The sequence below is a fragment of the Varanus komodoensis genome, unplaced genomic scaffold (genome assembly GCF_004798865.1).
Source record: "Varanus komodoensis strain SLA01 unplaced genomic scaffold, ASM479886v1 scaffold4, whole genome shotgun sequence".
Lineage (NCBI taxonomy): Eukaryota > Metazoa > Chordata > Lepidosauria > Squamata > Varanidae > Varanus > Varanus komodoensis.
Window position 1 is genome coordinate 12,539,258 of NW_025335941.1, and position 144,179 is coordinate 12,683,436.

A 144,179-nucleotide genomic window follows, 5' to 3' on the forward strand; every position below is an offset into this window, starting at 1 on the left:
TTTGAATGGAAAGGTGGGATATAACATATTCAGTACAAAGAAACAAATACACACATATAGCTGTCAATGGATTTAGGCTGAAGGGAAGGGAAAAACAAATTAAGGAGGAACACATTAATAAGGTGAGACCTAAAAGATAACAGAAATGCAGAGTGTACACTGAGGTGTGAGGCATAGAGTAGGTGTCTTTCACTGATTTTCCTGTAATAAAATCTTTGGGCAGCTCTCTTTCATAAAAGGCCGGTTTATTTAGTTAGCTGCCTTGAAACTTCAAACTAGGAATCAAGTGCTGAGTTGTACACTTTTTGGCTGCTACAGTATCACCAGGAGTAAAGATTTTGCAAGAGCAACATAGCTAACAAGTCTCTTGATGATGCATGAGGCTGAATGGAGTCCATCCAGTGCTCTCACCCCTGTTTTGGTGCTGCAGAACTAAAAAGGAATGAAAAGTAATAAAGACCTATTTTGAGCACTAAAATAAGCAGACATGACTCAGAATACTTGCAGTGAATAGAGTGGTGAAGTAAAAAGGTGCCATTTTTACACAGTCATTTTTCTGACCATAATGGCCTTTTAAACCCTTACTAAAATAGCATATTTGCTTAGGCACTTTACTTGGAAAACAGAGTAGAAAGAAGGGGAAAGAAACTTTGCAGGATTTGAGCAAAATAGACATCACTTGTGCAAAGGACTCTTTTGAGACTCTTTTGAAAAGTACTCCAGTTTTAGTAATTTTGACATTTGGTCAAAATTAATAATTTCTGTACATCTGTTTTAGGTAACCTACACTATAGAGAGTCAAGAGTAGATTGATTTCAAATTGTTCATTGAATCCCAGCCACATATCAGGCCTAACATTGAAGAGTGAGTATAAAACAGCCATGGTATGAAATAGAAAAAATGCAAAGTGTCTGGTTTAAATTCAGTGTTAATTGGAAACTGCAGCAACAAAAGCTGTATGTGCTGCAAAGAGGTGACATCATCAGTGACCACATAGGCTGGCCGTTTCGTAGTTCTGGTACTGTTGGAGAGAGGCTGATGGCGGGAACATATCATGCCTGCTTGAAAAAATCTAAGTTCCATGGGGTTTTCTTTTGAGTAAAATTCAATTTGCTTTTTCACTGTGAGTGGCTTATTACATTTGTTAATTTGTCTGATTTCAATTCATGCAAAGGGATGAGAACCATGTAATCCTCCTTGATTTCTTTGCAAAAGGAAGAAAGGCAGGGTATGTATGCAACAATGATGGCGGGTGGGTAGGAAAGATGAGGACCATGGGGAGTTTTTGGTTTTGGTTTTTTACATTTAATCCTTGCACTACTTCGTAAGAAAAAACTGAGCTCCTCCCCAAAGCTGCATCTTGCTCTACTGGTGGGAACCTGCCCACCATACATATAGAAACTTTTCTAATAGAAGCCAAACATAACTTTCTGTACATTGTTGATATTATCTAATATTGCAGATGATCTCCTCTCATCTTAATTTGTTAACTGTAGAAGGATCAAGTAGATTTTATTTATGGTAGAAAAAGTTGTTCAGAAGGATTGTGGTTGGTGTTACTTTTTTGTGCTGAGTCTAATTACATTTGAGAAAGAATCATGTGCCATTTAGCTCGGCCTTCTCCCAAACTGGTGCCCTCCAGATATGTTGGACCACACTTCCCATCATTCCTAGCTAGCATGGCATTGGTGATGGTGGTTGCAGCCCAAACAAATGCAGAGGGTGCCAGGTTAGAGAGCACTGGTTTTCCAAATCCTTGTGGAATTTGTGTCCATCTGGATTTATTTTTAAAGATGCATACTACTTGTGCTGAAGATATTCATGGTATGACATATGTTGCTTGTTCTGTTTGTGGTACAGAGTAAATGAGATGTTGACCATACGTTGATTCATAGATCCACAATACAGAAGTTGAAATAGATTTTATGTTCAGTTACATCTATGCAGGGTGCATTCTGCTAGTAAAGATACATTTTTGGCTGCCACTGAAATTCTCCCTGCTTTCATTTAACAGATTGTTAAAACGGAAGGGAAATATCTGTTAGCTGCATTTATGGTTTGGCTTGCTCACTGCTTGATTGGTGGCTACTATAATTAGATAAACTTCACATTCCATGTTCCGATTTTATCAAGGTGTCTTGCAGTAACCCTAACACTAAACTTTTTGTCTTCTCATACATTGTAAAGTTTCAGTAGAAAGAATTACAAAATAAAAAAAAATCCCTAACATATGTACACATATTCCTAGCTCATACTTCTTCTGACGAGGATTCTTATTTGTGGGGATAAAACACCTCCATATACGTGTATTCTGTTATCCATGGGATCTGACTAAGCTTCTGAACTCCTAGCCTGGAATTATGAAGTAGATTTTGTCTTGTGTGATGTTTCAATCTATTAAGTGAAATAATATTCCATTTGCAAACTTCCCTAGCAACTAGGCAGTAAAGTGTCATGGCTTGCGTGCTTTGCAAGCATGGTGTCCACGTGGAGAATTGAAATTGGCAATTGGCAGGCTTCTGTCATATGTCTGCCAGTTGCTGCCACTTCATATTGCAAGTGCAATGTCTGAATGCTTGGCAGACAGAATGGTGGGCTTGCATGGCACAACAACCCATCATGAGTAACTAAATAGTCATGGTGGGTTGTCATGTCATCAGAACCTGCACCGCTTCCCAAAGGGTGGCTTCCACTGAGAAAATCCTAACTCTCCCCACACCCTGCCGCCTTTCATGGCTCCTTTTCAGAGCACTTACTGCTACAGTTCCCGTGGTTCCCTGACAGCTCTAAAAACATACAGAAATATACACACATGTAATTGCTGGAAAGTAAATGGAGGGTATATTTGTGCATGTGCAAGTGTTAGAAAGTGGGGTGAGTTAATATCTTCCTTTTCTGGAATAGATAGAAACTCGGGGAAGTGCTGAAAAAGTGGAGGGTACTGAGAAATGTCTATTTAACATTTAAAATCAAAAGGATGACATTACTAAGGGAGTAATATTTCTCCCCCTCTTGGTGCAGCTATGTTAGCTGCTTCCTGCCTCATTTACTGGCAGAGTTGACTGGTAGCGTTGATTGGTACATTTGGCAGGTGGGCAGCTGACAGCTTGGTAAATGGTTCCTTGGAACAGTGTACAAAATTAGGCTATATGTGCTGTGTATGTTACCTACTCCATGTGGTGGTTTTCTTTGATAGCAGAAACAGACCAAGATCTGGGCCAGGCAGGACTTAACATATCAGACAGCTGGAAGAGTGCATGTGTAGGATTATGATAAAACAACTGGATGATTTTCAGTACTGGAAAATAGTACTCCAGTTGTGGGTTTTGAGACACTGAAAGAAATCATGGCACATGGAAAGGGGCAGTAATCAGAGCTGGAAGGAGGAGACTGGGTTCTGCCATGAAGGGACACCAGGGTACAAACTGAAGGACCAATAGGAAAGGCGGGGGAGAACATGCCAAGGTGATCCCAATCATCTGTCAAGCACTGTGGCGTGTGCCACAAACAGTCCACACTACATAGCATATTTGTAGCATGGCTTAGCCATTTGTGCAAATGTGGCCAAACTTGCTACACATACAACTAGGAGGTCATAGAAAAGGCTAATCTAGAATCCTTTTCCTTGCTATACTAAGCTTGCTTATGCAAGGAATTCTGTTTAACAAACCAGTGGTGTGTGTGGGGTGGGGGCACAGGGCTGGCATCAAGCACAGGTTTAATTAGGTACTTGTCAAGAGCCCAGGCTCCATCTGACTGAACAGAGCACCCTGGCCTTACTCCTCTTCATTCCCAGTGCCATCTGCTTGTTTACTTGCATCTCACCAGGCAATTCTGGTGCTGACAAGAGGAGCAGTAAACTTGGATTTTCCAGCTCTATAAAAGCTAAGAAGGTGAACGCTGTAGCAGAGTGGAAGTAAAACCTAGAATACTGGAGCAATAGATTAAGTGCATATCATATTTCTTATATTGCTATGGGCTTTGCTGGGCATCAGAAAGTGTTGACCAACTTCATGCAAATCCCTGCCATTTCTTTATTCAATGTTTAATGAAGGGCACACTTCTCACAACCAAAGGGCAAGGGGTCCTTATACCTTGATGAAACCAACATGAAGGCATAAAGCGGAAATGCTATGATTTCATCCAACAGTATTAGATAATTATCTAGGGATGATGGTAAGACAGCACTGCTCTGAGCAACTGCTGTAGAACATTATATGCTACTCTTGAAGGAGCTGATGAGAACTGGAGTGTTTTCTTAGGCTGCCTCATTATTGTGCTGTTGTGTCACACTAAATATATTTTCCTTTAAAAAAAACTCCTCCTCCCACCACTACCACTGCCTTAACATTGATATTGTGTCCATTATTCAAAATGAAAATCAGTCCAAGAAAGCAAAAAGAGACATTTGGGTAAATAATGAGAGAAACAGAGCTGTAAAGGGTTACTCATTGCTCTCTGAATAGTACTTCCATGGAATGGAAATGTAGCCATGTGCAGATGGAAGCTTTTTCTTGACATGCAGCATATGGTTCTACATCAACTATGGAAGCATAAAGAAGTTCTTCCTTGCAGTATTAGGATCTCTGCACCCAGCAGATTATTAGCATCATCTGCCTCGACTGAATTGATACACGGTTACTTGGGAAGAGGGGTGGAGTGTCCTCCTTTCTCTCCAACAAGGTGAGCGTAGGAGCTGATTGGCACATGGGGTGGCACTGCTTAAGGGACCTGTTATTTAAGGGGCAATATGTGCAGAGCCCAGCCTGCTTAATCTGGAGCGATTCCACTTCATAGCTGAGTTCAGTCAAGAATAAGCAAAGGATGCCCGTGTATTGGACTGTGCCGATAGCTTATCTTTTTCACATTTTAAAATGAGGAAGCAAGATTGTTAGATGCCGTTCATTGTTTGTGGTGGTAGTTTTCTAAAATCTGAGGAATGGGCGAAGGTAGGAGAACCACCACCACTAGCAGTTGGAGACTTTTAGAAAGTGTGTGTGTGCGGGGGGGGGGGGGCGGAGAGAGAGAGAGATCCAGTGCTTACCTATATAGTAGGGAAAATAGCAAATTCTGTTAAAGTATTATAGAATGCCATTAAGGAAAGTTGACATCTATGATGCAGATAGGCCCACCGGTAATAAATCTTAGCAAATTATTTTTCAAATAAACAGAAATAGAAGGTCCATCTCATCCAGCATTCTGCTTGCATAGCGAACAACCAGGTGCCAATGTACCAGAGGTCACAAATTAGGTTATATGACAGGAAGGAAGACTGGGAAAGTCCCTTGTTCGCTTAATTTTAATGTATGAAGTATGTTAATTATACTCAGTTTTTCAATTTTTGTTATTGAGGCTTTGCAGACTTAAGCTATTGAGCTCTCTTAGCTTTCTTCCCATTTTCTGGGAAAGGAAAAGATGGCAGTATTTTAAAGCAGGGAAGGAATGTTTCTGGTTCCTTCTGCTGTAACATCTTTTGATGTCATGCTGGTACCATGGAATGAAAGTGGATAGAACCCCCTTATCTTCTGACAGCAGCTAACATACCAACATATTAGTAATAAAAACTCTGCTTGGTAATATTTACTATAACTTAGTTACTGTTTAAGAGCTGGGGCCTCTTACCTTTGTTATATTTAAGGATGGAATACTTCCCTAGCCTTCCATAAAGCCTTGCTAGTACTTCTGTGCTGTCCATTTCTACTGACTTTCAGCCCTGTGAAGCAACACATGGTCGATTGTGTTATGGCTAGTAGTTTTAATTTCATTTGAACATTACTTTGGAGAAGTTCATTTATGACCATTCAATCATTGGCTATTATTCATTCTAGTATTATTTGTATAGCTTCATCAAGACACACAGCACTTTGCAAAAAAGCAGATCCCTGGCCCAGCCTATCCTTCATAACAATAACAGTAAAAGCAGTGGGTGGGCCATGCATGCGTGATGACCAGGAGTGAGAAATAGCCAAGCGACTGTTGCTCTTACCCCCTCCTCCTTAGCTTCCCTGGAGCATTTAAATTAGGCTGACTTTTGGTTTGATCTATGCTCCTCTTATATACTTTAAAGAAACAGCAGATTTTAACAGAATATTGATGGAGTTTCTTATTTTGACTGCAATGGCAGCGTCGCCCCATCTGGTATCCATGCCTAGAATATTTAAGGCCAAGCATTAAAAACAAAACCAGGCACTAACCGCCAATGAAATGAGCAGGAGCTAAAAAAATTTACCTGAGATGTACTCACCATAATTTCTGGTGCAGCCCCAAAAATGAGACAAAGAACACTTTGTTTTATATTACAGTTGTTGTTATATAATTAATCATAGTTACACTTTTACTAATGGACATTAGTAACTTGCATTGTTTCTTCTGACTTCCTATTTTTACAGTATATTTATCAGTTAGTTTTAATATTTGCTGATTGTTTAAGCCTATGCTATTAGTTGTTTTGACTTTCTTAGTGGAATCAAAGCAGGACAGAATTTTTAAAGTAAAATTAATGGGCAAGCCACTCTGAATCACTTCCATGTCTTTTAGGAGTTGACTTTATAGAAAGAACAGTACTGCAGCAACCTTCAGAAAAGGACAGATATGTCAGTGGGCAAGGATAGCTATGGAGATGTAATTAATAACATGTTTGGGCTTTTGTGGCAGAAGCTTATGATGACTGAGCAAATAGATTGGCCAGCTTGAGGACTGAAAGTTTATTTTCTGAAAAATGATAAAATGGATTTCAGGAAACATCTCTTCATAACTTTTTAATTGCCATTAACACATTTAAGACTTCTTATATAATAAACTGATTTGATAAAGCTTTTCAAAATAGCTTAGCAAAAGTAACAAACGATGGTACTTGCTCCTGAGCGAACAAATGTGAGGCTGAATTCAATTTGCTGCCATTTATAAACTGTTGAGCCAGTGCTTTCGTGGTTTATGATGTCAGGAAAGCACTGGGTTGAATTACAACCTTCTGTTTACTCAAGAGCTATTTGTTATACAACGTGTTAAAGACACAGTTTGCAATAAGAAACAATTAATGTAATGTTTCTTCTGAAGAGAAAAAAAGTTGGGGGACTACTATAAATATAAAATACTTCTGCTCCTATTTCTTACTATCCAGCATTTAAGGGGGGGGGGTGCAGAATCCTTAAACTAATTTCCAAGAGCCTTCATTTTCAGTGCAATGCAGGGAAGGTTCATAGAATACATTGAGAAAGATGTTTTTGTTCCCCCCGCACCCTAGGTTTCTGTCCCAAGACTGCCAATTAAATTATCCCATAAATCCTCCATTATAGGTAGTAAAAGCTAATTTTAGATTTCCTGCTCTCTACAGTATCTTGCCTGATTGCTACCAGTTGGCTAGAAGTGCAACCTGTTAAGCAGACAATTGTAGAGAATTGGCTGTTTCTTTCTTTGCCACATGTGGAGACCTATTAATACTGGGGATTTGCTCATAGTTCTCACTGGCAAATTTTACCTGTGAGACTGCAGTATTGTATAGCCCCTCAGCTTGAGCTCTTGTTTTAACAGAAAACATTTGTGGGTAAATTATCAAAACTTAGATTGCAACATGTAATAAAAATCACAACTATACTATTTTGCCCTTAGATAGTGAGGACAGTCAAATCTTTTGCTGATCAGTTAGCTGAAATCCTGGGGCACAGAGTGCCCTACCAGACCCACCCTGTCTTATGTATCACTCCCCCCATGCCCCATTAGTAATTCCATTCTCTCTCCTTCCTTCCCCCACTTTCTGTGCTCTCATACTCAGACAGTTGTATGCACCCAATACCATGTGAAGGACATGTAATATGATTTATGAAATAATTTAGAATATACTCTAGATAATAAAATAATAAAAATAATTCTGTTGGCACCATTAATAGCACACTCTCCAAAGAAATCATGCAGTAGACACCTTTGAAACTGTGTACCTCACAGGTGCACATATGTGTATATCTGGCCAGCTGTGTGTATACATGTGTCTGTAGATACATGATAATGTAGACTGAGATACTTATATTCCAGGAGGACTGTTGCTTTCTTGCCAAGATGAGCAACTCAAGCACTGATGGATTTGTAAAAGAAAAGGGAGAAAAATATGGTTCATTGTAAAATACCTACATTTAGGAAAAAAGTAAAATATTATAAGTAATTAGTGCTTGACTATAATCGGAAGCCTTAATCATAACCATTCTTCTGACCATGTAATTTCCTACAAAAGTCAGTCTATGCTACAGATTTGATTACATAAAATTAAAGCTTTGAATGAAAAAAACCACACATATAAAGCTGTTGTTGTTTTGTTTTTCGTAACTGCAGTGTGCTTGTACTGCCTTTTTAGAGCAATGTGCCCTCCTTTACTCTTGGAAGCACATGCACAATAGGAATGACCACGCGGGCAACAGAAGATGGCAGTAAGTGCATGGAACATATGCACTGTTTCCTTCAGTGAAGGAAAGGAGCCGTCTTCCCATCCATCACCCTCCCCCGGGGGTCCCCAAACTTTTTGGATCCTAAGGGCTTGCTTGAGCATTTAAGATATGGCTGTGGGCACCACCGTGCAGTGCAGTGCAGTGCAGTATTGCTTTAGCCTCTCCATGCTGCATCTATGGAGCGTAGGGACTGTCTTACTGCAGAATCTTGTAGTTTTTGTTTAGTATCTCTTTAATAATGTATTGGCTGATTCAGCTAATTGGTCAATGTTTGTATTAAACATAGGTTTTAGCAATGTCCAGTAGTTGTTTCTTTTTGGGAAGGAGTTATTGCACAGATACACTCTGTACCAGAACATTCTGGTGATGCACAATTATTCACCTGCTTTGTGAAAATAACAGATGAAAGAGGATATGGGTTTTCTGCATTCTTTTGAGAGCCAAAAGGCTGTTACTACAACACTGAAAGAATAAATACTCTTCTTCTATAATGCAGAGGACTGAAGACCTTGCAATACTTTGAATGGGTGGCATGTAGATAACAGCTTAATACAAACACTTATTTGGATATTTGGTCCACTTTTGTTGAAGCCTGTGTTGTATGCGTTTTATACAAATCCATGTCTGTGTATTAAAAGATTTAAAAAATAGCTTTTTAGCGGTACCACATCAGGAACCACTTCACAGCCACAGTGGGAGGGACCTGTGTGTATCATTGTGGGGATACATGCCTTAATTCCCCCACAGTCACAGAGGCAAGGGCATCCTTATTGAAGAAGAGGGTCCTTATCAAGATGTCTTGAGCTGTTTTGGCCTCTTTCTGCTCTAGTTTGCCCCATTGTAGTGCAAGCAGAGACATTTGAGGAGAGGAGGACAATTTTCTTCATTGCTTTTAGTGCTGTTCCTGGGCAAGTGATGGGGGAGGGGGTTGATCGCTCCTCCTGCGTACAGGAACAGTGTTGTGATTGACAAGAGACCTAACATAAAAGGAAACACAACCTGGCCAAGGTATGTCAGGGAAAGAAGAACGCTGTCTCCCTACAGCACACCTTTGTTTCTCTGGTATTACCCATATCACAACAAAAAGGCAAGCACAAACCCAACAGTGGAAACTACATCTGGGGAAGGTTAAAAACAGTGGCCATTACCCCAAGGGCCCTGCATGAACTTTCTGCATGTTTGTCTGCATCTGTTTTTCAGAAGCTGTTCCCACTGGATATTCAAACTGTTTTTAAGTGCCTCTGAGTTACCTGCATATTTGAGAATGTTGAGTAAGATGATTTTAAGTAGAGACTGACACCCGTGTGTGCATGATATTTTTCTTCCTGAACTGCTGTTGTGCTTAAACCTCTAAACAACTTCTTGGACTATGGGAAGTTTAAAGAGTAGCTGCATGTGGGGCAACTTCAGAACAGGAAATATGTCTAATATATTTCGGCTTGAAACATGATGCACGTAGATCACAGACTTATTTTATATCTCACCAAGGTGCTTTTGATATATGCGGATGCACATTCATCACTCTACTGAAAATGTATCTGTTTTCTTGGCAGCCAGGAGATACCTTTGTAACAGCTTCATGATATTATATGTGTGTGGTAACAGCTTCAGGAACTGTTGCAACTGAGAAGTGATATGTAAACATTTCTAATAAATAGAAGGGATAGTCAATTTTCTTTTATATAAGACAACGATCACTTATCCACCAGAAATCCCTTGTAGTGGATAGTTTCATATTAAAAAAGAAACCTTTTTTAACACTTTATGCATATGTGAACTGTTTCCATTACTAGCGCTTGTGCTAGTGGTTCTTACTGACTCTTGAAGTGACCCAAGAACTGCATAGATCAGTTCTTGGGAACTGCAAATTCTTCAGCACCCGATCCTGGATGTGAGCTAGTTCTCTTAGCTGAGTTCAAAAAGCAGCTACTGAGACTGGTACAAACGGCATACTTGTGCTATTATGATTTTTGAGGATCTTCTGTATTTTGAAAGATAGTGGAAATAAATGGCCTTCAATAAAATCTTACTATTTCTCATGTGACTTTTGAAATACGTGTGTGATACTCATCTTTACACATATATAAGCTGTATTCAAGTTTACTCACTATAATATAATTGGCAGATTGTTTCATCTCTTTGATGGGGGTGGATCTGAGCAAAATCCAGACAAGGCTGGTCTCAGAGAAGGATGTAGTAAGATATGAGGTAGGTTCACATATTTTGGTGGTGGGATTACATGCCCCAGTCCCCTTTTTGGCTGAAATTACATTGTTCCCCAAAGCAACTTCCAATTGCGTTTTTAAATGCTACAATGGGGACTTTAGCTCATTAAGGTTAGTGCTGATGTAACTGTTAGCCGAATATGGGATGTAGCATGCAATTCTGCAGCTTGCTCCTGATAATTTAAGAGACTGGGACTAGTAAATTTGCATCAACAATAGAGCACAATAGTTGTGGTGAACAACTATAGGGAATTTGGGGTTAGGTGAGAGCATTGGATATTTTGGGTAACAGCCCAGGGGAATATTGATGGAAGGAAGGAATTTTCAGCTGAATGTACAATTCTTAAAACAATGTAATGAGATAATTGTGAGGTGTTGAAAAGGGCAATCTTTGAATATGCTGCAGCTTTTCTTTATCCTCTAGAAATAACTGTCAATAAAGGTGACATCAGAGCTCTTCAAGAGGGAAACACTGAGTGGATGCTCTATTTTTCTCTGGTAGATGTTTAATCAGATACGGAAATCTGTATGATTATTTTTTAATATTTAAATTTGTAAAAATGTAGGTACCTATGCACCCACCCTTGGGACAGGAAAACTAGGTAGACAAATAATAATGTAAAATTTCAAAAGACATTTAGATATTTTTCTTCTGGTTGTCCATCATATTCATTATTACTTTCAGCAAGGATGTGGCTTTGACTGTATAAGGCCCTCTCTGTGCTGCATGAAATCAGCTTACACCTGACTCAGAGCATATGTCCTGTATAGTAATTGAGCCCGCTATTGTTGCATAAAAAGGTCTCTAAGGTATTTTAAAAAGTGAAAGAGCTTATAGGTTTTAGTATTGCTGGTTCTTTATTATTAATAGATTAGTGGGATTTCCCCCCAGAGGCTCTTATGTGTCACAGGAGCTAATATTACTAAGTGTTGCATACTCATTTATTTATACAATGGTAGACTTGGTATTTTCATGCTAGACAGCATGTGTATGTGTACATAAAGTTGATTTTCAGAGGTTCTAACTGATTTCCTACAGGATCTGATTAAAAGCAAGTTAAAGAATCATTACAAAGTGATGAAAGAGGGAACAAACACTACTTGCTAAAACAATATGCACATTCAGAACCAAATTAAACTTCAGTAGTGACTATTTAGAGTAAGTGCCAGTACCATGATAGAGGCACTACATTAGGTTTCTGATAGTAATATGGATTCTGTATATTCATTAAAGCCATCACAGAGCAAGAGAGAAATGTTTCAGTCTCATTTATTTTTCAGTTCAAAATTTAAGAGGATTTGGTGGGATTTAGAAGAGCCTTGGTTTGGCTTGATTGCATCTTCATTTGGCATTTATGTGCCAAAGTCTGTTCCATGAAATCACTGGCAAATTCCATTCAACCTGACTGGTATGTTAACATTCCATAAAAGCTCGATCCTGCAAGGACAATTTTTACTGGCAAACCTTTTTGAGCACAACAAATTTCTACAAACAGAAATCACCAAAAGACAACTCAAAATGTTTATGCATTATCACCAGCTAGTTTTCACTTAATAAAAAGGATTATTATGATTATTATTAGCAAAAGCAACATTCATTGGATGCTTATGCATACAGTCTGCAGTACTTTGGAAGACTATGCTTTGTTGAGTGGTGCTGTTTTAGTTACATCATTTTCATGATCTTTCCCCTCATAAAAATAATAATTTCAGTCGCAAAATGGCCTGGCAGTCGTTAATGAGAGAAAATACTCTTGGCTTTGCTGGCTTTACTAATTCTCTGACAATGTTCGTCTTTCATGACTTGAGTGTTCCTGAGGCAGAAGGTGCTAATTTTTAATTTCTCTCCCTTCCACTGCAGTCATAGGAATCAAGTTTCCCATGCCAGGTGTGGGGCTGGTATAAGGTTGCACAATGGACAGGGGCAAGGCTGTGGAATGAAGGAGAAGTATTGCTGCCCTGTGCTGCCCACATCCTGCTCAGGTCTCCATCCCCTTGCTGCAGTTCTTTTGGCATATTTTCACGGGCGAAACAGCTGCGATGGTGTACTGTCTCAATGGTGTGATTGTTGAGGTGGTGTTCTCCCAGTTTTCTTACATTCTGGCTCTGCCAGTGGATCTCCAGTATCGGGATTCACTCTAAACCAGGGTGACAAAAAGTTTGTGTTGGATCCTTGATGACATTAGCTAGGGTTATCCAAAGTCTAGACTTCTGTACATTTGCAACAGGACTGGGCAACTCTTCATGCAATCAGTTTTGATCTCTAACAGACTGATCTGCCCCTCCACCAGCATTCGGTCAGCACTCTAAAGGAAGAGGATGAGAGAGAAGAGGAATTGGCAGAAAGGGAAAAGTGGTGACCCACTTGTTTCTGTCATAGCCCCTGCTCTCTCTCACTCACAGCTGACCTATTGTCCCTGACAGACTGCTGATGAAGGAAAGTGAAGGAAATATTAAAAAGGCTGCCTATCTCAGATAATGTAAAATAGCATATGTAAAATTGCATATTAGCATATACAAGTGCACATCATTTTTTTCTACTCTCACCTCTTCAGCTAAAATGGCACTAAAATAAAGGTTTTAAAAATATTAAAACAGAATGTAAACCCAGTTTAAAATCAGTATAATAAATGAAACAAATAGCATGCAACTAATTAGATGTTTCTTGAATAGCAGACCAGCATACATGCTAAAGGCCTGCCTGAAGAAAACTATGCTTGCGATGCTATGTGGAAGAGCAACAGAGAGGAAACCAGACTAGTCTCCCTCAGAAAGGAGCTCCAGAGCCTGGGGACAGCCACTGAGAAAACATGCTTCCCCATCAAACATGCTTCCAGTGACTGTACGCCCAACCAGTGGGCCTCTTCCAAGAATCTTACAACCTTGGCAGGCTGATATGGGAGAAAGAAATCTTTCAGGTAGCATGCAACCCAGCCATATAGGACTGTAGAGGTCATAAGTGGTATTTTATAAGAGGTATTTTTGAGAGCCAGTGTGGTGTAGTGGTTAAGAGCATGGGACTGGGACTCAGACGATCTGGGTTCTAGGCCCCGCTCGGCCATGGAGCCAACTGGGTGACTTTGGGCCAGTCACAGACTCTCAGCCCAACCTACCTCACAGGGTTGTTGTTGTGGGGATAAGATGGAGGAGGAAAATGATGTAAGCTGCCTTGAGCCCTTTGTAGGAAAAAGGCAGGATATAAATAGCAATATAAATAAATAAATAAATAAGTGGTATTTTGAGTTGAGTCTGGAAACAGACTGTTTCAATGAAGCTATTTGTAATAATTGAGTCATGCATGGCCTGTGATTATCCTTGGCTAACAGTCTGGCTCCAGCATTGTGGACCAGCTGAAGTTGCTGAACTCAAGAAACACAATTATAGTAATCCAGACAGGATGTGACCAAGGCAAGCAGCATCATGGGTAGATAAAATCTGACACCCATGGTGCAGGAGACTCAAGTCCTGAAGTCCAGGAGACATACTCCTGTGCATTGCTGAAACCTGGACATCCGGGTTCAGTGCTGAATGCAGGAGCAGACTTGAACTGTGAACCTGAGTCTTCGAGGTGGGTGTAACCACCATAGCTTGTATCCCTATTCTCTGGTCAGTCTTTCGACTGAACGGGTATTTCTGTAGTGCCTAAATGAAGCTCAAATTTGTTGAGCCTCATCCAGTCCATTACTGGCATCAGACCCTGATAAAGTCTTAGAATAGCTTCCTCAGATTTTGATGAAAAGGAGAGTTAGAGTTTGGTCTCGCAGAATACTGTTAGAAGCAAATCTCAATATTAGTGACTGCCATAGGCTAGAGGTTAAATTTTTTTTTGTTTGTTTGTTTTGTTAAGAATGCATTGGAGGCTTGCACTTTCCAGCCCTGTGCAAAAGAGATGGATTAATGTTTACTACTATGGCCCATGCATCCTTTAATTCCAGGTGCTTGGAAATGCAGTTATACGGTTGTGCTATGCTTCTGCAGCCTATTGTGAAGGAGGATCATTCAAAGGCTGAAGATTTTTTCATCTTTAAACAGGAGTCCTGGGCTTACCAGGCCAAATCCATATCTGGGTGGATTTTCATGAAATGGCTTGGTCAAGATGGGACCATAGCTGTTGTGTGGCAGAATGCCATTTCCATGCCTGAAATTCTGTACAGCTGAGGCTTGTGGCTGTGCTCTTGCTGATCCTGTGTATTCCAAAAGCAGAATATTGTTATATATAAGACCAGGCTGTGGACATAATCTACCTTGGCTGTAACAAAGCTTTCAACATCCCCACGACATTCTGATAAGCAAACTAGCAAAGAGTGGACTAGATAGGAAAACTATTAGGTGGATGCAAAATTGGCCGCTAATTTGGACACAAAGAGTGCTCATCAATGGCACCTTCTCAAACTGGAAAGAGGTAACTAGTGGGGTGCCACAGGGTTTGGTCCTAGGCCCAGTGCTCTTCAGTGATCTTTATTAATGATTTAGATGAGAAAGTACAAAAACAATAATTAGATTTGCAGTTGATACAACTGGGTGGAATAGTGAACACCCTGAATCACAAAAAGAAGATCCAGGTGAACTTGATAAGATTGAATGCTGGGCTGACAGCAGCAAAATGAGAATCAGTAGGGGCAAATGCGAAAACCAACATCTAAGAAAAAGAAACCAAATGATCGATACAAGATGGGGAATACATGGCTCAATAGAACAGAACAAAAAAGGGAAAAGACCTTGGAATTATTGCAGAAGATAGGTTAAATATGAGCCAACAATGCCATGCAGCCACAAAATGGCAAATGCTATTTAGGAGTGCATTAATACAAGTATTACTTACAAATCACAAAAAGTAGTAGTTCCCATATACTCTTCACTAGTCAGACCTCATCTGGAATACTGTGTCCAGATTTAAGAATGATACAGAAAAACTAAAAAGGGTTCAGAGCAGGGCAACAAAAATGATCCTGGGTTTGGAAACATTACCCTATGAGGAGGCACTGAGAGAACTGGGTATGTTCAGCTTTGAGAAGACTGAGAGGGGACATGATATCACTTTGTAAGTGTCACAAAGAGGAAGGTCAAAATTTCTTCTTGCTGATACCAGAATGTGGGACACGGAATAAGCAACTCAAGTTGCAACAACCTAGATTCAGGCTGGACATCAGGAAAAGCTTCCTCACTGTCAGAGGAATATGACAGGGAAATCAGTTTCCTAGAGAGGTGGTGGGCTCTCCCACACTACAGGCATCAAAAAAAGAAAATGGACAGTCATGTGAGTGGAATGGTATAGACTGCTGATCGGCAATAGCCAGGGGTTGGACCTGATGGCATTCTTGACCTCTTTCAACTCTACTATTCTATGATTCTATGATCCATGGGTTATATGGATTCCCATATATTGGGAATACTGTTGCTTTTACTTTTGAAAAAGTTGTGTATATTACTATGCCTGACATTACTTCCAAAATTACATGTGAATATAATAAAGTTGTCAGTTCTAGCTATCATCTATCTATCTGAAACAGCTTCTAAGCATAGTGAAAACTGGTCTGCATGGGAAATCCCTACGGAGCAGCTGATTTGAGTGCAGATGCATACTGTGATACTTGAGTGCTCACCAGGGAATTCAGTAGATGTATCTGATGCAAATAGAGCTGAACAGCCAAGACCATTGGCCCACACACAACAAAGTCTAGATATGGATTGGTGCCAGTGAAATATAATCTGAAAATCTGTGAAACATTGTGCTCTTAGGCTAACCAATAGATTCTCTTATTTTCATACATAGGGACATAGAACTTAAGCTTCTTATTACTTCAAAACAAAAGCTCCTTATCAGTGGAGCACATGGAATCTGGAGCCTTATTTAAATCAAATTGAAACAGAGATTTGAATAGCGTAATTCTCAACATATTTAGTTAGCAGTGAGCCCTGTTAATTTTAATAGGGCTTACTCCATGGAAAGCATGGTTAGGATTGCAGTATAATACATTTATATGTTGAGAGTTCGAGGAAACACCAAATTAGTGAGACGTTTAATGAAATGTAGAGAATTGGCAATCTAAATGCAGTGTGTTGTTCAAGTTGGTTAGAGTCTGTACAAAGAATTCAGCAGGAGTTTGGAAAAATACTGGTGGAGGCTGAATAATTTTTGCATGAAGCATTCTGTTTTGGCTGCACAATGATGATATATTTTCTTTGATGTTCATGTTCTTTTAAGACTATCAGTTTAAATAGCAGGGAAATAAGGAAATATACAAACCAATATAATGAAAAAATAGGTAAATATGGCATTGCTGAGGAGGCAAAGATCAGGTTTCAATTTGAAAAAAAGGAAAATTTTGGATATAGGGTTGTGATGGCTAGCTATGATGGCTCTGTTTTGCCTGCAGTATTCCTCTGCATGCCCATTGCCAGGAACATGTCTCACTTGTGGGCTTCTCATGCACATCCAGTTGGCCACCATGGGAGAAGAATGCTGGATTAATTGGGCTTCATTCTGATCCAGACTGGTGCTTCTTATATTCTTAAATCCAAATTATAATGTTTTTCAATTTTTAATTTCTATTTATAGCCAAGTCCTTCATTTGAGCAATCATGTTTTAACAAGTTATTTGTCAGGAGAAGGCATTTTAGGAACATTCCAACTAGGAATGTCCATAGTTATTCCTTATATTGTATTAACAAAAAATCAGCCACATTTGGGGTAAGTTTTCTTGCCTCATGCTAGAAAAAAATATAGCATATGAAAAGCATTTCTTCTGCCTGAGATTTTCCCTCAGGAGGGTTCAATTAAGGTAAGAATGTCTCTCACCTCTCAGCAAGTTTGTTGTTCATTGCCATCAAGACTTATGCTGACCACTTGAATGAAAGCCCAGGTCCCATCTATGACAGTCCTGCTCAGTTCTTGTAAATTCAAAGCTGTCTGAGCAAGTAGAGATAATTTAAAGTTTCATCCTTCCTGAGGCTATGCAAAATGAGATCTGTATTACAGTGTTTGACCCATTGGCCTTTTCTTTGTATAGCTATTGTTTGACCTAGTGACTTATTAAAAAAAATCATAACAAAGCTTTCCCTAAATAGATTTTAATTCTGTTTGCTGCAGGTTTTAGCTAAAAATCTGTTTTTAAAGAGACCAAACTGATTTGTCTTTAGAACCTTCTTTTGTTCCTTTGTTTGAGGCCTATTATTTGGGGCATAAAAGTACCCCATACAGCTATTCCTATGGAGATTCCGGGCTACTTTTGCCCCTGGCATATTGGTTTGTACAGAAAAAAAATGTAAAAGGCAGGACGCTAAAAAATGGATATGTTTTAGACTTTATTCTAGTTATAGGATGAGGGCTACAATGTATAGTAACCGCAGCTGAAAACTAAAGAAGCAATTCATTGTTTTAGCTGCGAAAATATAGAGAAAACATGCAGAGAATATGGAACCCACTGCCTAGGAAGGTGGCCTCTCTGTTGAAACTGATCTTTGTAACAAACCCCTTACCAGAATTTTTGTAATAAAATGAGCAATGACTGAAAATAGCTTTCATTTTAAACTATCTGGTGTTTATACAGGTGTTATTTTTCTCCTTTTAAATTTCATCCATTTTAAATGGAGTTTCCAACATTAAAAAAAAATCATCAAGACTGAAATCCATCTATAAGTGATGCTTTAAAACTGACTCTTACATGGGGTTGGACCTGATGGTCTAAGTGTCCCCTTCTGACTCTGTTTCTTTGATTCTAAGGATGCAATCCTATGCGATCCTTTCTGTTTAGACACCTCACAGCATGCCCCAGCTAGCCATGCATAGGTTGCGCCATAAGCCAATGCGCCACTTGAAAATATCTCCCAAGCTTCTCAGACTTAGGTGTGCTGAGCAGTTTGAGTCTGAGATACAAGTAAATCATTTATGAGTTTGTACCAGCTTGTAAGAATAGCTTGAGCTTCCAAGATGCTTATGAGATGAGATGATTACAGTGTCACAGTCTCATGGAATCAGTCCTGAATGGCTGAAACTGATTTATACTGAGTCAGAAGATTACTCCATCTAACCTGATCATATCTACTCTAGCCCTGGTACCTTAGATAGCTAGCAGCCTTTCAGGGAACCAAACAAGCCAGTGGAAGTGGGGAAAGGCCAAAATTATACATTTTAATCAGCAAACTAAACATGCATATTATTAGAAGGTACATGAAATAGAATTAAAACAACACAGTAAAGGCCAGAAAACAAAGGATTATATATTGGAGATGACACATTTTCCCAACAGACATGGTTTAGGTGTGGGCATACTGTGTTTTTTAATTTCTGCCACATATGCCAACATTTTCATTAGTTTTTAAATGGCAAAGGGGGAAAAACTGATCTTTGCAACAAAACCCTTACCAGAATTTTTGTAATAAAATGATCACTGATAGAAAATAGTTTTCCTTTTAAAATATCTGATGTTTGTACAGCTGTTATTTTTCTCTTTTTAAATTTCATCCATTTTAAATGGAGGTGCCAACATTAAAAAAAAAAAAATCTCTCGATAGGAATAAGCAGTTTTTGCCAATCAAAATAACATGGATAGAAAGCATGAAATATAAACAAAAAGGATTCCAAGAACATCAGCATCTCTAATACAGTTTGCTTCAAATATTATATAACTTGTTTAAAATGACAGCAATTACAAAGTGGAGGGCTTATTTGGGTAACTGCTGTTTCAGTGGCTTAAGGAAGAATATTCATACTGGTGTTTTTTAATGAATAAATATTAAACAATAAAGGTGTAGATCACAATGGTCCATGTGTGAGCTGACAGATATTTTTCAAGTGTTTGTGACTCCAGGAGGTGTTTGAAAGTGATTTGTCCGCTTGCAAAACTTACCCTGCAAGAAAATGATCATTATATGTTCTCTTCCAAAGCAAAGAAGCTTGTGCTTGCAATGATAACTTCAAGTCTTAAATATTTTCTATAATAATAAAAAATGATGCCTGTCAGCATCAAATAGCAAGACCATGAAACCTTGATGCTTGAAACTGGGCATGCATACTAAAGGGACCCTAGAGATGCGTCTGTCAGGATTATTTTGCTTGTACAGCATGTTAATTAACATCTGAGGATCTGATGGATCCTTAAAAGAATCTGAATGTGTTCATGTCCTGCAGTAGCATCATCAGTCACATCTCTAACCAATGTGCAATTTTTGCAGTCAATATAGTTTGAAGTTGGTTGCCCTCTCCCCCTGTTTTGAGGCATCCCCTTATGCAGGAGCAGACTGGGCAGATTCCTCCCTCACAGGGTTCCCCATGGCCCTCCAGAGCAGGCATCCATCTTTTGGCACATCCTGAGGAGCCTCTCAGGGAGATCCAGAGGAAGGGAGAGCCCTCTGAAGAGCCACCTCAGTCAGAAAAAGCACCTGGCATGACTCTTCAGAGAGCCAGCCAGGCTCAAGGACTGGGGTGGGGGTCCTTTCTCAGAGGCAGGCACTGTGCGAGAGGCATCCCAGAAAATCACTGTATGGTGCTGTGGGACACCTCTTCAGAGAGTCTATTTGCCCTCTGGCTCCCCTGGAGAGCAGGCTATATGGTAGGCAGTTGTGGGGCTAGGTAGGGCAGGAGGGGCAAGAGGTTGTTCAGTGACAGCCGGCATAGTAGTGCTAAGTGGGGGGAGGTGATGCTCTCCCGGTGGTGGTGCCTTTGTGTTCTCTGTCAGGGAGTGGGAGAGCTTGCGCTGGCCCTCATGACTAGCCTTTTGTTTAGGCTGGAGTTTTATGTTTATTTTGGTTTATTATGCATGTTGACTAGCTGTAAGGAACTGAATACTATAGCAGTGATGTCATAAACCAGAAATTGAGTAATTGGAGGAAATGCTAAAGAAGATGGATATTCTAAAGAATCACACTACCCTACCCTTATGGCTTTTATTTTAAACATGGGACAAATTTGAATGATTTCAATGAAACTTAATTGTTGAATAAATACTCCAGACCACCACTACCCCAAATGCAACTGGACTGAAACAAAAATGTAGCTTGCGCTCGCTCGCTCGCTCGCTCTCTCTCTCTCTCTCTCTCTCTCTCTCTCTCTGTGTGTGTGTCTGTGTGTGTCTGTGTCCACACATTCACACACACCCTTGGGCTTTGTGGTTTCCTACTAGAAATGCACAAAATTCTTTACCTTCTCCTTGGTATCATATTCTTATATGTGCGTATCCTGTAACAGGATAAACATCAGAGACTAATCATTATTAAACACTGTAGCACAGTATTAAGATAGACAGTTAAACCCCAAAATATGGAAAGTGGTCATTGCAGTTAAATGTGTCATATGTGACTCAAAGGTCTCCTTTCCTTTCTTGCCTTCCTTTAATTTCATTTTAACCACATTTGTAAGTGGCCAGGATTGAAGAAATGCATTTGGGGAATTCCAAGTTTCTTACTGCAGTATGGGGAGAGCCAGGAATAGCTGCACTGCATTCCAGTTGGATGCATAATCCTAGTTATATAGCTTTGAATAAGAACATGGTATTTCAGAAAAAAAGATGAAAGGATCTAATAATAACCTCTTGCAGGTTGTTGCCCAAAGTTCCTACTGTAGAAGAATTGACTTTAGTATCATTTCCTTCCTTAAGACGTGAGGGTTAGAATTTAAATAAGGCATCAGATTTATCTAACTTGTAGTGTGGAAATATGACTTCCCCACACACATCTCCATTCTAAACAGGGATTTACAGAGCATCTGCTACACAGATGTAGTCGCCTAGTGAACCTTTAGGAGTGAGGCAAGGTTGAAAATGTGCTTGCCTGGCCACATTCATTCACACACACAAATGGGGAACAAATGATCAGCAAAGCAATCTCAATTGTTTATTGGAAGAAAGTATGAAATATTTCTGAAGGAGGAGCATATCTCCTTTCAGGGATATTGGTGCATGTTTTTTATTTTCAGATATTTCAGCATTGATTCCACTGTTTCTGTGGATAGCTGCAGAAGGTGCAGTGTAACTGGAAGATGGAACGAAGTGGAAATTACAGTGGCTGCAGTACTTGTGAGAGCTGATGCAAGTGCTTAATACTGACATCAACTTACCCCTTAGAGTTTTTATAGTATGGGGCTGAGATACGTAAGTTCCTGCATTTTGCATAGCAAAGGGCCAAAATAGACAGTATCATATTTGCACACTTGGCAGCAGAGTGAGAGCTATTAAGCTTCTATACTGTCTAATGTGTTAATGTCTAACTGCGTCTTCAAAATATACCTGTGTAGATCCTTACAAATTTATTGGAAGTCTTCATACATACTAGCATATGACATACAATTGCTTTTCCACTGAAAACACCAGGAGACTGACTGCTGGAATCTCCATTGTCAGTACAGGGACAGAAGGGCTTGCTGAAATTTTATTAACTCCAGAGCACATGAAAAATCTGTACATGGGGTGTGCATCTTTCCAGTTAACTACATTTCTTGTAAACATCCAGGATCTTCTCCTACCTATTCTTTAGTAGCGATTGTACAAACTCCCCATTCATTCCATCACTAACATACTTTTCCCTTCTATCACCCTCATACTTAATGCCTCTTGCTTATAATGTGAAAGGTGCTTTAGTTAACATTCTTCCGGCTGAGCCAAATCAGAGAAAACCAGCATGTGCACAACTGCTGCATGGCATACTAAAACATTCTCCATATGACCCAGCAGTGCACAAATGCCAAGCTTTTCATGGGTATTGCATTAAATTTTGACTTGGGCTGCTTTTTTTGGCTTGACAATGTACTACTGAGCTGATAAATTCATAACCCTGGGAATAGAGCTGGGCATGGAATAATTTCTTATGAAGACTCATTATCAAGTTCCCAACCTAGGTGGAAATATCTAATTGCTAATAAAAGTAACTCCCCCACCCCCAAAGACTGAAATTTAAATTTCCGAATTCCATTGGAAAATTGAGGCTTATTATTTTTTTTAAAAAATCCAAGAACAAAGGTATTTGCATACATGTTCCTGCTGTAAGATGCATGTAGATCTTTTAAAACAACTACTACAAGCCATTGAAGCCATTGTTAGTTTTGAGTTGAATAAAGTCATTCTGTCCCAACAATTTAGGCATTTAATCCTATTATCAGACTTTCCTCCCCCCAAGGGTGTCAATCTTCTGGAGAGTAACCATTTAGGACCTACAGTCCTCACTACCTGAGGTTGAGTTGTAATATTTACCTTTAGAATATTGCTTGCTTTTTGCAAGAGCATTAATAAATAAAGTAAGTGAAGTTGTTAACACTATAGCTTCTGTTTCATCTTCTCTAGAGGCTGATGTGATCATACAAAATAAAATGGGTAGATTTAATATGGAACCCATGTGGCGTTCAGCAGTGCTTCTAGATGAAGCTTTTATCGTGCAAGCACGTGTCATATTCATGGAATTTCATAGGGGAGCAAGATGATTTTGCCTTCTATTTGTAACCCTCGTTTCCTAGTGCTGCTTCTATTTATTTATGTTTTTAGCCACAGAAAATCTGTGAAGGAGGAGAATATAGAATAGTTATTCACTGTCTTTGGACTGGTAACACTAGGAGCTATCTGTCAGGAAGCACTTCATCAAAATACGCTGAAAGTACCCTGTTTTCATACAGAGAGAGCATGTTCAGTCCACTCCTATCCATCCATGCAGGAAGAGGAACCTGTTTTGTCAGCTCCATGACTTCCTTCTTATCCATAAATGCCAGTGATTTCCCCTGTTCTAAGAAGTAAGGGCTGAGTGCTTGAATATCCAAGCAAGCTGTGTGAAGGAGAGAAGAGAATGGCCCAGTGGCCCACAGAGACCTTGAAACAAAAGGATTGGCTGGTGGAGGAGACTGAATCCTGCTGCTGCATGGATCTTCTCAGCATTGCTGGAAAGATGAAAGATCCTCTTTTCCCAAACTACAGCGAAGTATTAACAGGTGCTCTTTGCCACTTTTCATAATGGACAATATAAATTTTGCCCTAAAAGTATAGTAGCTAGCTGTCATCTCAAGCGGTGGAGTGGGTAGCTCGATTCACAGAAAATACATTTTTCAGAGATTCTGTCTTCCCGAAACTGAACAAACATGACTTTAGATAGTGATTTCAAAGTGCTTTGTTGAAGAGTCCAATAACTCCCCCTTTCCTCTGGCAACTTAGAGATAGGGCCAGAGAGAATGATTTTCAGCAGATTGCAGTGCCAACTGTCACTTTAAATGCCATCTCCATATATTTTCTTTTAGTTGGCTTGTCCCTCAGTATTCTCTGGTTCCCATAGCAAACACTGTTACCCAGCCAACTGCCTGCATCTCTCTGGGGTGGGCATGTTTAGTGTCTGAAGCCCAATGGTGATGTGATACTATGGGCAAGTTTTGCGTTTTTGCAGAATATTTTCATTTTAGCTGACACAGTCTGCCACAGCTTTTTTTTTTTTAATTAAGCATTATGCAAGAAGGGTGGAAAGTGTTGATAGACCATAAGATACACACTCTATTTTTTAGACTCCCACTGCTTACTACATTTAAAAGAGATACTGTTTCATGAGAAGAACTCAAGTGTAGGTTGGCATAATATGCCAGTTTATGACAACATAGTCTACAAGTTATGTATTTTCTAGAGGTAATGTCTGCCAAATTAAGAAAGCCAATAATGGTCTAGCCCAATGATTTTCTGGCACACTGTCAAGACCACATAGAGCATGCTGGAGCTCCTGGGGAATTGTAATGGTAAAGTATGACTCAGAGATGAGTACTGCTTTCAGCAGGACCACCATGCAGTGCCTTTGCGTGCCTTCTGTTTGTTCATTCATTCTAGATGGGCTTGTTTGGGCCCTCTTCAAATAGATGGGAAAGCCTCCTTGTGGGAAGAGGTGTTTGATTCTTCACAAGTGCACCATTTTCCCACTCCAAATCAGCCCATCAGCCCACAAACCTTGTATTAACTCTTCTTTTGGAAAATGACAGGCACGATCCATTCATCTTTAACAGCTTTGGACCTCAATGAAAAAAAGTAGCACGAGAGGAACAGGTTTAATCTCTCATCCAGCACCCTTCCTCTTATCTACTGCAGGCCTCCTTGTGGTTGTTTTCACTTTGGTCGGGAGTTCCAGACATAGATCTCTCATGTGCGGTTTTTGCCCTGTGAGACTAATATCAGATGTTATAGGTTGTCCTTGTCATGTCATCACAGCTACTCCGAGGACCAATTATGTACAATAGCAGTTATTCAAGCTCAGGATAGACTGTATCCTCCATGTTGCTGCGTGTTTTTGTATCCTGGTTGCCTGGGCAAGTTTTGGAGATGTTCACCAGCTTTCAATTGCCAAATGCAGTTTTGTGGGGGATCATTATTTATAGTATACTATTACAATTTTGCTAGGAACCCTTTTGTGATGATGCACATTAAAGTTTGACAGAATTGGAAAATAAATTATATACTGCTAATTATAGCATGTTATTATTAATCTATGGTAATACTTACACATCTCTGATTACAAAAATAAGCAACTATGTAATAAGATTTCCTTTGTCACATTTTCACATTTTTTCCAATGGCTGTAAAAATGTTCCACACAGCCGAGAAAATGAAATAAAAATGACACAAAAATGTGTCTCACTCCTCTTTTACACAGTTTCCTGGCATCATCAGTCAAGCGTAGCATTTTCCAATTCATAAGCTCTAATTTTTTAATGTGTAGCTATTAAGGAACTTAAAATGATCTTTCTACAAAACACAATGGGTCATTGTTCAAATCCAGGCATGATTGTGCAGCTAGAAAATTAATTTGGCTAACTCATGAAGCAATTTTATGAAAACACCCATTTTTGTTTCATGACTCATGAATTTTCATATATCTAAAGAAGTGATACCAATAAGTGGGAGTTGTTGCTGCATAGTTCCTGTTGATCTAGGTCTTAAAGTGAAGTCTTCTCTTGACTTTCTGAGGATCAGGTTTAGGCCTCTAAGTAACATTATTAAAGCTCATTAAAGATCTGAAACTTTGTCACAATAAGAGAGCTTCTGACAAATGTCAGTGTGCCAGTGTAAATCATATTTCCCTGCAGCCATTCTATAACTGTTCACAATATAGCACCCAGTTCATTGAGAAGACTAAAGTATGAGGAAGTTACAGTGTGATAGTATTCATTACGTGTGACAGTACTTCGTATCAGAATCATGTTTGAAGCTGGCTGGATTGGATGCGGAAAGAGAAAGCTGCTTGTTTTGTCCATGGCCCAGGGGATAGCTTCGTTCTTTCCAGTATCGAGATACCATGCTCCCGAGATCCTTTTACAGGCTGGGCCAGGGAGAGAGATGGTGGAGACTCATGATGATACCTTGAAGATAAAGTTGCTTGCCTTCTTTATGACTTGGACATCACAGTGAATACAGTTCCATTAGTAGCAGTGCCCAGAGCACTGTGTGTTCCAGGTTTTTGGGTGAGTTTCAGTTGTTGAGGTCTGAAGTTGCAAACATAATGCTTGGCCAAGTCCAGTCAACCGTGCTGTGTTTGATCCTTGTTCTTCATGACTTATTACCTCTAACAGGAAGTGAATGTCTGGCTGGGTTCAGGAGGTTGTCAGTGCTTCCTTGAGAGCTGCTCTAGCTATTTTAAAGGCACTAGTTATTAGGCCAATTCTGAAAAAGTCTAACAAAGACCCAGAAGGCATTAACAAGCTAGTTGCTAATATCCCATTCCTGGGTGCTGTCGTGAGCCAGGTGTTCCCTCCCAGCAAGACAGACTCTCTCGCATTTCTTGTAAGCATGCTTATTCTACAGGGAAGACTCTAAGCATACACAAGCCTCTGAGCTTACACAAAGAGAGATGTTGAACCCTCTGCCGCATCTTTACCCAAAGCTTTGCTTATGAACCCTTTCGGGCCTGTCTCTGGGAGGAGAGGTGCCGTGGAACCGGGCACACCTGCATTCCGCACTCAGAGCCCCTAACTGGGACAGCCTGCAGCAGTGACAATTGGCCCTTGGGTCCACCTTTTCATGAGGTGGGTGTTCTTCATCTGAGAGACTACCCATATCCAAATCTCCTCCCTCAGGATGTTTTGGTCCTTTGTCTCCTTCATTCCCACAGGATGGGAAACTGGGCCCCAAGGGTGTCCTTGAGCTACTTACATCCAGAGCAGGCTCAGACTGGTATTAAGAGGCTGGGTCTGCAGGTGCAGGCCTGTCCTTTACAACAATTTTGTTATCAGACTTTGCACTCTGAGCCTCATTTGGTTCAGCCAACTCCCCATCATCCTCATACTCTGAGCTATCAGTCCCATCACAGTGGTCAGCTTCTTGTGCAGGAAATCATGCAAGGCAAGATACTAAAGTGGGTTATTGTTAGCCAAATCCAGGCACTCTTGAATGCAACATTTTCTAGACCTACTTCAATTGGGCTCAAATGCCCTGTGGGAAGACCTTTGCTGAGAAAAGGGCAGGGGGCATGACCCTGTTAATTCTTTTGGACCTCTCAGTAGCCTTTGATACCACCAGCCGTGGTATCCTTTTGGACAGGTTATCTGGCCTGGGAGCTGGCGGTATTGGACTGAAGTGGTTCCATTTGTATTTGGCCAATTCCAGAATGTGGTGTTGGAAAATACTGTTCTGACACTTGGCAATTATGCCATTGGATGCCACAGGGCTCTGTTTCATCATCCATGTTCATTCAACATCAACATGAATCTGCTGGAGGACATTGCTAGAGACATGGGCTGGGGTTCACTATGATGCACATGACACCTGTCTCTGTCTGTGCTTTTCATCAACTCCAGGTGAGGCAGCAAGTGTACTGAGCCAGTGCTTGGGCATGATAATGGACTGGATGAGGGCCAATAAACTGAGACTCAATCCAGACAAGATGGAGGTACTGTTAGTGGGTGGTTCATCTACCTTTCTAAGTAATGTTCAACCTGTTCTGGAGTGGGTTGCACTTTCTCTAAAGGATGAGGTTCATAGCTTGGGGTGCTCTTGGATCCCTCATTGTAACCAGAGCCACAAGTGGATTCAGTGGCATGGAGCTGTTAGGCTGATAATCCTAACTGTATCTTTACCTGGGCAGAGATAGCCTAGCTGTTATTTCATGCTATGGTAACCTGGTATTAGGATTACTGCAATGCATTATATGTGAAGTAGTCTTTGAAAACAGTCTGCAAACTTCCACTAGTCCAATCTCAGGGCAGTGAGATTGTTAATGGAGACTGGCCCATGTGGCCATATTATGCTAGCACTTTTCCATTTGCACTGGCTGCCAGTCCATTTCCAGACCCAATTCAGAGTGCTGGTATTATTCAGTGTCCTAAATTGCTTGTGGCCAAGTTGCCTGAATGCTCATATATACCTGTCTAGATCCTAACTCTATCTTCAGTGACAGCCTTCTCTGGCAGCCTCTGCCAAACAAAGTAAGGTGTGTAGCTACTAAGAATAGGGCTTTTTCTACTGGGACCATCCCAGTTGGAGAATGAACTTTCTAATCTGGTGCTTGTGTTGTGCTTTTGGGGGCACCTAGTGAAGACCTTATTTTCTCACCTATTTTATTTTATACTATAGTTTTAAACATTTTATATTTTATTGTGTTGTATTTTATGGTTTTGTTTTGAACTGCCCAGAGAAATTCAGCTGTTGAGCAGTATAGAAATGTAATAAATAAATGCATCTCTATATGTATCTCACCAGTCTCCTTTTTCATCCTAGCTGTGAATTTATTTTGTTACCTTTCAGCTTACTTTTCCTGTCAAGAAACCGGAAATCCTTCACCACTACCTGGAGAGCTGAGATCCTTTCCCCCTCACTTTTATATTAACTCCTGAATATCATCCTCCTACAACTGGCTCACTCAACCTTCATTAGTTCAGATGCCTTAGCTGCATACATGTCTTCTGACTTTTTAGCTTTGGTAATTTTGGAGAGTATTAAATATGGTTTCTATAACTCTAAGAAAAACCAAACCAAATCAATCCAAACCAAATTATGCTTTGAGCTGTAATATAATGTTCAAGTTTTCAGGATTGTATTGCTATCACAGTCTTATAATGCTGGTATTCTTACAGGAGACTGAAGGAAAGCAAATCCTGCAGTTCAAATATATTACCTCAGGGCTGGGGCTTCAGATGGTGGGGGGCAAGGGGAGAGCTCATTGTGCTCCTTCTTGGAGAGAACAAGTGGCATTCCTGCCCCGTGCCCCACCCAGTCAAGATGCAAGTTATTATGGCAAATGAGGCAGATAATCCTATAAATGCCTTGTTCCCTTCCTGGCAATAAAAATACGACAATGCTGCATTAAATAGGTAACCCTTTCTTGACACCCCCACATCAGCTGCCCTGCCCTGCCCTGGTTTCTTCGCTCTGCCTAAGGGTAAGGCTAGCCCTGCTGACAACCAACTAGGACTTACAGGAGATGCAGGGCCAGCACTGGCCTGTGCCCCATCAGCATGTCCTCCCGTTAGCTTTCCATGACTTCAGTTTCTTGGCTGCCTTTTGCCAGGGGAAAGTTATTCTGAATGGAATGATAACATTTCACACTGGGGAGAAGCATAAAGAAGATATGGGTTGGTAGAGCTCCTTGTAGTCACATTTTTGTGGTTTTCATAGTCTTTCAGAGGCTCTTTCTGAATATGTCTCGGTTAGTAACTGCATGAGGAACTGTGCCAAGATGGCATTAGCTCAGTCTAATATTACTCTATGCAAGGAGAACATTAATTTGTACAGCAGCTAGCACAATATTAGGCACTTCATAAATAAATAGTTATTACCTGGAGCTGAAATGTGAGTGTAATTTGAAATCTGAAATAGAATTGGTAGAAATAATCCAAAATTGATAGTTCTGTGCTTTCACTTCACATGCTGCAGTGGAGTCAAGACATATCTCATTAGTTTCCACTAAGTTCAAGTAATCCATGGCTGACTTTGAATAATGTCTATAGCAAATTTACGAAAAGAACTAAACTACTTTGGCATCCTGCAGAAGATATGCCAATCCAGTTCACATAATCAGTACAGATTTTCATGAGTATATAGAGCAGCTGAGTTATATAAAGTCTTCTCTACAAAATATATTACAAATATTGTACTCATGTGCTTTTGTTTCCTTGGGTCTACAGTTGCCTGGAGGTCTGACCTTCTGGTACATACACTGCCTTTTAAAGGACATGATTCAGACTGTCCCAGATCCAGCAGCTCATGTCAAGGTAAATTTCATGTTTACTTGAAGGTCTGTTGATAGACAATGGTTTTCCTTATATGCACATCCAGATGTGATGCGATATGGTGAGGCTACATCAGTACAGGGGAGTGGAGAGATGCTGTAGTGCTGCTAATCCCCTCTCTCTATTAAGCTTGTTCAGGGAGATGCCCTTGCTTCTGCCTTCTATCAGGTGGAAACACACATGCGCTTTGTATTTCATATTTATTTTACTGTCTTTATTATATTTATATTCCATCCCTTTCTTCTTGTGAGGAGCCCAAGGTGAGTTACATAACCCCCTCCTCTTCTCTATTTCATCCTCACCACAATCCTGTGAGGCAGATCAGCTGAGAGGCCCAAAGTCACCCAAGTGAGATTCATGATGAAGTAAGCCTGAAACTCTAACCACTAGACCACACTGGCTCTTGGATCTATGGCCTCAGCATGCTTCAAGCCTCATACAGGTGGAAAACCACACAGTGTAAGAAAGAGAGGCCTCCTGTTCTTCATAGTCCTACTTCCAATTCCCTTTCAAATGCTTTCTGGTCCCTATCATTGCTGGCATGAGTACAACAAGAAGCAGGGAACTGGCTTAAAAAAAAACAAAAATGAACAGCAAATAATAAAACTAACACTGTTGTATCTCCCCAGATTTTATCTTAAGCATTTAAAAATACTGGCAGTATTTTTACCATGGGTTACGAATGTCAGAATTATGAAGAACCCGAATGAACTGCCCTAAAGCCTATCGATTTTGAAAAATTAATGCAGAAAATCCTCACCACTGTAGGGAGAAAGGAAGAGAAAGGGGAGCAAGAGGGGGCCTCCAAAGCATGCCTTCTTGCCCCCACCCATCCCAAGAGGAAAATCCCCTCTGCATTTCCTTGCTGCAAAAAAGGAGGCAGAGCAGGGTGGGGTCTAGCGTGGAGATATTCATGTTTCTTCCACTTTCACTGGGGTCCTGTGCTCCTAATCTCCACAAATGTGGAGGGCCAACTATATGTGATATGACTTACACACACATTTGACTTAAAGACAAGTTTCCATTTTCTCAAGAAGGGAACTTGTTCATGACCTGGGGACTGCCTATATTATGGCTTTTTGAGGATGGGGATCTTATGCCTGGATATCTATCATTATACCTAAGGTGTATGTTTAACTTTGATCATATCTAAATTCCAAACCCACATAGAATGAACACAGTTCTTTGAGTCCAGGTCTGAGGTTACTGGATCCATCTACAAAATATTCTTATATTTGAGTGAGAGTAAGAACATTATGTAAGAGCAGATGAGTTTTCATTAGAAGAGACCAAAACCAAAAATAGTTAGCCATGAATATCAGTAGGGCTTGAATTTCAGAAAAGATTATAAATACTACATATCATTATTGTGGCAATTATTTTTAGATATTCATAACAGTGCACATCTATGTACTGCATTTCAAGTGTTGAAAACACTTTCCATATATCATAATCCTTGTAACTACCTTCCAGAGTAGTTCATATTGCAAGTATTGGCCTAAGAGTGGAACAGAGTAGCTTGCTTAACACCATAAAGCTTGTGGCTCAGATGAAATATGAACTGGAAATTTCCTTGTTCAGTAGTGGCTGTGCAATCCTTTGCAGGTTTACTTGAAAGTATTTCTTCCTATGTGGATTTACAGGACCGTGCCTTATGCACTATACTACATTCATCCATAAAAGCTCTTAAAATACTCATGGAATATTTTCCACCAAAGAATTCTCCTGGAACACTGCAACAAAGCCTAGCAAAATTTATTTCCATTTTAAGACTGCTGCATGGGTATTTTTGTTCTTCATAGTAAATACCACTGATCCAAATAAACATTCTGCAATAACAGAAATAGACCTACAACTGGTTTGGAATGAGATTTAGCAAACTAGGATAAGGCCCATTAAAATCAACTGGACTTAAGTTATTTAGAATTTTTTTCAGGTCACTGTCCCTTACCCTAGATAACCAAATATTTCAAATGATTATTTCAAATCCATTTCAATTTTTCCTCTGAGAAAGAAATGACTTCATTTTATTTTTTCATTATAATCTTTTGACATTTATATACACTAGAGCTGGGGACTAGGGATATCTGGATGTTGTGAAATCCATTCTATGTGTTTTTGCTAATTGTCTTGTACCTTTTATTCCAATGTCTTCTCATGGACTGATGAGAATTTTTCCCCAGGAGCATAGAAAAATACACACACACATGAATTTATGCTAGTACATAAGATTTATCATATTGTCCCCCATTCCATTCAGCTTTATCTGACATATATGGTTGCATGATTTTTTGGAATGGCATATATCTCAGTGTACCCTTGGATATTTGCCAACAAAAAAAATTTGTATACATTTCAGGAGAGAGTAAAATGGCCTAAAAGTCTGTAGACACTGTGTGGCAAGAGGAGGCTGGTCTGCAGTGGATTCCTTGGTCAGAGTCTTAGAACTGAACTCATTTTAGTCCCTCTTGGATTTCTCTAGCATCTCTGCTGGGAACTGTCAGGTCTTTGGGCAAATATAACCCTGGTCCTAGTTCTGCCCTGTAGTTTTCTCCAGATGGCCATACCCTGCCCCCTGCTCTTTCCCCAACCATTTGCTGGTTCCTTGTCTTCCGTGCAGTTTTCTCCCCATTCTAAAAGCTGGAATGCCTCTTCTGCGTACTTACTGGCAGCAAGACCTTTATACAACACCCTTCTCAAGGTGGGGCTGTATTTTTGGGCCCAGCCTCTGTGCTTTCAGCCCACCACAAGCATGGCACCCCCAAATCTTTGAAATTGAATGAACCACAGACTGAAAGAGATTCCCCAGTTGATACACTCCCTGCCAACCTCTAGTTGAAGGCCTTTTCAAAAGGGAAGGTCCTTTCCATAAGGAAAGCTATGTGTCCTTAAAGATCTGCTTAGAGCATGGGTCCTCAAACTACAGCCCACAGGCCGGATCTGGCTCACCATGCCCATTTATCTGGTCTACCATAGAGGTTTTGGACTCACCATGCGTGTGGCAAGGCTCCAGCTTGTTTGCAAGGAGAGCATTTTGGACTCGCTTGGAGAAAAGGATCTCCTTGCAAGCAAGCCACCCTGCAGCGAGGCACCAGCTTGTGAGCAAGGAGATCCTTTTCTCCAAGCGAGTCCAAAACAATCTCAGTGCACGCATGCCCCTGCCTTGCTGTGTGTGTGCCCCCCCCGCCCCTCACCTGCACCACCTTGGCAGCCCACGCCCATCGCCGGCACCTTTCAACTGGCATCCTGTTCAAAAAGTTTGAGGGCCCCTGGCTTAGAGCATGGCTAAGTTACAGGTAGTGGAGCAACATAGCTCGTAGCAGTCCTGCTCAGGGCTGAGCACTTGATGATATCATACATTATTCTATTCTTCAGTCATCCCCTCATTTTACTATTGTCACATGGAGGGATGTGGTTTCTAAAACTGTTTGTTTGTTTTTCTTTTCTATTAAGTTTGCAATAGTAAATCCATTTACGTCAATATTAATGTTATACAATTGCTTTTTGTTGACTATTTAGTGCACGTTCTGTGTTGTACATTTCCTTTTAAATAATTTTAAAATTGCAAACATTTAGTACTGTACCAGTTTTCGATTTCTGCAACTTATTTTTTTATTTTTGTGTGTGGTACAAATATATATTTTATTAATGAGTAGATTTTTATTAATATTTAGACATTTTAGAATAAACCCCAAGAGCCTATACGGTATAGTGGTTAAGAGCATGGAACTGGGACTTGGGTGACCTGGGTTCTTGTCCCTGCTCATCCATGGAGCCAACTGGGTGACTTTGGGCCAGTAACAGAATCTCAGCCCAACCTACCTTAAAGGGTTGTTGTGGAGATAAGATTGAGAGCAGCAGGAGGAGACTTATGAAAGCCACCTTGAGTTCTTTAAAAAAGAAAAAGGAGGGATACAAATCTAATAAATAAACATTGGCTTCAGCATTAAACTTATGTATGATTTTTGGCCTGTTTCAGAGGTACTTCTGTTTTGTTTCTGTGTGCCCACCTTCAAATATTCTTTTCAGTACAATATATGAAGATGGGCGAACAGAAGCAAAAGATAGACTTTTCACAGCTTTCTATGTTTGCAAAGCTGTTTAGCATATATTAACATACAGAACTATCAAAAATGTAGATAGATGGTAACACTTCGAGTGTTTATCTCTTTCTGAAGTATTTTTAAGCCAAAAATAACATGAGAAATACAGAATATATTTCTACAGTTTGTCAGAATTGCACCAAACTGTTATTTTTTTCATGAGGAACAAATCCTATAGAAAAGCAATGGGCGTTGGTCAGTTTGATGGCAGTTCCAAACGATTTGATTGTTTCTAGAAACACTGATGTTTCTTATAACATCCATGTAAAGTATGGGTCCTACACACACAGGCCTAGCTTTGTAAGAGGTACTAGTTAGGAAACAGATGCAGGGACACATGTGTTTTAAGGTATGCATAGGTGTGTGTATGGCATGCATATATTTAGAGCATGTATCGGGGATAGCCTGTTCCTGACAAGAGCCTAATCCTAATCCATGTCACTTCTTACCATGTGGCGTTGGAAGAGGAGGCTGCACAGTGCTGTGAGAAACTAGAGCAATCATAAAAACAGCTGATCTCCTAATGTAGGCAGATAGCTTTGTTACCTAGAAGTATGGATGGATGGGCAAATCTGTCTATTTCCATTCTGTGTCACTTTCATATATTTTCACTCAAAAAACCCATCTTCCTCATTTCCACATTAACCTGCACAGAAACTGGCAAACATGCATTTCTGAATGTATTTTTCTCTCAAAAACAGATTTCTAAATGTACTTTTGAAACAAACATTTTACAATAAATTTTGAGCTGCAGTCTGCATTAGAACATATGGAAAGTGGGAAAACTGGTAGATAACCGAGTTTCAGTTCACACTTTGTCCAGTAGGAGCAAATCAGAACTTTCCAAGCTTGAATTCCTCAAGACTGTAGAAAGGCATATTCTATTAAAAAAGTGTTACTTGAAAGCAGAAAGCAATGTGCTTGCATGACATGTACATTAAAAATGAGTATTTCCATGTATTTATCAAAACACTGACCCAGCTCAGACAGTATTTGCTTCTTTGGCACTTGTATCACCATCATATCACCATTTATAGTTTTTAATATATAGCCGAGATGGTAACAGTTTTTAAATTATTGATTGTATTTTTATGTATGCTGTGAGCTGCCCCGAGGCTTTGTTGTGATGGGGGAGGCATAGAAATGTTTTAAATAAGTAAGTAAGTAAGTATTGCATATTGGTCTCAAAGGAGCCCAAACTCTGACCCAACAAACTTTGGTATTTTCATAATTCAAACCCAGATTGATTGAGTTATTTGATATTTTCAAAACCTTTGTGATCTTCATGATTGGCATAATTAAACAGTCAGACTCTACCATTACTGCACATGCTCAGTAGTTTGCTGTTGTAAGTCTTTATTTTCCAATGGAAATGAGTCCAGTTTGCAATACACATACATATAATTATTTTACCTTTATTTGCCAAAATAATCAGTTTAAAAGTTTAGATCTAAACCAATCATAGCTGAAGAAACCCCGTGTTTGTGTCACCCGTAAGTGTTTCTTTCTGATTGTTTTACATCATGGCTGAGTTCCTTAGTAGCACTAAATTTTATTAGTCAAATGTTGAGTAAATCTGAGATAATTAATCCTGAATATTTATAAAAAGAAAAAACAGGAAGAAGCACCAACTTTGCTCATAAATATGAATCACAGAGCCATTTTTTTTTCAGGACAAAAACAAGTCAGGTAGCTCATGTATTCTCCCTATATGTATCTTCTAAAATTATTTTGTTTGGATGGAAATTTTACAAAGGAAATTATTGAATAGCATTCTGTCCTCCCTCCCTCCCTCAAATGCTACCACCAAACTCCTTGGTTTGGGGGGAAAAAAAGCTGAAAAGAATGCTTTCTTGTTTTATAACTCTCAGGATTTCTGAGCAAATCCAAAACTCATTGCCAACAGCCAGATGGAGAACAGTGCTAATGATGTGTTCAAAGGGCAACATGTTACTTTAATCTTCTCCCTGAATTTGATATGAGTCCATTTATAGATTTTAATGATTTCTATTAAATATCCAGGGATGCGACATTGCTCTGCTTGACCTCCCACTACTATTGATTTGAGCAGAAATGGAGGAGCTGTTTTATTCACACAAGGTTCCATCTTTGCTGATATGCAAATTGGAAAGAGGCCAAGATTTGGTTCCTTGTCATATGCATTCCAAAATTCTTGTCTTCTAAATTGTCACGATGTATTTAATGTAGACAGGCCATTTTATTGTTTATTATATACTGCTAAACTTTTGAGTTCATTTGTCTGTATTTTGCTAGGTAGCCCTTTGAAATTAATCCGAATTTGTCCCATCAAAGCTGCTTCAACTAATTATGGCTGAGTTTTTGGCAAGAAAATTATCTTTTCAGCTTGAAGGAACTTCTTGTTACGTATGTATGTATTGGTTTATTTTTACAGTTACACACAAAGCGAGGAAGTTAGTGTGTTTGCCTAGCATTACAGGTAATAATTTAATAGATTGGCAAATACTATTTAACAGACTGGAAAACCGTATTGATCTGGACACAGTACAATATGCATCAGTTCACGTTTAAGATGATCCTTTGAGCAAATGCCCTCCCAAGTGTCAAGTCCTTGACAGCCCTGTTCAGCTATTGTTAACTCATCCATTTCATGCATACAAATAAACACTAAATAGATGCAAGAAATAAAAGTGTATATGCCATTAAACCCTGTAATACTGATTATTACATTACTAAAAACTTCAGTGTAATTTTAGCCCAATTTTTAAAATTGCTTATTACCTAGATCTTAATATATCTTATAAATAATGTGCATAATTAATTGTCAAAGTATAAGGAATTGCATGAAAGTACAAGTGGATTTACATAGCTGCTCTTACTAAAGCAAAACTTTTTATATGAACTCTTTATAAAGAACAGATTAACAGCCAAATCCTGTGCAGGTTTGGTCAGAAATAAATCACATCATGTTCAGTGGAACTTAATCCCAAGTAAATGTGCAGATTGGACTACATAATAGCTAGTGAAAGGAAGAGTAGTAGCAAAGAGAATTTTAGTTGTACTGAAAAACGATAAGTTTTGCCAGATTTTAGGTCAAAAAAGATTTTCAGTTACGGAGCAAAATCGATTAGGTTGAACATCTACGAGTGTATGAACTAAACCCAACCTCTTACAATGGATTTGTTGAGTTCAGTTAAGAATGTTTCCAGTTAATTTTAAAGCCAATTCTAGAGCTATGCTTTCTTCCATGGGGAAAATATTATGATCAATGTTTTGTCTGAATACAAAATCCCCAAGTTTGTTTGTTTATTTGAAGATTTGTATGCAGGAACAAGGAGATACACCAGTGTAACACTTTTTCACATATTCCTTGCAAACCACCCTTCTCTTTCAACTGAATATCCACCTTGTCGCATGCATTTTGTTTGGAAATAGGCAGGCTCCCCTTGGATTAACCTGGAAAGTTTCTTCCCCTTTCAGGAAGGGAGGAAGGAACAGTCCATAGAAGATGAAGAACTGCTGCCACAACAGATTATTTCCCAGCCAACATAAAGAATTAGACAAAATCTTGTGTGCTTCTCTGCCTAACCATATATGTGAGTTGAGTAGTCAGACTTATGCAGCCTGGAATCCCACATCCTGCATAATATCCAGTGACAATTTTGGCCTGGGCCCCAGCATCACGTAATATTTAAAATGAGTAGACTTAAGGAAGGCTTCTTCAACTGGGTGCTCTCCAAATGTTTTGGACTTCACTTCCCATCAGGCCTAGAAAGCATGACTGACGTGCATCATTTCTGGGAACTGAAGCGTAAGGTGTTGTAAAATTGGCATTTATTAACTAGAGAGCCAGCTGACTCTTCAAATTCCCATCAATTGACTTAATATTAAAACCAGTCTAGCCCTTGACCATTTAAAATCTCAGAACAGCGATGTATGAAACAAGCTGCTGACACAGTGTAGCATTTTCTCTCATGTGGAAATTACCTGGTGCTTTGGTTAGTTAGAATTGCAGGCACTCATAATTCCGGTGGAAAAAAGACACTTAGTAATATCTTTGCCAGATATTTTGTGTAAGTGTTACATAGAATATTGCATAGACCGGTCATATTTATAGCAGAAAGTGAGAAACACATGCAGTTTTGCTCCACACCTGCCAAGAAGAAGAAGAAGACGAAGAAGACGAAGACAGAACGGAGAGGAGAGGAGAGGAAAACAGGGACAGAGAAAGAAATGCAGACAAAGACACGTCTGGCCTTAGCACCAGCAAAGTAGCAGGCACATTCTCTTTCAAATGTGCATTACTTTGTGTGGATTGTGTTCACCAGATGTTGGAATAGTTCCTGTACTTCAAACTGTAAAGCCAAAAACCTCACAAAATCAAATTTCTGTGCTGAAATTAATGCTGTCATGCAAGATTTTACAAAAGGGAGCATTTTTCAGTGAAATAAGTATGTATGTTACTATTTGCTTGTTAATCATTGATGTGCATATTTATCTTATTAGCAATAGTAATCTGCACTTCAGCTTCTTCCTAGGAAAATAATAGTGTACTTTAGCTTTTCCTATCTTCACAATGAAATGCCTTAAAGGACTAAACAATGCCATGGATATCTATAACCTGAATTTAAAAATCTGATTTTACAGACTGATAAAGGAACCTCATCCTGGTGAATCCATGGGGCCAAGTAGTATTCCCCAAGTGCCACTATCTGAAGCTAACCATCCGAGTTGGTAGTTCTCCTCAGGGATTCTCCAGCATGGGGTTCTCCAGGGGTCCACTTTTGTCTCCCATGCTATTCAGAGTATATGTGAAGCTACTAAGTGGAGTCATTTGTACTTTTGGACTGCATTACCATCAGTATGCTGTTGACACACAGCTCTACTTTCACCCCATTGGAGTGTGGGGTACTAAACTAGTGCCCACTTGTGAAAATAGACTGAATAGAGGCTAGCACACTGAAGCTCACTCCTGACAAGACTAAGGTGCTGTTAGTGGATAGCTCTTCTCACAGAATGCAGGTTGCTCCTCCTGTTCCGAATGGGGCTTTACTCCCCTTCAAGGAGCAGACGTATAGCTTGGTGGATCATTTTGGGGCCATCTTTATCACTGGAGGCTCAGGTTAGGGAAAATTTAGTTTGAACGAACTAAGTTGGTTCAGCCAACCAGGAGTCCAGATCACAGCCACGATGGGTTCTAACAATGATAACTTGCTTGATAAAACTGCATGTCTTTATTAAACAGTCAACTCGGCTATTTTATCTGTACTAACTTGAGTTACAGTTTTCACTTTTACTTAATTTTAATTTTCCTCCTTCACTGCCAGCTTCAGTGGGTGGTCCAGCTTTGCCCTTACTTGCACAGGAACAGCCTAGATTAAGTAATCTTTGTGCTGGTAATCTCCAGGTTGATTTATTACAATGCATTCTACATGGGATTGTCCTTGAATACTATGCAAAAGCTGCAGCCTGTGCAAAGTGCAGCAACTGAACTAATGTTATATTCTTGGGTCCAGAAGATCCAAGAATATAACATAATTCAGGCCCTCTTGCATTGGTGGTATTTATGCTTCTGAGCCTAATTCAAACTTTACATGTCTTGGGACCTCAATACTTGGCAACGTGTCTACTCTGATTAACATCTGAGGCTTTCTTCTGAATGCCATTTTTGAAAGAAGTTCAGAGTGTGGCAACAAGGGAGAGGGTCTTCTTAGTAGTGGCTCCTTGCTTCTGGAATGAACTCCCTGTCTGGCTCAAGTCATGTTATCCTTTCAGCACTAGGTTTAGACTGTCCTCTTCTGCAAGATATTCAATGGCATTTAATGGTTTAGTGGGGGGGGGCATTTATGTTGGGATTAAGAAACTGTCTAACTCCTCTCTCCTTTTCCCTTCCCCGGAGACTTTTAGCTACAGTCCTTTAGTAAGTTAAACAATTTGTATTAACTTTTGCAAGCCACTTTGAGATACTTTTTGGCTGAAAGGCAGTATAAAAATAATAAACAATGGCTAAACTGGAAGAAAAATATACATCGTTTCTGATCAAATTTGGATGGGAAAGTCAGTAACCTCTATTTCTTAGTCTTCTCAGTAGATGCAGTAGCTAATATTATCTCTTTGATTCTAAAAACAATGGGAAAATATTGTGACTGTATCAAGCTGCAGAGTTAATTTGAATGCAACTCCTGCTGTTGTTAGCTTTAAATCTGCCTTACATCTATGAATATGGCAGAAGCAGCCATATTTTGACTTATCCACAATGTTTCACCATGGATAATGGTAATTTCTCAATTGTTAACATTAGTACTTTGTCTTTGAGTATTTAGTACTTTCTTTTATTTTGATAAGGTTAAGTAGAGAAATATTGTGGTTCATTCAAACAATAAACCTTTACTGCACAGTTGAACTGAACAAAAGAAATGAAAATAAGTGTTTTAATTTGTTTCAGCTTCAAGAGGGTATCTATATTCATCTAAATCCCAACACTGTTTTCTCAGAACAGAGAAAAGTTTAAAGGAACTGGTCCAGGTTCTAAAAATGCAGCTTTGGAACAGGAAAAAAGTTTTGTTTGTTATGTTTATTACATTTTAAAACTGTGCAATAACTGAAGTTCTCGAGGCCATATAATATTAAAATCATAAAATGCAAAGTAACCATAAAACAAATCAGATAACAAGAAGATTAAACCTCAGCAGTAAAGCTAAAAACAAAACTAGAAACACAGTTAAAGAAAGCTGTTTGAAAATCTAGATGCAGTAAAACCAGTTCCTAAAATTTGCTCCAATTCCCTCCTTCTCACTCATTCACACACTTTCTCCCAGTTTCAGAGAATAAAAGGCGCAATGGGCACATTGCTCAGCCAGTAACAACAAAACAGATGATTATGGGTGTTGCTGGCATGCTGTGGGCAGTAGAAATCAGATTCCTAGAGAATCCCCTTTCTCTTGCCCTTTCCAGGGGACTCTATGGTGTTTTGTTTCCAAAAATGGTCAAATGCAACTTCTGGGTCTGGATATCATGAGAAGCATGGAACCTTACAACAAAGCACTGATTCTCACAGTGGTTCTTGGGAACCAAACATACCACTTTGAAACTTTGCGACTGGGTTCCAACAGCATGACATGGGATGGTCCAGCTGCAGTTAAGTATACTAATGAAACATCTTGTTTGGAATATTGAAATGTGTTATATATAGGGCTGCCTTTAAAGAAGCTGGACTTGTTATTTTATTACATTTGTATGCCACCGATAGCCCGGAGGCTATGGGTTGTTACAGAAGTACAGTGGTACCTTGGCTCATGAACACCTCAGTTCATGACCAAATCAGGTTGCGAACAAAATTTTCATAAAAATTTTGACTCAAGTTGCAAACTCTGCATTGGGTGGCGACCACGATCACAGTCATCTCCATAACCCCCAGAGTGGAGAGATGGCCACGATTGCAGTCGTGCTCATGCAGGGAAGACAGGTGTGATCGCATTTTGCTTGGTGGGGGGATGGCTACGATCGTGCTGGTGTGGGGGGAGATGGCTGAGATCGCACCCATCTTTTCTGCCTGAGCACAGCCATGATTGCATCCATCTTTCCTGCATGAGCGCAACTGCGATCTTGGCCATCCCCTACCCCAAGCACAATTGCACCCGTCTCCCACCCGAGCGCACCCACGAGCACGCCTGTCTCCCCCACTCCCCGAGTGCACCCACAATCGTGCCCATGCAGGGATGACTGGCGCGATCGTGGTCGTGCTGGGGGGGGGGGGGGACTGCGATTTATTTTGTTCTTTGTCACTTTGCTTCAAATTTTTCTGATTAAAAAAATAGTTACAGAACAGTTCAACCTTATTTACATTGAACCTTATGGGGAAATTTGACTTGGCTCATGACCAATTTGAGTCATGACCAGAGTCCTGGAATGGATTAAGTTCGTGAGCCAAGGTACCACTGCAGTAGTAGTAGTGGTGAAGGAAGCGTATCTTGCCAATTCTGAAACAACTACACTATCAAAATTTGTGGTATTATGTAAGCAGAAGAATAGATATTCTTGGGTCCTGGATAATCATAATCATAAGTGAATCCATGAGGCTGCTCAATGCAGAGGGGAGATTTGCAAAAAAATGAAGGTTTTAACAAGTGTGGGTGAAATTTCAATTTCTTTTTTCTTTTAACAAAGGGTGTCCAGCTGGTGCTAGAGGGCATCCATGCCTTTTAAGTCAAAACAGTATTCCCAAAGCTTTTTGGAGCACCTATCTGTTTTCCATGCAAAACCTCTTTCTTTGAAGGAACTGAATCCCACTTTCTTAGATCTGTATTTGGTGTACCCAGGTGTGTTGCTAGTGTGACACTTAATCTGGAAGCTGTACTTAATTCCTTAAACAGTTTGGATTGGATATATTCCATCTTTTTTTGGCTTCATTGCCTCTTCTTCACCCCCTGCCCACCCCAAATCATTTTTTTTGTGTCCATGTGATGACACTCCTACAAATCTGCCTGGAAGAAGGAAGTGAAAGTTGCTCTGAGAGTTCTTGAGTTGAACTGCAGCCTATTAGATTCTTGCAACCAACCAGCCAACCTACCAAACAGTGATTCATTTTGTTAGAATCTAATGCAAGCTGGACTAGAGAAAATCAGGGAAAATTCATGCAGAAAAATAAATTCCCTGAGTTGTATAGGGTCTTTGATATGATGGGAACCATTTTGGATAGGAAAGCATTTGAAGTAGGGGCAAATATCCCTGTCCAAATAACTAAGCAGAACCTAGGTAGGTATAGCCTGTCTGGAGCAGGCCATTTGCACTGTTACTTGTTAAAATGCCTGGTGTGAGGCTGAAAGCAGCCCACTGCTGAAAATGGTAAGACCAAGACTTTCTGCAGCAGTGGGTTGGTTTTTTTGTCCCACAGCAACCAGGAATAGCAACTTTAGATCAACTGTATCTCCAAAAATTGCTCATGCAGAAGCACCCCCCCCCCCAACACGCACACCTTTTTTTAAGATCTTGAAAAAGCCCTCAGACTTTCTTGAAGGAAGCACTCACAGACACCCAACTGTTTATGGGTATGACCATGAATCCTAGTATGTGGCATCCTTTATGTTCAATAGCTGCATACTTAATTTCTGATGATCTGTAAATGTGTTGCATTCTTGATTGCATGAGGAATAATTTAGATTGTGGTTTTTATCCTAAAAGAATCCTTGAATATGTCACTAAAGAATGTGTAGAATAACACTGTCCTTCATAAATGGACTGAAGCCAAAGTCTGCTTTAAATATGGAGTATTCAGTTATAGTTGGATCCATAGAACAATGGGAAACATCCATGTTCCCAGCAGTCTTAAGGACCTGATTACAATAGTGCTTCCTTAAAGGCAGTTTGCCAGAATGAACATAGCATTTCCAGAGTTCCACTATTGAGTAATTATGATATATTGGATCTGAATTTTAGGTTTCCATGACCTTGGTATGTTGCATGCACTACGGAGGCATTCTCCTCTCAGATATCAAGTAGGATTTTATGGTTCTAGCATGAAAAAAGAATCGCATATATTTAGAACTTATGTCATGTTCATTTTTCTCCTCTTCCTTTTAATGTAAAAGTATTACACCATGCACTATTGTACAGAATATTCCTTTGTTGCTGACAAATATGATGTGTTGGGTGGGAAATGCATAGCGCACTGCAATCCCTACACCTTATTAGAAAAAGGGGAAGGTGTATGGAGCAATGGAAAGCAACAGCAGTTCAACATTTCTTGGAATGCCAAGTTCTGTTTGGTTCAACAAGCCATTCAGTCAGATCCTTGATGCACTCCTGCCAGAATGGGGTCCACGACGCATCCATCTAGAATCTCATTTCAACTCTGGTACTTAACCTTTGTTCATGTGGTCATTTAATTGGAATGAACAAAAGATCTCTTGTGTACAAAGATCCATTAACTGAGACATGAAACTCAAAAAAATATGATTATTTAAAGATGTAAGGACCAGCCATCTCAAAATCAAATAGGATTACTGCTTTCTTGGGTGCCTGTTTGAGGAAGCACTGGGATATGAGGCTTAAAAAGAAAAGCATACATAAACTGTATGCAAGCATACTCTGCATACATACATTTTTGAGCCATATTCATGTAATCATTAACCTCTCAGGATTAATGTTCAGTTTCTACCATGTCCTACACAAAAATGATTCACAGTTTGTCTTATGTGGAGTCAAGTGCTATTAAATACACTCATACACTCATATACAGAGAGACATGCACAGACACTATGGGTACATACATGTGTGTGTGCGCGCGCTGACTTTTGTTGTGGAATTTCTAGCTTTAAATGCTCTCTCTAACTCCATTTTATGCAGATAGTTCAATATAAACTGATTTGCTAAATAATACTAAATCAGCTTAAATTCAAGAACTATGGCTTGTGTTGTGGATCAAGCCATATAACAGCAGGACTATTGGTTTTAGTGCCTTTGGCTCCAGAAACACGGGAAAATTGTTCTGTAGCCAAAAGTGTGACTGACTTGGCTAGGCAAAGTTTCCTCTGCCCCCCCCCCCTCTTTTTTTAAGCATGTGGTTATAGTTTAGAATCATTATTTAGTTGAGAGCCAAGACCTTTTCAGAAAAGACAAGCATACTTGCATGGTCAGGGCAGCTGAATATATGATATATTTGCACATTTTATCTGAGATATGTAAACGCTATACTGTATGAGTGATAAAGAAAAATTCTGCATACATGGGAAAATACCTCCTGAAATTATCAGATATGTTTAGCTACTATCCACACAGGCAATGATTCTGGTTAGGTCTTTGGAAAACACGAAAATAGATCTCCCAGGACAGTATCCAGGGCTGTCAATCCACCTGCTCCCAACACATTGTACAAGTAGGAATGACTGCTAGCACAACAGAAAAGTGGGTCTTGTGAGTGCAGTCCAGGAAAATAGCAGAAATGACCTCCTCTGGAGCACTGCATGTCAGCAGAACTCCCTTCTGTGGACATCACCTGCTTGTCTCATTCAGGAAACTGTCATTTCATGTAGGTTTGGGTCAGGTCAGCAAGCATGATCTCTTACGGCTAGTGGTCATTCCTACTAATACGGTGACAGCACTGGTTATTGCCACAAAACACAGCTGGTCAGTATAATTGTTCCATCTGATATGATGTGACATTATAGGGAGTTTGAATTGTGATGGTGCTTGACTGCTATGGGAAAAAGCAGGAGACTACTGTGATATTAAAAAGGATTGTGATAATATATAATATTATTATGTATTCAATCTCTTCTTTATCCAGGGATACAAATTTAAGAATCTAGGGCAGGGTTGGGCAGATGTTTGACAGCCACTCTCATCTGACTGGACCAGCATCACCAATGGTGAGGGCATATGGGAATTGTGGTCCAACACCATTTGAAGGGCCACAAGTTGCCTACTCTTGATTTAGTGAAGTATAATTTTAGTTCAGTATATTCATAGCCTTATTTAAAAATAAATTACAAGTTAAAGTGAATTAATACATAAAAGTTGGAGTTGGCAATCTTGTATTGAAATCATTGGAGCATATTAATCTGCTATGGAAAATCCAGGAGATCTATTTTCTAGAACACTTTTTATTAATTTCCTTTTTATTCACACTTCACAATAGTATGTTTTAAAGACTTTTAGAAGAAATATCAGAGTTTCTTCAAGCAACTGTTGCATCAGTTCCACCGCATATCAGTAACAATTAAAGAACACTTCTTGGCAAGTGTTGAAACACAAAACAATTCAAATATGACTGTCATTCCCTTCATTAATCTTACTAGTTTGACACAGAATGATTATTTGCAATAACACTGGAACTGTGTCACATAAATTTAATGATCATAGAGATTCTTTAGCATTTTGATGACCTTCCAAAACTGAATTGCTATAAACATTATTAAGCCTCTAGTAATAATGATGTAATTTGTCCTGTAAACAGTTTGAGAAACCCCAGTGAAATATATTAATCTTAGTGCTAGCATTTATAAACCAACTCCCCTTAAAAATGTATATATAACAAAAATCTCTTATCGTCATAATCTGAGCCTTATATTTCTTAAGGGTCTTTTATTTTTTAAACAAAAGTCTACCAAAAATGAGCTGGTTATTTTGAGCAAAAGGCGCCTAGCTGCAATTGTCTTACTGATGTTATTGAAAAGGTTCACATTAGCTTTGTTGGAGATTCGATCAGCTCCAAGTCTTTTGCAGGGTTCTTTTTAGGGAGAAGAAAAGAGATGGACTGAGTATGGCCACTACTTAAAACACCAGACAGAAATTTGTCAATGCATAGAAGAAGATGGAGTTTTTCACTATGCTGAACCATTGTAAAACACAAAAACATTGTTTGTTGGGAGCAGCTGTTGGATGCAGGCTGTAAAATTGGCCATTCTGTCCCACAAAAGACTGGGGGAATGTTCAGCTGTGCACATGAGTTTTGCATAGATTTTGTGAGGATATGGCTCTTTTAGGAATAGGCTGGAAAGAACAACCATCAGTATAGTAGAGATGAAGGGTTATGACTGGCAGCAGAGAGTGAGAGAGGTAGAACAAGCTGAAGGTTAACTAAGATGGAACATTCTTGGACTAAAACAAAATAAAGTGCTTGTTGCTCACATACAACAGTTTAAAGCACTGCTTCATCAAAGGAGGAACAAAACAGATTCCAGAGCTCATGCTGCTGTCTTCTGACAATGTGAAGGTTACTGACTCCATATGTCGATACAATACATTAAAGCTAGATTGGAAATACAGCCCTTCCTGTACAGGTCCATTCATCTCCAGCAAAGGGTGGCATTTTGGAGACTTCTGGTGGGGGTTCTGAAGAATTTCATGGGACAGCTTTACTGTTATGACAAGGCAGCAATGGGTTTTAATGTTGTTCTCTTTTTTAAATATACAAAGCTTCATCACTGCTTCAAACACCCGAAGAGTTCTCATGAGCAGCTTCCTCACATTCTTCATTCCTTTAAAATGTCCCAGTGGGAATGGCAACATGTTATAATATAGTGCTGTTTCTCAGAGGCATTGAGGGGGCGTGGGGAAGATGAGGTGGCTGTCCCCACTTGACAAATATTTCCCTGTGAATCGTAGATTTTCATTTCTTAAAACAAATACTTCTAAAGTTGATGTTTAAATTTATGATTCCTGTTGTTCACCTCTTCTTATATATAAACTGATACTTTTCTTATTTGATTAGTGCAGGCTATTTCTTGATGGAAACACTAATACACTGACTTGCTGACATTCAAACTTAGGAATATTGCCACCTTTGCCTACTAAACCTTACAAAGGAATCAGAAACTGAAGCTTTAAAACTGATATTATTTCACAACTCAGAAAACTGAATTGTCAAAATCTGTCTTTCACCTTATGAGATCCCATCCCCAGAAGCATATCTTTCAGTTAAAATATTAGATGATATAATATGGGATCATGTAGTTTTAGTTCAAATAAAACCTGATTTTCTTGCTTTATCCCAATTCACAGCGAGCCTCCTGTCTTTCTTCCAATTGAAAGACCTGTGTGGTTTTCGTATTTTAAACTATTGTACTATACTGCACTGAGACAGAATATATATGGAGTATACAGTTTATATAGAGTCAGACCTTTGGTCTGATCCAGCATGGCTTTTCTTATGTTCTTATGTTCATTCATTCATTCATTCATTCAAAATGTTTGTGTCCCGCCCTTTGCAGTGTATCAGGGCAGCATATATAGGAACATTCCAGTGCTCACTGGGGGGTGGGGACTGCTTAGCAGAATGGCATAAATGCACTAGGCAACCATTTCCAAGCCTGGGGCAAAACTTGACAATTTTAGAAGCTGTCCTTGGCACCCAGAAATAAGTGTGCTATGAAGGAAAGCACTGTCCTGCAGCAACTTGCCACCTTCATGGTTCTCAGCAACAGGCATGACCAATAAGCATTCACGGGAACCGAAGATGCTAGACACCCTCAGTTTGCATTGAAGCAATCCAAGTTATGGCAACAACTGTTAGGATTAGTTTTGAAAAAGTAGGAATGGTGGGGCACTTCCTAGGACACACTTTTGCCCATGGCTACCCTGTTACCTATCCCTTTGAGTAACAGAGATGGATGGGGTGCTAAAGCTGGCCTAGGTGATAAAGCCGGATTGACAAATCATTCGGAAAAGTAAAATGCTCATGTAACATGAACTTGGTGATGAGTGCTCACAGGATAGTTGCCAAAATTAGACCATTGAAAATCAAAGGGGAAAATCAGGTTGCCATGGTTAGCAACTGCAATGGCAGAGGGGACATAAAGGAGCAGAAGCAGTGCTCTGAGGGCTGAGCATGCTCATTAGCTAAGGAATATTGACCTTCAGTTGGAAAAGAAAAACAGGGACGCAGGGAGTGGAACGGCTATCCTGAACTGCATATGGCTTATAATGGTCTCGGAAAGGCCATGACACTGGTACCCTGAATAGGACTTCTCACAGCGCACTGACAGTACAGTGCATCTTTCTGCTGCAGGCCTCCCTTGATCTTGCTTGTAATTTCTTTTGTTTTAACCTCTTAAGCCATGTTTGCAGATCTATAGAAATCTATTGTATTTTAGCTGTTGTCCACAAATGCTAACTACGGCTTGATATTCTTTTCGGGAACAAGGAAGCCCTCAACCCTGGCAAACATGTCTTGTGTCATGATGCACATCTTTTTGTTTTGCATGTTTCTTTTAATGAGGTAGTGCATGCAGCTCACTGAAATCAAAAACATATGATATGCCCTGGGCAAAAGAAAGGCAATAACTGCACAGATTTTTGAAGCGGACTTGTCATACCACAGACTACCATTTATAAAAAAAACAACAAGAAGAATTCTAATATAACTGTCTGCCCAAATATATTAATTTAAATTGAATGGATTTTATGATATTATAGCTGTGAGGCACAATGTCCAGCTGGCAAACATCTTCAAAACACATTTTGGAAGGCTATCTTCAAATAATTGTTGTGCACCAGCTCTTGATGGCATGTTTACTTGGGATTCTGTCACCCCCTCTCTTCCTGGAAATAGCATTTATCATTGCAATGGCCCTTCTTGGAGAAAACCCACAAGAGATTATAACACAAAGTGTTAATTAGATTGTGTCTCTCATTAAAAATGTATTGTCATGTTATGTATTATATGGTAGACTGCTACTAAAAAAAGTTACATGGCAGCCTGTTCTTAAAAAAAAAAAGACATCTCCTGAACCCCCACTCCTCACTTTACTTTCAACTTTATTACTATGTTCCCACTGTTCCTTTCTCCCACTTTTGCTAGTGAATCCCAGATTTTCCTGGATTAATATTGTTCATTTGATATAAATTCTGTGCTTTAGTGGGGACAATGACACGCTATGACTGCTGCAGCAGCTACATAGCTGTGCTATTGCACTAAGCAAAATCATCAAGATTCATAAATGCCTGGTGTTCTGTGATGAACTGCAGTTTTGAATGGCCACACCCTTCTTCACTGGCCCCCAAAAATGTTTGAATCTGGATCTTGAAGTGATGAAGCAGAGGAGAACTTTGTCTTCTGAAGGGCATCAGAAGGAACTTACATATTTCCCTTGTATTGGCTTACAGAGTCCAGCTGTACACTTAAAAAAACAGGGATTCAGAGGTAAAAGAGAAAATTACAGACTTCTTAGCCAAAATTTTATTCCAGGATTAAAACTGGGATTATTAAATATGGAGAAAAGGAAGCATGAATTAGCATGGCTTCTGGTAGTTTTACTGTGTTACAACTGTGTTATATTTTAAATTAAAGAAAAATTAAATCCAGCCTTTTTGGGGGTGTCAGTAAGCATGTAGATAGGAATGACCCAATGGGTAGTACCAAAAAGTCCTGTGTAAACACAGCAACCATGGAGGAGAGTATGGGTCCTCTTGGGAACAGGTCAATGATTAAAGAACAGAGCAGAACATTTTGGAAGGAAATGATTTGTATAAGATTTTTTTAAAGTATGATTGTTAATTCTATGAAGACATCTTAATCGATGACAGCATCCAGTTTTGGTTATAATATGCAAGTTGTGTTTCCTGGTCTGTTTTATGTCGATATTTTGCTTGGTAGGCATATCATTTTTTTCAGAAAAATTACAGTAAGGTATTATTTTAAAAGAACAGAAAGTGAAGACCAAGATGGACAGCTGTCATAATGGTTGTGACCCCAGGCAGACATTTATAATTAGGCCAATTTGATGTATTTGAATGATTTGGATTCTGGGGTGAGCAGTGAGGTGGCAAAATTTGCAGGCTACACTGCAATATTCGGAAAGACAAGTGGACTGCAAAGGGCTTTCCTTATTTGGGTGAATGAACAAAAAATGACAAATGTTACTCTGAAAATTGGTGCAAAGTGATGCACGTTGGGACAAATTATCCTGAGTTTACAGCATTCACCAGTGGAGTCATAGTGGTATCATTGTTTGACAGATGTGAAAAAGACAAATTACATGCTAGAGATTGCAAATAAAATCTCTTAAGACCTTCAGATAGAAATTTATGGTATGGATACATTGGTGTATAGTTTGGATTGCCCCATCTAATATTTTAAAGTTAGAAAAGTTACAAAAATGCAGTCAAAATTATAGAGGTTGGAGCACATTCCTTGTGAGGAAATACTAAAGTGCTTGGGGATTTTTAGTTTATTTGTTTCTCTTTATAACATTAAAGCTTAGGATCAATAAAGGATTGGATGGGCAACAGGCAGACAAAAAGAACTATATTTTCATGCAATTATAATTAACCTAGAAAGGTTCACTGGCTTTGCCTGAAAAGGTGATTGACAAATTCATAGGAGAATAGGACTAGTAATGGCTGGTAGTATAATAATCACTACATTTGATGGTTTCATGTTTTGTGAACCTTAAAAATAATTGGCTATTGGGTAATATAGAAATGCAATGAATGAATGAATGAATGAATGACCCTCCATATTCAGAGGGTGTATCTCTCCAAATGCTGATTAATTTTTGTTGAGGTATGTGCTCAGCTTTTACTGGTCTTAATCAACAGGGTACTTTTTATCCTCTTAATTAAAAATCAAGCAATTCACAAAACTAGTTGATATTGAGCAAATGGTGACTTGTTCCTTGCATTTAGACTTCACTCTGCCATGTCATGTCTTTGATTTCATGTTCTTGGGTAAATTAGTTCTGTTGTACCTCCTTTGTAGTGCCATTTTATCCAACTTGCACTACATCGGTTTGACCTTCAGGGTTGAACTTTTGGAACACTCCCAAAATTATACCTCATGACAGCGTATGGTCTTGCATGTCCTGTGGTTGATCCTTGGTACCTCCAGTTTAAAAACGCCTTTGTGAGACCACTCTGTCTGAGACCTGGAAAGTTTCTGCCAGTTAGAGATGACGACACTGGGCTAGACAGGCCAACATCTGGCTTAGTAAAGTGATGTTTCCTGGGTTTCAGCTATATAATATGTAGGGCAGTGGGATTCAGGGGAGCACAGATCTGACAGCTTTACATGTTCATATGTGATCACCTGTGATTCCCCTAAACACAGTCTAATATCCTGAAACTGACTCCCTAATCCTGTGTCATTTCTAAGGTTAAATAACAGTCTGTTAACATTGCATGTGTCTAACTATTGCTTCTGGATTCAGGCTTCCCTTCTGGAGACAATTCTGCATGATGGCCTTAATGCTGTACACTTTCTTCATAGGTACATTGGTTTTTATTTACCATCAGTCCATGTGGCTTGCAAGCTGATCCAGAAGCTGGTTGTGATAAATAGCAAGAAGTTTTTAGGATGTGCATCCACTTTGTATGAAATCTGACCTCAGAACTGAAGCAAGCAGCTTCAGAACAATTTGGGCTTTTTCTGAAGTGAAGTTAAACTTCTTTAATGGAGACGAGGACACCTCAGACAGGTTAGTTTAAAATTAGTATACTTAATTCTCCTTGCTCTCCTATTTATGATCATATTACTTTTGGGGAGAAATGTAGAAGGAATTTATCAGTTGGTATCAACTGAGCAAAAAGCAAAGCAAGAAGAACCTCTTCAGAGAATGTTTACAGGTTACTTCCTTAGGGACAACTCTTTGATGAATGCCATTTTCATATGAATATCCCCCCAAAGCACAGCACAAATCCCTGTCCCTCCAAACTTTGCAAGCACAAAATTTACTGCATTTATTTGTTTGAAATTTGGCAGGCTTCACTCCCTCAGAATGAACAACTATGCCTGCAACTTCACCCCATAAAAATGTACAGGCATCCCCTCCCCTCCCCTCCTCTTCCCTTCCCCTCCTCAATGAACTGCAAAAGTGCCTAGCACAGAACCCCAGCACCTATTTGGCTGAAATTTAGCAGCCATCTTCCAGTAAGCACCAGCATGCCTGCAAATTTCAGCCAAGATTGTGAAAAAGTAATATATATAGCTAATTTGTTCCTGTTCTCTTGCTAATTAATGGGAAAACATGCCAAGCCTTAGATTTCTGAAGTAAAGTTCTGTATCAGGCCCAAGGAAGAATGGGCTGTTCCTGTGGAAGTTGAAGGTGTAACAAGCTATTTTCCAAAGAACCAGGTGGCATCTGAACTAAAAGTTTATTTGGTGCACACTCATAGAAGCAACTGTGGTCTTTTCCATCAGTGTTCTTACCTTACAGTCGGCTGTTGTAATAAATCTTTTAATAGCATATGATTTTTAAAAAATTAAATGTGTCATCAACTCCACAGATTTAATTAACATTATCTAGATCTTTATTTTCTCTTGAGTTTTCATGTCTTCAGTGCTTTGCATTAGTGATCACTAGACCTGCTATGTTAGATGCTTGAGAAAGCATGATTTCCTCCAAGTTCTGTGAATCTGCTGTTCTAAGTAGTGTTGGAGGATATTCAAGCTTGTGTTGGATCTGGGAGTTTTCCAACACAATGTTCTTGTTTATAAGGCTTGCTTGGCTTTCATAAAGCATCAGTTTCTTTCTTCTATTATTGAGGCCTCAAGCTGTAACTCTCAGTGGGTCACATCCCAAGTACTTTTGAGGGCTTCCAGCAGCCACTGATTTGAGCGAGATCAGTGGAAAGTGTGTGTCGTGAGGACAGCACAGTTTGCAAACTCTAGAAAGGGAGTGCAACAACATCACAGCACTTGCTGTACCTCTTGAAAATTCAGGAACCACAAAACCCAACCTCTTGGCAACTGATGAAAAGCATTTAGCAAATTTTAATGCAATTATGTGGGTTTAAGTCAAATACTACATTCCATGTTTTGCCCTCCTGGAGAGGCTTGGAGAGCAGGCAAACTTTGCTTTGGCTAGTTAGATTACATTTCTAATATTGGGAGAAATGTGTTTGCTTAGTAAAACACCAACTTCAACCTAGCCTGCAAAAACATAGCACTTACCATCGAGTCCTGAGCTGCTGCCCGAACCCCCGCTGCCTCGCTCGTGCAGCAGCTGCTGTTGGTCCCTGCTGTGCTGAAGGTTCCCCCTGTGTGTGTCCATCTGGTTCACCCCAGGCCTACTACACAAGCTCAGTAGTGCTGCTATGAATATTTTTAATATGAACAGTAGGCACATAGGATTTACCTGCCATAGCCACTTGCCATATGTTATGCCACTTTTCATACTTCCTCTTCGGTTCTAGGACATGTCTCAGTTCTGTGAGATGCTTACTATATCATATGCCAGGGGAGCATGAGTATACTGCCATAGGTAATGTGCTGGCATCAACATCAAATGCCCAATCTTAAGCAGTGGTTTGCTGCTGCAGTAAGCCTTAAGGATGAGGCTACAAGAAGAGAGGGACTAAAGCAGATTTTAAACAGTAGTTTGACCAGGTATGAACAATCACTGTGGTGTGCCATGGCTTATTTAAGCAACAGAGGTGCCAAGTTGCATATTCAGGCTTCTGCCCGGCCTTCTGTTATGTAGACCTACTGAGTGTGGGTTGTTGGCATGGTTAACAAACCACCTGTAATCCTAGCCCATGGGTTCTAGGCCGCTTGTTAACCACACCGGCAACCTACCTTTGTAGGTCTGCACAGCCCAACAAGCTGTAGTCATGGCCTGAATATTGAAAATAGCTGCCCACATGCATTGTTAAGCCCCGTATGTTAATTAACTGAGAGTGGCTTAGCATGATGTAATTTTTCAGTTTTCTAAGTTTCTGAAAAATATGTTAAATACGTTAAATCCTATGCTCTAACTTCCTGATATAGAATGATTTATTTATTTGATGTATATCTCACTCTTTTCTTATGAACTCAGATTGGCTTACACCACAATCTTATTTCAATCTTATTTTCACAACAATAACCGTGTGAGGTAGTTTGGGCTGAGAGTCTGTGACTGGCCCGAAGTGACCCAGTTGTCTCCTCGGCCAAGCAAGGACTAGAACCCAGATCATCTGAATCCCTACCCTATGCTGCTAACCACGACACCACACTGACTCTCAGTATTAAGCTCATCTGCAACACTGCAACATTCTGCTTGTGCCCAATTTAAAGATTTGGACTGAAAGAGAATTGTATTCTATGCAATTGTGTTAGGATGATAATGTCAAGAGCCAGGGAATGAGAAAGTAACTGTTATTGTGCAAGTGGAAAGTAAACATATCTTCCCCTCATTTCAGTCATGTGGCAGATGTAAACAGATGTTTTTACTCTTTTATTATGCATGATGTTTGCTCTTATTGTGCCATGTTCAGAGGTACAAGTCCAGGTCAGGATCTATTTGGTTCTTAAAGCATGTGAGAAGGCTGCCTGGGAGCAGAAATCCCTCCTAGCCTGAGTTCTCCCCAAATTAATGACTGAATTAATTATATGGCTGTGGCACCATATAATTTACTTTGGCTTACATTACCTGTGCAAAAGCACAGATTGTGGTGTTAAGCTAGTGCAGCAATCATTGTGCCTGATTTTGCACTCTTACTCATTAGTGAAGATGGTTGGAAGATAGAACTACTTACACTCACTACAGTGTCTAAAACTGATATTGTTAATCTTCTTGTAGTCCTCTTGCTAAGACTTGTTGCAGAAGCAAATCATTGCATAAGATGCAGCATTCTAGTGACTTTGCCAAACCATTATAAATTGTAGTATTATGCAGATGTTGCTCTGGCATGTGGTATACTAAGCGTCTTACACAACTGATGCATTACACAGAACTGGAGAGGGAGCATGCAGTGGTATAATCTGGGCTGAGGTCAAGAGAAAACATGGTTGGGCATCTGCCAAGGGCCTCATACCTTAGCAGACACCTCTCCCCACCCCCCCCCACCCCCATTGAAACCTGCTTGCTCATCTTGCTTCTTGTTCTGGCACAGACAATGATGCTCCTGGTATTAAGGGGGAACCGTGCATTCCACTTCCCTGGCTCCTTGTCTGCCAAACGAGCAAAAAGCAGCAGTGACTTAAAAAGATAGAGGAGCAAGACCACGGTGAGAAGGTGGCTTCACTGGAGGAGAGTCCTACTGAAGGTGCTTTTCCCAAGGGTTCTCAGAAACCTGGGGGCTAGTACTGGGTATGGTATCGTGCAACTGGTTATTTTAGGGAAAGCCAGAATAGTGTGTGAGGCAACTTAGAATATGCAAACCCCCTGACTGCCCTTTAAATCAAGGAGCCTGTTGTTTAGCAGAAGCTTATTATAGCAAAACTTGCACATGACAAGCAGTGTTGCTGGACAGATTTGCCAAGTACAACTGTTTACCCTGTATTGTGCAAGGTTTTATGCATTCTGTGGTAACCATGCATAACTTTTGAATCAGTGTCTGTCCTTTCCTCTTGTGGGAAAGACTGAGGCAGTTCCTACCAAATCACCGGGAGATGTGGGGGATCAGAAAAAAATAATGGAAGATGAGTCAAGGACATTTAGAAACTTTATTGTGCAATAAGTGTCATTAGGCAGGGAGGTGATTTTAGTCTTAGGCACAGTGGGTAAACACTCAAGGGCTTCCACACTTTGGTTGTGGGCGTGCAAAAGAACTTGCATTCCTGGCTCCTCATCTTCCAGAGCTCCAAGTGGGAACCCTCAGCAAAAGTCCTCTGCTTGATTAAGTGCAATAATTTGGATTCTGCCTGGATATGGTACTTGAAGATGTGGTTTCACATTACTGCAAATTGTTTTCTGAAGTAAGCTCAGTGTGTGTGGGAAGCACGGGTGTTGCTTAGATTAGATTGCATGCCTTTGTCATAGGAGCTTTGTAACAGGACCTATGTAGTCTCAGTGTAGGCAGCTTATGTTTAGATTTGGGGATTCAAGTTGTGAAGGAGTAGAAATAAGCCCCCAAACAGCACCAATGGTGCCATATTGACATTGATATTTTTCATATGTTAGAACCTGAGCTGGGATAATCGAGGGTGCTATTTTACCCAGCTGTCTGCTTCTTTACGAGTACCAATTGTTGGTGAGCCAATGTTGAGTGAAGTACTGAAAATGACAAAGTGAATTGGAAAGTATAAAATGAGTCTTGGGCCAAAACTGAAGTCAACTAAGCAGATTGTGCTATGACTTCATTTTCCATCAAGATTACTAGGTGCAGATACTATGAAATTTAAGGCCAGTTAGGATCCCATATGCAAATGAGCCAACAGTGAAGTTGTTTCTTGTTTTGTTTTTAAATATCTAAACATGTTCTTGTGAAAGAAAATATTTCTTCCTGTTTGGATTTCAAAAGAGTATTGCTAGGCATATTTGTAGGAAAAACTGTGTATCTGCATGTGTATTGTATGAGTTTCATAGTATGTGCAAGGGAGGAAAGTTTTGGTGGCCAAAGGGTGACAGCTTTGAATGATTAAGCATGATCTGTATTAGTCCCAGTCTTTCTGGATCACCAGGATTTATATTCAGATATTTCACATCTGTTTCATGTTTGCAGTCACTAAGAAGAACCAACCATATACCGTCCTAGTATTAGCCATCTGTCTGCTCCTATGAGGGACTTAGCTTGGGTCTCAATAAATATAGTTATTCCTGCGTCCCATATTTACAGGTTTAGGACGAGGTCCTACACACAATTGGAAAAAAATCCACTAAATGGTTTGAATTCTGTAAAACATGAGGTAAAAATTTGTGCATGTAAAATTGAATAGTTCTGAAAGCCAGAATAGTGTGTGAGGCAACTTAGAATATGCCAACCCCCTGACTGCCCTTTAAATCAAGGAGAATTTTGCTGTTGATTTTCCTTTTACACATTGCTTCTTGGGATATATTTTCTAATGTTCATTGTATGGGATTTATTTTGTGCTCTCTCACTACATTTAAGCTAGTCTCTATGTGTTCACAGAGGATGGGCAGTGGTGGGCTCCTTCCCCAGCATCTCCAAGCTGAAGGGCAAAGTGCGCCCATATTTACACACTCAGGATTTCTGATCACATGGAGATGTGCCACCTCATTGATGCTTGTTCACATGGAGATACATGCACACTGTAAATATGCCTCTCAGTGCATGAGAACAGAGCCTGCTACCATCTGTGCATAGGGTAAATGCTTGGAAAAGATCCCTAACTCCAGCAGAGGGCTGCTGGGATGATAAAATGTGAAGGTAATTCTGCATGTCCTACCCCATGCTTTGTAAAGGAATTGGTTCAGTGTCCCATGCTAACCCACAGCAGTAAAGCCACTAACATCCAGAGGTGATAGAGGGTGGCTTAAACATGGAGCAGAGGAAAGAATGCAGAAGGGAGCAGTAAGTGTGCTTGGACTGAGAGCTAAAAGTAGAGTTGCTGAATCCTTTTCCAGAATGTTTGAGAACCAGGGAAAGGTCTAGAGCTTAATGGAAGAGGATATGATTACATGCCGAAAGTCCCAGATTTATTCTCCACCATCTTCTGATAGAGCTAGGGAAAAGCCCAGTCTGAAATGCTGGAGCAAGAATATTAGGTAGAATCATGAATTAAGTCAGTCTAAAGCTGTTTCCTATGTTTGAAATGCTGCCATTGATTAAGGCTAAGATGGAAGAACAGCCCATGCAGACCAGCTGTGTGTGAAGGTCGTAACTGTGTGAATATCTGGCAATAATCACTTTAGCAGATTAGGCTGAGGGCTAGCAATGCAGTCCCACTACTGTGAGATAAGAGGAATATCTTCTGCCTAATCACTTCAACAAAAACCTTAACTTTACAAGAACACTGAGCACCATCTAGTGTCTAACACACATATTCACATTCATATTTGCAGACTTAGGACAATTTCTACTACATCTAATCAGTCACTCACTTGTTAGATTTCATAGAAGCCATTATGTAAATAATACTCACTTATAAGTTTCTTATAACTAAGAAATGAAATTGTTTACTTCTGAACAGGTACATTTAAATACTGCAACAATATTTTTCAGATGTTGATAATTAAAATCAATTTATGAAAGTAATTAGCTAGGGAGAATGGACCATTCTCTAGCAACACAGCTGATCATAAAGCTGAATGTCTTCAAAGAAGAATGTATTGCTTTTCTGAGGAAAAGACGTATTTGTTCAGAATCAGAAAATGATCTTTAACAATCCTGAAAGGTAGAAAATGTGTAACAACAAATACTGTGTATGTGATCTTTGCTGAAATCAGCAGTTTACAGTCTGCAGCCCCCAAAGATTTAACCCAGCCTCCCACAGTGAAGTGTTACCACAGTTTATGTGCATCTCTGTGTGCATGCATATGAGAATTTATATTTAAGAAGTTTATGGGTGAATCTCTGCAGCACTGCTCACAAGCCATATTTAATGGCTTAAGTCTAGATGGGCACAATCTAATGAGGAAGGGGCATTAGCCCTAAGACTCAGAGAGTAGGTCAGTTCTCAAAATCTATCACCCTTGCCCATTCCCAGGCCCCAAAGGGCATTTTGAAGCAACAAATCACCTGCTTAGAGTAGAGATATGTGAGGAATCCATTTGGCAGTGGGAATCCATCAGATTCCCTTGGCTCAGCTCCCCAGAGTCAGGTCTGTTTTGCAGTGGCCCTGAGCCGGTGAGTTCTCCCAGTGTTCATGAGGTGTTCAACAGGAATCAAGCCCCACATGCTGCACAAGCAGTGACCCTCTTCCATACCTGGTGCTGATGCTGCCAGCTGCACTGGGCAGGGAGGAAGCTCCGTTGCTGGGAATGGCAGCCAGTGCACCTGCTTGCAGCATCCCTCTTCTGCGTTCTACAGCCACTCTTTGAGCAGTTGCACCTGATAGGGAAGGCTGCTGGTTGCACAGTGCTGGTCCGTAAGCGTTCCTCTTCCCTCAGCTTGCTTTGCAGGACTGGACCAAGCACCAAAGGAAGCCAGCAAATATTAGAGGGATGGATTCTCAAAAGGATTCATCCCAAGCCCAGTTAACAGTCATACTAACCTGTATCAGGCACTCAACTGGGACAGGCCAAACACTCCCAAACTTGTACATTTCCTGACCTGTGTGAACTTTTCATTTGCTTGACTTTAGTTCTGCTTGGTGCCAAAACCCAAACCTCTGAGCCTCTCTTCTCCAAGTCTCTAAAGCTGGTCTGGCATTGCTATGCATCAGTGCTCAGAGAATAGCCAATATCAGTGTTCAGTCTCAGAATGCCATAAGGATGTTGGAATTTCAGGCAGCAGAAGGCAAAAATCCTCACTAACTTTAAAATCTGCAGAGAGCTGGATGGTAGTGCATGAAGGTTGGCTCCACCTCCTCCAAGAAAGCACATGCCAGATGGCCCACCTGGCAGCCAGGTGCTCTGCTGAGTGTGGCAGCAAGGAGTCCAATAAAGTATGCAATTGTTCGCTTTTACTGGGCCTGGTGCCATAAGAGTTAGCACTTGAGCAACATTCATTCCTGGAAGTGGTTAGTGCTGGTACAGAGGTATTTCTTTGGAATGGGCTGGCAGGTGTGGTGATCCAGGTCACACATTGCCACTGCTCCTGTGGTGACATTTGTGGAAATATTGTTTAGTGGCTTCTACATGGCTAATGTAGTACTCAGTGAACAAGTATGGAGCTCCACAGACACAAAGATAACAGTTGAAAACTGGTGTGCTTAAAGCATGGTTGGAACAGGATAGCACTTCTTGGTTTCAGAAATTCATTTCGAAAAGATTTGTTTATGCCAAGAGGGCATTAAGTGTTTTGTGCTCCTGGGTCAATCAAAAAGAGGAAGTCTGGTTAGAACTGTTTGGATAAAACTTGATAAGGATATAATTATTCTGCAGGCCCAGACATAAACTTAGCTTGACAAATGTAGGTAAGGGCCCCCTGAAGTTCTAATCTATGCACTGCTTTAAGTTTGGGACGCTTTTAAAGCAAGAGAAAAACTAAATAAATGAGTTAGCAACCTGACAAAGTGTTATAAATATGTGATCCTATGGGCATATAATTAATGCCTCCTCATAATTTTTTCCAAACCACTCAAATTCCATTTCCACCCAAAGAAAATTAAGAATGTTCCTAGGAGCCAAATGGACTCTAGGTGTCTCCACATTCCTGGAAATCACTTGGATCTAAACATGCTTTTTGCCTTTAGCAATCTGGCCCTAATTGCTTAGCATCAGTTATACATGGAACTTTGAAGGCATCATCACCTTTGTCATTTCTAATGTTAAAAATTAACACTTTATTTTAAACCTTATCCATAGCTTTTACACTATTTCTTAGCACATGCAGACTGAAGGCAAAGACATTTCATTCCTGTCACTGGGTCAGAAACTAGAGTAGGTAATTAGGGAAAGAAAAGGTTCAGTTCATGGAAGAACAGATTTGAGACACTTCACTGCTATAGATTGGGCCCTAGCTAAATCATCAGTTATGAATAGAAAGACACCAAATAATCATCTCTAGAGATAGGATCAAAACACAACTGCCTGTCAGTATCAGTGGTAGAAACCAACTAAAATTGATCCATGCAATTGCTTGCATGCACCTAATATTTATTTATTTATTTATTTAAAGCTTTTCTATCCCATCCTATTACAAAAAGTTTCAGGATGGTATGGACTGGTATAATTGGTATAATGACATTACAGTTGTGCTGGATCTGAGATAAGGATGAAGTACTTATGTAATCCAGTCCTAAGGTAGGTAGAACTGAATTTGGACATAAACACATCCTTGAAGAAGGTCCAGAAACACAACTGTTTCAGAACTGGAAACCAGATTGTTAATTGGGACCAACCATCATTTGAACATTTTGAACATTTTTACTCTGAACTGGTTCAATTCAACTAAATGTTTGGCCTTTAAAGACTTTAAAGGCCTAGAATCAGGAAATCTAAAGGACTATCTTTTCCTACATCAACTTAATTATTGATTAAAATGTCTCTCATGAATCTCTTAAGGGATGCAGATGGTGCGGTGGTTTAAACTGCTGTGCTGCTGGGCTGGTTGATTGAAAGGTCACTGGTTCAAATCTGCACAACGGGGTGAGTTCCCATTGCTCCGTCCCAGCTCCTGCAAACCTTGCAGTTTGAAAGCATGCAAATGCAAGTAGATAAAAAGGTACCACTTCGGTGGGAAGGTAAACAGCGTTCCTTTGGTGTTTAGTCATGCCGGCCACATGACCACGGAGACTGTCTGCGGACAAACGCTGGCTCCCTCGGCTAGGAAACAGAGATGAGCACCGCCCCCTAGAGTCAGGCATGACTGGACGTAATGTCAAAGGGAAACCTTTACCTTTACCTTTTACATGAGTCTCTTGGCCTGAAATCTTTCATTATAGTTACTTAGATCTGCCAGAACAGGGCTAGGGAAGTGGGTCAAACAGATTATAAATCGGGATAAAAGAAATTTAGCCAGCTTGTAAAATGGATCCAAATGCAATCTTTAGTCAGAGTGTACATTTCCAAACTTGTGGTGCAATTGAGAGGAGAAAAAAGTTTTTGCAGACCAGGTACATTTGAAAAATATGCATGGAGAAATTTATACCTATAAAATGTGTGCACAAACATGCATTAACCTATCTGAGAAAATACTAAGTTTCAAAAATGCATACACCTGATGTGAAGAGTTATGAACAGAAACTGTTTGCTGTTTGCTCTAAGTGTATGAATGTAGAAATACCTGTAGGACAAAGGGCTTTTTTTGTTTTTTCATTTTTTGTTCTTTGCTTTGACTTGTTCATCCCAGCTGTGGGTTTTTTCCTTTGTCCTCCTTAGGAAATTCTTTCTTTTTGTAGCTTTTTAAAAAATGATGCTGTCTTTTTTGTTTTGTGCTTTAAATGTTATTTGTTTTTGTTAGCCACTGTTAAATGCTACATTTTGAAGTGGAGGAGCAAAATATAAGTGCTGACATAATAACGTACAAGATAATTTATAAATATAAAATAACACTTTGAAGGGTTTGATCATAATTCTTTGTATCTAAAACATGGAGAGATTAGTGCAGAAGGAAAATTTATTTACTCATTTTTTAATTTACTGTGAGGATATATCATAAAATTACCAACTACAAAAGTAGTATGGGCATTTCAAGTTTTATCTCCAGAGTACAAAAAATTCTGTTGCTTTTGCCAGAAGTACCTTAGCCTCAATATTTTGATCTCTGTTTGGGTTGGTTTAACAATTGGTCATCTTCATTGCTTAGAGATGAAAAGACTAGAAAATCAACAATCACCATTGTTTCTGATGCTTTGATTTTCTTACTCTTTATAGAGAAAATATTTTGTATAGCACTTCCATTGCTAACCATTTTCTCACTTTTTATGACAAATCTGTGATATTTCTAGTTTCCATAGGTCACAGCTTCCCAGACTTGCCTAATTGGTGAAGCTCACATCATATGAAAAGAAGTGGAATGTTTCAAACTTACTGCATATATAGCTAAAGTAGAAATGTTGAGGTTTGGCACATTTTAAGTATTTTATCTGTGAGCGTGAGTGGTTCCAAATAACTTGAGGGGTCAGGCAAAAAACTGTATGCAATGTTTTTTTCCCTTGGAATTGTGTCTTAAAATAAGCCCTTTGTCTTTATTTCATCAGAATTTCATCCAACAAACCGGGTAGAATTGAATATTTTAGTTTCATGAGAAACCGACTATCACAAATCAGATCTTCAGCACAATATAGAAGCCACTACAAAGGAAATTATCAACTGAATAGGGGTGTAAGGGGGAAGGCAGACCAAATTAAGATCTTCTCCCATCCAGAAAGCATAGTGTTTGCATCAATGCATGTGTGTGCGTGTGTGTGTAATTCTCATAAGGACAGAATTTTATCATTGCTGTATTTCATTATGAGAACAGCTTCCAGTGTGATAGCAGACTTAACACAGGCTATCCCACAATGCTTTGCCATTTAAAGATGTAGAATAACATTTCTCCATGAAATATTTATTGTGTGCTCAGAATGCCTTACTCAGGATTATTTAAAGCATTCTTTAATTGATGTTGTGACCCGTTTTGCTTTTTTAAAAAAGAGCAGTTTTTCTGGGGAGGGTTGTGGGGGTTGAAGAGCTAAAGATATGTATTTTCTTACTTATGTAATTGTTTTATTGAACAATAGCACAGCACTACAAGTGGTACAGAGGAATAGTAGGAAAGCAAAAGCTCTTTGTGTGGAGCTTGAATCTCAGTTCTGTAAAGAAACTGAATTCAATAAAACAGACTAAGAGCTTCATTTAGGCTCATAGGGCCACTGAATCAGGCTAGTACAAATAATTGTGGAGCAGTGAGAGAGGAGAAGGTCAGCATGAAGACACTTTATAACTACTTCCCACACCTAGGTCCCTCCAGATGTTATTGATTATAATTCCTCTCTGCTTCCTCCAAGCATTACCAATTGTTGGGAATTATGGACATTGTATAGAGGGATCCAGGGCTGCTTCAGAAAACAAAGATCCAAAATATACTTCTATTAATCTCTTACTACAAAAGGACAAAATAAGCCTGCCAAGCCACCCTATGCAAACCTCTGAAGGCTAATACAATCTCCCCCATCGTTGCCTTCCTCCATATCATGTACACACTTCAGACCAGCCTTATTGATAATAAGCAGTTAAAGTAGCCCTTGAAGGATGAAGACAGAGGCTGGGCATTAAGTTAACCATCCCAGTGACTAAACGGAGGCTTTGCAGGGGCGGTGAACAAATGGAAGTAAGTGGCAGAGCTGCAGGTCTTCTCACATCCTTTGGAGAGAGATTCAGTGGTGAGCACCTGCACTGCATTCAGAAGGTTCACATTCAATCCATGCCATCTCTAGCTAAAAGGATTAAGAACCAAACAGAGACAGTCCTCCTCCTGCTCAGGACCCTGCAGCCGGTTGGAGAGCACGGCACTGGGCTAGATGGATGAACCATCTGTCCTGGCACCAGGAAGCTTCCTGTGCCCATAGGCAATGCGAAATAGAAATTGTAGGTGTGTGGCTGTCTATTGCGGTCAGTAAGGTAACAGCAATTTGCCTCAAACCTAAATTTGGCCCTGAATCTTTCATTCTCCCTGGAGCCCTATATCAAATTTGGCCCAGTTCATGCAACATCTGCATCCTGCTTCAGTGTGGCAGGTCATATTTACTGCACATCATATCACACCTGCCGACACTGTCATAGCCAATTGAGATTAAAAAAAAAATCTTGTAGCCGCATATCGTCAAGAAAAACAACATTGTTTTAGGACCTCTTATCTCTTAGCTCCCAAATATCCTGTTTCTTCAAACTGCAGTAGCCAGGACCAATAGAAACCTCTTCCTGCCACTGGCTGACTTCATTTCCCAGAGTTAGCACAATCTCATCCGCTCTAAATAACTTCATCAAAACTTCTTTCTGGTCAGAGTGAAGCAATTATTATTATTGACAATTATTAGCGATCAATAAGCTAGATCGCATTATGGCGAGCACGATCAAGGTAAGAAAGGGAATGCTTTTTAGTAGACTTTTTTTGGAATTATTATTATTTTTTATTTCCTTTCTAACAGCAGTAAGTTAGAATTGGGCAACACCCCCACAGCCACAATAGAGGACAAGAAGATTTCCTTTGTACTGCCTAGTAAATTTCCTTTTTCCTACTCCCTGTCCACAAGGCTTAAAAACTTGAAACTCAGAAAAAACTGGGTGTTTTTTTAAAATTCACTGTTCAGTGCTGTGGATTATACTTGCAAAGCCCTTTTGAGGGAAGACCTGAATGTTCTTGTTGCTATCATTTTTAAAACAAATTTGGATAAGTATCTGATTTAGACTCTGGACTGCCGTCAGGGGGAAAGATTAATTATTGATAATTTAATTATTCCATTTTGGGATGTTTTTGAATATTTCCTTTATTTATAGGATTAAAACAAATTTAAATAGAAATTCAAGTGTTACTGTCAGTTGAATATTGTTCATTTATTTTATAGATATTTAATCTAATACTGAAGATTAGATACTGAAGACCTTTTAAAATGTTACTTAAATGTGGAGGTAATTCAATAGATATTTTGGAGTGTGCTTTGGTTTTGTTTTTTTGTTTAATCTGAGGGTAATAAAAAATTGTCATGAGTTTGTGACTCCAGTTTCTGAGCCTTATTCTTAGCTACTTTTTAAAACAACTGTACAAAGTAACAGTTCTACTGAGGCTCAGGTTATTTTGTTGTTCAGATAAATAATAAATGACTTGCACCTGTGTAATATGTATTTTAGTAGTTCATAATTACAGATATGGCAGTAAATAGCCCTGTACAATTTAAAACCTTATGAAATTAAATAAGATTATGAAGAATTTACATCTGCATTAAGAATTCTCAATCAAAGCTTACCTATAGAAGTTTATGCCTTATCTCATTTTGTAATTTTCTGATTCACTTGATATTTTTCATTTATGTATTTGCATTTCCAGATACTAAGTATTATTGCCTAGAAATCATGTGAATTTTCTGGTTAGAAAGATTTCTCCTTTGTTTTTTAGTCATAGATGTTTTCATGATTCTGTCTAAAGTTACTAAAGTTTAAATGCGCTTTGCATTGATGACTGAACATTAAGTGTGTGAAACTCATCTGAAAGCAAAATAATTTCAAATCTATTTACTCTGCTACTGATGTAAAGCTGTTTTGAATTGTGCAAATTAGGCTCAAAATTAAAACTTGTAAGAACTTTCAGACTTGCAGATGTAGAGTTTGATCATGTCTTCTGCAGAACGGAAGATTAAAAACTAGGAATAGTTGAGCTCTTCTGATTGACTTATTTGAATATTAATTTCTGGTAGTAATCCATGCACTTGCATTTTGAGTAGACATACATAGTATTTCACATAAAAAACCTGTCAAAACTCCTATCTATCTACCTTTAAAAGATAGTAATATGGGCTGAAGGCTGCACTTGAAGTAGATAACAAACCTACATGCAAGTTAGGTTTTGGACTTCTGTTTTCTCTTCCATGCACATGTTAATTTATTGGAAAATGCTAGCAATATACCAATATATATCAGTTAATAGACTGCTATGATGCATTGGTCTTGTACAATTATTTCTCCCATCCCACAGCAAATAGCAGGAGTTTGGTACCTGCTAGCAGGAAAGTTGTCATTTCTTCTTATCAATGTTTTAATTACAGTTTATGGAGGAAACTGCATATAAATTAAATTAACTTAGTAAGATGGGGTTGTAAGTCTGACTAAGTCTGAATCCATCCCTATATCTATATCGTTGTGAAAATGTAGACCTTTTCACATTTTCCAGTAATGTTTTTATCCAAATAATTTCTTTCTTATTTGACTTAGCATGATAAAAGGATAAATTGCTTAACCAATTCCTTGATCCACATTCTTTTAAAATGTGTGTTTATTTTATTTAGTTATATCAGAAGAGGTCTAAATGAGTTTAATTCAAAGTGCTTCTGTTTTATTGTGATTAGACTGTGGAACAGGGGCACTAGCTACATTACTGTTGGTTTAAAATGAATCTGCGACCTGGCACCCACCAAATGGTTGGAATTGTAACTCCCATCATCCCTGATTATTAGGCATGCTAGAACTGTAGTTTGGAACAGATGGAAGGCACTGGAGTAAGGAAAACTAGTTTATAATCATTGAACTTTTTTTTAACAAGGTAGTAGTACTTTCATTGTTACCTCCAAGACTAAAAATTTAGCCAGTTGGCATTACAATTTAATTGGTGTCCCAGAAACTATAGTAGGGTTGGTTATACTGGCATGCAGTAATCTACTCGTGCTAATGCTGACTTTTCAGTTTAACATAAATCAGAGATCTAACACTCAGAAGTCCTCTTTACTATTAAATCAATGTGAGATGGAAAGAGTAAAGCATGCATATATTAGCTAATATTGACATTGATTTATGCACACATGCCAACACATACAGTATTGTTTTATTTATATTTCATTAAATGGATTTCTTACCTTTCAGAGCACATTGTCATCAGAAGATAGTTTATTTAAAAAGTGTTTAAATGCTTAAAACATCTTAAATACAAGCACAATGCTTTGACTATGCAAGGCCAGATTTTGCTGCATTTATCTTTTAAAAATAGTTAAATAATTAATTCTGGTGTAGTGTCATCAATTTCTATAGGATTTTTTTGGGGGGGGAGTATTCAAAAATATGTAGTTGCAAATGCAGCCTTAGGAAAATAATAGCCAAATAGATTAGGATGGAGGGAAGAGGATCATATCTGTTACATATCTTTAAAAAGTATTTAGCAGCAACTGCTTGAATATAAAGTCAAACTATCATAGCATAAGTTGATAAAGTAGGGTTGGTTTCATGAGAAGAAATCAAGTTTTGCTGTAACTTCAGTGGGATGTATGGATTGCATCCTTGATATACTTACAGTATTAACTAACTTAGATCTATTAGAAATCTATTGGATACTCACATTCTTAAATATATACTACAGTCAATTTAATATGGTTGGAGAGGCAGGGATTTTTTTTTCTTTTTGGAAGTCAATGGTCCTTTTGCTGCTCTAACATTAACTGCAAGCTGGGGATAAGTACAGCGTACCGATGATAATCGATGCAATGAAAAAGCTTCAGACTCTTTGTAATCTATGTTAAATGAACCGAAAGCAATAGCCAGTAGGCATAACATTCAATCTTGCTACCTGTTTAGGATAAAAATAATTACCACAAAGCTCATTTTATCTTATCATCCAGAAATGAGGGAAAACATGTTTGCCTTCAATGGCAAGTTTAGTTCAGCAGCAGGCACTTGCTTCCTTGGCTGTTGGTGCAACGGCAATTTTGTGATAAAGGGCTATATTAGCTAGTCCTGAAATGGTGAAATGGTGGAGTGATTAACACTTGTGGATAGCTGGTTCAATCTAAAACTTCTAATCTAATTCAGAACATATACACAGTCAGCATTTAATTGCTAGTTTCCTTTCTTGTTGGTTGGGATGCTTTGTTATCTGTGTGATTAAATGGTTGTGTATTTAAAATGGGAATATTTGAGGTTTCAGTGGTATCTGGAGCCATGAAATTGGTTTCAGCAGAATTTCTGTGCTGATAAAATCAGTTTATATGATGTAGCATCAATTAGAATAGGCACTCGCATTTACCATATTCTTTTATCAAAATATATTTTTATTGTTAGCATAAGAAAATAACTTGTTCTATATTTATCTGACTATATCAAATTCAATAAAAATCAGAATTTTGAAAATTATTCTATATAGAATCAAGTATACTTAAAATAAAGTGTAATTAAGTGGCTTTTTTTCTTTTTCTTTTTTCTTTGGTCTACCATTATTTCTTGCTCACATCAAGACTACCACTTTAGTCATTTACACATTTAGCTTTTATCTGGTAAATGATAGCACTAATAAAATGCATGGACACAACTAAGAAAAAGCTATATGTGCTTAAGTGCCATCGAAATGTATGGAATGGAGTCTCTCAGTAATGCACCCTTATGCACTTCCTAACTTTCTGCAGATTGCGTCCCTTGTTAAAACCTTGACCACCATAGAATCAATGAGCCTTTACTATGCAAGCAGATATAATTATTTTGCTTCATTTAGACAATGAATTTGCTTTGGTTTTATGTAAATACATGCAGTTTAGGTGGTTGTTTTTAAGGAACATTCAGAGCTATTCAATAGTGTACTTGACATACGTAGCCTAAACAAATTCTTTTTATAATGTAGATACTATTCTAGATTAGGCTTTCATCATGCGGTCATGGTCCCTTATCCATTGAATTTTATGGTGAGAGGGGGTCCAGATATCAATGTTTTCCATCTGTAATCCTCCTATGTGTTCCTACATTTTTCTCCTTCCTCCCTTTCTCTTTCCACAAAGAGAAAGAGAGAACAGAACAGAACCTTAAGATGGAAAAGATGAGATAGCTGCACAAAGGAACTTGACTAGAGTCCTCCACGTGGAAGTACCCTAAATCTGGTCCTTGCTTATTCCTGAAAACGCCATATGAGGTTGTTTCAGATCATGCTCTTACCAGATGAATGAGATTCTTCAAGTAAAGAATAGAAATGTATAGTACTTGATTTATTTCACCAGGACATTCAAGTGCTTATCTTTGGCCAGATTATTTCCCCAGTTTGCAAGCAACAAAGCTGTAGCTGTTTGTTTTCTCCAAGCTATTGTGCTGTGCTATGTCAAAAATCCAAGGCCATTGGTTAACAACACATTAGGTACTGTGAACCAATCATCCAGCATATCCATTGCCCATCACCCAGCCACATCACGGGACATTTTCAAAACTGGATATTTTCAAAACCGTCACTGAAGTGCAGGGTGCTGCAAGTTGTGTTTCTAAGTCTTTCTGCTGACAAGCCTTCTCCAATATCTATGGATGGTGCTTAAATAAACCTCCATTCACCTGGGGAAACAGCAGTAAAAGAAACATGACCAGTGAGCCTAATTTTATGAAAAGTGCATCTTGACTGCGTTTTGAAATGTAAACGCACATAAAAAAATGGAACTTGAAAATTATACCCCTGAGGGGAAAGTAATAGTTCTAAAGGGGCAAATTTGTTTCTGAAAAATTGCATAGATAGGGAAGGATAAAAAGGCCAAAACTTCCTACTCTTGTAATGTATACCAGCTGTGAATCTGGGTCTAGTTAAAGAAGTGCTACAGTTATATTGTTGAATGAGGGAATGAAAACATAACATATGTAAGTTTAACATACTTGGGATAGGAAAAAAAACTAGTAGAAGGAGATAATTAAGCAAGGCTGTATGATAGTGGCAAAAATGCTCAGGGTGGTATTTAAGTATAGTTTTGTTCAGTGTACTGGCACAAGGTAACATTATAGAAATAGCTCTGCAACATTGTGAGCGGATACACTAGAATAAATTATTACTTTAGGCGTTTTGCTTAGGATCAGATAATTCCACAACACTCTCAATTTGCCCACCTGAAGCTTTCTGCTAAGCTGAAAAGAAAAAGAAAAGAGAAAGTGGGTTCCATCTACACCAAGGATTTGAAAGCAGTGTGTCTGTATGTGTGCAAATTGAAGCATTAAATGCTTCAGATCTGATTTGGATTTTAAACATCGGAACTCGCAATCAGTTATTTTTAAGAATTGGGCTAGGACTGGCATTAGCATAAACAACACTGTCAAGTTTGCATGGACTAGAGCAGGCTTTCCCAACTGGAGCCTTCCAGGAGGTTGGGGGATTATGGGAGTTGAAGCCCAGCACATCTGAAGAGCATCAGGTTTCAGGAAGCCTCTGCTGCACGTCATCAGATGCAGTGTGTTGCTTTTCGTTGCAGTACAGGCTAATGCAGTGGGCTATCCCTTCTATAAATGGCATGATCATGATTTCTCTCATTGTGACTGGGGAGCCCACGTTTTACACAATCCCCCAGCACTCATGCAGAGGCTCTGCTCACAGATTGTATGCATATAGGTTCTGTTAACAAGTTCGGATGAATATATGGAGCTTGGGGTTCAGTCCCAGGGGCTCGGTTCTGCCCCCTCAGACTACAAATACATGGATGAATGTGTGAAGAGGGTTACAGAAAGAAAAACATCAAACAGATACTGTTTCCCTGTGTGTTTTCTTGTGCTCCACTCCTGTTTCTCTACTTGTCTCTGCAAAGAGTTTGATTGTTCCAACTAGCTTCTTTACGTGTGGTGAACACAACATGCAGTAGTCAGCCTATCTCTTGCACAAGGATACAACAACTGTGCTCAGAACATGAACATCCAGGACCTCAGGACAGTGCTTATGTTGAAACAGGGAAGGAAGAAGGATGAAAGAGGAGACATAAATGACAGCTATGTTTACTCCTGCTTCTAAACAATGTAGTTACTGGCAGAGTGGAAACATCTCTTCCTTTTTATGACAGAACTGAAAGCAAACAATGCCATGGTATTTGAGCAATGCTATAAAGGTTATTAGAAAATAAAAAAGGGTTTTTTCATAGAAATTTTCAATTCTTGAAGCAGAATTTTAAAAAACAAATAAGTTTATTACTTTGATAAACAGCAAATACATTGGTAATGGTAATGAGCCTGTAGACAGATATTTCCTGCCTCCATTTCCTATTCTGATAGCTCACCAAATCTGGAACTACCAATACAGGAAGTTCTTTCAATTGGAACTTCCTGTCCACTAATATCTGATTCATGAAAAAAAGAATCTATTTCTGTTCAATAGAAAGATTCAGTAAAGCCTCACCACTTTTTTAGATTTGGTATACAATAATGTGGTTGATTTATTGAAATTATTTCCCACAATAATGCACAACAACTGTCTTTTTCTACTGATCTATTCTACTTGTGTATACAGTGTGCTAAGTTTATAAAATACGTTCGGATTCTATAGTCCAGTATTTGTATACTTGAAGAAATTCAATTTTATATTATTGCCTCAGAAGTTAGGAATGTGATTTTTTTTAAAAAAGAAAGTATGAATTCTTTATTTTGTAAACTGAGTAGAATCATTGCTATTATGTAAATCTTCTTGTATTGATTACATGTCCACTGCATACCGCAGAAGAAGGAATTAATCTAGATTGTGTTTAAATTTGTCTTGAAGATGGCAAAGTACTGTCATTCTGTCATATTTGAAGTTGAATCTTTAATATTATTTTTTCAAGTAAGAATAACGTAAGAAAACTTATGAAAAAAATCCCCTGCTTACAACTATCCAGGTCTGCAGTCAAAGGATGAAGATATATTTAAACAACAAATAGACATCAAGATGATGACAAAAATGCATAACTGTCCATACATGGAAGCAGTATAATATTTACAGGGCTTAGAATAGACCATGTTGGGGACTTTGCTATATTCTGAAGAAGTCCATTAAACTCTACTCTCTGTACTATGATGGTAGACATTTCCATTAAAAAAGTCAAATTTTATCATCCACCAATTAAAACAACTTGGAATTATAATGTAGAGAGCATGCTTAATATCATTCAATATTTTCCCTGGGACTTACCATTAGTAACCAGTTGTACATGATAGCAACCACAATATTCAAATGTGATTGTGTAGTCTGCACAGAAGCCAGGGCTGCCTTTAATGTTGTTTATAACAGTTGGACAGAACTTGTCAGGTGAAGGTTAATTGCACTCCAGTTAAAGCAGTTCTCTGCACAGATGGGTTATCAGGGCTGAACATTCATTACAAGATTAATCTCGTTTCCGACAAGACTTCCTTTTCCTTCAACTGATTTTGCTCAGGCATTGGACCTGTCATCAGCCGTTAAAAGAAGGGTGGATTACCTCTGGGAGATTTAATGCTTGTGTGCCATGAAACAATACAAAATGTGTGTCATATCGGCCAAGAACATCTTTAGGAGACAGCACATTTTCATAGTATTATGAAGGCCAAGATTCATAAACAACTGGAACAATTGCAAGGCTTTGAATTGGCCCTCTTAATGAACACAGACTGAAGCAGATTCATCTTGAAACCTTTTTTGAGATATCAATGCTGTTGGAAGCAGATTACAGATTCATTTCAAGGCTACATTTTGTTGACATGTTAACAAGACTATTTATGAAACTTCCACAAATTCCTTACAATGAACACTTAAGTCATTGAATAATACCACTTTTTCAAATTGAATGCATGACTGATCCTGCTTAAAAACAAAACCTTTCAATCAGAAGTTGTATAAGGTATGGAGATTAGAGGATGTTCAAGTTCTATTCCTTTACAAGCATAATTAAAAAGGACATGCCTGGTGCAGGAGCAGTGCTTGGGTGAATCACATGCCAAGTAAGGAACTAAAGGGGCTTCTGCAAAATTTTGCATATCTGTTTCTAGAGCTCAGTTTCCCATTTGGGCAGGCTTTTGTTTTCTCTACAAATGAAATGTGCAGGTCAGAAGCAATCATGACCATAAAAGAAAACAAGTAAATATGATATAAACAAAGTATATAAAGGTGTATGTGCCCAGAACAGGTATCACTGAAGTCACATGCACTCAGGACAGGATACATGTGTTGCTCTTTTTCTCAGATGAGTGAGTACTATGCTAAAAACCTGGTTTAGCATCAGGCTAAGAGACTGAGCTTGACTTGAATCTCGTCTTTGCCATGAGCCACTTAGAGGTATTAAATAAGAGGTGGCAGTAAGGGTAAGAGAAATTGTCCAGATTTTAAAAATTCTAATAGGTTGTACCCTAGTGTCTTACATCCTAATACTAGAAGTTTTTCTTAGAATTACAGCATTTTAATTTCTCCTGATTTTAATGATGTAGTACTTAGGATTCTGTTGCCTATCTCAGTATTATTCACAGATATCAGAGTGTTTTGTGGCAATAACTACAAAACATTTAGCTATGCAGTCCTAGAGAAGTCAAAAGATTCCTACTAAACATACCAGTTTCATAATCCTATGGGAGCAACACAATAGGGAAAGATGGCCCTGTAATGTCATTGAACAAAATGATTCCAAATTATGATATATGAAAATGGTCAGTGGATCACCTGCCCATTTGAGTAACAGCAGAGGAAGGGTTAGGCAAGACTAGTCTACTACAGCAAATAAGATCTTCTCTAAAGTAGGCTCATTTTGGGAGTTCTGCTGTAACCAAAATAACACAGGGTCTTGAAAGAGTCCCTGGCTAACTGCTCTGTTCCTTCCATGCAGGCAGGACATTCCAAAACAGAAAACAAAATATGATTAATACTAATCAACAGGCTAGCTATTATGTTTCCCCAGAGCTTCCTGCCCTCATGTCTAGTCTATCTTTGCTTCTATACAGAAACCTTTATAGGAGAATTTCAGGCTGTATCTGTGACAGATCAGCCATTCAGAAATGCTTGTGAAGGCAAGGAAAGCAAAGATACCAGGTCACGGCAATCTACTTGCACTTGAGAATCATGAATAAGTGCCATAGGTACAGGATTGGGCACAAGTGGCTGGAAAGCAGCACTTGTAAAAGGGATCTCAGGGTACTTGTCAACAGCAGGCTAAACATGAGCCTGCAGTGTGGTGCAGCCCTTAAGAAGGTGAACACAACCCTTGGGTGTATAAGCAGAGGTGTGACTTTCAGACAGAGAGAGGTGCTGGTGCCACTCCATAAGACTCCGGTGCACCCAGAACTGGAATACTGTGTCCAATTCTGGGCTCCACATTACAAGAGGGACATAGCAAGGTTACAATCAGTTCAGTGCAGGATCACAAGCGGGGAGTGGGGTTGCCATATGAGATAAGATTGAGGAAACTGACTTTTCAGCTTGGAGATGAGGAGACTCAGAGGGGATCTTATTGTGACTTACAGGTATGTGAAGCGGTGTCACAAAGAATAGAGTCATGACCTGTTCTCCCTTGTGGTGGAGGGAAGGACACTACCCAGTGGGGCAAAGTTAAAGGAAATGGACTTTAACTTTGTCAAAGGAAATGGACTTTAACTTTGTCAAAGGAAATGGACTTTAACTTTGTCAAAGGAAAAGTTAAAAGAACTGGACTTTAAGTTGGATGTTAGGAACTACTTCCTAATGATTAGAACCCCTAGGATATGGAATGGGCTTCCACAGGAGGTGATGGGGACCCCATAGGTGAGGGTCTTCAAGTAAAGATTGGACACCCACATGTTGGACATTATAGGAGTGGAGCTGGCTTTTGCCAGGGTTTTAAATATAGGAAATATTTAGGAAATAACATCTATAGATGATTTATGTCTATTTTTTTCTGGATGGTAGTAAATCTTGAAAAGAGTTCATGTGTTCATAATTGCCTCCAGCATGGTATGGACTGTTGCAGTCTTATTTGGATGTGTTGGGGTGAATGTAAGTTTCACATTTATTCAGATCCAATTTCCAAATCTGCCTTCAATTAGCTAAAGGGAAAAAAGGGGATTTGAATTTTTGTGCAGTTTTCTGTTATGTATACAATGTGTGTGCAGCTTTCTCTAGTATATACATTTTTGTGCGGAAGAGGGTTTTAAATGTGCATTTTTGCTTGGAAATTTTGCCAGTACACAAATTTTCAACCTAAGAATTTCAATGCAAAATTTGGAGGACTGCACAGTCTGCAGGATAACTCTGTTCTGACCCATGCAGTAACCCAGGAGGTGGAAATTAGATCAGCTCGCTTAAAAATGGAGACTAAATTAAATTCCCTTTTATCTCTTGCATTCTGGTCATGACTGTGTGAAAGTCATATTCACCGATAGTTTGCCAAACTATTTGCCAAACTTATGGAATCAGTGCCAGGTCACTGCTCATGTATCCATGGACATGGTACCCAAATTGTATATTAAGTGACTCATTCATTTGTGTGCTCTGGAATACCTTACATAGATATGTTTATCAGATTTCTACACAGCTCTGCCTAAAAATATATCTTAAGATTTGGTCAAGACCATTTGAAGTTGCATTTTGAAGGTGGAATGGGTAGGACATAACATTCATGTTGTAAACATTATACGGTAGAAGTTTTAATTGTGAAGGAATACATTGAAAGATGAGACATAACACTCTCAGGTGCTTTTGCTAGGGGAAAAGGAACCAGAAAAAGAAAGTGCAGCAATTTTAAATTTTTAAAATCATTACTATTAGAATATCATTTAATTTTAATGTTTGGAATAGTTGCCTTGCACGGAAAGAGCTTTCACCAACCAAAGTTGGCCTATACAACTTAACTACACACATTTGTATAAACTGTTTTTGCTTTCAATTTTAACACTCTTCCACACAACATTCGCATTTGAAGTGGTAAATCAGCTGAAATCTAAATCCTTCAGTTTAGCTGAGTTATGGCTCACCTGGCATTTCAAGAAGATTACCTAATTTGGAAGTATTCATTATGTTCTCAGAGTCAGAATTCAGTCATCAGAGGAAAATATACACAAAGGAGATGCATAAAGTTCATTCCTATTTTAGAGATAGTTGTAGCCATATTTTCAAACACATCAAGTTAAAAAATTAGTTTGAAAGTCTTTATTGCAACTACTTACTGTTTTAAAGAGTAATTAATTTGTTTATTGTGTGTAATACCTCTGACTGAAGCTATTTAAAAGCCCAAACTCTGATCCATAATTTATTTAATATAGAGATTTGATTTTGTTTTTATCTTAATGCTCTGACTTTTGACTAGTTTTCCTCAAATCCAGGTTCTTCCAACTTCATTTACTTCTCCATTTTAATTATTGCACCTTTTCATGAGCTGGCCGCTATTTGAAACAAAATATTGTGCTAGATAAACATGGCTTAGTCTAATCCAACAACATAAAGGTGACGTAAGTAAGAAGTCAGCGCAAACAGAGCAAAATGCAGATGTCAGACCTGTAAGAAGGCTGCCAGTGAGGTATATAGCCTGTGGAGGGACTATGGGCAAAACACAAGAATGTATGTGTGTATATAACAAACCTTGAATGGATGGTTTTGTTAGTGAAGAGCCACTGGGGAGGGGAGGGTTACACCGTAGGAAAGGGAAATGTTCAACTTGTTCTCTGCATAGCATTTTTCTGCTTCAGCCTTCCCTTCCCAGTCTGGTTTTCCCTTTCCTCTGGCAGGGTCCCTGATGAGTGCTTGTGAGAGTATATGCATGAACAGTTGGCATTCCTGTTAGGATAGACAGTTATACACCATCAAAAAACTGGAAAATGGATTGTCAAAAAAGAAGACAGAGATGATTACAGGTTTCCATAACATCCAATATGCTAGTTTAGGTATAGAGATGCAAATTTTGAAACAATTATTAAAATTTTAACTGAAGTATAATATACCTAACTGTAGTGAGGAAGACTGGCCAATGGTCTGTTGTGCCTGTGTGGTTGCAGGATTGACTCCTTTCTCAATGGATTTTGTGCTTTAAAAATTAACCCCAGACATAAGCAAAAATGCTCATTACCAGATGGAGCAAATCAGTGGACCTCCTTGGTGGGTTCCTCTGTCCAGTACCCATATGAAAAAGAGCATTTTTAAAAGGACGAAAACTCATTGCACACAGGGCTCTCCCATGAGTGTGGTGGATGGGAAGGCCCCCATCGGGTGATACCAAAGGTGGCAAGCAACATCAAGCCCTCTGCTTCCTTTTGTTATATTTCTTTCTCTTAAACCACACTTGGATTGGACAGTCCTTCAAATATAGGACAGACCTTCAGGCAGTGTTCTGTACACATGGCTATCCCAATTCCCACTGGGGGAAGGTGGGGAGGTGCAGCAGAAGAGGCATGGATGGGGCAGGTTAAAGCATGCCCATATTCATGCAGCCACACCCATATTACACTCTACTCCAAATGAAGCCAATCCTAAAAACATAATTGGTTTTCCCCCCTTACTTTTGATGTACCCTTTATTTCTTCCAGCACCACATAACGAGTTGGGGTATTTTGGCTTGAATCCAAGTTTAATCATACCTACACTTGACCCACTGATATCAAGCCTGTTACATATACAGCAGTCTTTTAGCTCTGACCATTTTGCACAATGGAAGGAAATAAACAGTGAGGTTTCTCAATTGTTTTTATAATGAGTGGGGTTCCTCAGAATAGTTATAATGACCCTCCTAGATAGGAACATACCAGCCCCTAGGAGGGCAGCAATCATAAGGCTTGCAGCTCAGGCTTATGTGACTGAATGTGGCCCAACTGACCTGTGAAGAATAATGCATCCAGATGAGAGAGAGTATATGTTTATATCTTTTGTTCATCATAGATATTTTTGGTTGGGTTACTTTTTGTTTACACGTCTTTGCTATGTCAAATCAGAGACTGTAAGATTGAAAACTGGTCATAACAGATCATACTCCAGTCTGCCTGGATCTGCACATTACAAATAGTCCCAGCCCTGCTGATCTTTGACTTTTTTGGGGGTGGGGGTTAAATTCAGAGTCTTTCACTGAGCTACAGGCATATTTTCAAATCAGTGAGGGTACAACCAATTCATGATCCATTGCAGTAAAGCTTTTATCTGGGGCTGGATTATCTCCTATGCCTTAAAAATGAATTTTAAAAGAAGCAAGAAACAGCTTTGAGTTAAAAGGTTGAAAAATCACATAACTCATCAGCTGCACCACTTTATTATTCAATAAGGATTGAATAATATTCTTTCACAGCAGGCCAAATTTGTATTAGCTTGTTTATGAAAGACATACTGGGAGAATGGTGAATCTCCCAGTAAAATGTTGTCTCATTACCCTTGACAATAAAACTATTGAACTACTTTTCCAGCTATTAAAGATGATGGTGGCAAGATACATACCCAGCAGACATAATTTTTCACTTTTTAAAATGTTACTCAGACATATCAGTGCATGATATAGATGCTTTTTTTCCCTCCCCATGTTAGTTTTCCCTGCCTAGATGCTTTGTAAAGGCAGCCTTTGATGGTACCTCTGCATATGGAAGAAATTAAGAAAGTAATAACCAACATGAAAACAGGGAAAGCACCTGGTCTGAATGGATTTGCAATTAAGTAGTATAAAATATATTTCCAGCTTTTAGTTCTCAAGCCTCACTGTCTGTATAACTTTAACTTTGAATCAGGTTCTTCTGTTCATAATGATGCTTATATAATTGTAATTTCTAAACCTAACAGGGATTGTACTTACTGTGCTATCTACAACCTGTATAATTGATCAAATTTCAATTTGGCTGACAGAGCAGAACAAGCTATCACAATTTTAGTCCAATTGGATCAGGTGGGAATTATTAAAAATATGCAGGTGGGTGATAATCTCAGAAAAGTTTTAAATTTGATTGTATCAAATGAAAGAACAGAAATGGTTGCCATTATTATTATTATTATTATCATTTGGATATAAAGTTGACCTTTGATAAAAAGAAATGTAATTTATTTCGCAGCATTAACAAATTTTGTCTTCCTCCATAAATCCTCCTTTTTTGGGGGGGGGGGCGGTGCAGGGATCTGATTTCTTGAGAGATGTATAGACTCTCACTATTACTATTTCACCTATGTTTGGGACCCCTGGTGTATGCTATTTGACAAAATCCTGATATTCATGGAAGTACACAAAATGTTTTTAAAGTAGTCTTCATGATAACAGAGTTAACTCTTTCTAATAATCTTCTACAGTTTATTTGGAACTCCAATCATCCAGTCCAGCTTTGATAGAGATGATTACTGATTTTGTATATTTATCTGGCTAGTCTATTAACTGGTCAAAGTCAGAACTTATGTAAGGTAGAGTTCATATACCTTATAGAGTATTAACTAATTAGCAATTTATATTCTGTCCAGAATGTATTACTTGCTTAGGAATACAAGTTCCTAGATCAAAAGATTAAGTTAAAGCTAAAGATTAGGTTAAATTAAAGCTGAGAATGTTGATTACCAAGATCTCATGGAACTTTCATAGTCATTCTTAAAGCTAAATCTATGGTTCAAGGTAAACATACATAAAACGAATGTACTATCTCAAAGTGTTTATGTTTTACATGGTTGTATGCTGCCACAAATATCTTTGGAAGGGAGGCAACTTTCAGTGAAAGAAGATGAATATATTTGGCTTCTTTCTTTATATCATCAGATCTACCAGTTGACTTGTACTAGATTTTGGTCTTTTCCACTCAGATTAATTTTTTCTCTAGGGTTTTTCCCTAACCCTAACCCTTGTCTGTTCTGGAATTTTAATGTTTGGATTCTCACTGTAATGTATTACATCGGGCTCTCAACATACCAAAACAGGGTACCTTCTATAGTTACAGAAGGCAGAGTGGTGTGGTGCATAAATTCATGTCAAGTACAGTTTGATCATCAGATGAAAAAATAACTCCATGGGGAAATCCAGGCTTAAAGATTGGCCAGAAAAAGTGTGCTTGGTGGACTTAAACAAACAAGCTGATTTTTACTTTGGATCAGCTGGTAGGCCCTGACTGACTGTTCTCTGCTTTGCACACTAATTATAAATTGCCAGCTATGACTGATTGGCAATATATGCAGCTGAAATATTTGTTGGAATCTAGGTTTGGCAGCACTGCTTATCCGGCTTCAGAGCCATTTGAGTTATTGGACATATTGATTAAGGCTGCACAGTTACATGGGTCTACAATTTGTATAAATATAAATATGAACAGTGAACAAATATTATTTACAGGGCTTTAGCCAAGAGTGGAATAATGAGTTGGAGCAACCCATTTTGCCCAGTCAATGATGTTCTCCAATGTCATCTATTTTGATGGGATTACAGGTTTTAGGCTATATCCAATTCAGGGAAAAAAAAAACAAAACGGTATTTCAAGTATTCTGGATGTCACAATGTCTTTTTGATAAGAACTTAATTAAAGCAGCCAGTTATTGGAGGTGCAGTGCAGTTAATTCCTCTCTTATTCATATGTTTTGGTGATTACCCTATACAGGAATGTATATGTTAATACATATTCATATAGTCTTATGGATATTATTACATTTTATGTAAGAACATGGTAAGATTTTACTTGACTTTTCCAATCTTTTTACACTGTTGCTTAGATTGTGTTTTGCAACATCCAACATTTAAAAAAAGGCTATGGTTATGTGACCTTCTCATGAATGTCCTAGAGCTGTAGTGAATGGCAGCATAGTAGCCAGGTTTTCATATCACACCAAACTATTCAGAATGGAGAAAAGCCACATCATATGTGGATGAAAAAGGGCAACCAAAAAGATCAAGAGGCCAGAACATCTTCCCTGCGAGGAAATGTGGGGCATTTTTTAAGCTGTGGGGAGCAAAGGGCTGAGTGTTGTGGGCATAATTTTTAATTTCAAAATTTTGGATGGTGTAGAACAGCCTTTTCCTTCCTGGCCATCCCCCCGACCTCCACCAGATATGTTAGGTTTCCGTTCCCACCAGTAATGAGAGTTGAAATCCAGTGAATCTAGAGGGCACCTCACTGAGAAAGTCTGTTATAAAAAGTGTAGATAAAATATTTTTCCCATTCTCCCCCAGCCCAACAACGTTACAGTTCTAGTCATGTGAACTTGATTGGGAGAGATCCAGGACATGCAAAGGAAGTCTTTAAGAGGGGCTATCTTTAAGATGGGATTCATAGAAGATAGATGTATCAATGAGAGCTAAATTTAGTCTCTCCTGCGTGTTCAGAGGCATTATGCGTCTGACTATCAGTTCCTAGGGCACATCACCAATCTGATGCCTTTCATATGTTTTGGGTTAGAACTTCCAGGATTTCTGGCCACTGGCCATGTTAGTTAGGGCTGCTGGAAGTTCAAGTCTAATACATCTGGAAGGCACCAAGTTGGGGAGGTCTATGCTACTGAATAAATAAGTGATATAGTTGCCATCATGCTGTGCTTCCTAGTTGTATCTAACTAGCCACAATTGGAAACAGGACGCTAGATCCTCTGTGTGAAAGAACAGAACTCTTTTTATGTTCTTATTTTGGAGCTTTAGACCAATGCATCACTGTTAAGCATGGAAGGCTAAATATTATTTTTCAACAAACATCTGAACGGATGCAAAGTTGGAATATAGCCAATTTATTGTGCAGAACCTCTGTTCTGGGTAGCAGAGGCTAGATATTTTAGATATTTTCCTTGGCTTGGTCTGCAGTCTGGTATTTTCAAGGCACAGGTTAAAATATTTTTGAAGGCCTTTTGTTTAGTAGAACTGACTTCATAGAAATAGACTACCATTTTCTTATTTCTCCAGTGATTATAGAAATGAGGCAGACTTTTTCATAAAGAGTTTTAAAGTTTTCAGCATGATTTAACTGTGTATGGTTTATTACAAAAACTGAAATTCCAAATGTGCTGATGACCTATCACTACTTATACAGTGCACCACTTCATTTTGAAAATGTCCTTTTTTGTATCTAGGAAAACTTGTGAGAGTGTAGCTTATTTTTGTACCATGTGTAGTGTTTTAGATATTTGATAATTATGAAACATTCCTATCACATTATCACATTTGTCCCTTAAGGTGATCCATTTCCCCGCCATATCCTCTCCCACCCACCCAGGCCACTGCCTTTCCTGCACAGGGAATTCTGTTCTGCCCCCCTCCTCTGCAGTGGCCATCTTTCCACCCAGCTCATCTCCTTTTAGCTGGCTTGTTGTATGGATTTCAGAGTGTCCTCTTTTAATCATCTTGGAACCTGTGTTTTCTTTAATTTGATGGTTTAAAAGGACATGCACACATTCTGACAAATGCTGCATTTATAGTCCTGATCTTTAAGATTTATTCAATTAGTTTCTCTTTTTGTCTAGTTTCTGTGGGATACCTTCAGTGCAGCAAATCCTCTTCTTTATATACAATAATCTGTGGAGTTCCCTGTGATCTGTTACCCGCCTTTTAAAGCATTTATCCATTGATCTACTTATGATACTCTGCCCTTTTGTCATGAAGTACCAAGTGAATAAATGGAAACATCCAAGAAAGTGTACAAAACAGCAACATGGAGAGTAACAGCAGTAAATCTCCATAGGTGAGGGGGAGTGAGCCAGCTATGAAAGATTCTCCCCAAATAATTTAAAATTAATCCAAAGCAAATATTTATTTTATTTATTTTTCAATTTATATCCTGCCTTTTTCCTACAAAGGGCTCAAGGCAGCTTACATCTCCTCCTCCATCTTATCCCCACAACAACCACCCGGTGAGGTAGGTTGGGCTGAGAGTCTGTGACTGGCCCAAAGTCACCCAGTTGTCTCCATGGCTGAGCGGGGACTAGAACCCAGATCGTCTGAGTCCCAGTCCCATGCTCTTAAGCATTACACCACATTTCCCTTTAAAAAAATTATCCTGATAAAATGTTGCAATTTTAACTAACTGCCATAGGAGAAAAGAGAAGGTTCCAGCCATACTTGCTTGAAAATTCCAAAATCTATATGTCTTTAGAGAGAAGAACATGGGCTGGACCCATCTGGGGTCTTATATAGAAACAACCTTACAGACAAGTTGTCACAATGATTTCAGTTGTCAACCCTAAATACACCAAGCCTGGATCCAACCCCATATCTATTTCAAAATTCATAGTGACCCTGGTCTTAAGACGATGAATTATCTAAGTGTGCTTGCAGGAATTAAGTGCTCTGTTTTATATAAACAGTGTAGCCAGTTGTGTTGTTTAGATTGTTAATACACAAAATGCATTCATGAAGTTAAGTAGAAACTGCTTATTAGCTAGAAATTTTTACTGGTTTCTAGTTGTTCCTGGAAGCAAAAAAAAAAACCTTAGAACATTTCAGTTGGGTTTTCAGATGATTTTGAAACCTCAAAACCTTTCAAATTATTGGCAACATGCCTGCTGTATATTTAGAGTTACACAAGTCTTCCTATTTTACTCTCACAGTTCCTCCTCCTTTTTTCTTCAAAACCAAAACAGCAGGTTCTTTCGTCTTGATAGGGTGCATTGTTCTGTGGAAGTGGGTTGCTTGGAGTTCACACTTTGTTTTCCTGCTGTTTTTCTGGGAAGTTGGCTGTGGTGCAAAAGATATGGGAATAATTTGTAGGAAATGGGTTTGTTTGGGGAAGCAATAAAAGAGCAACTGGTTGCACAGCTCCTAAGTGCATGTTTCACTAGACAACACTGCTAAAGGCAGTAGCTTGCAGCAAGAACCTCAATTCCCTGACTTCTGTAATTGTATAAAAGCTTTTCTTAGGCCTCTTTCCTCCTTCTCCTTTATGATTGTTAAGGATGCAAATTAACACAATCACATATTTTCCTTTGTAGAAAACTGTTTTTTAACAGAGTAACAATGATTTGTCATGAGTTCTAGATGCATTACTCCTGTGCTCTAAGCTGTAAAGGACAGTGGATTTTTTAACATTTTGTTGTGTTAACTGTCATAAATGCAGAACAATGCTGCAGCCAAAATCCCTTAATAATGGTTGTCAGCCTAAGATCTGGTGCACATGTTTAGAAAAAGCACACTTTTATATAACTGCAGAATACAAATATGTTTGGGTTTTTTGGGGGGGGGGGAGCACATGCTTGAATGCTGCCCTTCATCAATGAATCATGTGATTTGAAACTTAAAATCTAGAGTAGAACAGGGCAGCTGTTTGAATTGGTCCAAAACAGTCCTGTTTTTGGGATGTGATAGTCACACAATTGTGCTTAAATATAACATGTGGGTACTAAAGGCAAGATTTCTCTGTTCATCTCTGTTCAGTATTAAAACTGGTGGTCAATCCAACTCAGCCTGCTTCAGTGCATGTCCACTTCATGTTGGGTCTGAATAAGAACTTTAGTCTGGAGAAACCTAAGCTTTGGAGCTCCATGTTGACTGTAACATCATAACTTTCTGATACAGAGGGATAAAAAGTGCAGACATAGTAGCCCCTTATGTGCAGATGAAGTGGCCAAATTTAAGACAAACAGATGCAGGTCTTTTGCCCAGCCAGCCTTTGGAGACTGATTGATTCAAAAGGGAATTGACTATATCTTTCTATATTTTTGCAGACATAATTGTCCCTTCTTTGCAAATGAAGCCTGCCAAATTTTGTTAGATATGGGCAGATATTTCTGTACAAGGGCAGCCTTTACTGTCCACGGATGTTAAAAGGGATTTACTCCCTTTCTCTTTGTATGAAAATGTCTCATTTTGTGAAGGTACCTCTAGAGAAGTAACGTGCAGGGCTTTTTGTGCAAGGGCTGTCCAGTCTTTTTAGGGCTAGAAGGGATTTGTCTCCATAAAACTGTTTCATCCCAGGTTTGGAGATAAAAGTAGACTGTACACATTATACTCTGTGGGTTGGATCCAGGATCTACATTTTTATTTTTTTATTTATATCCTGCCTTTTTCCTACAAAGGGCTCAAGGCAGCTTACATCATTCTCCTCTTCCATTTTATCCCCACAACAACAACAACCCTGTGAGGTAGGTTGGGCTGAGAGTCTGTGATTGGCCCAAAGTCACCCAGTTGGCTCCATTCAGCAGACCTTGAGCCTCTGTGCAACATTTTCAGGAGACTGGTAGGATTGCCATTCCAGCTGCTTACACCTAAATCCAGATATAATGCGCTCCCCCCCCCCCCCGGGGTGTGTGTGAAAAACACAATGTATGCACAACAAGCACATACAGAGTAAACAGACACAGAATCAGGCAAATGCAGAATATTACACATACTTATAGAAATAACTTTGAACTTAAATTGAATCTATGCTATGAGAGCCATAAGGGAGGCAGTTGTTGAGGGAAGAGACTAGCATATAAAAGGTACAACTAGCTTTCAACAGCAAAACTCCATCAAAAATAAGGACTGGATTTTAGTAAAGATAGAACAGGACTTTAAGAAAAGATTGGATTAGAAAGGATTCGATGAAAAGATTCATTGGAATAGGAAAAGGAAGTAGGTGATAGGTTTGTTAACAGAAACAAACCAAAACATTCCAACATTCCAGCACGGTTTTCTAAATGTTCCTCTTCTTAAATGGCAGAACTAGTAAAGATCAGAGAACAGACAAAATTAATATGTTACTTCAACAACCTCCCAAGTAGTGTGATTGGAGGGTCTTGGTAAAATTGCTGTGATTAGAAACTAGAATACATGTTACAAAAGTGTGTTGCCAGTTCTCTGGCATCATGGCATACACAGTCATCCCACTAAAATGTTTTAAGTGATACATTAGCCTCCATTATGTAGGAATCATACCACTACCACTAGCCTAGCCAGCATAACCAGTGGTGAGGGATGATGGGGGTTGTGGGCCAAAATATCTGGAGCATGGCAGGTTGTTTACCCCCACTGTAGGTTCTGCGGTACAATCACTAGAACTCACATAGGTTCACAGTTATCAATTTGCTATACCTTTACCAAGTAAAATTTGGATGCCTTCCTTTGGGCAAAATTAGAAATGGATGTGGCTAGGCTGCTATCTATTCCTGTTATTATGGCTGCTTTTAAGCTTGTACCACCTGGGGGACTGAGGTCTATCATATGCCCTTTAGATCCTTGACATTCCAGGCTCAAGAGCACAATGTTACAGTGGATCCATTCTTTTCTGGAGGGTCAGTCCGAGCATGTGGAACTGAGGGACATTTGCTCTGGCCTTCAGCTTACATAGGGATTCAACTTTGTCCCCCATGCTCTTTAACATTTCCATGGAAATGCTACAAACAACTCATTTGGAGGTTGGTTTGAGATGCCACCAGTATGAAGATGGTATTTATCTCTATCTCATGTTTCCACAGGTTTTAATAATGTTATCAGTTAGAACGTACAGTAGGAAATAGCATCTCAGCTATAAAAAATGGTAACTTCTGCTGCCAGAATAAATAGGAACATGTTTAGGACATTTCCTAAGCTTCAGTCTTCCTCTGTCCCGTTCTTTTTGCTTTGTCTGGCTTCTAGGATGCTTCTGATGTTTGAGGAACTACTTGTGGAACTACTAACAGTGGTTAGACTTAAAATAGGAATCAAAATACTTGTTTATACCTTGGTTTGTTCATTAAATTATCATGATTGAAATATTACCTTTAAAACTTGGTTTATTCAGACAATAGTTACAAATTTATTGAATTTACTTTAAAAAGTCTTTAAATGTGATAATTTTGATTTGATTAGATTTGGTTTATTACATTTGTATGCCATCCCATAGCCATAGAGCTAATTTTATGGCCTAATCCCCAAATGTACTCAAGATGTTTGGGGCAATAATTCCAAGCATTCCTGACCATTGGCTGTGCTGTGTGAGGCTGATGGGAGCTGAAGTCCAAAAAATCTGGAGGGCAACAGGTTGGGAATGGCTGTTCCTTTTGTTCCTGGCTATTCTAAAACAATAAAGTGATTTAGATTTGTGGTTAGTGCTTACAAAGATGTATTGTTTCTCTTTCAACTCTCTGACAAATGTCCGAGGGTTTTTCCAAACAAACAAAAAACATCCCCCAGACACTAATTCTTTTCCTGTGGCTTCAACATTTTCAGAAATGTTACCTCTCTAGTTTTCAGTTGGATGCTGCTATTTTATTAGTTTTGATTTTACTGCTGTTTTTATACTGTCTCTTATATTAGAGTTTGGATGTTTTATGAAATACTAGTAAACAGACCCAGTGCTTCACAAGTACAAATAGCCATTAGTTTGGTACCATGCGGCAGAGCAGAGTTATGTAGCTGTCTGAGCTGGATGCATGGTGCCCGCCTTATCTAAGTGAAACCAGGACTGCTGGCATTCCTAAGTTCCTTCCATAGTACGCCCCCCACCCCCCACCATAGTCTGCTAAGGGAGGGTGTCTCTCCATTCCATTCCCCTGTAGGGCTGCTCCAGAGTCAGGAGGACTGTCAGCCATGTAACCTTCCCTCATCAGGAGGCACCCCCGGTTCTTGATAATTTTGCTAGTGGTTTTCCTCCCTGCACATTTTTAAGCTCCAAAATATCCTTCTTGAAGACCAGAACTGTATACAGCGTTCCATGTGTGGTTGGCCCATGTATTTGTACAAAGGCATTACATCATTGACACTTTGATAGTTAACTCCTTTTCAAATAAGTCAATATTTTCATTTCATGTTCCTAAGGTTCCTTTCCAAGGCAGTCATTGACAGCTCAGACAACTTCAGTGTATATATGAAGTTAAGATTTTTTGCCCCAGTATGCATCATTGTATACTTGCTTATGCTGATCCTCATTTGCTAATTTATTACCTATTCAGCTAGTCTGGTAGGATCCTTTGGGAACTCTTTGCAAGTGTATATTGAATGATTTGGTGCCAGCAGCAAACTTGACCATCTCATTGCTCACTCCTATGTCAAGGTCATTCATGAATAAACATGTTTGTCCTTATAAATGCATGTTTATACACACACACACATTCAAAAGAGTGAGATTATAATCTTGGAAATCATTTATTACCATGTATCCCCTGCATAGTCTAGTTTAACATTCTCCTGCAATCCTGTTTTAAAAGAGTAACCTCCCCAGGATATGGAGACTTTTGCATAGCAAAACTGAATTAATGATATGGTGCTTTGTTGAATCAAGTATTACTATGATTACAAAATATGTGAGAATTCAGTGTGAAATGCAAAATGTATTCTTGCTTAATTATCAGAAATAAATGATTGTTTTTACACAATGCCAGCTAGCAGCAGTATGCCTTTGTTTAAAAAAATACCCTGATTTCTTTCAGCTGAAACTCAAAGCAGTGAAGATAATTAAAAATAGTAATCTCAATAATAAAATCTAACAACAAAGAAATAGTAAAACCTATTAAAATGCCATACAATAAAGCCAAAACGATGCTTTAAATCCCCGTGAAGGAATGGCCATCTGCATGTTTTGGAAATGCAGAAGAAATTATATACTTGCAGTGGGGGGCAGGGAGCTGAACGGTTTTTTTTAATGCTCTGTTAGGATTTTTTTAAATATCTAGCATGAATCTGGCTTGTTGCAACCCAGCTTCATTGTTTTGTGTCCTGAACTCTGGGATGAGCAAAAAGAAATCTTATTTATCTATTTTCAAATATATATGCAGCTGAATAGCCAAACAGGGTTCTCTAAGCAGCTAACAACATTAAAATAGATTAATTACAATCAATGAATTAATTAAGCATTACAGTTATATGGGGAGGAGAAGCAGGGACATCTGCTAGGGCAGAGGAAGCTATTATAATTGGGTGTTAAAATCAGGTCTCAAAATATCTGCAAAAAAGGATAGCTTTAGCCTGGCACTGAAACAGAAGTAGTTATGGTGCCAGGCAGGCCTCTTTAGGAAGCCCATTCCAAAGGTTGGGGGCAGCCACTGAGAAGGCCCTTCTTCTAATCGCCATCCCTTGCAGCTGCATGGGCTTCAGTCATGGTATTTCTTGGCATTCTCCAGGTCCGTTGGCTGAGGCCTGGCAAAGAGGCCTACATGGCACGGTGGTCTGGAGCAGGCCACAGTAGTCCTTGTCCTTTCTTTTTGTGACAGCCTTTTAGGTAGAATGCGATCATATCCCGTCAGACTTCTCAAGGCTGGCACTGGTGAAGACTTTTTTCATTTCCCAAACATCCCAGCAAGTTTCAGAGCTTATTTTAACTCTTGTTTCCCTGTTGGGTTTTATTAATTTGTGACTGTTGTTTCCTGTGACTTTATATTTAGTTTTATGAGTAGTTTGTCTTATTTTTAAAAAATACTTATATCACCATGGGACTATCATACTGAAGGGACCTTGTAAATTCACTAGCTAAATATAAACTTACTCCTTTATGCTCCCAAATTAAGTTTCCTCTGTCAGTGAGCTAATCAATTACTTCTAAGGGACAAATTTAAATGTGAGTTATATTTTTCAAACTGGCAATAAATATATTGTGTAGGGAGATGAAGACAGCATCTGTCTGTCCTTTCCATGCCAAAAAAATTCTGTGTTCATCCGTTCTGTCATGAATATAGTGCATGGCACTTTGACTTATTTAATGAATCAGTTTCACAGGCTTAGAGCATAATATATACCAGATGTGTCTGACCCCTCTTGACACAGGTGCTTGCATTTTAAGCGCTATCATCTATACATGTCCTGGCTGTTTTCACAAGCCATGCTTAAAATGTACATGCTTAAATTGTATGCATACCCCACAACCATAAGTCAGATGTAAATCCTATGTAGACTAGAAGACACTCGATTTGAAAACAGCTATCTTTTTGCATGAACAGCATTCAGAATAACATATCCCATATTCAGAGCTCATCTTCATGGTACTTATGGAAATAACCAGTATTGCAGATTGTATTATAGTTGTTATTTTGAAAATATTCAGTAGAAAAATAGGAGAAGGCATTGAATGTGCTGCATCTGATTGTCTTATATACTCATTTTTAAAGTTTTAAATGCCCACAGTTTTTTTCTGGTGAAGGAGAAGCCTAGGAGGTAATATAATGTTTCAATATAAGTAAATATTTGAATTGAGTACTTGTAACTATACATAACAAAAAACAGACATTCATGTTGAAAAATTCATTTTTATATTTGAACAATATGTTCACATAAGCAGCTGTACCACTAGAGAAGCTTTTCGTTCATCAGTTTACTTGAGATCTAGAATTAATAATTGGCAAAGTGCTTTCAAACACGATGAAATGACTTTGTGATTAAAAATTGTATGAGGAGGGCAGCCAAAAGAGCAAAAACAGCCATTCATTTTGTGTCTGCTTCCCAGGCATTTTTCATACTGAAGAGGCACATCTCTAGCATCTGCGGCTATTTAATTTACTCACTTTAACACCTTTAGTCAAAGGATTTGGATCGTTTCCTAAATGCATTCCAAAGCCTGGGACAAGGGAACACAATGTTATTAGCTGGAATAAATTCTGTAATTCAGAATGATTTGCCATACTCAGTTTGCATGCCTTTGACTCATCAGCCTTTTTATCGTTAGGAAGGCACTGTTTAACAATTAGGGAGTTTATTCCTAGGGTTTTTGCTACAGCATGTGCAACAAATTTTGAAACAGTGACAGGCCATGTGATCTAGAGACCATGTGGTGGGAATATGAGTAGTGATGCCTATAAATCCCACCTATCTTAGAACAATAAAGCAAAACTGAGACTTAATTCTCTTTCAGCCTGGAGGGAGGCAATCAAGGCAAACCCCTTTCCAAATTCTTTTCCAATTTGCATTAAAATCTGAGAAAAAGCCAAATCTTGGCTCACCCCTTCGTTTGTTTACTTGTTTACATTAGTTCTGTGCTATACCATAACTGGGTTTATAAATGAATAACAGACATGCTCTAAGATGTGTGTGCTTGTCTTATGAGATAAACCTAGGGAAACACATTGCCCCCTCCTGTTGGGATCCTGGTAAGGTTTCCAGGGATTGCAGTTTGTCTCTGCTCCATACATGTGAGGCACCTTTGAATCCTTCAACATCCCTTTCATTGAGGGATAGGCCAGCTCAGGTTCAGGCAGAGAGCAGCATTTGCTGTCTTTATGAATCTGCTCTCACGTACAGTGTGCCATGGTCTCATTCAGCCCCACCACAGAAGTGAATGGAAGCACAGAAGCCCCTTGCCCTAAGGGCCCCCTGAAAACCACTCTGAAGGCTTTCACATTTTACTTTGTTTATGTCAGTTGCTTCATGAGGTCAAGAAAGATTGCTCCTTGCTGCAAAAGATTCTCAACTGGGAAATTTTATTAGGGTGATGGACAATTTTGCATTAGCCAGGAAATGAGCTGAGCAGTTTCCTGATTTTGTTTTCTGTTTGTTTGTTTTTTAAATCAGGGTGAGGGAATGGCTCAGCATATTTCTGACAAAATCTAATGCAAGCCATGAGTGGCTCATCCATCTCTGCACAGACATCACTGTTCCATGAGTTTGATCCTTAATAATGCAGAGCCATTGAAAGAGACCAGAATCCTAAATTAGCATTCCAGGATCACATGATTCAGGACTGATAGATAATTACAGCACTCATTTTCCAGTAGCATCATTCTTAAGGAGCAGTTGCAAAAAGTTTCAGTTTCTTCTTTTGTTATTCTCTTGTCCAGGAAAAGGCATAAGGGAAGACCCACTTCCCATGATTCATCAAAATAATTCTCAGCTAGGAATCATTTTAGGGAACATATCTAAGGCAGCCCTCTAGAGGAAGAGTTTTAAATGCTGCTTCCACTACTGAAGTCAGGCTCTGCTCAGCTTGCTCTTACTAGTATGCATGGTTTTAAGGTTTTAAAAACCTTAATAAAGTCTACATTCTGCATGTTTTGCACATGTTGTGACTCATTGTCCTTTTCTCTTTTCTGGGTTTCAGGAAGCTTTATCAGTTGTGAGTGAAGACCAGTCTTTATTTGAGTGTGCCTACGGAACTCCCCACCTTGCAAAGACAGAGATGACAGCCTCTTCTTCCAGTGAATATGGGCAGACATCAAAAATGAGTCCACGTGTCCCCCAGCAGGATTGGCTATCACAGCCTCCAACCAGAGTCACCATAAAGATGGAATGCACCCCAAATCAAGTTAATGGCTCAAGGTAATAAGGCTCTGTTGAGACAAGAGTGCGGGAGGTATTGTAGGAACAGACATCATCCTTACATTATCCTTACATGGTCCTACACACCCAGACTGCAGATCTGATAATTCCATTTTTCTTCTGAATTTGGCCAGATTAAAACTACAGTGAAGAGGATGGGGGGGGGGGTTGAACTTTCCTCAACATTTTGTTTCCTTTTGAAAGGTTCCCTTGTGCAGCTCAAATGTTCATAATGTCTCATATGAAATTTGACAAATCCATTCTGATCTATACTGGATTGAAAGGAAAACTAATGATAATAGGATCAGCAGTCAGGATATCAAATCAAGTAGAGTTTGTTTAGCTTTCTTCTGAACTGTTCCACATTTTGTGTTTTTCTGTTGTAAGACCTTATGTGGACTAAACTCTATTGCAGCCTAATTTTTGTGAAGACTGCAGAGCAAGCTTGAATTAGCAGACTATCTTCAAAATTAGATCCTGAAGTGTTACTGTTTTTTTCCTACTTTGGCTAAAGAAGCTCTAGGGAAATAATGATTAAACCAATAGATTGCCTTTTTTGTTTTTCGTGCAGAAGTATGCATTTACTAACATTGAAAAATATGTGGTCTGTCTCCATATATTAACATTATCAAAGTGCAGCTGGAACTATTGTAATGACCGTGATCTGTGGTTTGGTTTTGGGACTGAGATCTGAAACAGACAAGCTGTATTGATAATATTTCCAGGTCATCTGAGTTTGACACTAACTGGGAAGAGGTGGTACAGAAGCTGGATTCAGTGTTGGAATCTTCCAGTTCAGTTGTCATGAAGTTTTGGCTATAATTGCATTCTGTTTTCAGTTACCAATTCTTCAAAAATATAGTACAGATGTAAGATAGTCTCACTTTGAGTGACTCTGAAATTCCCAAGAAGCATAGAAATATATCTTGCTGTCAAATTTGTAGAAAGAAATGATACATTGTTTAGAAGTTTGCTTCACAAATGGGTAGGTCCCTACCTAAGTATACAAAAGAGGATACAAACTATGAGGTTACTATTCTACCTGTGATGACATGATGTAATTTAAAAATAGTCAAGTGAGGCAAAGGTGAAGGAATTCCATGTCCTGCCTTCCCCTTGTCTTTGAAGTTATGTTAAATGTAAACATGTGAAGTGCTGTTGTCAAGAAGCTCGGTTGGATGGCAGGCATCTCATGATGAAGGATTTGTATGAGTGTTATTTAATGCAACATTCTGGTCCCCATGTGTCAACACGTGCCGGCAGTTCAGAGGGCAGAAGGAGGAGGAGTTATTCAAGCAAAGCTCTTGGACATCTAGGCAGATAGCTAGCTAAGGATTAGTAAATTAGCTAAGTGCAATTACATTTCCTTGTAGCTAGCAGCAATCTCAGCATTGGTTTGAATAGATCCAGAACATAGGAAGCTGTCTTCTACTGACTTTGGCCCCTGGTCCATCTAGCTCAGTATTGTTGACACTGACTGGCAGTAGCTGTCTAGGCTCTCAGGGCAAATGTTTCTATACCTACCTGGAGATGAGGATTGAATTTGGGTCGTTCTGCATGTGCAGCAGGTACTCTACCTCCCAAAATCCATGCAAACAGACAACTGTGCTTACAATGGGACCTTTCCCTCCCCTCCAACAGCCTCCTGTACAACTTTACAGTCTGCTCTGGAAGGTTCCCCAAACCTCCAAAGCAGATTTGGGAGCCATGATGGGGAGTTGTATGGGGAAGAGGATCACCCCTCCCCATTCTACTTCCTTGAGGCTTTTCCATCAGTGGGAGGGGTTAACTGGATACCACTCAGAACATTTATTAACACTGAATTCCATCTGGGCCTTTTCAAGTCAGGGTTGGAGTTGGTCTTGATGGCAAGGAATTGTGCTCTATACTCAGCTAACAGTAAAAAAACTAAATGTGAAGAAGAGTAAAAATACGTCTTGGGAATAACTTATTGTCTCATATAATGAACCTACCACAAATAATAGTAACAAGTACAATTTGCAGAAATTCTTCAGGGATTATGATTTACTGGAAGAATTCATGTCTGCTTATAGCCATCATATTCTCCTTTTGCTATCTTGATTACCGTAAGATTTTCTCTTATCCCAAGAAGCAGGCCTAGGAGTGCAGTGGCTTCCAGAGTACTCTTAATTTTATGGAACCACAAGCCCACTGTTCCTACTCATTCTGAAAATGAAATACAACTTGGGAAATGTAATCCATTGCCATTATAATATGATTTCTATAAAATAATAAAAAGTTAAACAAGAGAAAATAGATTTAGAAAGTTGCAGGCCAACTGGGAAGCTCATGTGGTTTTGGTTTTGGTACCAGCATATCAGATTTCAGTATTCTCCCAGCACCAATCTAAGTGTAAATTAAGTATTTAAGGAACATCATTTCATAACTGGCAGTAAGCATTCCCACCCTCTTAGCCTTTTCTGCACTCTAACCTCACACACAAGAAATATTGAAGTGTCTGCTCTAATGGAGAAAGGATCATGTGTAGTAAAACTTAAACCAGCTGTTTTCCCTGCACTGCAAAAACAAAGAGCAGTGCTGGTAATATTTATAGCTTGCTTAGCCTTTGGTGAGCCAGACGCTGACTGCCTTAATTTGCTGTGATGGCCTTAAGGCTCAAGCAGCTGGAATGTGCAAGGGAACCACGTGGATTGCTTTCACATAACTTTTATTGCATTACTAAAGACACATCCTGAAAATCTCTTTGATTTATGTAACATTACTGTTACTTGTCTGTAGCATTTGCTTGTTATTTCAATATAAGCAATTATCTAAGTCGTCACTACAATTTTTGAGCAAAAATAAAAAACGGGTATCAAGATGCTGGGATGATCTTGTGCATTTTGGTGAAGTGGGCAACATATTATATTTTGATACCTGCTTCACAGTGGATATAAGTGCTTCCCACTAACAAGCTTGGCTGCCACTTTCTCAATGTATGTACACTTGCATAGATGCCAGGCCCACCATTATGTCATCCATCTTCAATCTGCCAAATTTTCTCCCTTGCAATGCGTGGTCCTGAAGTGAGCATTTACCTTCAAGTCCTTCTGAAATCCATTCACCCATCCCCTCTTAAGGGTGTGTTACAAAGGGTAATCCTCTATTGGAATGAATGCACAATTTGAAGGGCTGCCCTGTCTGGTTTAATGAGAAGCCAACCATAAGGAAGGAAAGCAGGGAGGGGCCTTGAAGGTGCCCATCAGCAGCATGCACCTGGAGAGCAGACTGAACAGGCACATGGTCCAGTTGGTCACAGACTTCCTCAGTGTGGTGATATGTCTAATTGAACTATAGTGTTTATTTCTACATTCACATCTGTACATAATTCAGTGTGTGCAAATCTTATGTAAATAATTTGCATTCCTTTCTGGGTGAAGCATTCCTCTTTTTTAGTGATGTGAAAGTGGACACTCCATGCTGTTTCCTATCCGTACACGCTTTCTGAGTGTGAGCACCCCTTTGCTTTTTGCTTTTCATGCATTTCAACAGTAAAACGGGGTGCCAGTGCATATTTATCTACTTACAGTTTATATTTGAACTGCAATTTATATTTCTATCTCAAATCCAGAGTGGCTTTACTTATGTTCTTATAGTGTGGATAATCTTGCCCTTGATCTCCAGTGGAGCATCCATACACTTGATGATCATTTCTGGTTCTTTCATTGCTGCCCTTCCAAGTCTCAGTCTTCTAAGGTTTTGACTTCAATTTCCGTTCAAATCGATGACTGAGTCAAGATAGGTAAAACCTTTCATGATTTCAGTTTTTTCATTGCTGACAGTAAAATTCTGCAATTCTGTAGTCATGTTCTTTGTTTTCTTAAGATACAGTTCAGCTTTTGCAATTTCTTCTTTCAGTTTCATCAAGAGTCATTTCAATGCATTGCTGTTCTCTGCCAGTAATATGGTATCATCTACATATCTTGAATGATCAATGTGTCTCCTGCCAATTTTCACCCCTTCCTTGAACCTAATCCAGCTTTATGAATGATGTGTTTTGTATACAGATTGAACAGATAGGAAGATGAAATGCACCCTTATCTGTCACCCTTGCCTATAGAAAGCAATTCTGTTTCTCCATGTTCCGTCCTGACTGTAGGTTCTTGTGCATGATACAGGTTACAGATCAGAACAATCAACCCATTTCTTTTATGACCATACTTCCAGAGAATTTCCATAGTGCTCAGGAACCACACAGTCAAAAGCTTTGCTGTAGTCTGTAAAACGTAGACTGATCTTTTCCTAAAATTCTTTACTGCACTCCAGCAGTCGGCTTTGATTTGTGGTATGAACATGAGTGCCTCTCCAGTTTTGGAATCCAGCTTGAACATCGGGCACTTCTCATTCTATATACAGTAATATTCTTTTTGTAACACCTTAATCATTACTTTGCTTGCATGAGAAACTAATGGAATGGTTCTATGGCTGCTGTGCTCCTTTGTATCTTCTCTTTTGGGGATTGGAATGTATGTATGTATGTATGTATGTATGTATGTATTTATTTATTTATTTAGAAAATTTCTAGGCCGCCCCATTCGCCGAAGCCTCGGGGAGGCTTACAAATAAATAAATTAAAATACATAAATAACAATATAAAATACACGTAACTGTATAAAATAAGTAAAATATTGAAAGCTTCCAGTCTGTGAGCCATTATTTTGTTTTCTATATTTGCTGGCATATTCTTGTTAGGTTTGGACAGATTCAGCTTCTGCCGTTTGGAATAGCTCTATTGGTATCCCATCTACTCCAGGTGTTTTATTTCTTCCAAGTGCTTTCAGAGCAGCTTTCAATTTGTTTTCTAATGCTGTGAACTCATAGGTTTTCTCTTCAAAGGAGTTTGCCATGATTTTATCTCTTCTGCATAGTTCTTCGTATTTTTTCCACCTTCTCTTTATTTTCTTTTGGTCAGATAGTATGCCCTCATTTGTCTTTCAGAATTCCTAATCTAGGTTGGAATTTCCCTTTGATTTTTCTGGATCACCTTTCCCCCCCTCTTTGTTGCTCTCTTCTATTTCTTTGCATTGATCATTGTAACAGTTCTTTTTGCTTCTATGGGATAGTCACTGAAAAGTTGCATGCAGGATTCTGATCCTGTTTATATCACCTTTTGCTTCTCACCTGTCCTTGGCAATTGTGAGGTTTTTCTCTCTCTCATCCATCTAGGCCTTTTTTTTCTTTTTACCACAGGAATCTTCCTTTTGGCTTTCTTCCCTAATAAAGTCTCTGGTTTCAGTCCACATTTCTTCTCATTCACATTCAGTGAAGTAATGTGAATCTGTTCTTTATGTGGACTTTAAATTCCTTGTGAATGTTATTTAAATAATATTTTGGCACTGTGCTTCTGCACTGATGCTTTTTAGCTTTACTCTGATATATCTATCTGTCTGTCTATCTCACAATCGCTCCCACAATCTGCTCCTGGTCTTGGTTTGGCAGTAAGAATAAAGGTTCTCCACCTTCTGCTTCAAACTACATATCTATTTGATTTCTGAACTGGCCATCTGGTGATGTACGTGTGTACAATATGTATTTGTGATAAACAGATGGTTGGCTTGACAGAACTCTGTGAGTCATTCTGCCGCTTTGTTTCTTACCCATAGGGAAAATTTTCCCACAATATTTGATTCAGCTTTGTTTCCTACATTTGAGTTCCAGTCACCTATAATTATTAGCATGTCTTGTTTTGGTGTGTTATTAATTTCCTCTTGAACCCCTGCATCAAAGTTTTTAATTTCTTCCTCTTCAGCTGCTGCTGTTGGAGCATGGAGCTGAATCACAGTTCTGTTGATCAATTTTTGATGAATTCTGATTGGCATGATTTGGTCAGACTTTTCATTTATAGCCTGTGTTACATTTTGCCTCACTGTGAGAGCCACTTCATTTCTTCTGAGTTTTATCATTTTCAGACAAAATAGGAATGTGTTTGTCTGACTGAGAGATTGAAAATGTCCCATTCCAGTCCGCTTCCATATTCATGCACACCAAGTACTGTAATATTTATAAATTGCATTTCTTGCTTTACCATTCCCAGTCCAGCTTGAGTGATACTTCTCACATTCCATGTTCCAATTGTATGTACTGTGCAACATCAGACTTTCATCTCTGTGTACGACAGCTTGTTGACTTCCCTTTTGTTGCATCACTAGCAATACCACTATTTGTACTTTCCTCTGCTCTTCCCCAGAGGCTAGTTAAGTGCCTTATAGCCTGGGAGTCTTTCTTCATTTTGGATTGTATCATCATAGGGTTTTCAAGGTAAGAACATTCACAAGTGGTTTACCATTGCCTTCTTCTGCCCAGTATTAACTAGAGTTATCTTGAGCATCACTGCCTTTGTCTGCAAAAGATCTTCTGCCAGTTTCGCATTCATTTCCTCCTGCTGTCCAGTAGCTGCCCTTCAGGACTTTCTCCATCCCCATCACCATGAGAGTTATCCATTCTCTTCTGCTAATGAGACTGTTTTTCCTGAAGACGGTGATGCCTCTTAGTTTGGTGTCTCTGCTTTGGGTGACCCTGCTTTGAGGCTAGCCTAGTGAAAGAGTCTGGCCTCCTGGCAACATTGCTCCTGGCTTCTCTGATACTCTCAGACCTTCTCAACCACATTAAAACGTGCACCCAAGAGGGGGGAAATTCAAAACACACATGAAATGTATAATTGTGGTGTTTACAAAATTTGTTTTCCCTTTTGTATTTGGTATTTTGGCAATGGGTAGCAAAGGTGACTCATGAAATAACTTCTTGATGTTGAAAACAAGATGCAGTTTGTTGATGTTTGTAGAAGGCGGGGGGCATTCAAGCAGACTTGTAGGCCTTTCTTCACTCTCTAGACTTTTAATGCTAAGGGTCTGAGCATATTCTCTCTCATGCACCAGAGTATGATGGGTCTGATGAATGTAAAGCAAGGATGAATAAATTAATAATTGAATGCAATGCCTGAACACTGACCCACAGAACCCTGAAAAACAACCTTATACAGTGTGGTTGAAAGGCACTGAATATAAAACAACCACACTCTTCATTATAAGAAACGCTATAATTATATAGCATTAGCTCTGTTAGAGTAAGAGAAGCCAGTTTAATTAATAAATTGGTTAGTTTCATAGCTTGCCTTTTTAACTCCTGCAAGGAACTCAAGGTGGCTTACATGTTCATCCTCCTCTCCTCTCTATTTAATCCTTACAACTGAGGTAGCTTAGTCTGGAATCAATGACTGGCCCAAAGTCACCCAGTGTGACCATAAGTTAAACAACTCACACTATGCCTGGCTTGTTAAATGAACAACTAAGGTTGTACTATGATAATGTCTCATGATGCATCTCTTTGATTTATCTTCATTTTTTGTTACTTGCCTGTAGCATTTGCTTGTCATTCTGATATACAAAATTATCCAAGTCATCAGTACAAGTTCAGTGAAGATCCATATATACAGCTAACATTGAGTATCAATAGTTTAGATTTTTCCCTTTTACACCTAGGTAACAAGAGAAAGCTATTTACACCTGCCTTTCCATCCAAACTGAGTTGAGATTGTATAAAAAAACAACACTGTCTAAATTGCCCTTAATTAGGGATATCTAAAACAGGCATTACAGCAAATCTTCATCTAGCAACTAGTTATATAGAATAGGGGCAGGGGACCCAGTCTAGGTGACTTGTGGGGAAGTAGGGGTACTTTTAAGGTCTGGACTGGGGGCCTTTCACCAACTTTAGAGTAAAGCTGGGGGAGATATAATTGCAAGATATGAATAAAAGAAGTGTGCGATCTTTGGTTTTGTCCTCAGTAACTTTATTGACTACATTTCTATACTACCCAGAGCCAAAGCTCCCAGTTCTTAATAATTAAAACCATAAAACATAACATGATACATTTTATATGAACATCAAATGTTCAAAACCACAGTATAAAATAAAAATAATACCCAAAGAACACCTAGCAGCAATGTAACAATTTAAAATACAATACTTGGTCTGAAACAAAAACTGAAAAACTCAAATGCTTGGTAAAATAAAAAGATATTCACCTGGCACCAAAAAGAACACAGCCTAGAGTCAGGCAAAGCTTTCTGGGAAGCATATTTCACAACACAGGTGCATACCAGTGGACCCTTGGCAGGAGACCTCCAGCACCTACCCTTGACACCCACCCTGTGTCAAAGAGAACAGTGCATTTGTGTTTGGAATGTAAATACCAGATAGATAGATTTGCAAGTTTTAGAGGCTATGGGGAGGGGTGATGAGAAAAGGAGAAGAAAAAGATGCTGCTGCTAGTGATGCTTAGTTACAGAACAGTAAAATAACATGCCTCCGTGAAGGAAAACATTATACTTCAAGCCTGCATTTATGAAAGGTTCACTGCCAGGCTGCACTCCTTATACTGGGCACACTTCCCCACAGGCTGCTTTTGTGTTTGGATCTTCTTTCCATTGACTAGTCAGAAACAAAGCAGATTGTCCTGAAAGAAGCCCTTACCCCATGGTCAGCCTCCACAACCTAGTGGCTGCCTCTGCCTAGTCTCTCATCTTGGTATCAGTTTGGCCTTTTCTGATTCAGTAAATGGTACGATTGGTCCAATCTCAAACTAATCTAAAGTTGGAGCTGATTTGCACTTTACTTTTAGCAAAGAAGTACATGGTTTCAGGTAGCAAAATGCATGTGCTACATAGTAAGTGATGGAGGATGGTTGTTTCTATATAGACATGGAAGTGGAGACCCAACCTTTTCCTCACTTTACTTTTTCCGTGTTTATCTCAAGAGAAATGGGTGATTACAGATGGAAATGGCTCTCATTCCAATACTTAGAACAGGTATAAGTGATCTGGCTCTGTTCTAAGGAACTCTGTTAGGACTTTTGTGTGAAATATTGGAGCAACTCCTTTTTAAAAAAAAAATCAACTTAAAAAAAATTCTGATAAGTTTGTTTCCAAGTTCCCCTCATTTTTAGATGCAGATGGTATAAGAGGGCAGCATAAATGAGGTAGAAAGAGAGAATATTTGCTAGGGATATAGAGCGGGATCAGATGTCCCACTGTGAAACTCACCTTGTGGCTTTTGTCTGGAGACCTTTGCTAATATCATACATTCCCCCAGCTGATTATACAGTACAATTCTAGAGCACATGATTCTGGATTCCAACAAGAAATGTTAATTTGGCATTTCCCCCCTTTTCTATGTTTATATTCAGTTTGGCAACCCACCCTAATGACTCTCAAGAAGTCTGCCAAGCACTGATTGCCACCACTTGATCTTTTAAAGGCTACATTGAAAAGTGTTTATTGTACTGTAAATGCATGATTGTCCATGGCAGTAGTAGAGACTAAAATTGATGATGTACTTCATTGTTGCAGCAAGAGATTTATATTATTTACATTCCAGGATCCTTTAAAAAAAAGTAATGTTATAAATTTCATAACACCCCATTGTTCATTTAGGCCCTACCAATTTTATCAGTACACCTATTTATTATTTACCTTACTGTGGAGAGGGAGATTACAAAGATGTAACTTAAAGTCTATCTAAAATAAAAAAAAGTCTGAAGTTGTCACATTATATTTGCTTTCAGCATATCGTTGCTTCCACACTACTCACTTCCTTTAGTGGTAATGCAATTAGTTATTATGGAGAATCCAGTTGGTGACACCATCTGCCATTGCATTCCAGTGTTTTCTCTGTTGCCCTCCTATTTTTTAAAGTCTTGGTTTGTGGCCATTTTTCAGAGTGTAAATGGAAGGGCCATCCCAGTGTGGACCGGCAAAATGCTGGTGGTGCACCTGGTGGGAAGATTAATCTATAGGGTTCTGGCATGTTAGTTATGCTTTGCTTCCCTATATTTTCTGGATGTGTTGCCGCCATCAAGCCCTCCTAGGCTGTCCCTTTCCCCATAACTGGAGTTTAGTCACTCTCTTTTCCTTTTAAAAACCTATATTTTTTTTTTGTGTACTAAAATTCAATTGTCATACTAAAAAATATTTTTTCAAAGCATGTGGTGTGATTGACCTAGCTGCAAAGAAAAAATGCTTAATTACTAGTCCAGTTTCAGTAATGCTGATCACTGGGAGGGAACTTGTTCAAAAAATGATGAATTAAGGGGGCAATGCTACGCCAGTTGACAAAAAAGTACGGAAGGGAAGTTCTGCAACTTCCAGTGTACCCCAGTCAACATGGACAGCTAGGGAAAACTGAGAACTGTAGCACATTTTTTCAGTCTCTGTACAAAGTAGATTGTACCCTAAAGCTGCATTCCTAGACACCTTCACCTGAAAGAAAGTCCTATGATAGAAGGAATGCTAAAATGATTTTACATGTAAATGATTTCAATGCAGCCGATAGTTGAAAGAAGCAGGAGCTCTTTTAGAAACCTTTATTTTCAGTGCTAGCATACATTCTAGAAATGAGTAGGGGTTACTTCTGATGAAGCATACTTAAAATCCTAGCTGGTGCTGTGCTGGATTTTTCCCATGCTACTTAACAATTTTCAATGGAACAAATTTGCTTTTGGGAAAAACACAAGAGAAATAAAATTATGGAGTAATCCCCTTGTCAGATTCTGGCTCATACATTAGTTACAAGGGGGCAAAGGTGTGTGTGCAAGTATACAGCCTTTTTACAATCATGTGGTGGTCTGTACCATCCTGGACTCTTCCCATGGGCCCTTTTAAGATCAGGGATATGAACAGGCAGAGAAGCTGCAGAATACTGGAGAGATGGGAGGAATGTGTAACAGGAAAGAAATAGGCAGAGAGGGATCAGGGGACAACACGCTCTACAGGCTCAGAATCATAATTCAAAGAAATTCAATCTAAACAAATTTGAGATGAGGCAGAAAAGTGGAAGCATCTTTTGCAGCATGAGAAAACCTTTGGGAAATCGGTGGATAGATCTCAGCACTGCACTACATTAACTGCTTTGTAAGACCACCATTTCAATTTCCTTTCAGCTGTTTGCAAGAAAGCATTGATTGCCTGGGCAGGGCTAAAGGCTTTTTAAAGACAAGTAGCTATAATTTCTTTAAAAGGCAAATTAACATACGTGTGTGTGTGTGTGTGTACATACAATATGGCCTTCCTAACTGGTTAGTAGCAAGCATGTAAATATAGGTAGCTTCAACAAGTTATTATACTCAATTCATTAGCATAAAATCTAGATCACAGGAGTGGCCCGTTCTGATACAAAGGAAGCCCTGCCCCCTCATTCTGTAGGGCTCAGGTATCCACACCTGTTGAGCCAGGGCTTAAGTATCTGCAAGCTGTGTTGCACTGCTGCTTAGTAAATGCCCATGAAACATGTGAAAAACTGGGATGGAGGTGAGACACAGCAAGAAAGTAAAGAAAATGAAGAACTACTCATGGCACTTTAACATCCTCTTAGCTTTGGTGTAATGCAACCTACTCCAACCTAGTGCCTTCTAGATGTGTTGGATTCTAATTTCCATACCTCCTAGTCTAATTCTAAAGACAGCCCAGGTTCTCGCTTTACTGTTCTACCAGTGCTGTCTTTTCTTACTACAGTTATCAATGCCTTGCTAACCTCTTGAATTGATTACACCCAAGCACTGTAATTTGGCTACACCTGGAAAATAGTTGAGAAGCTACATATGGTACAGAATGTTCACCACATTAATAGCTCTTTATTATCATATTATAAGGCTCCAGTTATATTGATCCTGGACCTATCTGTTTCCAAGCACAACTCAAAGTGTTTATTGTTACTTAAATGTTACTCTGAACATATTTGGCCCAGTGTAGCTTCTGGGAATACCTAATTATGTACAAAATCCCCAGCATTAAGCTATTTCCAAGTGCCCAGAGCCTCAGAAATGACCATCATGTTATGTAACTTTTAGGTAACCAATATTTCACTACGTCTTTGGGAGAATTGAATGAATTAACTCCAGTCTGATGTTTTGGCAAACCTGGTGTGACATGAGCATAACTGCTGCTGGTTATATGCCTGAATGTATCATTTTATTGCTGAATTATAATAGGTAGTATACACACTACCTCCTGCATTCCTGGGACCCCTTGTGTCGCTAGGAGTTGACACTGCTGAAAGAGTCCTGGAAATCAACAGAAATGCCAATTTCTGGTTTGCAGTCCCTTGAACTTCTTTCTGCCAGCTCCACTGACCTCCTCTGTTCCAGAATCTAGTATTTCTGCTTATTTCCAGTTCTTGTAAGGACTGCTAGCTCCCTGTTGCTGATTTGTGAACTAATGTAGAAAGAGAAATATATATGTTTTCTAAGGTTTAGAAGAAGCAACATTCTGCACCTACTAGGCCTAAAACATTAGCATGGACACCCAGTCTTAAGCTGCATTTCTAAAAATTAACAAAATATTTCCCAGCATTTGCTTTGCTATATATGGAGTCAAATCCACTAATATTTTAGGATTTTATGGAACCTGACTATCCACCAACTTAAAACCAGTTATACATTTCTAGAACTAATGTTGATACAAAAAATAAAAAAGGATTATGTGAAAGATACTAGATTGCATGATAAATGTCATGCAGACCTCCTCCTGCAGCTTCTCTTTTGTGAACTCTGCTTGGTGAAATGTGTTCTAACACGTATTATCCAGGAAGTTTTATATTTTTCCTTAGGAATTCCCCTGACAACTGCAGTGTGGCCAAAGGAACAAAGATGACCAGCAACACAGATAATGTTGGCATGAACTATGGAAGCTACATGGAAGAAAAACATATACCACCACCAAACATGACCACCAATGAACGGAGAGTTATTGTTCCAGCAGGTGAGAAAATAAATGTTTTTAAATAACTCTTAAAATGGGATACATGCCATCACTAAACTCAGTGTGCACAAGCAATTCAGCTTTAGCACATTTACGAGTAAGTCCCTGTTGATTACAAAAGGAGACTTGATCATGTGCTTAGCTCTCTTCCATTGGACTTATTGGGACCTAAAAGAACGTCCTGCTGGCTGTGTCATTATAACAGCTTTTCAGATTAGTTCATTCACACATTAGCAACGTCACCGTGATCATGTTATGAATGTATGACCCAGCCCATAGACAAGCACTCACAGTATCGTTTGGGATTTTGTGAGAACAGGCAGACAAAAGAAGTATTAAGGTAGACAAGACGACGCAGAAACTACCAAATGGAATGAGCCTATTTCCTTCCATGGAGCTTTGAAGGGGACCTATCCAGATATATATCAATAGGATTTACACTAGCCAAAGAGAAATGTTTATTTTAACTGATGTGCAAGATACATGGAGAAAATCAGTCTCCTTGGCACTGTTCAGGGTCTGAAAAATAACTCTGGGAGGCTTGCAGTGTAATCATGCATATGTGTGTTCCAAACTAAGTCCCTTGAGTTAATGGGCATACTCCCAGGACTGCAACCTTGGCATCTCTAAATAAAGTGACATGTACATTTATTGAATAAACAATAGACCAGTTATTTTATCTGATTTGTATTCCATGCTCTCTGAACCCCCCTTTTCACAGTTCAGATAGTTCACAAGTAGAGGTGTTTGGATTATGTTAAATCCATTCCACCTGCATTTCACAGATTGTCAGGAGCCTTTTGTTGTGTTCTCTGCTCATTTACAGAATCAGATGTTTTTCTTTTAGTTTCCTGAGCTTGTGTTCACGTGCACTAGTCCTACCTAGATATATATTTTCACAGTTTAGCCTATGGAGAACAAACACTAAACATTCTCATATTTTTCTATAACTACATTTGCATAAAATGTGAGGAAGTTAAAAAAACCCACCTTGCTCAGGAATCTGTGAGACTCTAAATAAGTTGGTCCGCTTTGGAATCCATTTGTTTCCATTAAAGATTTCTCTGACATCCTTATCCATGAGACAAGGATGAAAATACTACAGGAAACTATGGAAAGCCTTTTTCACAACAAATGGTACTAGAACCCAAAGTCAACTAGCATTCCAAGAATAGCAGTACTGAATTTTGGGAGGCAAAATGAGAGCAGACGCCTGCTATGTAATAATGTGTGAGCAGTCATAGGATTGTGCAGGGTTAGAGTCTCTGAGGTGTCTTTTACTGTGAAGATACCTTGGATAAGAGATGAAGCTATGTTTTAATTTAGAAGTTGTTTAAATGTACTCCTACATGAAACCATTGACATGATAATGTGGTGCTTAAAGTGGGAAGGAGAGAACCACTTTATGGATGATGATGGGACATAACAAAGTTTAAGAAATGCAAGTCCAAATCAAGATCAAAATCTTCCAGAGCAGATGAGCAATACTTATTTCATCAAAAGTTTGTAGAAATCGATAAAACTGTTGGAAAGTAAGTTTTCCCTCAAACATACACACATTCAGCACATTTATTTGTGAGTAAAACCCCTTGATTGCACTCGTAATCTCTGATTTTTCTTTTCAGGGCCTTTTCATCCTGTAAAACTGGCAAGAAATTAGTTTTTAATCTTTGAGGGTTTGCAAAACTTCCTGGCCCATTAAAATATTTACAGACTTAGTTACATTAGTACTATGAAGTTAAGGCATCACTTACATTGAGGTGATTTAGTTGGTCAGGAAAGTATCCAGAACCAAAGTGGTTTCCCTACTCTCCAGAGATACTCCCTTGTAATTTGTGTAACCCTTAAATACAAATATTTATTAGCGTACTTCCCTTCCTGAAAATTAACAGTCATGTAAACATAGATGATAATCCAGGGTGCAATCTGGCTCATGTGTTAGGTGCAGACTGTGGAAGTGGTCCTCTGCCAAATGTTCATGGGGTTCGATTTGCTGCAGTACATCAAACTGAGTTATTAAGTTCTCTGATTTATGCTTATGAACCAATAATAAACCATTAATAATAAAACATTATATATTTTTATCAGTTTGGGTATATTCTTGTATATGGAGCCCATTTTACCAGGAAAGAAGGATTCATAGTACTACAGAAATAACTTCTATAAAGCATTTCTGCTTCTGCTGTATTGCTTAATGTTCCTACAGTTAAGAAGTGGCAAGGACCTGCAAGAACACTAGCTGTGGCTAAAACTGCAAGCTGTAATTCTGTCAGTTATTTGTCAAGCTGCACGTTTGTTGCATAACCTTCTACCCTTATTCAGATAATCTTTTTGCTTTCCAGGCTGTTTTAGGGAATGATAAAATGGACGCTTTCTGATGTCAGCTGCCTGCACTTGTAGTTGCTATACTATCTAGGGAAGCTTTGCTCAAATAGCTTCTGATGACTTGTTAAGTTAAATAGCATGTCGTTGTGACTTTTTATGGTCGTTGTGACCATAAAAAGATAATGCACTGGCAGATAATTCAGATAGGCCAAACACACTGAAGACTGCACACATCAGTGATGATACCCCTTCTTTGACCAGGCAAAACTTGTTGGAGAGATGTCAAAGATTATAAGCATCTGAAAGGTAATTCTGTTAAGGAAGTTGATAGATCAGTTTGGACCAACATGAGCAGATGCACCTTGTGTACCAGTGCCAGGATATGTTATACACATGCCGTTGGTGCATTGTTCCTCACGATACGCCCTGAGTTAGGAACTAAGGGCTGCAGTAAACAGGGCATAGGAGAGCACCTTGGGTCTTAATGTTGTGCCTTCTCATGATAGATACTATTCAAGATACCATGAATTCTCTGCCACATTTTTGAGTATATATCACAGACTGAATTCACTGCTCTGTGTAAGGCAAAAGGTACCATTCAACTTAACTGAATAGTAGAACTCTCACTAACTATATTTAATGTGAATAGATGGCACCCTTCAGTCATTCCCATCATCCCATTTTGATTCCTATTGATGGAATAGTCTCCAGGGGCTAATCAGAATAATTAAAATTTGTATCATGGAAGCATATATGCCTTGAGAAAAAGCTCCATCAATTTAGTAGTGGTCCAGAATATAACACCATGAAACTTCCTGCTTTTTCAAAACAGATCCCACATTATGGAGCACAGATCATGTACGGCAATGGCTGGAATGGGCTGTCAAGGAATATGGCCTCCCAGATGTGGACATCTTGTTATTTCAGAATATTGATGGGAAAGAATTGTGTAAGATGACCAAGGATGACTTCCAGAGGCTTACCCCAAGCTACAATGCAGATATTCTCCTTTCACACCTACACTACCTCAGAGAGAGTAAGAAATTTTCTTTTCTTTTTGTTAATAAAAAGTTGTGTCTACTGTGTTTCCACATTAAGACTTGTTCCAAATAATTACTTTAAATACTGAGCTTACAATGTTGTATAAGTAGACTTCAAATATGAAAAATGATTACTATTTAGTGATTATAAAGACCCAAAATCAGTATGAACAGCATCTACATAAGAATTTGTAGTAATGTTTTTTCTGGTCACAGATTTTTCTTCTTTCCATTGCTGAAAGAAATGCTAATTCTAAATGAGATCATAGATTTATTGATTTTTAAAGAAATTCCAGGCATGATTAAATATATGTGCTCTCCACTACGGAGAGAGTATATTATAAGACTCTCATGGAAATGGAAGTTAATATGCTTGAGGGTGATGAAAAAAGAGCCCCCTAAATATTAATAAAATGAAACTTGTAGGCCACATCAAGAGACAGAAAATAAAGTGGATTGGTTACTTGAGGCATGAAAAATGTTACAGATCTAAGTAATAATAATGTGAACAAATAAAATATTTTTTAAAAAAAATCAGGTAGTGCAACACCAACATGACATTGTCTTTTTCATAGGATTACTAGTCATCAGGATTTTCTTCTAAAATTTTGAATTAAATTAATTCCCTGCTTCCAGCAGTATCATAAAGCCAACTCCAGAAAGAGTGATTTGATGCTAGATTCTCCAATAAACAATCCTAACAGGAAAAACAAAATGGTTATTAAGATAAGTCTGAATATCTTTTTTTAAAGTTTTGGTGTTGCTTTTTGTTTTGTAGCTCCTCTTCCACATTTGACTTCAGATGATGTTGATAAGGCCTTACAAAACTCTCCACGGTTAATGCATGCTAGAAATACAGGTAATGCTGTCACTGCTCCCCTTCCTATAGGCCATATTTTGAAAGTTCAGGCTTTCTATTTAACAGATGCATGCTAAATGTAAATTAGGAAAGAAGGCAGGGCTTAAGGGTGCAATACACTTTCTAGTTCTGATGGAAGTTCCCACAAACATGTAGGCAAACACACAGTCCAAAAGCAGTAAAACATTTAGGGTCAGATGCTGCAATTCAGTCAATGGGGATAATGCTGTACATGAGCACCCCTGAAAGGCATCTTTGCCCTGATGAAGGGGATGTTCATGTTTCTATGTCCTGACCCATGTTTGCATGAACACAAACACCAGCAAACACACATAAAATATACCCACCATTGTTCTTCACCTCTTTCGCATCCTTTAAATGAAGCACAACAAAGAAGAAGAGCAAAAGTGTGCACAATTCCAGGTCTGGAATTGCATCTTTGAATGTGCTCCCTTATTGGAGAAAAACAGCCCTGTACATACAGAAGTTTAGCAGATGAAAAGGTTGTAGCTTAAGCTGCCCCTAAATTAACATAAATATATATACAGGGAGAACTGTATAAAATCTATAAGCAACTGATCATCTCACTGAGAGAAGCTGGCCCTGACACAGAAGAGTGAAATGAAACCTCTGAATGGGCTAAACCACAGCAAATTTCCCCAGTCCTTTTGCAATGTAGCCTTTGTGCAAGCAGAGAATTATATTCCTGCAGCAGTTTGCCTTGAATGTCTCTGACTGACTGACTGACTGATGCAGATCTGTGAATGTGCCATAGCAGCCACAAACACAATGGTGCCTGGAGTCACCATGGCTACCACATCAGAGAGGGGCTTTTTGCATGCATTATTCCATATAGGGGATGCTCATCTGGCATTCACACTGCTCTAACTTCAGTGCTGGGCAAACGGTTTTTTTTTTTTTTTTTTGTTCTTGTTTTAACTTTGGGGCTTCTAGATATCTGCAAACCTGCTATGCACCATATGTTTTTCAGCACTTTCTGATTTGATGTTTTAGTGCTGCTGCCTCTGGTTCTTACTGATTTTGTAGTGTTGCATCATGTTGTCTATAGTCAATAGCCATCCAGAGAACATCAGTGCTGAAGGAGCAGAAATGAATGCAATAATCAATACATTAGCTTGCACAGCAAGCCCTCCTTTATCCCAAAATATATGATCAGAGGAGCAGACTATAGGGGATCCTGCCTACTCCTGAACCCCAGAACAACCCATTACCAATAGGGTGTTTTTGCCTTTGCAAAGTAGTGCAATGTTATTGCATCCTTCCCTCTACTACATTGCGGAGGAGAGGCAACAAACCCTGTTGAAGCAGCTCTAGTTGGCTTCTGCTGTGGATCCATTCACAGGAGAAACAGAAGCATCAGGAGAAAGAGACATGAGTAGCTCCTGCCTCCTTAGCCCGTGATTCCTCGTCTCCTAGGAGGAACAGAAAATGTATATCTCCCCCACACGCAGCAGATGTACATTATGTCCATGGATGGGAGAGGGGCATGCATCAGGAGCTGTGCATCTCTCTCTATTTCAGAAGGTCTAGAAGCATAAAGGGAGGAATCATGAGTTCTGCATGCTTCCTTGCCTCATGCAAAGGCATCTGGTGTCAATCTGGGACTTGGAGTTAGGAAGAGTTTAGGCCTTTGAATTAGGAAGCAGGCTCTCCTCTTCTCCTCCTGTGAGCTGACCGACCATGCAGGAACTCATCAGGGTCAGATCATAAAATGGAAAAAAGGACAAGAAAAAGAAATACCTTACTGATTCTCAGTGCTTGCAAATATATTTGTCCAAATTTGTGCTACAATTAAGGGGACTAAAATGGAAATGCATTAGGAAGCATCACAGATATATGAAAACAGCAATCTCCTTAAGAGGATAGAATACATGTTTGGGCTATCTCATTATCATGCCTGAGGGTTTGAATTACTTATAGTGACCAGAAATAACAGCTCTATAAGATGAAGAACAAGGTCTTAGCTCTGGGCATCTTTTTCAAAACTCAATGGGGCTTTCACTGGCAGTTCAGTGCTATATTTTCTACAAATTATTATTTATTACATTGATATCTGCCCTGATTCTCCACAATGAAACTCAAGGCAGTGTGCACAGAATTCCCAGGTGGCCTCATATTCAAGTACTGGCAATTGTGCTTAATGCAAGGTTAAATAACTTGAGATTGCAGTTCCCATGTTTTGCTGGGCACAATTGTCCTTTTAGAAGTAGACATAAGTGTCATCCTTTCCACCATATGTTCATTTATTTTAAGGCACAGCTAGATGCACCCATGATTTTTAAAAGTAGCATGGGAAACAAGCCAACCCTGAATCCAAAATACCTGAAAATTATGATTTTACCACTGTTTTTTTTAAAGGAGATGGATTTTGTAGTTTCTTTGTTAATGTTCTTTGATTTTTTAAAATTTCCATCCTATGCTTCCTAGAGTAGTATGCATGGTGCCCTACCTTGCCCAATTTTATGTTCACAAGAACCCTGTGAGGTAGGTTAGACTGAAAGGGAGCAAGGTGACTAGTCTGGGGTCACCTCTGGAGCTTCCTGGGTCTTGCCAGTCCTAGTCCATCACTAAACAAAGCACACATATTTTCCTCCATTTTTCTCTAAATGTACTAAATAGTCTAGAAATAATATCCATTTTCCAAACTTCTTATCAAAAGCTCATCATTCTGAGCTTGAGAACTGTGATAGCAGGTGTGTGCAGTAAATGACTGGTAAATAGCATGAGGTTGGAGGCCACACCTGTCTCATTAGATTTCACTGCTTTACCTCAGAGCTGCCAACTTATGACAAGTCACCACAAAACAGCAACTGAAACTATGCAGGTTGGGGGAAATTACTAGGGCCTGCAAACTTAATGTTGCCTACATCTGTATTAGGCGAGTGACTTCCACAAGGAGGACTCACAGAATTAATATTTCAGAACAAATACGAAACCAGCTGCCATGTTAGGTATAGCCTCTCCTAATTGGAAAATAATATGTTTTCCTTCTTTCTTGCTTGCCAAGGTATTGTCCTGGAATTGAGCTTAATTTCAATTGAATACCTGAAAGGGAGATCAGATGCTCTACCATAGTCCAATTCCAATACACATACAGAAGCTTTCTTCCAATAAATATACTAAATGTACCATTACTCTGATTTCTTTTCTTCTTGTCTGCAGGAGGTGCAGCTTTTATTTTCCCAAATACTTCAGTATATCCTGAAGCGACACAAAGAATTACCAGCAGGCCAGGTATGCTGGTTTTTTGTTTCCTCAATAAGCACCAGTTTGGCTTACTGAGCTGCTTTTAGTCCTACTTTAGAAAATAGTACTATCGTATATAAAAAGATAGATGCACTCAGAACTTGTTCAGTGGAATTGTTCAATTGCACAGACTGCTGTGACAGGACTAATGAAAAAATTCCAAGCAAACACTTTCCAACTGAAATGGATATTTTGTCATTATGTTGTCTTTTCTCCAAAGATAGATGATGAAAATATTTGCTGCTGTGAAAATCTCAAAACTGTCGGAAAATGATGAATTGCCATAAACACCCATACTTTTGGCATTTCACAATTAGTGTTTGTAAAACAACTTAGCTAAAAAAACAAAAAGCCCCATGAACAGTGTTTGATGTATTCTTTCAGCAGAAAAACAAATAAGAAATTATGTTTGATATGTCAGTGCTGTTGTAAGCTACTTCAAGGGCCTTTATAGTCTAAAATGGGTTCCAACTTAAGTCAATACAGTGCTAAGTGAATTACATAAGAAGAAAGGAACTTTAGAAGCACTACTATGTTGTCCTGCAATCTGTTCTCCTATTTTCTTAAAATTACCTTAACTCATTTCAGCTTCATTTTCAGAAAGTTTTAGATTTAAAAACAAGTTTGAGTTGTGTTTGCAAGCCTACCTTATCCTATAGAGGATAAGGAGGACTGTGCTAAATCAGACCCAAAGGCCTACCTTGTACAGCAGGATGCCACACAGTGGCCAGCCAGATCCTGTCGGTCACTGTGTGGACAAGTAGGCATGAATGCAATAGCCCCCTGCCACTCAAGTTCCCCAGCAACTGGTATAAAGGTGGCTTCTCCCGAATTCCTTCTTGCTACACGTCCCCCTGACACTCCTGGTTGTCCCCAGTTCCTGATCTGAAAAAGGCCCATGGGAGGAGTTATCTCCTCAAGTCTTCTCCAAAGGTTTACGTGATGCCAGGAAGGCTGCAAACACAAGACAGATGGTTGTCCAGTGGAAAGATGGGACATGCATGTGCACACACACTCTCTCTCTTCAGCTGTTCCAGACCTCCTAAGTTTATGTTAATACAAAGTTACTATTAATATTGGTGTTGTAAACCAAGCTATGGAGCCAGCTGTGTTTAAAAGCACTAAATGCATCTAGGTATCATTCTCTGACAATCAAGTAAGCATTAGCATGGAGCTCTAGGCCCTTTGGATATTTGAAGTGAGCAATCTTTGACAAAAACACTTGGGTCATACCCTACTGATGTTCAGAATATCCATCAGTTGTTGATGTAGAATTACTGTCAAAGTTGCTCTCAAGTAGATGTATATCAACTAGTAAATGGCCACCTGATTCAAACCAGAAACAAAGCAAGTCCTATAATTAAAGGAATCTATTTTGCATTAAGATTTTAAAAACATAATTGGTGCACATGTCTCTTAAAGATGTTATAAAAGCACTGTCATAAACATGGGAAGATTATAAAATAAATTTTAATTCAGGAGCATTGACCCAGCCTTCCCCAACCTGGTTGCCTCCAGATGGGTTTGACTGTAATTCCCCAAATCTTTCATCTAGTGCGCCAGCTGAGGAATTATGGGAGTTGTCGCCTGCACATCTGTGGGGTGCCAGGCTTCACTGGGACAAGCTTTTTGTGCTCATACTTTGTCATGCACATACATTGCGCTAGATTCAGCGCTGTATACGTTGCACAGGACATCAGCCTTTTCAATCTGTGGCCACCCCAGGTATTTTGAACTACAGCCCCTGTCCACCTGGCCAGGGAGGATGCAAGTTATAATCCAAATCATATGGAGGGCACCACTTTGAGGAAGGGTGGCATATAGCATAAAGGTGCTGAGACTGGCATGTTTAGATGTCATGCAATTGAGGACTTTTTATTAACAGGTACAACACATTTTGTGGCGGATTTAGCTTATCCTGGAATATGCAATTGTTTTTGCTTCAGATGAAATCAACTGCAACCTCTTCTTGCCGTGAATTAGAATCTGGGGGCATCATTTCAGAAAGAGCAGAATAATGAGCTTGCTTTATGATGAACCCCACACTAAAATTTCATTAGAATGTTTATCCAAAAAGCAATGTAGAATTTCTAGTCTCAAATCATATTTCAGCCTATTTCTGCTTTATAACAAAAGCTAAGAATAGCCACAGGATCTAAACAACTCGTTCTAGCACATGTGTAATATAGAAGGGAAGAAAGTGGCTCTGAGTTGTCTATTTAGTGGTAATTTCATCTTTCCATCCATGACTGTGAGCATCCATCCATAGAGAGTGAAAATAAGCACAAGAAAAAATCAGTTTAGTTGGATGCAGATTAGAAGCCAGACAACAAGCATGATTATAACTTTAGGAAAAGATTATTTTGCAGAGTGGTAATTGGATGGATTATTGCAGAAAAGACCTATAATTTAGATTTACTACAGTGCAGCGATCAACTATGGTGAGTTGTTACCATTAGGAGTACTACTTCAGGAAGCACCAGACATGGAGAGATTTGTCATGTCAGATTTCTTCCTCATCAGCTTTCTGTCATATATACTTGAAGTGGTTTGATTTTCACACAGATATACCTTATGAACCAGCTAGGAGGTCAGCCTGGACAAGCCACAGTCATCCCACTCCCCAATCTAAAGGTAAAGCATCTTTGTTCTCTCATGTCAAGTCATAATCCAGTGGAAATATTATAATACCGTTCCAGAAGAATGTGGCGTTCACTTAATTTTAGACTCAAAAAACCCCATTCAAGACCCTACGTAAAAGGTTCTTCCAGTCATAACTCATGTGTATGCTATCTTGGCTCTGGCCTGATGACAGAATAGCATATACATATCAATTATTTGATCTTTTTCTGTGCAGTCCAGAGTACATTATGTAATTGTGACCAGAAGCTACATCCATCCAGCTGTACCTACATTCAGCTGTACGTACCTCCTGTTCACAAAGCAGTTAACTTCATATTATATCTGATAATTATTAAAGTACTAAATATCTGCATAAAGTACCAAGTATCTGCATATTGCTATACTAACTATTCATAGTTTCCCTGACACTGATAGGCCTAGTAGACAATTTCAAACTGGAAAAAACAGGTGAATGTGTTGCTTTGTTTTGTTTCCCAGCTGCCCAAGCATCATCTTCAACTGTGCCCAAAACAGAAGATCAGCGTCCTCAGTTAGGTATGTCTATAGTGAATGCCATTTTGCTGTTTGTGTTTGGAATGTTTGGAACAGTGTTTGAGCAGAGCTGGGCAGTTAACAGTCATTACTGAAAACTGTCCTAGAGTTAAACTATTATTTTATGGGGTGTCTTAACTGTGACATTTCAAACAACATATTTTAAAACCAGAGATGTGGATAGATGCCATGTGCACACTGTAAGATAACTTATGGTTGCTAGACTGAGTCTACAGTGATAGGATGTTTTGGAGACCCAGCTGCCAGATCAGGAATGAGCTCTCATAACTGAGCTCCATGTGCCAAATCCTTCCTGCTTTCAGCTGGTACACAAAGACCCACACCAGCTGTGTTTCTGAGGGAGCAAGAACTGCTACAGAGATGGGGTTTAGAGGCAAGGGGAGCAGGGGAGAGAGGAGACAAGGGAATAAGCTTACTTTCTGGGGAAGGTAAGGACAGGCTCAGGCAGCAGCCAAGTTAGGCGAGCTTTCCCTCCTCCATGTCACTTCTAAAGCATGGAGGGCTGTAGCACATTATTCTGCTTGGGATTGTGACGGTTGAACTGCAAGTCCTGTCAGCCTCATTAATTATTTTTGATCTTCATTGCCATTCTGCTCCCACGGTAAGCCTCTCCTTTGGGGGCCAGGATCAGTAGGCGGAAGGAATTTGGCCCCTTCAAGCATTCTTTTGAACTGAACCACCTCTTTGAATAGCCCGCTCAAGGGGCCTCCGTTCATTTTCAGGCAGCCTGATTTTTCTTTGCACACCCCTGGTTCAATGGCCGAGGCCCTGGGGCTGGTAGGAAGCCTGCATGTAAACCCTGTGGCTGTCATGGCTCCTCCCTGCCTAGCAGAAGGATTCAGGTCACATAAGGAAAGCAGGGATTCCATGTACGGGGAACTGAGAAAGCTGCACACACTTCTTTTGTGCTAGAGAAAGGAAAGGGATAAGGCAACATGGACAGGGAAGCCAGGGAATAACTGCAACAGCAACTGCAAGCTCATATGAGACAATCCCATGAGCTGTCAGGTAGCTTAGTACTAGGAAACTAGAATCTCAGATCAGCCTGGTCAGGATGCCTGGATATTGTGCGAGTTGCAGTCAAGCACATTCGGACAGCACCAGTCTGGGGAAACCTTGCCTAGACAGATGAAAATGTCGCCAACCTATCACAGCTCTGGCTGACTGCATTTTAAAATAGAAAAGGGAGTTGTGACCTCACCTTATACTTAAGAAGGCAGTGTGCTGTGGCATTGCTCTGCAGTATTTCACTCCAGCCAAAGAAACAGAGAAGAGGATTTTGTAGCAGCTTCATAATGTCACAGAGGGCTGACCTGTGACATTTCCCTTCCCCAAGAAACATGCATGGAAAGACCTCAGCCATACAGCTCAGAGAAACACAGAAGCGCAACAGGCAAGAGGTCCTAGGATCGGTCCCTGGTCACAGAATGTTAGAAATATTGTTAGCCATATTTAGATAGCTGTCTAAACACCTTCACTTTGCCAGCCCCCTTAATCCCATTCTGCCATGGTTCTCTTTTTTATTTGATTACCAGCATTTGCAGATCCAACCAGACCTTATCCATCCCCTCCATTCTGCCCATTACAGTTGCCAGTGGATTGAATCAGAAGGACAGGGAGTTGCCAGATTTTCATCCCTGATGCCATTTTAGAGGCTGACTGACTGAAGTGCAGACCCTCAACTTTGGCCATCCTATCCTGGAGGGAGCCGAAGGCACTAATTCATTCATTCCGAAAGATCTTCCGGTTCTTAATCTCACAAGTCAAAGACTCAGCAGCGTACCATGTAGTTTTCTTCATCATCACAGCCTGCTGATGGGTGTGGCTACATGACTGGCCACCAAACATCTTCCAAAAGCATAGTAGCTGAACCACAACAAAAAGATGGCACTGCTCAAGGGCTCGCCATCCATCTTAATGGGATAGATTTAGTTACAGCAGCCATTCTGTTTGTTTTAACTTTGTGCCAGGGACGGCTGTAGCACTTAATCCTGGACAGTCTTCTCCATGTTCCTGCTCTGCCCATCCCAGTTTCTGAAGCCTTTGTAATTGTGTCACAATGGTAGGAATACTGGTTTGCAGTTAGATCACCACCAAAACGTTATGCTGTTGTAAAGAAGACTTACACTGGCACACGGGATTCAGTTGCATCTTATCTTCAGCCAACTAGCACAACTCAAGTTAGAAATGCATTGAAAATATCATTTAAAACAAAGCTTTGGTTATGCTTATTTCTTTCAATCAATTTTAATCTTTGTCTAGATCCCTACCAAATTCTTGGTCCAACCAGCAGCCGTCTTGCAAATCCAGGTATGAAGAAATACCATTGCTTTATGGGTTTCATCTACAAAATGGAATTTTCTTGCAAGTTTAAACCAGTGATGGAATTTGATATCTTGTGTTCCTCTGAGTTCAGTCATTTTGAAATGATGTTGAAAATAATTAATGAGCCAAAGGGCAACAGGAGCAAACTGGAAAACAGAGTTATCTAAGAAATTAACCCAGTTTATCTGAGATACTGTTTGAAAGTTCCGTGGTTACAAAAGAAATTTGGCGCATGGTGTGGAGGCTACTATTTGAGGAAAACTGTAATTACTTAAAATTATCAATGGAGTCTTCCCAAGTGAGTTCAATGTATTTATTCCTAGGTAAATCTAAGATTACTGCCTAAAGGACTGCAGTCCTAAGAATATTTACTGAGAGTTCTATCTCCCATTGAACTCAGTGTACATGCTTCAACATAAGCACATATAGGATTGTGCTATAAAGAAATCTCTTTACTATTCACATTACTGGGCATTTGTACTGCAGTGTAAAAGGGTTGCCCATGTTTCACGGAAGAATTTTTGCAACTCTATCTCTCCTTAAATCTAGATTTAGTATCCTCGGTGCTTTGACAGGGGGCTAGATGATGTCAGAAGCCTAGACCCACATTTTGAATTCAGGGGTGTGTGGCCATGGCTCCAGCTGACAAGGGCCTGCCTAGGCCCCCTAACATAATCTGGCCCACAACAGACCAAGTGGAGGCCATTTGGTCCCCATTCTGAAACTGTTCCGCCCCTTGTTTTTTAACCATTAGTAATCCTGATAGTGAAATGTAAATAATATAAATCTGGTTTCTGTCACTATAGCAAATATTTTTGTGCTCTCATCATACCACGAAACCCTATTTGAAAACTGTTGGAAAGTAGCCATAACTATAAGCACAGGCACACCATCATGTACACTTATCAGCTGGTCATTAAAGGGATCACTGCAGTCCTGTCATGGACCAGCCCTCGTTTCAGTGCACTCCTCAGACAATTCTAGCTAATTCACTAGGTAGCCAGGAAGGGGGAGGCCTGTGGGCCACAAGGAAGCTGCCTGAGGGGCACATGTGGCCCACTGGCCATGAGTTGCCCACATCTGTGAAAATGCGTACCAGAATGTTTTTAGCTCTCACTCTTACTTATTTCCCCCTCTATTTCCTTTCTGCCCGTAGGGAGTGGGCAAATTCAGCTGTGGCAGTTCTTGTTGGAGCTCCTGTCAGACAGCTCCAATTCTAATTGTATCACCTGGGAGGGCACCAATGGAGAATTCAAGATGACTGACCCTGATGAAGTCGCCCGACGCTGGGGAGAAAGAAAGAGCAAGCCCAACATGAACTATGACAAGCTCAGTCGTGCTTTACGTTACTACTATGACAAAAACATAATGACTAAAGTCCATGGTAAGCGTTATGCCTACAAGTTTGACTTCCACGGAATTGCTCAAGCCCTCCAGCCACATCCTCCAGAATCATCAATGTACAAATATCCCTCAGACCTGCCCTACATGAGCTCCTACCATGCACACCCCCAGAAAATGAACTTTGTTTCTCCCCATGCTCCTGCTTTGCCTGTCACATCTTCCAACTTTTTTGCCGGACCCACTCCATATTGGAATTCACCAACTGGAAGTATCTATCCTAATACTAGGCTTCCAGCCACCCATATGCCTTCTCACCTTGGCACTTACTACTAAAGGAAGAAAAATATTTTTCAAAGGATATTTCTCCATGGAATGCAATGAATTATATTGAATTTTATTGGAGAACATGAACAAAAAGTGCCTAAAAGACATGACAAGGTTGAATAGGACCAAAATATGTCATATAAAAGTGTTTTTATAAGGATTACAGGAGAGTGTTAAAAAAGTTTAAAGATGCTACTATGTAGAGTATGTTGACATCAAATCTACAGATCAAACATTGAAATACTGTTCTAGATAAAAGTATGTAATGATAAACCACAACATTGGAGTCAGAAAAGGTTTATAAGCTTTCACATCATGTGTGACGCTAATGCAAACTGGGACTCTACAGCAATATAAGAATAATTCAGCCATGAACTGGGGTATGATACGTATGAATATATGAATGCATAAAAATGCTCCCTGTATTTTTAAAGCAAACAGACAGAACAGTGTCATAACTATTTGTCTAGAGCAGAACCTGATTTTGAATGCAGCAGTTTTAGCTGGGATGAATATAAATGCATCCCTTAATTGAGAGGAGGGGATCAGCCATTTCAAACTGTGAAGACAAGGCAAGCTAAGATTTCTTGACAGTGTTAAGGAGCTCTGAGCCAAATATTGGGACTGAGGATGTGCTAAAGGGCAAGAGTATGATGGTAGACTAAGGGCACGATATGTCAGGAAGTTCTTCTGTGCAAGCCCCGTGGAAATGAATGAGAGCTGCACATGAGCACTACTGTAACCTTATGTCTGATACATGAAGTGGAAAGGAGTGAGGAGGAGGACAAGGGTGATAAGCGAGAAGGAGAAACTTTTCCCCTGAGGATGGGGGAACTGAAACTGGACAGTATTCGGACTATGAAGAAGTACTTGTTTGGACTTGAGAAATATTGTTGTTGAGTATTATGCCATTTCCAGTATTATCAAAGAAAAGACTTGATTTTTTAAAGTCCAAAAAGGGGAAAGCAGTAATACCAGAGTGTGCATCTCTTTATAAAAATGTAAAACTGGAATTGTCTAATATTTAAGATTAACGCTTAGGACCTCATTCTTCTTAAGGGAATTTGTTTTCTACTTCTTGAAGGTAAGGGACAATCCCCAGTTGCCAAAGTCTGAAATCATATAGATATTTTTGTTAGGCAGCGCCAGTTTTTCTTTTCTGAGTCGCGAACGCTGTGCGTTTGTCAGAATGAAATATACAAGTCAACGTTATTTTTTTCTTTTTATATAATAATTATATAACTTATGCATTTATACACTACGAGTTGATCTCGGCCAACCAAAGACACAAAAAGGGACAATCAGAAATATTGTGGCCTTGAATTTTAACTCTGTATGCTTCATGTTTACATTATGAACTTAACTAGTACTTAGAAAGCAGAATGTATGTAATAAAATAAGCTTGGCCTAGCATGGCAATTCAGATTTAAACTGTAGTCTGCATTTTCATCTTTTTATGACTCTGATTCTAATTATGTTTTGTCCCAGATGTGTATTTTTCTTTTATTATCTTCAAAAATGTACACTTGTTTATAAATTTGAATAGCCTTGCAAAAGCTGGGCATCTGGCACATACCAGGGAGTAAGGCCAAAGAAGTACATTAATTCCTTTTCCACACAGTTCAGCTTTATTGTAATCATTGCAATGCAGCAGCCCAGATAGGAGTGAATACCAAGCCAGGGACTAATACTCTAAAAGGACCTACTGTTATTGATATGTCTCTGTTTTTAGTGCTGAATATAAATCTGGAAATGCTTCTAGTCCTAGAATATTTGTTTATGACAGGCTGAATACAGTATGCTGAGAATTTGCTATTTAGTGGTTCAGAACCGGAAATTCTGTTTGCAGTTGCACTGTAGAGCCACAGCCAGGGCAGTAGTTCAAAACTAAAGTACTACCCTTGTCCCTTCCCATTTAAATTTCTTCCATTTCCTGCTTTCAGATCCACTCATTTTTAATTAAAAAACAAACAGGTGTTGGCCTAAGCTCCAGTTTTCAATAAGGATAAAGAGAAAGCCTGGACCAGCAATTTCAGCAAGGAATTGTGGAAATCCAAATGTACTGTAGTTAACATGGGGACAGACACAACATTTAACAGCCCTGATTTTAAAAAGTGCATGTGCTTGCTTAAGCCACTTAGCATTCTATTGCTGAGGTGGAGCTAAATATACTTACCTATATAGTTTCCTGGCAACCATTTTTAAAAGCTTTCCAAATCCCACTTTAGAGTTTTACATTTGACAGCTGTCAAACCTAACTACTCCCATGTGCTTGTACGTTTGCATGTTCCCTAGGTGGAAAACCTTGGGAACAAATGCTGTAGTGAGGGCATCCTTATAACACGAGTCCAAAAACACACCCAACACAAGGAATTGCTGCAAAGGGGGTGAACAAACCATCACCTACTTTCATGAGCTGATCTCTTCTGCCTTTGGTTACACTTGACAGCCATCAGGTGTAAACAAAGGGGGAAATAAATAATCTGAAACTCCGTGGGTCAATAGAGGGTGTGTTTTTGCTGGACTTTTCCACTTTCTTGCAGGTTGCTCCTTCCTGCTGATCGCTCACCAGCTTCTCCATTCCTTCTCCTGTGCCATTGTGGGTGTCCACCCTTGCATAAGTGCAACTGAAATTTTGTAAAATAATAGTAGTAATAATGATAATAATAGCAAAATGTAATAAAATGGGATTTTTAATTGTTAGGCAACTATCAGCAGCCCCTCCTTTCTTTAAAGGAACAGTCTGTAGCTGTCCAAACAGGAATCACAAAAGCTGTCAAAAGAGAGATCCTTTTTAAAAAGTTCAAAGGTAAAAAGCCACAACAAGTCTGAAGCAGCTTGCAGCTGTAGCAAAGTGCTATTTGGGAACTTCCCAAGTGCCATTTGGGAACTTTTGAGATGTCTGGCACTGAGGGGTTCCAGAGCTGTGTGTGTCTGTGTCACCAACAAGTTGCTAACTGATGACCTGTACCGAGGTTGCTCAGGTTCAGGTGACACACAGTCCTATTGTGGCTTTGATAAACCCTACCACAAGCCATGAGTTGTCAGGGTGGCTTGCTACCTTCAATTCCTGCAGGAATAGGTTTTGTTTGTACAACGTGACAACTCTTCATTGGTAGCAACACATAATAGATTGTCATGTGATGTGACACTAGTCATGTGATGATTATATCATTTGCATTTGTAGAAGAACAGGGAACAAAAGACTCAAATCCTTCTCAAAGACAGCAGCCATGCATATTCTGTGTGTCTTATTTTTGCCATAAAGAACTGCTACTAAAAATATTTTGGATTAGTCTCACTGACATTTTGTAAGATTAAATGTCTTACACCTTGTTTCTGCCCAAGCACATCATTTTTAAACAAAAAAACCCCTGTATGGTAATTCATACATTTCTGTATGATTAATATGCACATCAATGTACACATTTTGTGCATGTTTTAACTGTATTTTCCAGATACTTATATATAGCTGAAATGTGGTTTTTGTGTACTTCTCACAAAAGTACATTTTTCTGGGATACGTGCCTTTCTCCCAAGGCTAGCTGCACTGAAAAGCTTACAAAACTCTGAAATCTGGAAGACAACTGTTTCAACTCACTAAAGCACTTGAGAAGGGCTGATTGGGTAAATCCATTAAAAATACTCAGTGGAGTGTGTTTCACACCCATCCCTGCCTCCCAAGGCTTTCAGTGTAATCTGCCTCCAGGCTCACATAAAACAGACTCTTGTATGAACTTTATAGCAGTGGGAAGGGAATGATTTGCTGTCACCAACATGGATTAGACTCTTAAATATAGTTAGTATTATTTATTATATAGGCCACCTTTAAGAGCAATAGACTTTCAGGTCAGTTTCCAGTAATCAATAAAACCTCAATAGCGCAAACTTTGAAAATAAGAATAATAAAATAACAACTACAACTAAAATATATAGCCCTAATACAAATGTTAGGGAGATGTGGGGAAGAGCAAGTGGTTTATATCTTTTTCCTCTTCAGCCTGGCCACCAGTTTCCATTCTCTGCAGTGTCCAGCACCTATAGCATCATCCTGGGGCATCATATGTATGGAGATGGTGGGCAGGTGGCATGTCCCCCAAATGGGGCATATTCAGAGAATATTCTGCACAGAGGCTTTCTTTTTGGGGTAGGAGGACACAAATAGGGGTTGGACAAAAAGGAAAAAAAATCTTACGCATTTTCTTAGGGGATAAAATCAGACCAATTCTAGAAAAAATCAGATCAGCTCTAGAGATAGGCCTGAGGATTCAGTATGAATCTGGGTCTTCAGGTTATGTTCCCTAATGTAAGGTGAACATCTATGAAGATCTATCCAAAATGCCAGCCCCTTAATTCTAAACACATGTGCCCAGATCCTATGGCTGCATTAAAATACTTTGGGGGTCAACTCCACACATAGCTCTATTTGAATACAGATTGTTCAATCCTCTTTAGTTTCCTGGAAAGCTGCATGCATTCAGAAAGCATTGCTCAATACTTGCTTGCACAGAGTGCCAACGCTTTTATGTTGGCTGAGGACATAATGCAGAAGTATGTCTTACTGGTTTCGGTGTTTTTTAGTTCTTGTTCAGGATTGAAGAGTGTCTTAATTAGGATTATATCTGTGAAGAAGCACACCTGCAAATCTTGTACAGAGAATTCAACAGCTTAAATAGCTGAAGTTTTATGAAGATGAGATTGAAAAATAAAGCTATACCCTCTTTTCATTTCTCATGACACATTGAAATATTTGCGTCATTTTGATTTCCATCAACATTTTGTGTCACAATTTGTGTTATAAATACTATTGCAAGCAAAAGAGCTGTAAAATTGTTTTGCCGGTGGAAGGTCATTTGAGAATGAAGTAGTAAGTTACCGCCAAATACAAGTGCAATCAAAAGAGATGCTCAGCAGCATTATTTTTGTTTCTCTGAGCATCTCAGTTATTATGTGTGATACGTCTATTATAAATTTTCATAAAATGCAGCAAAATATGGTCACGAACATAGCTTCCTTCTTAGTTTTTCAGCAGTAGTTATGAAAAGTCAATTTCTAGTAACTGGAAAGTCTTTGACTAGGTATGTCAAATTTCTGCTTTCTGTGTGGTGAAATAGCCTAACAGTGTTGATACAACTGGCCAGATCCAACATGATTTCCACCCCACAAAGGATCCTGGCCCCCAAGACACCAAAGGTGAGTGACAGAAAATAACTTTAAGACATCTGAAGGACTAGCTTCAGTGAACATTTCTTTATTTGCATTGCCGCTGAAATGTTGCTACAAGGAACAGGAGTCAGATATCTCTGCTGACCTGCCACAGATCTCTCTTCTGCAGGTAATCTTCAGACCGCCCTTCTGCTGACCTTTACATTAAAGTATGAGTCTCAACTCAGGCCTTTATTCATGAATTAAACAACAATTTTCCCATTCTTCTGCTGGATCACATTCATGCCAATCCTGTACTGGCTCCCCATCTCTTCATGTACTTCCATGAATGAATGGAGGGCAGAAAGATAGGAAAGATGCAGGGTCTGTTATCCATGGGGGATCCATTCTCTAAGCTAGAAATGAACTCTTTTTGAGAGTTCTCCGGGCCTACATTCTAATAGTGGGTGGGGTAGAAGTCAAGAGGGAGCAGGGCCAAAGGAAAACAGGGTCAACCCATCCCTACCAGCATACTGTAGCTTAAAGCTTTTACTGTCATTAAGCTGCAAGAGAGGCACATCGACCTTCTGGACTATGGAGGGGGTCACAAACACAAACAGGGCAGGGAACCCTGGATGGCCAGATTAGAGCCTGAGAGGACCAGATTTGCCCCTTGTCTGGCCTGAGATTGCCCACCCATGTCTTAGGCTATGCTTGCTTCCAGGCATTTTGAGATATAGCTCAATAACTGTATTTACCAGAAACTCTTACCTGATTTGCTCTTCCTTCATTTGCCTTTCCATGAAGGGAGATGAGGCTCGCTGGCACAGCTGCCTGGATATCTAAATGGCTGTCAGAAACAAGTCCTCTATTTTTTGTTTTTTTACTACCTGTCAGAAAGTGCTCTACTCCTCTTGTGAAGTACAAGACAAGCTGTAGTCTCCCTTGATTCTTGCCTAGTCTGTTGTATCTGAGTTACAGGGCTTTGTGACGTCACTCAGAAATGGTAGTTTGCTCACATGGCCTTTTGTGATGTCACTGATGCATCACCACTGCTTTCATAAGCCTATTTCTAGACACAGCTTAGGTTTTTCTTAGGTCTCATGGACATCCTTGCTAACTTTCTGATCTGATGTTGAAGTAGAGTCAAGTAGATTGCTTCATGTCCTGTCCACATACTATCCACATTTTATTAATATTTGTACATTTCACTGTAGGAAGAACACCACAAAATGTTTCTGCCGTGGTGTACTTTGAATTCAAATGATTTTGGAAGTGTCTTGAATCAAAGCAAGGTTTGACTGAAGGAAACCAAATCTGAATTTAAAACTTCCTGAAGAATCATTCATGATTTGGAGAGACACAGAGACATTGACAGTACTTCTGCAAAAACTTGATGCTCCCTGAGCTCTCCTTATGGGAGAAACACAGGGAGGAGAAGAGAAATGGTGTGTAGTTCTGTGACTCGCAGCTTTAGTGAATGGTTTTAGCAGGGCTCTCCAGTCCCAGTGCTTTGAGGTACAGATGTTGGAGTAGTATATTGCAAGACTGTCCCAATTATCTAGTGCTCTTTGTAAGGAGAATAGCATTCAAGAAGCTTTTCTGTGGTACCTGAGAGGATGTACCATTGGGTGCTTGCTCAGAAAGTGTTGGATGTTCAGGTTCCTTTGCTTTTGTCACTTCCATAATCAATACCTATCCTAGCACAGTATCTGTGACTTTAGTGCCAACAAACCCTAAACTGTTTTTCATCATATCTCCTGAGCTCCTGCATGCATCTTTCTACATTTCTGTAGCCTTCTTGCTCTCTACAATGTATGATATTTTTATACAAATTGTCAAGGAAACCATGTGAGGGGATAATTTCCCCCAAAAGTTTAAGGCTTCCCCTTCCACACAGATCCCCAAAACCCTACACACACACACCAGGGCCACCTCTATGCAATTTATCACAAGCCTCAAAGGCACTTCTTGCACGCAAATAACCTCTCTCGAAATTTGACCGTTTTGATCGTCTGAGAAAGACAGCTATGCCTACAGTTTTCATCTACTTTTACCAAGATTTTTAAAAATTGTCTTTAAAAATGGATTGTAAAAGTTAAAGGCACCTAGCACAAAACCTCCCAGAGTTATTGATCTCCTCATCTCATCCTTCACCATGCATACAAATTTTACACAATTCCAAAAAATCTAATATTGTTTGTTGACTTCTAAGAAAGTCAAGGGAAGGCACACAACTTCAGATTTCCACATTAAGATCTACACTCCCATATCAAATCAGGGGACCTCTGAATCAATCCAAGGCAAATTGGGCTGTTTTACAAATTGGGTTTCAAACCAAATCTTTGGTCAAAATACATCCCTAGTCTCTGCTGTAGGCAGAAGGTAAGGCCTATGCATCCAAGAACATAGGAAAAGCAATGCTGGATCAGACCAAAGGTCCATCCAGTCCAACCCTCCATACACAGGGTGGCAAACCAGCTGCCCACAGGATCCCTCCAGCAGGATGGGTGCAAGACCTCCTCCTGCCCAGTGTCCTCAGCAACTGGTCTATGCAGGCATGCCACCTCTGATAGGTGGTAGCACAGAGCCAGCAAGGCTAGTAGCCACTGATAGCCTCCTCCCTCATGAATCTGTCCAATCCCTTTTTAAGCCATCCAGACTGGCAGCCATCACCACTTCCCATGGCAGCAAATTCCACAGTTTTATATGCTGTGTGAAGAAGTACTTCCCTTCATCTCTCTTGTCACACAGTCCAACTTGTTCCAAGTGACCCTGAGAGCTGCTTCATCTGTCACAAGTGCTGGCACAGTTTGAAACACTGTGAATTTTGCTCTGTTTCCTCTGTCATTGTGGAAGGAAGACTTATGAGGCTTGGATAAGCATGGCGACTGGGTATTGTTTCAGCTTGCTTCTGAGATTCACCTGCCTGTTGAATCTGCCTTCAGGTTGCATATGACTAATGATAATTGACTGTCTTGTTAAGGAGTTATTGTCACCCACCTGGATGTTCTCAGGTGTTAGGGGTTGGGACAAGCTGCCATCAGATGTTTGTGTGTAGCCAAGATCAGTCCCTTGGTGTATAAATAGGAGGAAGTGCATTTATTAAAAATTCTTGTTAAAACAGCTACTAAAGACATAGTCTCCTACTGGCAGCATAACCTGGCATAGGGTCCCCATCCTCTGACTTACTTTCTTGTCAGTGCTATTGTGGGACAGAGTCCTACCGGGAGGGGGCAGGGAGCTTTTCTTCATTACATTTGCTGGTGACCACTTACCTTTCTGGCTTCAAAAGGGACATTGTCCAGGCCGTTCCATAAACTATGACAGCCATGACAGAGATGAGGGTAGGTCCTTGCATGGACTTGATTTTTCTCACAGTGCTCATGGGGAAGTTTCATGGCTCAGTGGTAGAGCACAGTTCTTGGTATCTCCAGGTCAGGTTGGGAAAGACTGTGTCCCAAAACTCGGGGAGATGCTGTTTGCCACTGTGGAGAGAGCTGCGGTTGCGGTAGGTGGACCAGGCGTCTTATGTACAAAGCAGTAGAGCTCAGTGAGTGATCATTCTTTCCCGCTAATTCATAATAAAGCAACACAGTCCTGTACGTAGGCTAACCTTCTGTCAAAGGAAGAATCAAAGGATGGCTCCCCATATTCCCTCCTCAATTATTTCCTATTATTTCCTTCATTGTGTACAGAGAGGAAGTCCTTCCAAAGCAGTGGACTTGACAAAAGGAATGCTTTTGTGGGAGGGGGGCATGAGGTGAGGAGACTTCCTGCTGAAACAGAGGACTGCTTGCTTCACGCTCCTCAATTCATAACAGTGGTGCGTTTGCTCTATCTGTTGATACACCATTTTCTGACAACAGATGGCACTAAGATTTGCTGGAAACACAGACTGGCTGCACAACTCAGAGGCACTCTGCATGAAACAGAAACATTTGGAGCTTGTTCTTCAGCTTCCTTCCTTCTTTCCTTCCTTCCTTAGCTCCTGAAAAGCAGAGAAATGAATCACTCTGTTCACTTGCATTTATTTATTTAAAACCACAAGTAGTTGCAAAACATGGGTTGCTATACTTTGCTACTTTGGGAACTGAGCATTTTTTTACTGAAATAGTTCTTAAAATACCCAAACCATTGAAGCTCCGCAAGAAAGTGAGAATGCCATCCACAGAAAGTTTCTGAGCCAGAAGGGCATTTCTGCTAGTTCAACCTGTCCCAAGTGCTCTCCAGAAGTGTTGAACGACTCCCAGCATCCCCCAGCCAACTCAGTTGACATATGCTGAACACTGTAGCCCAGCACCTCCAAAAGAAAACAGGCTGCATTAGAAAAAGCGGGGAGGAGGTGATCTGTGCTGTTTCTCCCTCATTCTGTGCCGTATTATTCCCCCATCTGATTTGGAAACTTCAGAGACTCGCAACGTTGTGCAAGGCAGTGCCTAGGGCTTTAAAGAATCAGTGAAGATCGCTTCCCGCTCCACCACCCTGCTTCTCCAGGGGCTGGAGCATCCAAAGCAAGAGACTGCGCCGGGAGTGCTCCTGCTGGCAAGAGGAAATGCTAGACCAAGGTTTGGATCCCGGCCTGTTCATGCCTTTTCATAGTCTGCAGGCTATGATGGAAGATCCAGTAGTCCCCACTGCTGTGCTACTCAGGTGCTGCCCAGTCTCACTCCACTTGTTGATGTGGTAAGATCATCAAATCACCCTTGAGTCACTCAGAAGTACGTCACATTTAGTTTAACAGTTAACAAAAGTTAACCCCCCCCCTCCACACACACACAAGCATAAAACAACAAAATCACAACAGCAATTGCAATTGAGTCAGCAGGATAAAATGCAATATTAAAATAAAGTTAAACTGTTAAAATGCTGGGAAAATGAAAAGGCCTTGACCTGGTGCCAAGGAGAATACAAAGTAGGCACCAGGCATACCTTTTGGAAGACAGCCAGGGTGCCACAACTGTAAAGCCCCTGCCCCTGGTAGCCACATGCCTCGTTCCTTTGGAAGGGGCTCTCAGAGAGGGCCCTCAAGGTCTGGGTAGGTACATATGGGCTGGGCTGTTCCTTCAGATCACCTGGCCACAAACCATTTAGGGCTTTGAACATTAGTACTAGCACTTTGAATTGGGCCTGGACTTCAACTGGCAGCCGGTGCAGCTGGAAGAGGACTGGCATAATTTGTTCTTGTGAGCATTAACAGTCTTGTGAGCCCTGTTTGGCATCAGTTGAAGTTTCTGAACCATTTTGAAGGGCAATCCTATGTACAGCGCATTGCAAAAGGTTACCAGAGCATGTATATCTGAAGCTAGGCGCTCTCTGTCCAATTAGGGGCATGATGACTAGCTCTTCCAAGTTCAAGGCTGTGGCTTCCTTTGTGGCTTCAGTCCATATCATATTTGGTCTACCCTTTTGTCTTCTGCCTTTGACCTTCCCTAACGTGAACAGACATATAGAGAGGAAAAGTTTCCTCACTGTCAGAGCAATAGGACAGTGGAACCAGTTGCCTAGAGAGGTGGGGGGCTCTCCCACACTAGAGTTATTCAAGATGAAATTGAACAGCCATCTGAGTGGGATGGTGTAAATTGGTATCTTGCAACAGCAGGGGGTTGGACTCGATGGCCTTCTGGGCCCCTTCCAACTCTACTATTCTATGATTCGATTATATCCATGTGCAGTTAATAAGTTTTAAAATATCTTGCCACTAGGTGGTGCACTAGCTTAGAAAATTAAATGTAATTTCTGAAATTCTTCCTGGGGATCTCTTCCAAAAGTACCAAGGATTACCCTCATCTATCACTAATTCGACAAGCGTTATGGCACATGCTCCGACTCAGCTCCAAAGTCAGCTCAGACCTTGTAGTGCACTGCGGATGTTCCATTGCACCATTAGAGCATCATCTAGTGTTGGACAAATTTTATGAGCTCCATGGGCTAACACCCCACAGCAGCAAGGCTAGCTTAACTTCAGAATCCAACTGACAGACAACCGTTACCAGAAAACCTCCTCTGTTGCCTTGCTATTCAGGATAAGCCATGGGTTTTGATGGCAAATCTCATGTTTGCTTTCTCCCACATTTCAGTGCTTTAAATCTGGAGTTGTTTCTCTCTTGAATATGAAGAAATTTGCACATTTTGGAAATTTCTTCTCAGCAATGAAAAGAAACTGGAACTGGAATGAAATTCCTACCTGTTTGCTCAAGCCAAATGTAATAGGCACAGCTATGCCTAACCTGATGAACCTGCCTGTGATGTAGCTATTAAAGATTAGAAGCCTGTCAGAAAAGGGAAGCAGCAGTCCTAATTCACCACCACAGATATGGTTGGACACACAAATACAAACCCAGGCTTTTAATTGTTTATTATTTTATTTTGGTTTTTATAGCACCAAATAGCCAAGGTTCTCTGGGTAGTTCTGGGCCTAGAGGAACAAATCTGTCACTTTCCATTTCTTCCACATTCCTTTTTTGAAAAAGAACATCTCGATATTTTTTGCCCCTAATATGGTGCACTTTGCAAATTTCAGTAAATTGGTATCAAAGCAAAACTAAAATGAAAGTCTCTAGTTTTGATACCTTTGCTTTCTTACCTCTTTTTCAGCCACTTTCGCTTCCTCCAAGTAGAATAAATGCAGGGAATGAGGACAAGACACTTAGCTAGCCCTGCAGCTTCATTGCCACATATTCTCCTAAACCTGCCAACGGAGGCCCCATGCATACAAGTCCTACATAGTTGCCCAGGCGCTTTTCACAGATCCTGCTTAACCTGTGGGTGGGATTGGGCCAGAGCAGTAGCTACAATCCTGCTTCCCATTGCACGCATTCGTTTCACATAGGGGAAGGCATGGTCACGGCTCGAAGAAACAATTATCCACCGGCTGCTTGATCGTAGTGATTTTGTGTTTGTAAAGGGTGGTCATCTAACTGTTTCCTTGAAGCTAAATGATGCTCAGTTACTTCAGCCAGCCTGCCTGCCTCCACTTGGCAAATGTTTCATGGAAGAGATAATGCTGGATACACTCTGAGCTCACTTATGTGGAAAGCCTAATGGCAGAACTTGTGCTTTCCGTGCACATGGCTCCAGGGACAGTTGGTGGCTTCTGCAGGTAGGGCTGGGAAAGACCCCATGAAATGCTGCTGCCAGTCAGTTCAGGCATTACCAAGCTAGATAGACCAATGGTCCACCTCCACATGGTGCCACTTCCTGCATTCCAACTTAGTTGTTTCTCCTCAGATTGGCTAAAAAGCCTTGTCTAGCCATTTCGCACTGTTTCTTCATCCATGCTTGCTGCTTGATTAGAACAAAATGTCAACGCATAAAATTCCCAAAAGGGTTCTCCATGCTTTCATAACTGCAGATGCCTTTCATATGATTTTCCTCTTTTCCCCAGAGTTAAGCAAAATTAAGCAAATCTACTTCCAGTAAAGTTAAGTTGCATGGATTTAAGATAGAAGTTATAGATTTTGGGCAGCTCAGCCTTAAAGCCTTACTGGGCTGACCAAGGAACACCAGACCAAGATTATCCAGTCAGCTGCAACTGTTTACTGGGGAATTGGAAGCTGGCTCTTAAACAGAGGAGGAATGGCAACAGACACGTTCTCTTGAAACACAGGATGCCCTTCACTAGCCATCTTCCTCTGCAAGCTGCAAACACAGGAGAGTTTGGAGTGTGTTCTAGGTTACCCTATCCACTAAAGAGGGAGTGGGCTATGAGGAGAATACAGTCTACACCAAGGGCAGGCAACATGGGGTTCTCCAGGCTTTTTGGACTGCAGCTTCCCTAGGCACCAAACAGGGATTCTGAGCGCTGTAGTCCGAAGTGTCTGGAGGGCAGCAGGCTGCCTATGCATGCTGTGGAACATGTTCAAGAGCCTCAGCCATAGCACGGGGATTCTGTGACAGATGTGATGGGGCTCCCACATGGATATGGAAATGGTTTCTTGAAAAAAGAGAGCTTGAAAACCACTGGGCTACCTCCTCTATAATAGCAGCACCATAAAATGAGATTTTGCTGCCAACTGGAAGAAAGATCTAGTGCAAATGTGAAGACTGACAATCAAGATCCCAGTTGGCTTAAGTCTGCTTTTTCCCTGAACCAACATCTAATAGTGGATTAGGCAAAGTTCCACATACTAAATATTTGTACCTTCCAAATGTGCTAGTCAGTGGGAAGAAAAAAATGCTCTTATCTAACAGGGAGTCAAATTTACAAAAGCACCAAATGTGTCAATGGTGTTGCCATTATGTTTGCAAAGAAGCCTAGGAATTCATGCTAAATCATCCCTCCGTTGGCAAAGATGCACTAATATTATGGACTGATTGTGACAAACACAATCTTTCCCCTCCCTTCAATATAGCTCTAACAAGGAGCCTCTGTAGGCACCAAAATCTGCATGAGTCCAGGACATGGCAATGGGAGTCAAGGCAGAGGGGCCAAGACCAGAACAACAGAACCCAAGGCAATGTAGAGTCAGACGTCCAACATCAAGTTTCAATAGGCAGTCCAAGTCCAGTCAAGGTACAGGCCAAGGTCAGGAAATAGCATTATGTATTATGCCAAACAAGGTCCAAAATAAGTCAAGAGTCAAGAAATAAGCAGACAAAAAGTTGCAGGTGCCCTGAGGCAGGGTAACTGGACAGAATTCAAGAGCAGCAAAGGTGAGATAAGCAAGGCTAGGTAGCAAGGTGGTGAGGTGCAGTATGGCAAGGCATGGCATGGCTGGACACAGCGAGGCATGGCAGGAAACCTGCATTGCAACATGGGAACCAGATCAAGTGGGACTCAGGAGCTGGACCAGAGCACAGCTCTCAGGAAGCCCTGTGTTGCTGAGGTGAGACAGTGAAACAGGATACATACAGTTAGGCAGGAACTGGCTCAGTCACTACAATAAATAGGAAGATCTGGCTTGCTGAAGCAAGTTCTGGAGGGAAGGGCTTGCTCCCATATTGTTCTTCCCCAGGGCTCTCATCTGAGCGCTCCCACAGGGCCCGTGACCAATCCCGAGTACTGCAGTGGGTGTTCTAGGTTTGGCCACCAGATGGAGCCCCAGAGCAGCCTGGATCCTGGCAATCTGCATTTGTACACATCCAAGGCTGATTCTTCCCCTTCATCTCCATATGAATCATGCCTCTACAAGAGAGGGGGATCATTAGACACATGGACCCTCCCTGGGCTTTTTAATGCTCCTCCCTCACACTGGTGCTGCAGCAAAAAAGCCCAAATCTCCTTTGAAACAAGGTGCACTATCCAGATGCACTAGCCAGACATTGGTTCCCAGATGCAGAGGCTGCCCACTTCTGTTTCGTGTGGTACATGCAGGAAATACCCAATCAGCTCCTCTGCAGTGTAAAATTTCCAGAATCTTTACAGGACTTCTACCCTCCATGGAAATATTATGTCTTCAAGCAGCTGACAAAGACCAGAGGCTAAGACCCAATGTGGAGTCCTCAGTGGGCCTGTGCCAGCTCCAAGCTGGTTTGGTGCATAACTTGATGAATCACACAGAGAGCTTCAGATATGGTGCAGTATATAAAATAAATTAATAAATTAAGGTTTTCATTAGAATTGTCTTAGCTAATTCATTCTCCATTTCATTTTATTTTAAAAGCAGCTGAGCTTTACTGAACATTTCTTTGCTAGCTTGGTTTTCAGTAAGTACACTTCTTTGGAAACTCAAGTTTGTTTAGTGCTACCACCTAGCCAGCAACTGGTCTTCCTTTTGCTTAGACCATTTGCTTCACCATACCACTGTTTTGGGACTGCAGGTGGCGCAGTGGTTTAAACCATTGTGCTGCTGGGCTGGTTGATGGAAAGGTCGCCGGTTCGAATCTGCACAACGGGGTGAGTTCCCGTTGCTCCGTCCCAGCTCCTGCCAACCTTGCAGTTCAAAAGCATGCAAATGCAAGTAGTTAAAAAGGTACCACTTCGGTGGGAAGGTAAACAGCGTTCCTTCAGTGTTTAGTCATGCCAGCCACATGACCACGGAGACTGTCTGCGGACAAACGCTGGCTCCCTCGGCTAGGAAACAGAGATGAGCACCACACCCCCTAGAGTCAGGCATGACTGGACTAAATGTCAAGGGGAGAAATCTTTACTTTTTACCTTTTTACCACTGTTTTAAGAAGATTAAAGGAAACACTAGAAGAAAGGTTTATCTTTATCCATACAAGCCATAAGCCTAGATTCCTACCGGTCCAGGTTACAGTTAATCACATAAATGGTAGGAGATCTTCCACAGAAAGGCACGGCTGAAGATGTTTGTAGCCTGTTCTAGTTAGGAATGTATGATGAATTTGTTCCTCAGGATTTACCCAATTCTTACCTTCTGGACTGAAATGTGTATTCAAAGTCCATGTATTTCCAAGCATTCAGTGCAATTAACAGACTGGAAAAATGTGTTCAACAGCATGCATGCATTTGAAAAATACCTGTGAAAGCAATGTGCACTTTTGAAAAATGCATACAAACACACTTTAATCAATGGGAGAAGAATGTGCACTTATATAAGATGTGCACAATTGGGGCATACATTTGGATAAATACACACCAGCTTCATGTAAAAAGAAACAAGGTTGTTGTGACTAATATGGAAATGAAATGTAATATGAAGTGGAATATGGAGAAATTCAATGAACTTGAATTTGGCTTGTGTGGGCATGCTTACTTCACAAGACTGGAACTACAAGTTCCCATTATCACATCCACCTTCAGAAGAAAATCCTGTTCTGCTCATAGAATGCTGCCTTCTAGAGTCAAATCTAGCTTAGAATTCTCCGCTTCAGACATGAATCTTCCCCAGTCCTTCCTGAAGATGCCAGGGATTGAACCTAACATTTTCTCCATGCAGAGGTTGAGCCTTCCCCTCCTCTTTGGAATGATGGGGATGGTTTACAAAATTCAGCAGAGAATCTCACTCAGGTAATATTAAAAGGATGGAATGGGGAGCAGTCACAAAACCCCTTGACTGATGCATCCTATATGCCTGCTGTATGTTCTAGCTATTTAACTGAGGCAGCACAATGTTATGAGTGAGATGACGCAATCAAACCTTTGACAGCTTCCTTCTGCGAATTCTTGCAATATCATCGGGCAGATCAAAGGTGGCTCTGATAAAAGGTATGACAAGAACTGCAGCAAGACTGCTCTTCTTCCATGCATAGCCTAAAATTCTTCATCTAGTTAGATTCCAGTGTGAGCAAGGGGGTGAGGAGTGAGTGAAGGCATGCTTGTATGCATTCTGATGGAAAACAGCAAAAGGGAGAGAATACAGGGTGCCCTCTGGCACTGCTGAATAGGCAGATTTGAAAACAGGAGAGATTAAAACAAGCAAACAAACCTTGGTAATTCCTACACCCTTAATCAAATGCCTTGCCTCTCTTGCAAATGGTATTTAATCCTTTGATAAGTATCTCACTGTTATTATTTTATGAATGTTCCCATTTTCATAAAATTGTATGTATTTGTATGTACACTAATTGCCCATTTTGCTGTGGGATGATATTCTTCTGTGCAATTGTATAAAAGAAAAACATCTTTAAAATAATAGTAGTTTTAATTAAAAAATACAACAAGGAGATGATATTAACCTTAAATTGAGAGTTAATGGAATTTATTGAGGTTCCTCACATATTTATTTTAGTCTTGTTTAACCAGGGTGTGACAATTGGATTTTATCCAAACATGGGAATCTAACTGATGTAATTTATCAAGATCGGTGCTGACTAGAGCAGAGATGGAAATGAGGTAGCTATTCAGATACTGTGTACTCCAGCTTCCATCATCCCCAACTGTTGGATATGTTTTCTGGGACTGCTAGGAATTAGAGTCCAGCAACATCTGGAAGGCCCACATTTCTCACTCATGGCCTCTAACAGACTTGTGGCCCTCCAGAAGTTTTAGCCTACAGTTCCCATTATCCCTCACCCTGGCTGGGGCTGCTGGGAGTTCTGGACATCTAAATGTGTTAGCCTGCTTGCCAGCCTATGCTTTATGCTACTTAGCAATGACTCTGTGCACTTCTTTTCCAGCCCTGGCTCCAGACAGTAGTGATGGAGTTTGAGTTTGCCAGCATGTGGCCTGGATGCCCTTATGGCCGAGCTGCTTCTCCTGCGGCAGAAATGGTGAGACCCTAACTCCCACTCAGCAGAGGTCTGCTCCCATGATGGGAAGGGGCAGGGAGGCAGTGTGTACCAGTCCTTTTATCTTGCTGCCCCCTTGAGTGCTGCTCTGAGGAGTTGGGGGCACTCCCAAACTGCATGGCTCCCCAGACAGGGCTAGCAAGAACTCCTACCTGCCTCTGAAAAGCCACTGCCGGGTGGACCCACGGTCTGACTCAGTGCAAGGCAGCTTCCTCTGCTTCTAAGGAGAAATCAGTAAAAACTCCCTTCCCTCCAATGGGACCTTCTACTGGATCAGATTCCCGTCTGCAAACCAGAAGAGCCCCTCCTTTCTCAAAAATACAACTCTGGCTCCAACCCAAAGCATTTACAGTAATAATCTGCAAGCAGTGGGCTATCTGAGGTTATTTTGGTATTCTCTTCTAGGAGCAGAGAATGGGCTGTTTGTTTTGGGTGGCTTGAAGAAGCCTATGTCGGTTTCTAAGCATTCCAATTTGGTACATTGTTGTGTGAAGCGTAATGGACACACTTTTCTCAATGACTGAATGGAACATGTTTGACTAAAATACTGCTGCCTGTCTGTACCACTGAACAAATATTTCACTAGGAAGGGTGATTGCCTATTGAAGTCTGCCACCTGTTCATTGGGTTAGTTGGCCCTCTGAAATATGCGGGAGGTTGCGCTGGAATGATTTCAGCCAAAACTCACAGCACGGCTAGCCCTTGATCAGCATTCAGTGAGCAAGGAAACATTTTGTTCGCTTTTTTCTCTCCCTCCAGCTGGGGTAATTTTAGATTGCAGAGGAAATGTAAAGAAAACAGGGAAAGGAAACGTTGGGAAAGTAGCTGTTCCTCATCTGGAGCCATTTGAAACATAGTACACTGTGCAGGTTTGCTTGATCTTAAACTGACAGTTGCAGGAAAAAAGCCAGGCACTGGAATGAACTTCATGAGTTCCCATATCCAAGCTTCTACTAAAGCAAAAAGTGCACCAGTATGTCAAGGGAGTGATCATTTTATCCATTATCTTTTTAACTCCACCCCACCTCATCTCCAAGAGGTCAGGGTGGTCTACATGCTTCCCTGTTGCATGTCCCCACAACAACCCTGTAAGATAGGCCACACTGAAAGAGAAGGCCTGCTTTGAGGTTAACAAGGGAGTTTAAGAGCTGAATAGAGATTGGAAACCAGGCGCTCCTGCTCCAAAGGAAAAGAACCTGCAGCCTGTGGATCTGATCCAGCCTGGTGGCTTCCAATCCAGCCTAGGGAACTCCTCCAGCTCCCTGACCCCCTGATCAATGCAGCCACTCAGTCCTCTGCCTCTCCCATCTCCATGCAAAGATAGCTTTGGCTATGTGGTTAAGAGGGACCCGGACCTGTCCTTCCTTCAGCCTGCTGGCCTCAAGGATCGTATCTGGCTGGGGCTATTTTTGTGCCAGACCTCAGCTTTTAAATCGGCTTTTGATTGCCAGGACTCAGCACTCAAGAGCCTTGCCAGAGTGTGTTTCGAGTGCATCCCCATGAAATGTAATCGAGGCAATATCCTGCAGGTCTGTAATTAAGGAGGAACATTTCGCAATAAGGAGAGATGGCTCCAGCCCCAGTACCCGTTTAAGCATACTGAACACACTTACCAAAAGATTGCATAACTTTATGATTGTGGGGGAAAGGAGAGTGCCCTGAGGTTGCTGCAATCAGAAAAGTCACAGCTTTGGTATTGGGGGCAATATTGTAGGGGAGGGGCACCTTCATTGGCTGGACTCCTGCCGTCAACCTGCCTTCGAGCTGTTTCAATGAGTAACTGAGAGGCAAAGAAGAATCCAATGATTCTTCTCAGACTGCAAATTCCTGCCTTGGGGAGCCCCCTTGTAGATTGGTGGCCTCTTGTAAGGGCACTGGGGAGCAGCAGCTGCACTCTGGGAGAATGCCAGGCAGCAGCTGGGCCTTGTCCTTTTATTTTCCCACAGTACACTTGGTGTTACAGCTCTCTGCGGCACTGCAGGGAATCTGAATGCCAGCTCCTAAGTGCTTCTTCCATGGCTGGGGAAGATAGATGCTGTGAGCTTTCCAAAGCCCCAGGTAGCTACAAAAGGGCCAGGTGATGATGTTGGCCTGACTGGACTTCAGGGCTTCACCAGTTCTACAGCTCTTTAACTTTCTTTTACTTTCACTTTTCAAACACCTGATATCTACTTTTTCAGCTAGTACCACAAAGGGAACATCATATTCCATAATAAAAATACTAATCATACTCTACTCTTTGGCAAAGCAAATATCTTTGGACTTCATATTTATATGTCTACCAAAATTAAGGTAAACATGGGTGGGGCAAGACATGACTTTCCACACCAATCATCTTCTTTTCACCCCAATTCAGTAGACAGAATTTGATTCTCTTTTTAGATCTTGTTACAAAGATTCTAGCTATGATGGTTCTGTTGGAATTAAAATGTTCCTCATCATAGCCATTTATTTTACAAACCTTCCATGTTCAATCATGAATTTACAGCTAAGTGAAATCTCTTTCCAAATGAGTCTCATACTCTCATGAGACAGAGGATGCAACAGAACATGATGCATTTTAGGCAATCTTACACAGCAACCATGTACCTGTCTGCTCAGAAGTAAATTCCATTGAGTTCAGTAGAGCTCATACCTTGGTCAATTGGACCAAGAATGCAGCCTTAACCTTTATATGTGGTTTCTGACTATTCCATCAGCCTTCTGTGAAACAAATAGCTCCTTTCATTGCAGGTATCCTTGTCCAATTGGGGGGGGGGGGGGGCAGATCTCCCACCACTCGTTCTGTTCAGTGGTATCTCCTGACCCCACACAGCATTTCCAAAGAGCTGGAGAGGCTACCATGGGAAGGAAGGGCAGGGAAGTTCATCAGTATCAGCATAGTTGATCCAGCACAAAACTGGTTTCTGTTTCAGATGTGTTACAAACTATCCTTTAATGCTAGTATTTTATGCATTATGAAATGCCCCCTCTGTGGCAAATATTAGTAATGTTTTTGAATCCAATAAATGGGCCCCATCCATTAAATTTCAAAATCATTCTCAAAATCTCTTCCTTTCAGGCTTGTGCTCGCAGTGGGACTTGACCTTTTGTTGAGTCATTAAAGAAAGGTGGAGTGATCAACAGGCCATGATATTACTAACGCAACTTCCAAGCGGTTTGCTGCATGATGCTTTTAAGTGGACGGAAGGGAACTTATTCTTCCCTCCAGTCGGCCCCAGGGCTACATGTCCTGAGGGCCAATTTTACCCCATGATGCCAGCCAAGGAAATAGTGTTGTCCCTGCAATAGCAGGTTGGGTCAGCTGGAACCAGATGGATCATCACCAAACAGCCTCTGCGTATACATGGGTCTCCAGACGGGTGGGACACCACATGTGCCTCACCAAAAAACAAGTGCACTATTAAAACAGAAGACACAGATCTGCAGGAAATGCACATATGCGAAGACATATGAAACTCTGCAAATAAGGACCATGATTGAGACAGAAAGTGTTGCACTTCTGCATCTCCCCATAACAGGGAAGCATGTGCCTTCTGTTTGCTAGCTGATAACTGTTTTGGGCTGCTTCAGGGTGCCGCTCTGCTCTTACTTCTGTTGGTTCTCCCACCCACCACGTCCAACACCACCAGGATTAGGCTGAGCACTTCTTCAAATAGTGGACTGCCCCTCTACAAAGGAGGAAACATGGTCACCCAGCCCCAGCCAAACACAGACGCAACTATTCACATAGAGAAAAAGTGAGACAAAGCTCTGGGAGTTTTTGTTTTTGCTTTAAACATCTATATTATTTAAAATTCATGAGTGGGCTGACAAGAGAAAAACTTTTCCCTTTCCTTATATGCGCTAGAGATTACAAACGAAGGCCATGCGCCCAAATCTCCGCTCAGCAACCTACATTCCCAAAGTCCTCAGATTTTTGATCTGTAGAAATGAGTCATGCACATCAGTGTTGCTCACGTTATTAGTTATCCCATACCTCCTTGCAACATCCTGGGTTTTATCGCTGAGGGTGTACACCTATTCATATTCGGACAGAAAAACATCCTATGAACTCCCACCCTGCTTGTGCCATACGGCCACACACTTGGAGCATTTTACAGGGGAGTAGGACTCAATGAATGAAGCAACACTAACTTCTGAAATAAGCCTCCATGGGGCTAAGCTTCACAAATATTCCTCTGGACTTCTTGTTATGAATGCAGCCATTGGCAGATTCAATCGGAAGCACAGCTGTGCTGAATTTGCTTCAGCTGCGGCTGGAAAAGAAAGCTGGAGGAGGTTATTAAAAAGAAAGGACCATGCCAGAAGACCATCCTTCATTCTACAGTGATGCAGTAGTACATTTTGAGGTGCAAGGACTTGTCACAGTAGTCATTGTATCCACACCTCAGGGAAAGCCCAGGACGGCATATCAACAAAGCAGTTCTAGAAATTGTAACTGCTACAAGGAGATAAATCATAGTTGTCGTCATCTTCACTTCTGCACTGCCCAATAGCCAAAGCTCTCTGGGTCTTAAGCTGATCTTGATCTTCAGGATGAAGCAATCCCAAGATACTTTACTTTACAACAAGGAATAATATATTGTTGCCGGGAAAATTCATTTCTCTCCAGCTACTGTGAGAATTGCAGCTAAGCTCAGTGAGAACAGTGAATTTCTGAGGAGCGGGTAGAGAGGCTGGCAGATGAGACAGGCTTTGCCGCGCATAAAAAAGTTGCAGGCCAGCAGCGCATTCCTGTGAGCACTGGCCCACCTACAACATCATGATTTTTTTGAAAAACTATCTTTTTTAATGTTTCTACGTAACACAAAAACATGATAACAAACACATTTTATATGATCCTATTGGCTCCTCAGCTATATTATGCAAGACATTTCTCCTCATTCATCTTTTAGTCAATTGTCCTCTTGGGTAATGGTGGAAATTTATGAATGCGCCTTCTTTTCTCAGCATTTGGGTGATGGTATAATAGCATTTTATTCAGACGATGAGCCATGTGTGAATCCCTGATAATCTGAAATCTGATAACTAAACAGTAAAAAGAAGAAACAGTTCCATACATAGCAGTGAAGTCAACTGTTCTATAAGTAAGGGGTATGCAACAGGCAAGCACATAGATTTTTCCACTTAATGGGGAAGTGATGGAATTTGACTTTAAGAGCCAAATGTTTGCTTTTGACAATCCAGAGGAAGGAGAGATCTGAATTCATCAAAGGAAACAAGAGCTGCTGGTGCTTTAACACAGCATCAGAAAAGTATGACATGGAGAGATTAGGCCCGTGTGTCTTTCATCCTCTTTCTTTTACTACACAGGAACTGGTGGTCACACTCTGATAGGGGACAGGAAGAGTTGCAAGAATTTTCACTAGTTATTTGTGGCAATGCAGAGTGCCATCCAGTTTCTACTTACTATGGGTGGGTGAAATTTTCATTTTTAATAGAAATAGCTTTCCAAAGTTCACTGATTCCTTCCTACTTCCTAAGAGAGACGTTCCAGGGACACCACTATAGAGTTGTCCTTACCAGAGCTGCTATTTGCTTTACTCACAGTTATTACCCGCAGAGCATAATAAAAGTAAAATGCTGGAAGGCCAGATAGGGAGCTCAGTCAAGTCTTCACCTCCAGCTTCTCTTCCTCTCTCAGTTCATACAGCTCTGTGTGTTCTCCCACCTGATTCATGTGATCAGCAACTAGAAATGTGTCTAATAAACAATGGTGGCTTCTTAACCACCTTGCCAGTTGTGTGCTGACAAAGAGGTTAACGTAATTATCTGTGGCAGAATGCTCATCATGCCATGTAAACCAGGCCAGGGTGGGCATTTTCTTGCCATGGGTCAAACCACCCAGAACGCTGCAACAACCTGTAATTCTGTGTGGCTTGTTAGCCACAGATCATCCTGGCACGGTTTGCATGACACACTAAAACATGCTACTGAGGGTAACCATGCTAATTCCAATAGCTTGTGATCAACACGATTGCAATGGGGGGAAATCTACTGCAGCTTATTTCTCCAGCTGCAATCCTATAAACTGAGCCTCTCTGTTTCCTCCCCTCAGCCAGAGACAGGGCACCTCCTGGACCTCTGATGGGTGTCTCATTCCATTTCTAGATACTTGAGGAAGATAAGCTGATCATCTCAGGCTCTTAGCCAGCCCTCAACCTAACAGAAGCTGCAACGCCAACATAAACTTTGCCCATCTGTAAACAATCTGCAATGCATTGAGCTCTGTAATTACAGGAACAGCATCTAATTTTAGAAATCACTCTAAGCAGATTTGGTTGTGGCGAGGCGAGGCAGGCCCGTCACCATTTGTTGGCGTAACAACACCTTCTGTCCTACTGAGGTAACAGGAGCTGCAGGCTCTCAGCATTTCTCAGAATTCCTCAGCAAATGGCCAGAGGATATGTACCAATCAGGCCAGAACAAATACTCCTTGAATTACCCTGTGATTGATAATCAAGCCTTGAGATCAAACTCTCCTGGGTGAAGGTCAAATCTAAGAATGGGTGAAAGGCATTTCAGAGCGATGTGGTAAAAATTTCTCAGGGCTTATTTTCAGTTTCTCCCTTGACTTTCTATACTCAGATATGCAGTACTACAGAGTATAAAATAGATGCTATCAAGCTCTGTACATGTGGCTAGAGCAGAGGTACATCTTTCTGAAACACCCAGAAGCACTGGGCCACAATTGCCTGGTGATATACCTTCAGTACAAAAAGCCAACACTGTAAATTTTGGGTGAAGTTGACTTTACTCTCAGATATCTGATGACATATCATGGACTTTTTAATTCAGTTGTTTAACAAGTCCTGGTGCTTTATTGCTGGGAACCCACCAAACTATTTGTGATTGTGTGAAAGGGGGTGTTACCAGGGAAAGGGGGCCCTGGGAGCCCTCTGGGGTATACCAAAGGACTAAATTGGAACTCCAAGGGCACAGATAAGGATCCCTGGCCCAGGAATCCCCACCCCCACATTAACCATATTGTAAGAACCTTGAGTCTTTTTCTGAAGAAAACGTCTAATAAATGAGGAGGAAGAGGAGGAGGAGGATGGAGGAGGAGGTGAGCTGTCCCAAGGCTATATAGCAAGGGGACAGCATGTAAAAACTTTAAATAAATAAATAAATAAATGACATTGTCATTTGCAGGACACTGGATCTGGCCCTTCATTATAGATGGTATTACTTAATCTTTGCTTCCAAGAGTTCAGAAGGAAGAGTGGACAGGGAGTTTAAGCAAACACTGAGAGGTTACTGGAAACACCTAGCTGATAATTCAGTGGCAAGCATGCTATGTTTTGCCTGCCTGGGCGTCACAAGGGGCTTACAAAGGTCAAAGAAAGTTTGTTTCCCAAGACCTGTACTCCACAGAAGATGAGGCCACTGCGTCAGTCAAGGCGCTTAAATTACTTTC

General features: G+C 39.9%; 1 protein-coding gene across 3 annotated transcripts; it reads left to right on the forward strand.

Annotated features, from left to right (window-relative positions):
* Window positions 1-29,738: 29,738 nt before the first annotated feature.
* Window positions 29,739-120,910, forward strand: ERG (ETS transcription factor ERG). Of its 3 annotated transcripts, none has more exons than XM_044442599.1 (10): window positions 29,739-29,810; window positions 91,810-92,027; window positions 104,649-104,800; window positions 107,958-108,161; window positions 108,944-109,024; window positions 112,208-112,279; window positions 114,857-114,925; window positions 115,412-115,468; window positions 117,749-117,796; window positions 118,968-120,910. In XM_044442599.1, the coding sequence occupies exons 1-10, from the start codon at window positions 29,772-29,774 to the stop codon at window positions 119,486-119,488; spliced, it is 1,461 nt and encodes a 486-aa protein (XP_044298534.1). In that variant the 5' UTR covers window positions 29,739-29,771; the 3' UTR covers window positions 119,489-120,910. The 3 variants fall into 3 exon arrangements, with proteins under 3 accessions (XP_044298534.1, XP_044298536.1, XP_044298535.1); XM_044442600.1 differs by lacking the exon at window positions 29,739-29,810 and adding an exon at window positions 64,562-64,672; XM_044442601.1 differs by lacking the exon at window positions 108,944-109,024.
* Window positions 120,911-144,179: the final 23,269 nt, after the last annotated feature.

Excerpts from the sequence above, each read along its gene's own strand:
- ERG (XM_044442599.1), top strand. The coding sequence starts at position 29,772 with ATGATTCAGACTGTCCCAGATCCAGCAGCTCATGTCAAG. Across the intron at positions 104,801-107,957 it reads GAGAGTTATTGTTCCAGCAG|ATCCCACATTATGGAGCACA; the intron begins GTGAGAAAATAA and ends TTTTCAAAACAG. Across the intron at positions 115,469-117,748 it reads AGATCAGCGTCCTCAGTTAG|ATCCCTACCAAATTCTTGGT; the intron begins GTATGTCTATAG and ends ATCTTTGTCTAG.